General features: G+C 32.6%; 13 protein-coding genes and 1 long non-coding RNA gene across 27 annotated transcripts; 5 read left to right on the plus strand and 9 right to left on the minus strand.

The window, feature by feature from the left end:
* Nucleotides 1-8148: 8148 nt before the first annotated feature.
* Nucleotides 8149-9800, minus strand: LOC112422002 (uncharacterized). Its single transcript, XM_024784697.1, has 2 exons — nucleotides 9204-9800; nucleotides 8149-8799 (listed from the first exon to the last, which is right to left on the minus strand). The coding sequence occupies exons 1-2, from the start codon at nucleotides 9798-9800 to the stop codon at nucleotides 8149-8151; spliced, it is 1248 nt and encodes a 415-aa protein (XP_024640465.1).
* Nucleotides 9801-18294: 8494 nt separating this feature from the next.
* Nucleotides 18295-21743, plus strand: LOC11414355 (cytochrome P450 84A1). Its single transcript, XM_003612062.3, has 2 exons — nucleotides 18295-19389; nucleotides 20875-21743. Exons 1-2 carry the CDS (start codon nucleotides 18454-18456, stop codon nucleotides 21496-21498), a joined length of 1560 nt encoding a protein of 519 aa, XP_003612110.1. The 5' UTR covers nucleotides 18295-18453; the 3' UTR covers nucleotides 21499-21743.
* Nucleotides 21744-27195: 5452 nt separating this feature from the next.
* On the minus strand, nucleotides 27196-31659 carry LOC11407545 (protein FMP32, mitochondrial). Its single transcript, XM_003612063.4, has 8 exons — nucleotides 31478-31659; nucleotides 31106-31395; nucleotides 30459-30590; nucleotides 30224-30283; nucleotides 28073-28149; nucleotides 27915-27971; nucleotides 27740-27806; nucleotides 27196-27647 (listed from the first exon to the last, which is right to left on the minus strand). Exons 2-8 carry the CDS (start codon nucleotides 31292-31294, stop codon nucleotides 27528-27530), a joined length of 702 nt encoding a protein of 233 aa, XP_003612111.1. The 5' UTR covers nucleotides 31295-31395; nucleotides 31478-31659; the 3' UTR covers nucleotides 27196-27527.
* Nucleotides 31660-34071: 2412 nt separating this feature from the next.
* Nucleotides 34072-41909, minus strand: LOC11414356 (transmembrane and coiled-coil domain-containing protein 4). 2 transcript variants are annotated; one of them, XM_003612064.4, is made up of 15 exons: nucleotides 41567-41908; nucleotides 41363-41444; nucleotides 39891-40394; nucleotides 39398-39563; nucleotides 39147-39299; nucleotides 38356-38453; nucleotides 38083-38174; nucleotides 36777-36847; nucleotides 36553-36688; nucleotides 35852-35911; nucleotides 35685-35767; nucleotides 35391-35467; nucleotides 35212-35282; nucleotides 34723-34780; nucleotides 34072-34539 (listed from the first exon to the last, which is right to left on the minus strand). In XM_003612064.4, exons 1-15 carry the CDS (start codon nucleotides 41809-41811, stop codon nucleotides 34417-34419), a joined length of 2019 nt encoding a protein of 672 aa, XP_003612112.2. In that variant the 5' UTR covers nucleotides 41812-41908; the 3' UTR covers nucleotides 34072-34416. The 2 variants fall into 2 exon arrangements, 1 of the variants encoding a protein (XP_003612112.2); XR_003012561.2 differs by lacking the exons at nucleotides 34072-34539; nucleotides 34723-34780 and having other exon boundaries at nucleotides 35217-35282; nucleotides 35685-35750; nucleotides 41567-41909.
* Nucleotides 41910-49103: 7194 nt separating this feature from the next.
* LOC11412174 (zinc finger CCCH domain-containing protein 44) lies at nucleotides 49104-53401 on the minus strand. The gene is made up of 6 exons (XM_003612067.4): nucleotides 52971-53401; nucleotides 52772-52851; nucleotides 51452-51636; nucleotides 49729-51264; nucleotides 49523-49580; nucleotides 49104-49388 (listed from the first exon to the last, which is right to left on the minus strand). Exons 1-6 carry the CDS (start codon nucleotides 53228-53230, stop codon nucleotides 49384-49386), a joined length of 2124 nt encoding a protein of 707 aa, XP_003612115.1. The 5' UTR covers nucleotides 53231-53401; the 3' UTR covers nucleotides 49104-49383.
* A 10124-nt stretch (nucleotides 53402-63525) lies between these two features.
* LOC25494556 (zinc finger CCCH domain-containing protein 44) lies at nucleotides 63526-70365 on the minus strand. 2 transcript variants are annotated; one of them, XM_024784543.2, is made up of 10 exons: nucleotides 69664-70365; nucleotides 69380-69459; nucleotides 68262-68449; nucleotides 67236-68106; nucleotides 67014-67162; nucleotides 66845-66904; nucleotides 66714-66764; nucleotides 66324-66394; nucleotides 65658-65812; nucleotides 63526-65559 (listed from the first exon to the last, which is right to left on the minus strand). In XM_024784543.2, the coding sequence occupies exons 1-10, from the start codon at nucleotides 70005-70007 to the stop codon at nucleotides 63710-63712; spliced, it is 3819 nt and encodes a 1272-aa protein (XP_024640311.1). In that variant the 5' UTR covers nucleotides 70008-70365; the 3' UTR covers nucleotides 63526-63709. The 2 variants fall into 2 exon arrangements, with proteins under 2 accessions (XP_024640311.1, XP_003612119.2); XM_003612071.4 differs by having other exon boundaries at nucleotides 67014-67141; nucleotides 69664-70364.
* A 12900-nt stretch (nucleotides 70366-83265) lies between these two features.
* On the plus strand, nucleotides 83266-88844 carry LOC11426472 (UPF0183 protein At3g51130). Of its 2 annotated transcripts, none has more exons than XM_003612073.4 (15): nucleotides 83266-83568; nucleotides 83988-84070; nucleotides 84464-84538; nucleotides 85507-85574; nucleotides 85908-86013; nucleotides 86101-86161; nucleotides 86239-86405; nucleotides 86555-86617; nucleotides 86762-86809; nucleotides 87304-87417; nucleotides 87505-87604; nucleotides 87712-87791; nucleotides 88000-88104; nucleotides 88202-88257; nucleotides 88541-88844. In XM_003612073.4, exons 1-14 carry the CDS (start codon nucleotides 83472-83474, stop codon nucleotides 88250-88252), a joined length of 1218 nt encoding a protein of 405 aa, XP_003612121.2. In that variant the 5' UTR covers nucleotides 83266-83471; the 3' UTR covers nucleotides 88253-88257; nucleotides 88541-88844. The 2 variants fall into 2 exon arrangements, with proteins under 2 accessions (XP_003612121.2, XP_003612120.1); XM_003612072.4 differs by having other exon boundaries at nucleotides 83267-83568; nucleotides 88205-88257.
* An 853-nt stretch (nucleotides 88845-89697) lies between these two features.
* Nucleotides 89698-94221, minus strand: LOC11426473 (probable serine protease EDA2). Its single transcript, XM_003612074.4, has 12 exons — nucleotides 93972-94221; nucleotides 93347-93472; nucleotides 92987-93142; nucleotides 92394-92576; nucleotides 92159-92275; nucleotides 91979-92032; nucleotides 91814-91885; nucleotides 91397-91602; nucleotides 91150-91244; nucleotides 90671-90745; nucleotides 90472-90555; nucleotides 89698-90029 (listed from the first exon to the last, which is right to left on the minus strand). The coding sequence occupies exons 1-12, from the start codon at nucleotides 94122-94124 to the stop codon at nucleotides 89914-89916; spliced, it is 1437 nt and encodes a 478-aa protein (XP_003612122.1). The 5' UTR covers nucleotides 94125-94221; the 3' UTR covers nucleotides 89698-89913.
* Nucleotides 94222-98174: 3953 nt separating this feature from the next.
* On the plus strand, nucleotides 98175-100430 carry LOC11430266 (F-box/LRR-repeat protein At1g06630). Its single transcript, XM_003612076.4, has 2 exons — nucleotides 98175-98662; nucleotides 99965-100430. Exons 1-2 carry the CDS (start codon nucleotides 98175-98177, stop codon nucleotides 100428-100430), a joined length of 954 nt encoding a protein of 317 aa, XP_003612124.4.
* Nucleotides 100431-100588: 158 nt separating this feature from the next.
* LOC112421716 (uncharacterized) lies at nucleotides 100589-102247 on the plus strand. The gene is made up of 3 exons (XR_005646497.1): nucleotides 100589-100737; nucleotides 100889-101177; nucleotides 101993-102247. It is a non-coding gene; the product is annotated as an uncharacterized lncRNA (long non-coding RNA).
* Nucleotides 102248-103916: 1669 nt separating this feature from the next.
* On the plus strand, nucleotides 103917-108732 carry LOC11424812 (uncharacterized). Of its 10 annotated transcripts, none has more exons than XM_024783728.2 (9): nucleotides 103917-104271; nucleotides 104385-104454; nucleotides 104806-104934; nucleotides 105165-105255; nucleotides 106669-106827; nucleotides 107716-107855; nucleotides 107980-108049; nucleotides 108176-108258; nucleotides 108378-108732. In XM_024783728.2, the coding sequence occupies exons 5-9, from the start codon at nucleotides 106696-106698 to the stop codon at nucleotides 108412-108414; spliced, it is 462 nt and encodes a 153-aa protein (XP_024639496.1). In that variant the 5' UTR covers nucleotides 103917-104271; nucleotides 104385-104454; nucleotides 104806-104934; nucleotides 105165-105255; nucleotides 106669-106695; the 3' UTR covers nucleotides 108415-108732. The 10 variants fall into 10 exon arrangements, with proteins under 10 accessions (XP_024639496.1, XP_024639492.1, XP_024639490.1 ...); XM_024783724.2 differs by having other exon boundaries at nucleotides 105165-105220; XM_024783722.2 differs by having other exon boundaries at nucleotides 105170-105322.
* Nucleotides 108733-111497: 2765 nt separating this feature from the next.
* On the minus strand, nucleotides 111498-114456 carry LOC11420536 (B-box zinc finger protein 18). 2 transcript variants are annotated; one of them, XM_003612080.4, is made up of 6 exons: nucleotides 114251-114454; nucleotides 113991-114107; nucleotides 113413-113509; nucleotides 113208-113323; nucleotides 112609-112854; nucleotides 111498-111816 (listed from the first exon to the last, which is right to left on the minus strand). In XM_003612080.4, the coding sequence occupies exons 2-6, from the start codon at nucleotides 114081-114083 to the stop codon at nucleotides 111811-111813; spliced, it is 558 nt and encodes a 185-aa protein (XP_003612128.1). In that variant the 5' UTR covers nucleotides 114084-114107; nucleotides 114251-114454; the 3' UTR covers nucleotides 111498-111810. The 2 variants fall into 2 exon arrangements, with proteins under 2 accessions (XP_003612128.1, XP_013453547.1); XM_013598093.3 differs by lacking the exon at nucleotides 111498-111816 and having other exon boundaries at nucleotides 111823-112854; nucleotides 114251-114456.
* A 5881-nt stretch (nucleotides 114457-120337) lies between these two features.
* Nucleotides 120338-131892, minus strand: LOC112422003 (histone-lysine N-methyltransferase EZA1). Its single transcript, XM_024784699.2, has 10 exons — nucleotides 131854-131892; nucleotides 131215-131355; nucleotides 131051-131101; nucleotides 130780-130961; nucleotides 130563-130674; nucleotides 129813-129953; nucleotides 129380-129561; nucleotides 129163-129274; nucleotides 120521-120628; nucleotides 120338-120424 (listed from the first exon to the last, which is right to left on the minus strand). The coding sequence occupies exons 1-10, from the start codon at nucleotides 131890-131892 to the stop codon at nucleotides 120338-120340; spliced, it is 1155 nt and encodes a 384-aa protein (XP_024640467.2).
* A 3925-nt stretch (nucleotides 131893-135817) lies between these two features.
* Nucleotides 135818-137435, minus strand: LOC11423798 (metallothiol transferase FosB). The gene is made up of 3 exons (XM_003612083.4): nucleotides 137120-137435; nucleotides 136903-137020; nucleotides 135818-136354 (listed from the first exon to the last, which is right to left on the minus strand). Exons 1-3 carry the CDS (start codon nucleotides 137320-137322, stop codon nucleotides 136052-136054), a joined length of 624 nt encoding a protein of 207 aa, XP_003612131.2. The 5' UTR covers nucleotides 137323-137435; the 3' UTR covers nucleotides 135818-136051.
* Nucleotides 137436-143257: the final 5822 nt, after the last annotated feature.

Genomic DNA, 143257 nt, shown 5'->3' on the forward strand with positions numbered 1-143257 from the left:
CCAGTGGTGCAAGCTGATGAAGAGCAAAGCATGATGGGAGGGAGAAGGAGAAAAAGATGGTGGTGGTCCGGGGGGGGGGGGGGGGGGGGGGGTGGGGGGGAGGGGTAAGGGACCTTGCACCCAAAGTAGCCTTTTTTATGAAATGCCAGCGATGGAAACACATTATTGTAGAAGAAAGAGTAGGAGGGAGTGTGAGATAAGATCATGGTGTGAGAAATGGTGAAGGTTTGAAGGATATTTATAGGTGAAATTTGTGAGAATTGTGCTGCATAGAGTGTAACGACTCTTATCCCCATGAGCTTAGCTCAGTTGGTAGGGATATTGCATATTATATGCAAGGGTCGGGGTTCGAACCCCGGACACCCCACTTCTCCACATTTAAAATGTGTGAGCTCTAACCACTAGGCTACCAGACCCAAAAAAAAAAAAGAGGTGTAACGACTCTTAATTAAGGGTCAAAAGACGTGTTCAAAGGATTTTACGAGCCATTAAAGCTGGTTAAAGCCTTTAAAAACGTGTTTCATGAGTTACTCTTGGCGTTTAAAACTCTGACTTGTTTCGTATTATATAATACGAACATTATCAAAGATTATCGGATTATGGAAACTAAAATGCTTCAATAATGGGTGAAAATGAGTCAAACTTCATACTATGTAGGGTAAAGGATATTTCATATTATACAATCCAAAAATATTATGTACATAATTCTTCTGTGTGGTCCAAATTGCACCGATAGTTTCAGTGGTCCACAACGCCCAGAATCCTCTATAAATAAGTGTGCTTGTTTTGATTAGCAGTAAACCAAAAAAAAAACATGTAAATTTGTGTCGTTGATCCGAACACCAAGTTAGCTGCATTTTACTACAACAGGGAAAAACCACCCCACATGTTTAGGATTCACACTGATGTCACCCTCTACAGGTTGAAGGATCATCTGGATCAAATCAACCGTCAACTCAATCACAGAGACACGAGGATGGTGGATGGTGTTGGGTATCGACGTCCATCGATCAACCCAGCTGGGAGTGTGCAGTTCAGCCGGATGAAGATCATGAGCGACGACGACGTGAGAACCATGTTCTCGATCTTTGGTCACTACGGCACTAAAGGACGGTCGAGTTGGAAAGTTCGTAGGTATGATCTGTTGAACAAATTCAGAAAAGTTTGATATGGCCCAGGAACTACGAAGAGATTAAGGCTCTGCTAGACGCACCAGACCAATACTTTAGTTTAGCTGATATGTGATATGTTATGTTTTATTTTGTTACATATTTTATGTTGTTGAATTATGTTGTTTTATTTCGTTTTTTTTCTCTTCTTCGCACAAATTTCTTTTTGTCTACACCGAAGGAACACATTGAAGAAATACAAAGAGAAAAGTTTTCTAAAGATCTTCATCATGTTGTCAAATATCTCTCTGTTGAACTTTACGCCAAAGATGTTCATTTAAAATAGACAAATATATAGAAAATATAGATATTCATCATGCTATCAAATATCTCTCTGTTGAACTTTACGCTAAAGATGTTCATTTAAACACACAAATATATAGAAAATAGAGATCCGTATCATGCTATCAAATATACTAAGATATATAGGGTGCAAGTCAGGTTTGGACTATACAATCCGAACCAGTTCAAGACATACTTTTTTTGTGGTCCACATCATATAGATAGTTTCTGTGGTCCACAACGCACAAAAAATTCTATAAATAAACGTGCTTGGTTCATTTGCTATAAAACACAAGAAAAACCCTTCCAAAAGATATGAACACGAAGAAGTTGCTATGAGCTAGATCCTGTTGCCTTGGCATTATACCTATGTCAGTTGGCAATGCAGCAATATCTAACTCAAAACAATCCTCTTGAAACACCTTGCTTTTCATCATTATGTTGCAGATCCGATTCCGAAGAGGTCCGTATGAACTGGATCCGGTTGACCTGCTGGTCGAAATATGTCAGTTGGTAGGCCATAATTTTTTTTTTCCTTTGAGTGTTGTTTTTGTCTAGAGACTGGTTTAAGGCTATAAATAGGCATGCTTCAACTTTTTCATTCATTCTTCAATTCCCATATTTTCTTCCTTTTCGTAAACATTTTTTAGTTTTTTTGGAGTGTTTATGACCATTCATAGAATCCCTAAAATTGCTTTGTAGTTTATGCGGGGATTCTACGACGGTCAGCAGAGACCTTTCACATCAAATAGAACACATAATATGGCGGTTCATTTAATTTTAGATTTTGGAATCTGAAAATACCTAACTATCTTGTTCGGATTTTGTAATCCGAACATATGATATTTTCGAAACTTTTATAGGGCGCGCGAGAATGGTATAGAGTGGAAAAAATATATCCCATATTTCATAATTTGTACTTTCATATGATCTGCTATGTTTTCTGGCTTGGGCCAACTATGGTATCAACCCGTTTGTGTTTGTTTTAGTTGGGCTTTACTCATTTTACATATCACTCGACAAAAAAAAAAAAAAAACAATTCTACTCGATACTCCTCACCTAGTCCTTATACCCACATATTTAAATTTCACTTTTTTTTGTTTGGATTAAACTTAAATTTCACTTTCAAACCTTACATTTTTCATAATAAATATCCAGGGCAATTTTTTTTTTAAAATTATAAAATATCTAGAATTATGGATTTAAAAAAAAAATTAAAAATCCAATATTCACATTAAAAAAAGGACAAGATATTAAAAATATGGATTGGATACACTTTGATCCCTCTATTTTTCCATAAACGAATCCTCCGTTTTAATAAAAGAATGATCCCTCCATTTTTATTTTTTTGGGGGTGAAAGTTATGAAAATAAAGAGTAGCGTCAACCAAAATGAGTGTAACACCCTAATATTATAAATCTTAATTGTAAATAATTTGTAATATAACAATGTTAACCGAACAATATAACAAAGATGGTCTTTGTAACTCTATTGGTTAAAGCCACCTCAAAGTAATAGAAAAGAAAATACATTGATGGAGTTACATGCATTCAATCTCATGTTAAATTCAAAATACAACATAAAATTCGTCATCCTATAATGCTCGACAGTCACTCCTAGACACTACACTTGCATGTTCCTTTCTTGTAAAAATTAGAAACAACGGGGATGATAATTTACATCTTATTGAGTCTCGGTAAAGGATAATTCTAACTTGATTTACCTTTGATTCTAAATTTCTAATTGAAAAGTGTCTACTTATACTTCTAATAATTTATCTAAGCATCAAAGTTTCTGAATATGAGATTTTTTTTTTTTTATTATGAAATTTCCACCAAATGAATGTGAGAAAAATTGAAGATCTGAACTAAATGACAAGTGAAAACTTAAAGGGTCGAGACATTGTATATATTTGCCACCTTGACAAGTCAGTTAACTTCATTCTGTTTACAAGGACATAGAGAAGAAGAGCTTTCAATTAACCAAATCAATAAATACTAAATAAATACATCTAATCTAATTCATATGATTTCAACAATTCACACTATAAATATATAATCTCACAACATCAACACATAAAATCCATAAAAGAGTATAATCAATTCAAGTTTGGCTAACAGTTCTGGTAACTAAACCATTAAATTATTGATAACTAAACTGATCGTATTTGATCAGAAGGTGACTGTCGGTGCTTTGAATGCGGTGATTTTAGTGGTGGTGAAATGCGCCAAAATGCTTCTTGGAGCGGATGGGGGATGTGTACCTGCAGGCACTCCGACACTCAAGTAAGTATAGATCAGAGAGAGTGAGGGTTTTGAGGAAGAGATAGATTCTACCTTGAGGACTGATGTGAGTCCCTTATTTATAGAGGTGGAGGGCTGCAGAGTCGTGTGATGGCACATCATTACATGGCTCTGGCGGTTACGAAATCGTGGAAAGTGTAATCGCTAGAGAGTTTATTGGGGGAACGTGCAAAGAGACGTTGTGGTTCGTTTGAACCAGTCTCTTTCGCTCCGTGCACCCCCTTGCGTGGAAGGGGTGTGTTGCAAGTAACTCAGCCAAATGCGGTGTTTAGACTTTGGATTGTATTAAGCCTAAGTAAATGGGCTAAAATTCCTTTTGGCCGGTCCAGAACATAAACCATTCTAAACTAAAGAATAACTTGAGTTTGGTTGTCTATTTATTACAATTTATTGAACTAAATCATTATCATTATAAAGTAAATAAATAAGTTTTTCTTTTATTTCAATTACACGATTACAATTTATTTAGTTTAATTATCTATTTAAAAAACTTCAAATAATATAACTTCCAATTGTTTTAGTTCATTAAAAAACAGTTTTTTTTCAACATTTTCAACTCAACCACATAACGGTTGGTCAACAGAACATCCCGGCCCCATTCTTTGAAAAATGTATAGACGTACAACACCGTAATCCACAATTGAAAAATCAATGGTATTGGGACATTTTAACCACATGCATCAATGTTTTGAATAATTCTTGCTCTTTCTTCACAAATCAAGAGAGAAGTCTCTAATTTCTTTTCTCTCAAAATAATGTTAGAGCTTGGATTTGATAATATTCACATTGGACGGCAGTTCCGACAATATCAGCGAGAGAAAGGACAATGAATTGTGAAACTATTTTTTTTTTAATAAGGTAGTATGACGGATTTATTTGGTTCAACGGTAACGGTGGGGACGAGAGATTTTAATGGACGAACGAGGAAGGGAAATTAAATATATATTCGTTCAAAAAATTACGGGGATGGAAGGGAAATTTTTTTTATATAAAAAAATATGTTTGGTTCAAATGCGAGGGAGAAGATTATGATGGATTTTTCTCAATCCCCTTTAAAATACCTCATCTCCCCTCCAAAAACCCTGAACTCTTAATCATCTTTTCTAGGCATTCAATAGTTCAATAAGGTAATAAAAATTTACTCTTAATTATCTGATAAAAAATTACTCCTTATATTTTTGGTATACTCTCTCGCTTCTCCTCTTTAAACCTAGTCGGAGGAGTGTTTTAGCGTCAACTTTGACTCAAAATCACCTCTTCAATTTTTTTTTCCTCCTTTAGCTAAATAAATTATTGCCTTATATTTCCAATCTTCTTGATTCCATTGTCTTATCACAACGTTGTTTGTTTTGATTCAAATTAAAAGTTTAGCGACTTTGATTTTGTATGACGTATCGATGTACAATTAATCATAGTTCAGAATGGACTAACATCTTTTTTTGAGGCATTCAACACGGACCACCTGCATTAAAAAAAAAACACAGACCACCTATCATTTTTTTTGTAAGCTAGCATGAATTAGTTCCTTTGAAATCCTAGAGCGTATTAAATGTGGACGGTCTTATACTGCATGAAGTTATAGAAGCTACGTAACTAATAGAGTGAAGAAGACCCTTATCGTTTTTAAAATTGAGAAACTTTTTTATATTTACGTATCATTTTAAAATTGATTATTATTTTATTAATAATATCCTTTAAGTTGCTTTGCAGCAAAAATACTGAAATGATGGGTGATCGGTCACATAAATTAAGAAATTTGGTAATAATATTAAATTTATTATTAATTTTCTATCCTCAAATATATCCTTTAAGAAAAATAATTATTTCATTTATTATATCAAAATATGTAAATTGATATATGAAGTGTGGGTATTTAAAAGTTCTAAATTGAATGAAAGAGTATATATTAAATATCATATATAAGTGAAAAAACTCGGCCATACATACCTAATGTCTAAATATTTTGAATGAAGATGTAGATTAAAAAGTGAAAACTCACTTTTTATGTGTGGTCACTCTATCCTGTGTGAGATCCATCCCAATAGTTTAAGCTACCCAAAAGTTTCAATGATTTATTACTTACATACAAAGAGGTAAAACAATAATAATTTAATAAAAATAATAATTGAAGAAGTTAAACATTTGAAGAGGATAACATATATAAGAACAATTTTTGTTAAAATTACTATATATTGCTACATAGAATAAAAATCATCTAGATCAGTCACTCAGATCTTCCTATAGATGTTTAGTAATAAGTGTGTAAACATAATCATATTGGATGAGAGATGACATGAACATATGTTTACAAGCTTATTTGTAAGATTGAGTTATTAGACTAACCCGAATTCTAAGATAATATCTCAATCTATCCATGATTCGTTGTACCCTATTAGGTTTTGGATATGCTATTGGACCACACGGGTCACACTTAAGATGTCCACTCAGGAGTGTAAGCGAAAATGTGCGTTAATCAGGAGTCTCTCATATTAGATGTGATATGACCTTGCAATTTTTTTATGGGTCTTGTTAACGAGTGCCCCCGTGACACTCTTTAAGGATTCCAAAAGAAGAAATAATTTTATAAAAAAGTCAAATATTTCGATTTCCGATGCATTGATTATACAACTTTTCATGATAAGTTACCATTTAAAGACCTTAACTAGTACCCGGGGGCACTGGTTAACATTTTCCTTTTTTTATAAGCGATATAATTCTCACCTTAATTACAAACTGGTTTTGTAAAGCTGAATTAAACTCAACCACAAATTTTAAGAAATACAAGTAACAATTTGATGGTAAGATTACATAGTTGCGAATTTTAGATTTACATAACCTTTATATGCTTGATCATTTATATATCACGATGACAATGATAAAACGGACAATATATATTGATAATTTATTCTAAAGTAAAGTCTAAACATTTTTGTACATGCGACCAGATGGATATATAGATAGAGTATATATATTGAAAGTTGAAACCCATCATTTTTAGGTAAAATCAATTCAGCTATCATTCAGTCGTTTTCGTTAATTATGATTGTTTCTAACTCAAAACATGTACTATAAGGATTGGAAGATTAATTAAATGTTAAGAATAAATAAATAGTAATTAATAAAAATCAAGAGAGACGACGCATAAGTTCACGCAAGATTTGGGTGTAATAATAAAGGTTCTAAATCAGATTGGCTCCATGCTTCGTTGAGAATAATAATAATCATGGATGCAAGCTTCTCATCTACTAATTTTGTCATAATCCTTGAGCTCTAACAGTTAATTAATAAATGACACCTAGAATGAATTACTATTAAATACGACAATTCAGCTGGGAGTTGATGAAGACTTACCAAATCATTAGCTTTGAAAAATTCCTATTAAAACTCTTGAAATACAAAGAGAGTTGTTTCTTAAGTAAGCAAAGAAAGCTGGTAAAACGACATCACATCTTTTCTATAAGCAGATGATTAATAGAGTGAACACCCATTTTGATCCCCGAAGAAAGGAAAAAAAAGATGCAATACACTTATCCTAGTTCCCGAAAAAAAGTAAAGGCACCATTTAGCTTATTAAAAAAAAAATCTTAGCGGGAAAACTTAGTTCTTAATTATTGTAAACTTTAAAAGGAACGACATATGTCACCGTTTAGTCTGTGAAAAAAAATAGTAAATTGGGAAAACTTAACCCGTAAGTGTTGTAGAATGTGAAGAAAAAAAAAAGTCATGTGTATTCTTGAAACTGAAGCATGGTAATATCTAAACAATCATATTTGGAGTCATCAGCATGTTTTTTTTAAAGAGACTAAAATAAAATATATTATCAACATAAAATGTCCTTCCTAGCATAAGGTGTGTCAAGGAAAAACAAAAGAATTTGTACAATATTTACAAAGTGGGAAAAGAAAAAACAGCAACAGGAAAAAACAAAAGAAATAACACTATCTGTAGCCCAACATTGCGAGGGGACTAAGCCACCAACCATGGTAATTGAGAGAGATCTGAAATTTCTCCTTCAACCACGAATAAGAAAGTGACTTTATTTTGTCCACAATCCGCCGCATAATCGAGCTTTCTTTATCATTGAAAATTTTGTTATTTCTTTCTTTTCAGATTCCCACACAGTAGCAAACCAAATGACGTTTAAAATTGTGTGTTGCACCTGAGATCCGCCACCACCAAAACATAACTGAGTAAAATGATCCGATACATTTAGCCGAACGGCGGTGGAAAGACCAATCCAACAGAGAATACAGTTCCAAATCGTCCCAAACAAAGAACAATGAAGAAATAAATGGTTAACAGTTTCCATAGAATCACAACCAGTAATACATTGACAAGAATACGTATGGAGAATACCACGCCGCAACAAGTTGTCTTTGGTTGGCAATCTATTTCAGAGCAGACGCCAAGCAAAAACCACTACCTTCAGAGGAACAGTCTTTTTCCATAGCAATTTCAGCTCCACTGGATTGACAACAGAAAGCTGAGCAGACTGACAGGTGTAAGCACTACGAACAGTGTAAGCATTAAACTTCTCCAATTTCCATATCCAATTGTCCTCTTTGTCAACCTGCAAAATCACATTTTGAAGCAATAAACATTTTTCCCCCAACTGCTCCTCTTCCCATGCAAACAACCTCCGCCTCCACTTCCACGCTTCTCCATTCTCACCCCACCCTAAATGAAACAAGTCAAACACCGACACCCATTTATCCACCGACAACTCAAACAGTCTACTAAATCTTTCCTTAAAGGATACCCCACCCACCCACACATCCGACCAAAAATAAATGTTTTCCCCATTCCCCACTGATCTTTTTACATTAGTACCAAACCACGCCTCACTATGCAAAGTAGCTATGGCACGCCACCAGGCCGAGGCTGTCCTCCCACCGTCTAACAACCTTCCTCCCTCCTCACCGTACCTCGCCACCAACACTCTATACCACAAACTCTCCTTCTCAACTAACACCATCCAAGACCACTTTCCTAGTAAAGCACTATTAAACTCCCTAATTCTCCTTACCCCCAAACCACCAACCTCCTTACTCAAACACACATAATTCCAATCAACCCAAGTTATTTTTTTATGGTCGTCGTTCCCTCCCAAAAAAAAAATTATTTAAAATAGATTCAATAGAGGAGATGATACCTGAGGGAGCCTTGACGAAGGAAAGAGCGTAAACAGGCATAGATGACAGGACATACTTCGACAGAATCAAACGAATACCAAAACATAAATGTTTAGATTTCCAGCCTGACGTTCTAGATTTAAGTCGAGTGATCAGTGGATCCAAAAAAAGACAACCGACGTGCATCACCACCTATAGGCAGCCCCAAATACACAAAAAAGAGATTTCCAACCTTACACTTCAGAACTAACGGCGACTCATTCAACCAAGACGATTGGACATTTACAGCAAACAATTGACTCTTTGTGAAATTTACCTTCAAACCAGATATCTCTTCAAACAACATAAGGACCGCACGCATCGCCCGAACATTGGCCCAAGATTTTTCAGCTATTATTAAAGTATCATCCGCAAATTGTAAGTGTGAGACAACCGTAGTAGCATCGGAACCCACCTTGTACCCATGGAAGAACTGATTAGCCGACATTGACTTCATCAAAATATTGAAACCTTCGGCAGCCAAGAGAAAGAGGAAAGGGGAAAGCGGGTCTCCTTGCCTCAAACCCCTCTTCAAAGGGAACTCGTCTGTTGGGGACCCATTGACCAAAACCGATGCTGTTGTCGTGCCTATACATTCTTTTATCCATTTCCGCCATAAAACTGAGAACCCCATCTTTTGCATTACCTCATCTAAGTAAGTCCAGTCTATGAAATCATAAGCTTTTTCGAAATCCACTTTGAAAAGAAGAAGTTCCCTTTTACATTTCCTGGCATCATCCACAACCTCATTTGCCACCAGAATACCATCTAAAATTTGACGACCCTTGACAAATGCAGACTGATTAACAGAGATAACCGACTCAATAGCAGAACGCATACGATTGGAAAGGACCTTCGCAAGAATTTTGTACATACTACCCACCAAAGATATCGGGCGAAATTCATTCAGACGTTGCGGGCTCTCGACCTTATGAATAAGAGCAATGAAAGTACTATTTATTCATTTGGTAAGCCTCCCATTCCTATGAAACTCCACCAAAAACCGCATCACATCGTCCTAAAGAATGTCCCAAAATTCCTTAATGAAACCAAACGTAATACCATCAGGGCCGGGGCATTTAAAATTATCACAGTCCCACACCGCTACCTTGACCTCCTCCACAGAAAATGGTTTAACCAAGCTCGCACCCTGTCTATGGGACAATGATGGGGATTGAAGGGCTGCCATACTTGGACGCTCAGCAGTACACGCTTGAAAATGAATAAAAAAATGTTTAAAAACCGCCATTCTGACATTAGCAACCCCCTCTGTCAAAACACCGTCAACAAGAAAACAAGTCACTGCATTACCCCGTCGTCTGCTTGACATGATGCCATGAAAAAATTTAGAGTTAGCATCCCCCTCCCGTAACCAAAGAGCCCGAGATTGTTGCCAACATATACTAGCATGGGACCGAGACAAGGAGAACAATTCTTCAGATAAACCGTGGTACTCCTCTAACCCACTCTCCAAAAGGTCTTCCGTCTCACCCTTCAAATCAAAAGATGAAATTTTATCATTCAACGACAAAATTTTTGCAGGTAAATTTCGAGAGTGTCTAAGATGCCAATCTTTCAAAGCTAGGTTAATCAACATGAATTTTTCTTTCAAGACATATCCGCCCCATCCCTCCACCTGAAAGGAATGCCACTGATCTCGAACAAAGTTTTTATAACCAGGAAAATTTTCCCAGCATTTCAACAATCGTAACGGTCTAGGCCCCCAATTTTCCTCATCAACAGACAATATTAACGGGCAATGATCCGGCAACCCTCGTGACGAGGCCAGCTGAAAACAATTAGGCCAAGTCGAGCACCACTTTTCAGATAATAAGAACCGATCGATACGACTCATAGATCTTCCGTCACCTTTATACCACGTAAAACTACGACCTTGAAGAGGTAAATCAATCAGCAAATTACGATCAATAAAATGATTGAGACCTACCAACCCTGTCTGACGCTGGTTTTCTCCCACACTGCGCCTTTCAGACACATTGCGAACCGCATTGAAATCACCACATACACAAACATTCTGATCAGTATAAGTAACCAACTTGTTAGTAATATTGTCCCACAGAGATCGCTGGTGAGAATCTTCACACGATGCATAAATATTGAAAACAACAAACTGCTCATTAGACTTGTAAAAACGACCTGCTATCACCAACACATGCTCAAAAGAAGTAGTGGACCACACTTCCACCTCTGAATTGTCCCAAAGAGTAACCAAACCACCGGAGGCACCCAACGACGTCTGAAAAGAATAACCAACATTTGCATCGCCCCAGATAGAATTACACATTATATCATAAAAAATACCACACTTTGTTTCCTTAATACAAAGAATAAGCGGACACTTCTCCCTCACCAACTGTCTCACCTCCCTCCTCTTCTCATGTCCCCCCAAACCCCGTACATTCCAAGAAATGAGCTTCATTTTACCCACCAACACCCACAAAGACCACCACCCCGACCTCCCTCCACGCCCTCACTTCCTCAACTCACTTCCCTTGCCCATCACCTTATTTATTTTTTCTTCTCACACTAGACAACACATCAAACATATTATTTTTATCCCCTGCAAATTTTATCCCAATCTCCTTCCCTATCCCCCGAACGTCCTCTGTTGTTACACAATCAGTACCATGAAGCACCAACCAGTTCTGCCACTCATTATTAACTGACGACTGAGAAGCACTACGGTCTTTAGCCGGAAGTCTTGCAATATGCCTCATACTTTGTGCCGTATGACGCAGATAACCAACTCCCTTTTGTTTGTTAACATGAGGTCCACTTGTAGATGTAGAATTAAAAGTGACATTTTTATTTGATGTTAAATCACCTCCCTCTCCGACAAGCTTTTGGCTTTTTAAAAAATCCAAACTCCAAGGACCCGAATTTGCTGAACGACCCCTTCCCGAAGGACAAGATGTTGTGCGTTGTATAATTCTCGGACCTCGCAATAACCGATCTCGCCTACTGCCCCCTCCAACAGAAACACTTGCGTCACCATGATTTTCACCTGAAACATTAATAATGGCCAATTTTCCACTATCAACCGATGCACCAGCAACATGAACAGGTTGTTCCCCTTCATTATTGTGTATCGAAGATTTACTTGGTAAGGAAGTGCCCACATTAATTAAAGGAATGGCTGAAACTTCAAATAAATGATTTGGTTCCTTCTCAAAATTAGCGCTAGAACCATTGCCTACATTTTTTTTGTTAGCGCTAGAACCATTGCCTTGAGAAACATTTCTTTTATCAAATGAGTTAGACACACCACCTACATGCCCCTCTTCGTGATAATCCTCTGAAATATGTCTCAAAAATTCATCAACCTCTCGTCGACCATCAAAAGCCTCATGTGATTCAACCATATCAGAATGTGCGTCCTCGCCTAAAGTGAATCCCCATTCCTCAATAATTTTGAAATAAAGAAGCACCCCGTCCACCACAACCTTAGCATAGACATTAATCACGTCCAACGACGACGTTGCAACCAAAACACGTGCATAATCCAACCTGTCCTTATCCAGAGTAAAATTGTCGACTCACATCAAACGACCACAATCAGTTACACAAAGTTTGAAAAATTAAAGTTCCATGCATGAAGTGGCACACCATAAATTCGGACCCACGCTCCTCTTTCACGAACCACTACTTCTCTATTCCACCTTAAAATACTACTAACCTCCCTATTGTCTGAGGAACGCAGCAAAACCTTGTCAGCACCCATCAGAATAATATCAAGTGAATCAAATCCAGCATAAAAAATACAGCGTTGTAAAACCGGTATCGTCTATCCAATCAACACTGTCACCACTAAACCCTTAGAATCCCATAACACATCATCAATTTCAGACCGATACTTTGGAACATACAACTGTTTTGAGTTAACTGCGACATGATCATCCTTCTTTAACACATTGTCTATAATCTCTTCCTCTCTCCCCGCTGCACCTACTACCTTTACCTCCGTTGCTGCCATATTGTTAGTAGCCCCATCATGCTTACTTTTATCACCCTCATGAATTTTACTCCCACATCTTGCACCTTCCCAAATCTATAAAAACTCGCAACTTTGGCTACCACCTTCCAATCTCCAAACCAAACATTGTTAATAGCTCTCAACAACTTCTCTACATCCTTCACCTTCCTATATCTCACAAAACCAAACACACCGCCATTAACATTTCGTTTCCTAGCTAAATACACATCCTCCATAATACCACATACCTCAAAACCTTGACGTAACGAAATATAGGAAATATCGTGTGGCACATTCGTAAAGTAGAAGGAAACAGAATCAGTATGCACATTACCATCGTGAAGATGTTGGTCCTGTGCACGTTGTTGTGAGATAGCCCTATGCTTCCTCCCTAATTGCACGTTTTCAGTCCTTGGAACCTTGGCTAGTCGCGACTGCTCCTTCTGTTCTTGGCTAAAAAGCGTGTGTCCTTCATTCCAGCACTGTCGAACGCCGTCACACATTAACATTGTATCACGTGAGCGACCTGCTCTTGCATATGGGTAATCAGAAAAATTGTCTTGGTCATAAAAATTGTGGAGTGGGTGGGGGTACCTGATAGCTAGCACTACGACGCTCAATTTAGTATGAGATCGAGGAGTGAGAGGTAAAAAGGAATATATCATGTGTGTCTTGAGTTGTGATTCAATGACGTTTATATACATTGAGGGAAAGAGCCGTTGGACTAGTCGTTAAGATACGTTACGATCGGTAGACATCATGTTGAAACTATTGATCTTAATGCGAGTTTATGGTCAGAGGTGTTACAGTTTCATAAGAACCCTAAGCTTCTGACCGTTCTGGGTGTTTGGTCGATGGCTCATAACATCTGATGTGTTTGGTCTTCTCTATAATTGTTTGGTCTGTCCATTATGTTCAGACCAAAGAGCTTTGGACTCTATATAGAGAGGATTTATGATATTTTGACCGGTCGAGAACAACATAAAAAAAAGACATAATATGTACTCAAATACAAAATGATAATTGCTCTTCTCCCATATGTTTTTACTCGTTTCCGTAAAAAAGCCGAACGTAAATTAACTCACGCATGTGCATTTTCAGTGTGAGTTAACTCACATATATGCATTTTTCAGCGTGAGTTAACTCACGTTGAACGAAATAGAGCAAAAACATATGAGAGAAGAGCAATTCTCATATAAAATATCCAAATAAAAAAAAATCCATCATTTTATCAACCGATGAATGTATCATCAATCACCACAACAACAAAATTCAAAAAAGTCCATCAATGCATGAATACAAAAGGGTTTACAAAAATAATAGAGGACAATGCAATTGAAATAGCATAATAATTTGTTTGAATGGAGGAATACTTTAAGGTAATGTAATGTTTTGAGGGAATTCAAATATTTTAGGTGAATTTCATTGTTTGGATAATAATTTAGAGAATTTCAAAAGACACCTAAAAGTTAAGAATTTCAAATTTCTTCTTATAATTTTTCAAATTGACCCCAATAAATTTCCAAAAAATTGCTATAATTGACCCCTAAACTTTTCAAAAATTACAAATTTACTCCTCAAAATTTCCAAAATTATAATTTAACCCCTAAAAATTTCCAGATTTTGCAAATTGACCCTTAATTTTAATTTTCAAATTTGCCGCAAAAAAAATAAAATTGATAAAAGTTGCTAAAAAATGATGACAATGAAATTTTGTATTACTCCATCCAAACAAGAATATTTAGAAATGATAACAATTGAATCATTTAAATTGCCTAAAATTATAAATTCTTCAAAATTTCTCAATTATCTCATCCAAACATACTCTACGAGTTTGAAGAATTGAGGACTTCTAATTGCAAAATGCTTTGCGAGAATCAGAGAGGAGACATAATGGTTTTTTTACGACTAGAGGACAAGATTATTTTTTTACGACTGGATGTAGCAAAAAAAATTCAGTTATTTACTTTTTGTTTGAAGAATTTTTTTTTTGCTACATCCAGTTGTAAAAAAAAAAAAATCTTCAAATAAAAAGTAAATAAATCTGCTGCCACCTAAGCAATAAATCAGCACTACGTATTCATTGTATAACAGGAAAAATAGATAGGCTTATTTTTCTATGACAAAAATATTTTTTGACATTTCTCAAAGACGAAATTTCATCTGACTTTTTAGTTTCGGGACGAAAATTATTCTTTACTCTAACTAATATTCTTAACTCTAATTAATATTGAAAGACAAATGATTACTTGTTCATCTTAATTTTGAGTATAAACATGCAGGTATGAGGTAATTTACCAAACACGACAACGACATCTTTCAGATAGATTAATAATAATTTTTTTTTTTTTGAAGGAAGATAGATTAATAGTATATGACTCCTTTTTCTTCCCTATTCTAATTAGAATTTGATTATTTGTCTGTGCATTGACAAACAAATAGTAATGTAAGTCTATGGTTTTATTTCCGCCCACAAATTTACGTAAGCGAACGACTTATAACGTATGGTACTCAAAACTCAAAAGAAAGACCAAAATTAAGATGTCATCAAAGACAATTAGTGACATAGAAATTAAAGGATTGTTGACAGTTTATATTTTTTTATCAATATTTAATTTTCATGCAAGAATGAATGATGTCTTGATAAGTAAAAGTTAGTTCACTCATGACGGTGAACGATTATTCGTCGCTTTCTATCCCAAGTTATCGCTTGCATGGTGGATCCACTTTTTATGTTTTCATGTTGGTTTCATTTTGTTGCTTTCAATTTTGAATAGATATTTTCACGGGCACGTTATGAGTTATGTGTAGTGATAGAATATAGAAATGGATGATAATAATTTTGGTTTTTGAATGTTTAATGAATTGAATACAATATTATCTTAATGTATTGAAATTTTAAATACTACTATTTGATTATACATTTTATTAGTTCAATACTAACATTAACTCTTATATATGGATTGATACGACAATATGCAAGTACTTGTAAAGAATGATATGTATATTGATGAATTGAAAACGTTAGAAAATATGACACCTAATTTGAGACGAAGAAAGTATCTAAATGTTTTGGTATCAAGATGAAACCTTTGAAATGTTGAAAAACTTGGCTTAAAATTGTGTGATTCGAATCATAATTGAATATGAATGGAATCACTGGTTTAGGAAAGCTGTAGTGTGTGAATCAAATCACATATATGAGGGAATCAATTCCCATAGGCCATATTGAGTTTCCAGAGCTTAACGCTGTCCAATTTCCACTGTTTTGATTTTAAAAGTGTTTTGATGATCAACCAAGATGTCAATGGTCCTAGATCACTTCTAATTCAAAGCAACAAATTTATTAATGATAGTTGTTTATAGGAATTTGTATGTAATTATAATTTTAATGATATTAATTTGTTATTCAAATATTAGTTAAAGGAAAATGCTAACTAATGCCCCGGGGTCCTGAGCAGTTACCCATCTCGCCCACCCTCGGGGGCTGCCATTGGTGGCTAATAATGACAGTTCTCATGCTTTGGCTAGGACATCAATATCTTATGCATCTCGCTGTATTTTTAATTTGAATTTGAATAATACTTCCTCTTGTTATTTACCTGTTGCCTTTATAGAAAAAATTAGTTTCTGATCACTAGTCATTGTCAAAATTTAATACACCAATAAAGCCCTTCGATCTATGTTTCTAGATCGGTTCTTTTGGTTTGGTTTTTTTTTACAGGTTCGTGTAAATATGGTCAGTTTTTAAGATATGGGCAAGAAAACAGACAAAGCAACCTAGAAATCCCTTAAACACAAAAATCCATCTAAACCCAAAAATCAATTTGAACATAGAAGTCACTTAAAGCTAGATCTGATGATTTAAACACAGATAACCCATATCTAAATGATCTTATCACAAAAAAAAAAAAAAACAGAAATCTATTTGAGGAAAATGAAAGAAGACATTTTGAAGAAGAAATAGAAGGAGTATAAATTAACCGTGGTTTTTGACCGAAATAAAATAAAATAAATTTACGTGGTTTGATGAAAATCAAAAAGTCCAAATATCTTATTTGAACTTGTATTAATACTTGCATGACTCATAAGGAGAAAATTATGTTAATCATATTATTAAAATATAATGATAATATCTTTCTCCCCTCTAAATGACCTCTTGAATCTCATTTGGATGGACGCGGCTGAGTTTTTTTTTTCCTAGAGAATAGTCTTTTTTATTTGCTTTATTATGCTTTTCTTTTTGCTCTTTTTTCTTCCCTTTTGCATTGTAACCAAAAAATATTAAAATATAATGATAAAAGAGTTATTATGTTCATATGTTTTGAAACAAAAAGAAAATCTAAATTAATTTATATGAATTAAAAGGAAGTATAAACAACTTGTCAAAAAAACTTGCTACTAATTATACATGTCTATCTATCTTATATCATCATCATCATCATCATTCAAGCTGTATACAAAAGGTTCATTTGATTTTTGTCTCAACTTCTATTGAAATACACGACTCCACGAGAAAGGATACACATTCCTTTTATGGACGGTATACCTCCTACCCATAACATGTGAACAATGTGAGATTTCTCTTTGTAGTAAACAAATATAAGGGTGTCTATAATATGCAGCTCTCAATAATAAATAGATGGATCTTTACTATTTTTAATAACAGAGTCTATCTTTACATTGAATCAATATTAAACGGTATCATATACGGTAAATTCTATGGTACACCCACTATATTTGAGTGTACCGGTACACGCACTCTTTAAATTCATAGTTAAATGAGTTATTTTTTGAAAAAAAAATATACTTTTTTTTATCATTTATAATTATAATAACTAAATCTTATTCATCAAAAGTGTCAACGAAATAATTTTTTATTTTTTAAAATTTTTATCACTCATAATTGAGAACATTCATTATTTTTTAGGATAATATGTAAAAAAGTTACTATGATTCTTATAAACAATTAAATGATGTTTTTTGTTATGAAATGTTGTTCTATAAAATATAAATATTGACAAATAGCTATTTACTACATAAATAATGATCGTTCATTTATAAAATTAAGAAGCAGAAGTACCCGATACACATCATTTTATAATTTTTATAATTGTACATTAGAAGTTCCCATCATATACTACTGTCTAAAGAAATGCATTAAGTTTTGTCCTATTTATTTGATTTTTTTCCTTTCTTTCAATTTCAACTGTTATTTTGATTTTTTGTAACCGGAACGAGTTCATGACATACTGTTACTTATCTCTTCACTTTTATGGTTTTTACATTTTTTTTTTTTTTTTTTTTTTTTTCGGCAATGATTTTCACTTTTATAGATATATAATTAGAAACCTCTACTCCTATTTTTATCTCCCTATCAATGATGATAGCAAAATTGTATATATAAAGGCTCCAATACACTTCGCTCAACTCAGCAACACTCAAATATAGTTGCAAGCAATATCTTGAAACCCAAAAAACTAACGCACATCCACAATCATATAGCTGCATAAATTAACACAAAACCATATATATGGATTCGCTTCTAAAATCTCCAATCATGGAGAACTTGAAGGAAGAACCATTTCTTATGGCAATCATGTTCATCGTACCACTAATACTCTTGTTGGGTTTAGTGTCACGAATCCTCAAAAGACCAAGATATCCACCAGGACCAATAGGGTTACCTATTATAGGTAACATGTTAATGATGGACCAATTAACCCACCGTGGTCTAGCCAACTTAGCCAAAAAATATGGTGGCATCTTTCACCTACGCATGGGATTCCTCCACATGGTAGCTATTTCCGACGCGGATGCCGCACGACAAGTTCTGCAAGTTCAAGACAACATCTTTTCCAACCGGCCAGCAACTGTAGCCATTAAATACCTAACTTACGACCGTGCTGACATGGCGTTTGCTCACTATGGTCCCTTTTGGCGCCAGATGCGAAAACTCTGCGTGATGAAGCTTTTCAGCCGTAAACACGCCGAGTCTTGGCAATCTGTTAGAGACGAGGTTGACTATGCTGTCCGAACTGTTTCAGACAACATAGGCAACCCTGTGAACATTGGAGAACTAGTATTCAACTTAACCAAAAACATTATATATCGAGCGGCTTTCGGGTCGAGCTCGAGAGAAGGACAAGATGAGTTTATTGGAATATTGCAAGAGTTTTCCAAATTGTTTGGAGCTTTTAATATTTCTGATTTTGTACCTTGCTTTGGAGCTATTGATCCTCAAGGGCTTAATGCTAGGCTTGTGAAGGCTCGTAAAGAATTGGATAGTTTCATAGACAAAATCATAGATGAACATGTGCAGAAGAAGAAGAGTGTTGTTGATGAAGAAACGGATATGGTGGATGAGTTGCTTGCTTTCTATAGCGAGGAAGCTAAATTGAATAATGAATCAGATGATTTGAATAATTCTATCAAACTTACCAAGGATAATATCAAAGCCATCATCATGGTATGCGTTCATTTTCAATAATTAGATTAGATATAATCTCATTTTCTTGAAGTTAATACATAACAAGTTTTCTTCTTCTTTTTAGTTCAAAAAAATTAATTGATAACAAGTTTTGGGTATTTGGCCACGGGTAATTTAGGCAATGTGTCTGTGGGTCTCACTAGTCACAACCAAATAAAATCTTCATCTTTTTTGTGCAAAATATGGGCACAAATACATCTGGCCGGCCCCTCCCATTTCCAATAATAATGACTTGGAAAAAGGTATCTATTTTGGGATCCATTTTTTTTTTTTTTATATATAATCATTTTGGGTTCCAAATTGATTTATTTTGGGACTGGATTCTATTAAAAGTGATTCTGTTAAATGCACTAATGTTAAATATTTTGTGAGATTTAATATTACAATCCTATTTAACTTCTTTTTTTACCAAACAATTCTATTTAACTTATAAGTTAGTCCATACAGTTGTATGCAAGAGATATTCATTTCACATAGAAAAAACGTGATTTAAAGTGAGATAGTAATTTTTCACTATTAAAACTCATCACATCTAAGAAAAATTATGCATTTTTATTTTGTTTTGGATGATGAATGATCACATTTTATTCTATGATGTGCAAATTAGACACGAGATGGTTCATTCTCATTTTTTCCGTCACATCAATATTTGTTTCTTTGTTATGATTTTCTTAATTTATAATAGATTCAGCACATTTTTTTTAATGTGTATCTATTATATTTTGCTATTATGTCATCTTATTTTATTAATTTTTAAAATATCTTTATTTTTTTATGGAAAATATATTATAGATAGAAAAAGAAAGTTATAAGTACTGAAAGTACTCTTTGGTAAAAAAAAAAAAAGTACTGAAAGTACTCAACAAGATCAAAAATTAAATCTGACAATAACTAGAACCAGATACTATCGTACAATATCCTAATAATTATCAATGTGGTGAAATGTGACTAAAAGTTATGTAAAAACTTTTTACTTGTCTCACAATTTACTTAGGATCTCACAATTTACTTAGGACATGGAAATATATTTTAATTTAAATCTTTCTTCGCATAATTTTGATATGTCAAAAGCTATTTTAGATGTCTAGTTCTTGAATTTATTTTACGATTTTCTGTAATTATATAATCATAGAAAATACAATGCTATGGATTTCTATATAAGTATAGAGTTTAATGATGTGAATGGTATATATCGAAGCCAAAAAAAACATCTTTTTCAGTAAAACATGTGATTGTTTTTTGGACCGGGTTTGGAATCAAAAACCACCAACCATACAATGACATGGCGATTGTATTTCCTGTGGTTTGAGTTGGTAAATGGTGTCGTTTCTCAATCCATGTCCACATTTTCTTATTTTACACTCAATATTAAATTTCTAGTCGAAAACTTAACACTAGATTTTATTTTGTTGAAACTTGAAGATGGTAATAAATAAACTAAATAAATTGTCATTTTCATAACAGGACGTGATGTTTGGAGGAACGGAAACGGTAGCATCAGCAATTGAATGGGCCATGGCAGAGTTAATGAAAAGCCCAGAAGACCTAAAGAAAGTCCAACAAGAGCTAGCAGAAGTTGTGGGCCTGAGCCGACAGGTCGAAGAGTCCGATTTTGAGAAACTAACTTATCTGAAATGCGCTCTTAAGGAAACCCTACGTCTTCACCCACCAATTCCATTGCTTCTTCACGAAACTGCGGAAGAAGCAACAGTTAATGGTTATTTCATTCCAAAGCAAGCGCGTGTGATGATAAACGCATGGGCTATTGGAAGAGATGCAAATTGTTGGGAGGAACCTCAGAGTTTTAAGCCGTCACGGTTTTTGAAACCAGGTGTGCCCGATTTCAAAGGAAGTAATTTTGAGTTTATTCCATTTGGGTCAGGACGTAGATCCTGTCCCGGTATGCAGTTGGGTTTGTACGCGCTTGATTTGGCGGTAGCTCATTTACTTCATTGCTTCACTTGGGAGTTGCCAGATGGAATGAAGCCAAGTGAGATGGATATGAGTGATGTATTTGGACTCACTGCTCCAAGAGCGAGTCGACTCGTTGCTATCCCTACTAAGCGTGTCTTGTGTCCTCTGGATTAGAAAGAAAAAGATCAAGAAAAAAAAATGGAATTGAGTTTTCTATTTTGGGTTTTCTTCTTTTATTATTATTCTATTAGACAATAAGCATAAGTGTTTTGTGATGATAAAATAAGACACGTAACAAGCACGTGAGTGTGTAAAAGAATTGGAATTTTCTTCACTTTTCTTGATGTAAGCTTCTATTTTCAAATATTATAATGTATTATACTATCCTATAAGAAACAATTCATTGTATATTTCGTTCTTGACTTATGATGATCAATTACTTACTCTGTCTCACCGGACTATTTGCACTTTTTAGTTTCTAGGTGAGGCCTATTCTATCTTTGAAAAATTATCGATAATTCACTCAACAACAAATAAAAATTACATATGTAAATTTGCAAGTCGCACCTAAAAACCAATTTTTACTCTTCATTTGTAAATTTATCTAAGTGGCTAACTTTCATTGTTTGTTGAGCAAAATACTAATTTTTTTATCTTATTGATCTATACTTTTCACATTATTTGCTTATATTTTTTTTAACATGAAAAAACCCAAATATCTTTTAATGACTTAGATTCTCTCATGAAAATGAATTATTTCAATTGACACCGATACAATAATGAAATTTAGAATTTTACAAAGAGCAATGTTATATATCCTGAGAAAACCACTCGGGAAATTTCACAAAGAGTACGTGTCGATATTTAGAGTCATGTGTAGTGTAGCATACATGCGGTTGTTTTAAGTAGGAATTGGACGGAAAACATAGACAGATGGCCAATGTGAATGATTTCAGGCTAATTTCGCTAAAAAGAATTCGCTGAAATTAGCATTATTGTTTTACAAAATAGTAAAATCTAGAACATGTGGATTTTAATGCGAAAAGTGGAAGGAAAAAAGTTAAGGATGACATTTAAAATACATGAAAAAATACGAAAGAAAAAAAAAAAAAAAAAAAAAGAAAGAGAGAATCCAATCCTTTGCGTACTTCCCTAGTCAACATAAAAAATGAGAGTGGATAAGGGAGAAATGAGAAGGTGATTAGAAGAGGTAGAGAAATGATAAATTGAAAAGTGTTTTGTTAAGATGAGTTTGTATGAGTCAATCCAACCCAAAATTCATTCTTGTCCAATCTTATTTAACCAATAAAACATCGTGTTTTTTTTTTTTTTTTTGAGTAATAATAAAACATCGTGTTTGTTTGGGTTTAGAAACAAACATTTAGGTCTAAAGAATTGGTCGATCAAATATTAGGGCTGAATTATGGTTAATATATTTAACCAAGTTATATGTCTCTATAACTTGTATATTCAACTATAAAACATATTATATTGGTTAATATATTACATGCATTGACCAAATATGTTATAGTTTGAGTTGTAAAACAACATGTTATGGTTTGAAGACATTTTAGTTGACCTATAAGCGATCCTTTTAACAAATTTATATTTAAATAATAAACCTGACTTGACTTAAATCCGTATAAGCAACGAAAATTCAAGAAAAGAGAATTGGGTCTTTGTTAATAATATGATGAACAAATGCATAAAACAACCAAATCATACAACATTAATTAGCCCGACTAATAAAAGTCATCTAAAAAAACGGCAAGCCTATTTTATTTTTTCCTTCATTTCTAGGTTGCGTTGCGTCTCCATTATAAATTGGATGTGTTCAAGATGATTGACTTTAGGGTGAAACATACATCACAAACATAAAGTCCCAATATTAAATGCCACTAATATGACTAGATCATGCAACAGAATTGGCAATGGTTCATTGGCAAATTACCATTTTCTGGAAACTCAATGGTGCTGTTCTCAAACCAAACAAAACTCTGAATCAAACCAAAAATGGATATTACAATTTTATTTTATTTTTAATATTATTTCATTTAATTTAATCTCTTAAAATGAAAAGGATAGGCTAATGAATGATTAGACAGATGAAAAATGGCTAATTCGCTTAAAGGTCCAGTATCATATCGTTAAGCCATGAATTCAACATTAAATAATAAAAAGAGTAAAAAAATTATTGAAGAAAAACTAAACTTTGTAAAGTTTAGTTTAGGTCGTTGAATGACTTAAGAGGTTTTTTAAATGATTTGTGGCCTAACTTTTAAACTAAATAACATTCTAAAATAGACTAGGTCTTCTCTATTTAAGAAAAAAGTTTAGTCTAATCTGTCGTAGGTTAGGTCTTTGTTGACCCATATAGGCCGGTCTGACTTATTCTCATCCTAATTGTGATGTTCTTTTGAATAGTTTTGTTTTCAAGGACAAACAACGTTAGAGTGTCTTTGGATGAGGAATGTTCTAGGGGAATGTAATGTTTTCTATTGTTTAGATAATAATTTGAAGAATTTCCAAAATGATGGAAATTTATGAAGTATTTTATTCAAGTTAAATTTAGAGAATTTTAAATGACACCTAAAAGTTAAGAATTTCAAAATTCTTCATTGTTATAGTTTTCCAAATTTTGCATTTTGGTCCTAAAATTTTCCACAAATTTAAATTTGACCCCAATAAATTTCCAAAAATTGTAAATTGACCCCTCAAATATTTTAAAAATTTGACCCTAAAAAATTAAAATTTATAAAAGTTGGCCAAAAATGATGATAACAATTTTTTTTATTACTCCATCCAAACAAAAGTATTGAAAAATGAGAGTAATTTAATTGAATCATTTAAATTGCTTAGAATATAAAATTCTTTAAAAAAATTCAATTAGCTCATCCAAACACACTCTTCAAGACTAATCGTTTGCTACTCAACTCGATTTTACTTGGCACACATGAGGCATGCCCCCTATGCTAGTAGGAAACAAGAATGATGTGGACCGACCAAGTGTTTCTTTGCAAATCATATTGAAATTTTTATAAACTTACAAAGTGAGCATGGTCCAATATTGTGCAACCCTAGTATCTACCCCCAACTATATCATTTACAAGCTGTTTGAATTTGCCTCAATACAATTTGACAAATCATCCTTGTTGTTGTTACTTGTCTTCTTCATGTGGATCTCACACCATCCGTGTTACGACTTTTTACACACTTATTAATGTATTTTTTGTATGTTTTCTCATTCTCCTCAAACATTATATTTCCTTGTTTTCAGTCCATTGAAAAGGATCGTTATCAAGGAATATAAAATTCCACATTTTCTCTTTAATTAAATCTAGAAAGTTCATATATTTTTGTTGTTTCTTTCATTCAAACACAAAGTATATTCCACGTGTATTATATATTTATTAAACACAAATGTATGTAACTAAATTGGTGTGGTCCGGATAGTGAGCAAATTTGGCTCTTTGAACATGAGGTATAAATTTGATCTCTAACTCATGTATATAAAAAAAAAATCATAATTTACAAGACCTAAGAAAACGATACTTCCTCTAAAAATATCATCATAAACGTTAGGACATTGTATTTCCCTCTAACAACCGTTTACTTAATTATGAAAAATTACAGAATAGATCTAATTGGTAAAATCCACACACACATATTTCAAATTTATAAAAACTTAGCAAATTTAGTAATTTTTGTTTTTGGACCTACCAACAACTACCAAATATAGCAGTAAGCTAATATTTTCAACATGTCTTTTTAAAACAATTAAATGCATTGATGGTGACAAAGAGTCGATGGACCCATTTTACCACCCTTAGATGGCTTGCTCTTGCAGACACTGCTAATTGGCACTGTCAAACAAATGCGGCGGCAACGTTCCACACCTACATAAATGCTCATCCACGTTTCAAATTGTGAATTGTTTTGATAATTTCACACAAATTCATTAAAATGGTTAATTTTGTATAGTAAAAAAAGAAATTACGAGTGATTTTAAAAAATTATCTTTCATTAATGATATTGAAAAGAGAAATTAAAAGAATTGAAAGAAGAGTGTCATGGAAAAAGATGTCGGTTCGTAAAAATCATGGTGGTATGAGCTTTAAAGATCCTACTATTTTCAATGTGGCAATGCTTGGTAAACAGCGTTGGAAGTTTCAAACAGATCATACTAGCCTTGTAGCTCGGTTGTTTAAGGCACATTATTTTCCTAATACCGATTTTATAGGGTCAAGGCTTGGGCACAATCCGAGCTATGTGCGGAGAAGCATATTTAGCGTGAAGATGGTTGTGAAAAAAGGGACGAGATGGCAAATAGGAACAAGTGTGAATAACCATGGTTAAAAGACAAATTGTTTTTTAAAAACTGATAGCCCTATTTACGCATCTTTCGCTCATGTGAAGGTGAAAGATGATATCCTTAAACAATCCTCCAGGGTATGGAATGCTCATTTAATTTACAATCTTTTTTTATCAAAATACTTCCCAACTGATTTTGAATACACATTTACAATCTCTGGTTAATGAAGATAAGTTGATTTGGAAGGCTGAAAAGAATGGTAACTATTCGGTGTGTAGTGCCTATAGAATATGTGTAAGTGAAATTGCTAATAATTCTCATTTGCATATACCATGTCGTTGAAATTTAGTTTGGAAACTCAAAGTCCTACCTAAGATAAAAAAAAAAAAAAAATCTTATTTGGCGTGTGTGCAGTGGTAGTTTCCCAACACGAGCATGCCTAAGCATTAGAGGGATGCATTGTCCAACATATTGTGTTGTATGTGGAAGTAACTATTAGATAACATTCATGTTCTCTTGGAATTGATAGAGTTCTTCGCCAAAATTATAATATAGAAGCAGTGATCTTTACCCTTATGCACCAGCTCAATCTGAGCTAAAGTGATGGGAAAAGCCAGCAACCGACCGTTACAAATGCAATATTGATGCTTCGTTTTCTTCATCCCCGAACATAGTAGGAATTGGGATGTGTATTCGTGATGATGCAGAAGACTTTGTTCTTGCAAAAACTGCTTGATTTTCTCCTCTATGTGATGTTGACATATGGAAAATTGTTGGTTTTCATACGGCTCGGGAGTAGACATCAAACCTTCAACTTGATAATATGGATTTTGTTTTAGACTCTAAGAAGGTTGTGGATGCTTTTAGAAAAGGTGTTTCAAAATAGTTTTTAAAACTCTCATGTCGAGTTTAATAGAAGACAGATTAATGAGATTGCTCACAAGTTGGAACAGATAGCCCCATCTAATATTAGGTCCCACACTTAGGATTATGTACTTTTATGTGTTTGAGTTGCTTCCTTAATGAGATGCATTGAATTGCTTCCTTAAAAAAATAAGAATTGAAAGAAGATCATAAAAAATATTATCAGTATTGTAGATTGACTTACAATATGACTTTTTTTTGCGCAAATTGACTTTTTTTTTTTAAGAATTTTGCAAATCGACTTATAATTTGGAATTGAGGAAGTACTCTCGCTAGCTGCATTATGCTCAAGTACAACATTTATTTAAGTGTCCTTTAAAAAAAAATCTTTTAAGTGGTTGCGCAAATAGTACAAAGAAGATACGAACATCACTAATAATATAGATGAGTGTTATTTGAACAACCAATTTGGTGACAACTTATTTGACAATCATGCTTTACAAAGAAAAAAGTGGTATTGACACGGAAACCATAACAATGGAGAGATAAAGTAAAAAATAATGTGAGTATGAGAGAGAAAGTTGTTGCAAAAATTGTCACTAAATGGATGTTCAAATATCATTTCTCTAATAGATAAGCGTACTTGTAAGCTTTTCTCAGAAAACCACATCAACCGGTGGAGTAAAAAAACAACAAGCACAGACAAATCCAATGTGTATAATTATAGTTATAATTATAATCGTTACATAGTTACATACAAATTGTGCAAGTAATCACAAGCAACAGCAAGGCAAGTAAATGAGTTGGCTTTGTGTGTAATAAAAAAAAAAAAAAAATTAAGAAAAATAATATGTAAAGAATATGGGCTTGAAAAAAAAAAGGCCCATTTGAAGTCTAATGGGAAACCACTTCAGCTCCAGCACTTCCATGCAATTGTTTCTCTTACAGAACATACAACATCTTCCAAACAGCTTCTCTAGTTTCCTTAACTTCAATTTTGTCAGTGTTAATCTGAATACATTGTGTTTTACATCAAGATACGAAGAACGGCGAGGCCAACAGCAGATATTGAAACAAGTGTTCCTATGCAGTACTTTATCACATCATATTTGGCTGCTTCCAGCTGAGCCCTTAAAGCATGGATTTCCTGAACATTGTATTAATATAAAAGAAAATCAAAATGACAAGGAATACTAATTACTAGGAAACTATAACTGTACACTACACTAATTTGCTTACTCTATCAAGTTTGTTAGTCAGGTTGTTAGTTTCAGCATTCTGATTCGTTAGCTCTTCCCTTATCCTCCTGCACTTATGGTCTAACATTAATAATCATTGTGGAAAATATGATACTGCAATTGAAACATCAAGTTCTGTAATGCTTGACACTTGGTTTTTCAGTCGTAATTCTTACCCCCTTTCAAGGTTCAAATCCAACCGCTGTCCAGCCGTGACTTTATCTATCTCATACCTACACCACAACCCAGAACAAGGCACCATAAAGATTATTACCTGAAAAATGAAACTGGTAGTTGATAAAGGAAAGTCAATGAAATCAAGGTAAACCAAGACCTCAATTCACTACGCATCTTCTCTATATCATTTTTAAGCTTCTCAGTCTCGTGCTGGAGCAGAGAAAAGTGGTGTCCCTGCATTATAATATTTTCATTATATGACCGCATCAGGCAAACAAAAGTCAAACTCAATTCAATAATGCACCGAGGAAAAATTATAAGGACAACAAAGGAAAACAAGGAATGACGAAAAAATAGAAAAAAGAAACAAAGTAACTCCAGCAAAAAGATGGATCCCTGCGTAATGTCCTAAATCTTGCAACCAATACCAACCAAACTTATTTACGAGAATATATACATATTTTCCATCACATGATTGCATCAGCAACCCAGGCGGATAATTTCAAGAACAAATACACCTTAGTTTGAAGATCACAAGTCATCTATTAGCATACGAAATTCTAAAGACCAGAGAGAACCATTCCAATAAAGGACAAATATTAACACACACATTTAAATATCATCTCCTTTTTCCATTTCTTTTCATACAATCTGGTTTTACAAATATCAGATATTAGCATACTTTCCTCCAGAATTAATATCACTCTTTGCGCCAGCCTTATGCATAAGTAACACCAATATCAAAAGGCATCAACCGAGGAAAAACTATGCATGCCAGTGACAACATCATGACAAACAATACAAGAGCAGCCGTACAATAAAAGAAAGGGAAGGAAAGAAAGAAAAATGGAAAAGTGTCAAAATATTAAAAGTGGGGAAAAGGTGAAGATAACTAAGTGCTCCGCTCAAACATTTTGACTTTGTTGAATGAGTTAATTACTTTAGAGAACTTGTCCAAACAACAGAATTAGAATGTTTTATTGCAGTACAAAACAGTGACAAAGAATGTCTACTTGGCATTTACCTAGTAAAAACATGAGAAGCATGATGCACTTAATTCCTAATGTGTAGCATACCAACAAGTAGATGTAATGAAGCCTCAAGTTGGTAGAAAGATCTAGTTCAAATTGATTTTATTTTGTGTCCCCTTTCTTAGGTTTTCCTCAGCTGTAACAGAAATTTAGAAGTGGGAATAGCATTGAACTATGGTTGGATACTTGGCTTGGTACATGTAACTTCCAATCTTTGTTTCCAAGGTTGTTCCAACTATCTGAAAATAAGGAGGCCTTAATTATTGACATGGGAGAGTGGAAGGATGATGTATTGTGTCGGTTTTGGAGATGGAGAATATCCACTCTAGCATGGGAAGAAGACTTGGTCAGTGAACTAGGCACCCTGGTTGCTGTCATTTATTCCTCTGAAGGTGAAAAGGACTATTGGATTTGGAAGGAGGATAGTTTACAAAATATTTTGTTCGTTCCGCTTATGTGTTTCTGAAAATCATTGCACTCTGCCCTCTTTGATTTCTGCTGATACAATTTTTAAAAACTGAAAATTTTTGACTTCTTTGAAAGTCTTGATGTTTGATTTTAGGCAGGTTGCCCACAAGGGCCGCTCTCTCTAAGAGAGGTGTAGTTAATTCTGCAGGGGCTTCTAGCGTATTCTGTAATTCTAGCGAAGTGAATATTAATCAGTTATTTATTTCTTGTTCCGGATCTCACCATATTTGGATAAATATATGCCTAGCTTTTTTCATTCTATATGCCTTCCTCTGATTTGGAATTGTACCCAGGCAGCTAATTGCAGGAAAAAAAAAATCAAGGAGATCTTTTAACTAATTAACTGCATTTGGCACGCTGCAGTATTGTCTCTATTTGGTTGCTGAGGAAAAATATTGTCTTCAACGATGGTAGGTTTGACATTTTTGCCATTTTGGACTTGATCAAAGTCGGGATGTGGTTTTAGTTATATTTTTCTGATTGGTGTATAAATCCAATCTCTTCTATTTCCTTGTGTTCTTAGGTGCTGGACTTGTGTTGTAAAAGGTTGGATTACCATTACTCCTTGCACTCACATTTTTCATTCGCATTCTTTGCTAATAAAAAACAAGTAGATATAAGAACGTTTATTTGTTATATTCGTGTGCCTATGTCTACAACGCTAGTAAAGCAAAATTTGTAGTAGTTGCAGTTCATATATATGCACAAGTTCTTTTCATTCAACCTATAAAATTTCATTACCATATCATCCACATGCACGTAAGTCATCAAAGTCCACATATAACACTACTTTTGCAATTAATGAATACCTGGGAGCTCTGCACTTCTGTTTTGAATTTGGACAGGTTGGCTTCTTGTTGCATCTCAGTCTTAAGACAAAAGCAAGAACCAAAAGAGCTAACATTAGTACGTAACTTCCTTCAAAAAAACATTAGTACATAACTTTTTGCATCACGGTTGCAAAAGCAATAAAACTTGAAATAGAGCAGCACAATGAAAATCCCACATTCCTGGAATTGTAAATAAGTTTCAAAAGGGCATTACCCTCTGCATTTCTTCTTTTGATACCAATGACCGAGATACATTCTCCAAGCTATCATTCAACACCTCAGTTATAGCACCAGTTATTGCCTCAGCTTGCTTTAAAGGCACTCCTTGTCCCTCAAGCCTCTTAACCTACACAACAACAAAGGGTGCAAAAATTAAGCCTTTCTTCATAACTATTCCAAGGGAATAAAGAATTTGGATTCCTTGCAGTCAGAAGATCCCACATCCATGCAGCCGAGACATTAGTGGCCTTTTGGTCAAAGATAGGATGATCCAAAAAAATGCAGATTTTAATTTATAATTCAAAATGCCGAGTTTGAATATGGATCATCTAATCTTAATCAAACAGCCACGTATGTCCTGACAGCGTGGATGCAGGGGAGCCCGGGTCCACAAATGAAATGGCAGTGTTTTAAAAATTAAAACCAAACCGGAGAGTTCAACCGGTTAAACCTTGAGCATGTCTTTACCACAGTTCATTTACTTTAGCAGTTTGACTGCGGTTTAAGGCGGTTGAAATTGAATATGACCCAGAGGTTTCGCTGGTTCGTTGTTCGGTTCAATTGTTAAAACATTGGATTAAGAAACATGAAAAGTAAACAAAAAAATAATTAAAAATAGTATAAAAGAGGAATGTGAATTACAAGGGCTAATGTATCAACAAGAAACAACCGTTGTCCATTTGATTTACCAAAGCCAGAAAAATACATAGAACCCAAAATTGAAGGCGTAAATTTGGAAGCTCCGATTCCATAGCCAGCAAATCCAGTTAAACCAACCCCGGAATTAGTCCTCAATCTCCCCAACCGCCGGCAAGCCGCCACGGCGGCCATTTGATTCCAAAAAACCAAACTTTATTGCAACCCAAAAATTCCTCCAACAATTTGAAATCAATGATCACAGAAATTTTATAGCTGCAGTAGCAGCAACAATTCTAGCAAAGAACAACATAATCATTAACAAGAAAATTAATGAATTAAAATATCTATATTGATAGGAAAATCAAAGAAGATTACCTGAATGGGAGGAGGATTAAGGAGGAGAGATTATTTGTGAAGCATGAAATTGGGATTAGGGAAGTAATTGGTGGGAATTAGGAAAGGGATTACGCGGTTTATTGGTTGATTCTTAGTTCATTCTATTTTTTGAATAAAAAAAAAAAAAAAAAAATGAGATAGAAAGATTATAGATAGATAGATAGATACCATTACGATTACGACACGCTTTTGTTTTGTTGGTCCCAAACATAGAGCCAATGGCCATGTGGGAATTCTTTTATTCATGTTTTTTTATTCCAAGGATATGTTTGGTTTTGTTTTTTAACTTAAAAATAAGCTTCATTCAACCTCTAAAATAAAGATAGTCCAAGCAAATTAAGTAATTAACCATGAGTTGGAAAATGCCACATCCCCATTTTGAGATCATTTGTGATTGAGAAAGATAAAATCATGTTAATCATACACATAAACATTTCACAAACGGATGGAAAGTTTATGAACAAAAAATCAAACTAATTTCTTTCACGTGGACAATGGTAAAGGAAAATGTGAAATTCAGTTTTTAATCTGATTCATTGAAAAATACAAAAGTCGGTCATTAATCTCATTGATTTATTAAAAAAAAAAATGTTGGTATTTGCTTATATGGACTAGATGTGATTTTGGACGTGATTAATTCACCCACATGTGATGAGTTATTTGTAAGATCGAGAAAATGTTAAATTTGGTCAGAGCTTTCATGAATCTTTTACTTGAAATATGGCACCGACAAAGAGTCTTTCTCAGATATTTCTGCAAGCATATAGAGCATCAACTTCAAACAAACTAAAAGTAACAAGGGCGAAAAAAGATACAAAACAAGAGAAGTATAAAAGCGTATGCATAAACAATTTGAAAGAAGAAGAAAAAAAACAACAGTGATGGAGTGTCCAAGACAAAGTTCCATGGTGGCTTTCTAGAGGGCGGTTGGAGATCTTTTTTTGTAATTGATGTCACAACCAAATAGAGCAGGTTTAGAGGCCGAATATGAGGTGGAAGACAATCAACCAGACAAGGTTGTATAATAATACAACAAACAATTCTAACTAGAGTGTGATGCTCAATGTCATCATTGTCAACAATTTTAGCAAGCAATGATAAGATCTTGGGCATATCGACAACATGGATGAGAGACGTCAAAAAATACAATTTAAATCACCAAAATCCAATAAGTCGGGATTGGAACAAATGAGTTGGAATGAGACGCAGACAACACGATGAAGGCAAGTGAGAATCACAAGTGTGTGTGAGAGAGAGAGAATCATAAGTATTGGTAATTGATTGTTAGATTAATATTTAGTCTGGGGTGTCCGGGGTTCGAATCCCGGCCCCTGAATAACAAATATTGGTAATTGATTGTTAGATTAATATTTAGTCCATATTGTCATTCTTAAAGTTCTATTTAACTAACTAAGATTATATTCTTGTAAAAAGAGTTTTTTCGAGGGACAATTTAGATTAATGAAATTGTTTTTTATTAATTTAAAAAAAGAATGAGACTGGCTTAGAGGGTGCTTTCCTACCCGTGTTCGTCTACAGGATAAAGGAGTTCAATGTCCCCTGAGTTGTGTTGTTTGCGATGGACCTTCCAAAGATGTGCATCATGTTTTCTTTGACTGTCCCTTTGCGGTGCAAGTATGGCTTAGAGCTGGGCTGTGGGAGAAAGTACAACATGCCTGTGCTAATTCTAATTGTGCAGCAGATGTGATTTTCCTTTTGGTACAGGACCTTTCACGCGACGCGAGCCAACGTTTTGCTGCCCTTTTGTGGAGCATGTGGAAACATAGGAATTTGAAGCTTTGGCAAGGAGTGTCGGAAACAGTGGCGCAGGTCGTGGACAGGGCTGTTCACCTTGTAGAGGACTGGCGCATGGCTAATCTGCCTGCTGCAGCAGCGCATAGCAGCAACAGCATTTCTGCAATTGCAATCAGCAGCAGCGGTATGTCAGCAGCAGCTGATGGCAGCAGTCCTTCACGTGCGGCAGCGAATAACAACAACACCAACTGTGATATGAACAGACGTAGTGTGCAGCCAAGTGCAGCAGCTGTGCGTGCTGTTTCTGGTTCGTCCTTCTTGACATGGCAGAGGCCTAACCAAGGTAGATTCAAGTGTAACATCGATGCCGCATTTTCTAATGAGCTGAACATCACAGGTTTGGGCATGTGCATCCACGATGAAGGGGGTGTTTTCGTGCTTGCAAAGGCTATTCCTTTACAGGTTATGCATTCTGTTCATGTAGAGGAAGCTTTAGGCCTGTATTATGCTTTGGAGTGGTTAAGTGATATGAGATTTGATAATGTTGATTTTGCCTTGGACTCTAAAACTACAGTGGATGCTTTTAACAAGACTCGCCCGGATGTTTCCGAATTTGGGTTCATTATCTCCGCTTGTAGGAGTCTATTCAACTTGCATTTCACCAACTCTAAGGTAGAGTTTAACCGGAGACAAGCGAATGAGGTAGCTCACACGTTAGCGGGGGTTGCCACATTATTAGCTAGTTCCACTACTTATTCTTATGTACCTCGTTGTATCGAACATCTGATTCTTAAAAAAAAAAGAATGAGACTGGCTAGTTTTTTTCATGTGTATACTTTATACAGATTGAACCCGTCAAATAATATATGTTAGAACAAACTTAATGAACTATCTTAAGCTCGCTCATTCATACACACTCATTATTAGATATAAAATCTATGATTACAATTTACATGTTTGAGAGAGACTCAGTTATATGACAACGATACACGCCTCATGCATGGGAATCCTGATCCTCTTGACAGTGATGCTATGAATTTATCTTCCTTATATTCAATCAAGAAAGTTGGATTCATGCATGGGAATCCAGATCCTCTTGACAGTGACACTAGGAATTTATCTTCCTTATATTCAAACAAGAAGAAAGTGGGACTGGAACTGGTTTACTCTTTAGGAAGAATGCTGTTATAAACGGGATAATACGTTTCCAGTTCAAGTTCATCCAAGATCTGTTGTGTAGCCCACAAATATGAAGAGTGCCCCTCAATGCGATCTGTCACGTCAACCTGAAAATCCAGTGCGTTTTAGCAAAATGTCCATATCCATTAAATTATAAATTCCAATTTCCAGCAGACTATCACTATTCATAGAAATCAAAATAGCAACTTGCTAATTGCAGCTGTGCCCGAATATATTTTAAAAATATCCAAAAAAAACAATTGTGTGGTGAAGAGGATGGAAAAATTTACATTTTGGATTCCAGGAATATCGATTGGCTGGATTCCAGCTAAACCTTGAGAAAGTAAGCTGCACAAAATTAGTATATTAGTTTCTATTTACTAAAAGTGTTCAACCTATCTCTCTATGGATTAGATGAGACAGTGCCTCACGGTCATACACAAAAAAGGTATGATGCAAAAATTGCTCATAAATCCAAAATCATGACAAGGTTATGGATCCAGATCAACATATGGAATTCATTAAACAAAATCAATGCACATATGAAATACTGGTCACTGTTGTAGCATCAGAATGCCCCTTAACTTACAACTTAATGCTTATAACTGCATAAAAAAATTATCTATAGATGTAGTTAGAACCACAAATACAACTTCAATTCAAGCCATTCCATTTTTTTATTTTGGACTGAATTCTTGCAAGAATTATCCCTATGTACTGTGGGTAAACTGAAAGAATCGATGGTACTGCATAAAATCTACCGCTACATTTTCATGTACCTGGCACGGAAAGCAACTCCAAGCATCCAGTCGGTCCTTGAATAAGCATTTATAAATCTTCCAGCTACCATCTACAGAATACCAGGATATCATTGAAACTAATAAAAACTTTATTTTCATCACACCTGTTAGAATGAGAATGTACTAACTATGAAGAGAAAAATCGAACTCATTTCTACCTTTCTAGCAGCTTCCCAATTCACATCCTTGATTGCAATGGGTGCTCCAAGAAGGACAACTCTTTCTACAAGTTCAGCTGCCAATAAACAGAAGGAGCATTTTTCATTTAATCACAGCTGCCAAAAAACAGAAGAACCGCCTCACATAGACATGAACTGTTATGTAATGTACCCATCACCAGAGTCGAAAAGTTTTAAGGGGGAAAAGCTTATCCTTTGACCAGTAAAGAAAGGAAAACAATCTATCATATCGAAGACCAAAAATATTAAAAGAAACAAAGTAGGAACACCTACCATGGTTTTCCGTTTCAGCCAAACACTCTAGACACTTGAAAATAACTCTTGCTCCAAGTGAGTAACCTATAAGTGTCACAGGCCTGAAACTCAGATTAAAAATATTGCATATTCCATCGTTTTAAGGAGCAGAACTTTTTAAAGAAACTTCTAAACAAGATAAATACCTATTTCCCTGCAATCCTCCCAATAACACTTCAGCAAGCAGCTTCCCTGCCTTGTCTGATCTGAAAAGTAAAGTAAACTTAGATAGGCAAAATAAATAAGAAACTACGAATGGAATCGAGACAGTGAAACATCCTTTTTTTACCATGTCGTTTGTCTAAAAAAGGGATAAACATGAACAGATATATCCTAGCCACCCCAAAACACATTGATTTTTCATAGTTCATATACTTTACGGGGTTCCTTTTTTTGGTTGCCCAAGGTATCCCAGCCGGAAGCCAGAGACTAATCCTTCGAGGTACAGGTTCCACTTAAAGGGTTGACCTCTCACAACAAGTGCTCATCCATATGTACCACCAAGCAGGGATCAAACCCATGCTCACATGCTTAAGGGACCCCATTATCTGCCAACTGTGCCACGCTATGTAGTATGTAGGTCATATACTATAAGGCTTTGGCTAGATATATTGCATACGTGTTTTCTTCGGTTTTGTTTAGCCGGTTTGGACATGTGATTCTTGTGTTCGACTTTTTCTTTGCCACTCCATGCACATCTTGTGCTGGAATGGCAGGTGTTCGGTTTAATTCCAATTTGGCTTCTTCAAAGAAACTATAGTCACAGTATACTGTCCAGCAAAAACGATAGAAACTCCATGCTTCGCAAAAATTCTATTCCACTTAAAACCAAAAGATAAAATTAAACCTGTCAATAGCAATTGACCACGTGCTGTCTATGAAATCAGTAGCGGCAAGCAATGCAGCTGGCCAAGCCAATGCAGTTAAAAGTGCACTCAAGACAGTCATCATTGCCCCTTGCTTCATCAGCTCCATCGCAATTCCTAATGCATCATAGAAATATTCACATCATACGCAATTCTACTTTATAATATTAAAAAATATTGTAAGTCTGAAACTCAAATCAATTACTTGAAGTAAGCCAGTCCTGAATTGCAGTGCTAACGGCAATTAGATTCTTGGACTCCCACTGCAGTGCATACCTAACTTTTGGCAAGGCCGTATGAAAAGTTATTTGTTTTGCTAGGACCATGAATCATTAGGGTATTAAGTATTAACATTGCAATTTTACAAATGTAAAGAAACTGTGGGAAAATACGCGATTACAGTATAATAAGATAATTACGCATCAGCATGTTGTATTCACATGCACTTCGCTAATAGAAACTGTATTGAGCAATAAAATTCACAAGCAAACCCAGTATAATTGTTATCTACAAAAGATTGTAGAAAATGGCGGGAAGCAAAAAATATGCTATAAAAAATGGTTGATAGCAGTGCAGCCAAATAGCATAAGTCACATAGGAATTGAAATAAATCAGGCTACATACAAAAAAAAAAGTATACTATAATGTACAAGAATTGTTCAAAAATCAAAACCTGCACAAAAATAAGTTGTATAAAAAGGTGACATACATTAACTCAAAGTTGAATTATTCAAAACAAAATACTGAAAATATTTTAAAAACTTTAAATAGAAGACAAATTCCTTTCACTGTGCATCCTTTGAAATAGTTCACAGACCAGGGAAAATGGTGAAAAAATACTAACTCAAAAGTTGAAATGTTCAAAACAAAGTAATAAAAAAATTTTTTTTTTTTTTTTGAAGAAGCTAAATTAGCCCACCTAAATCGGCACCGGAGATAATCAAACTTGAGATCTCGAGGAGGAGCACACTCCCAAGTCCCAAGCCAATACCATCAGACCAACCCAAGTGGGTTAAAGTAATAAAAATATTAAAAGACTCCAAATAAAAGACAGGAAAGAAATCTACTTACAACGAATCCTTTTAAATATTTCCCAGACCAGACCAAACTAATTGAATTGTTAAGAAAAAATGAAAATACTAATTTTTTTTAAATAAAAGACAAAATATATTCACTCACCACTCATGGACCAAGAATCACCTTATTTAAAAAAACTAAAACCGCCTTGTACTCCACTATAGGCAAGACATCTTTCATACTCTAAAGCATTTGCGACCACTTTAGCCCCTTTTGCCAGTTTTGCGGAAACCACAACATAATGCAATACTGAGAATAGACTAGGCCAACACAATATCAAAAACTAAAGAGGGAAGGATTATCAAAGTCAATTGAAGGAGTACTTTTGCATTATACCTAGCTGATGTGGGAGCTTAACAATATCAACTACATTTTCCTAAATAATGATTATTGAAATGACATTTATTGGAGATGGAAAGTGGCAAAATTTCTACCTCTCCAAATTGTCATTCTGTCCTTCCCATGGCCTTACAAAATCATCTTCCTCAAAGACAAATCCGGAAACCAATATCTCAACCGCCAATCTCTGCAAGCAGAAGTTGAATAAGAGTCTGATATGGAACAATGAACTTAGTGCAAAAGTATTGTTATACAATACAAGGTTAAAAAAGTTCATGCATGCATGTCCTTGCATGCACATGGATCATAACTCAATCAAGCAAGAAATGTCACCAAAAAGTAAGAATATAAAATCAATAAATGCTTACGCCTTGGTTATGGTTGTCACCTATAGCTCTGAATTCAAATTCGTCAACACTCCCAACTCTTCTAGCCATTTTGGTTCCAGTAAGCCCTGCTCCAGCAGCTGGTTGAACAAAGAGACACACAAATTACTTTTATTATCTAGAAAAGGAACATTATTAGCAGTAAAAAAAGGGTAATGAGAATTGTCCTACAGATCATAAATATGTCCTAAAAACAGATTAAAATAGCATGTACTGGTACTACAAAGAAATATTGTAAATAAGAAGTGTCCCGTGCTCCTGATAATAAAATATATTGTTAATGAGCTATAAAACAAAAAGAGTTTAATTTTATATACACTGTCAATGTACAAATTTTTTACACATGCACCCATTGATGTGTGTGCCACATCAATTAATGAGGTATGACAAGTCATGTGTTTTTAACTCATTAAATGATGTGTCAATACACCATTGGATGCATGTGTAAAACTTTTTTACACCAACAGTGTATATGAATTAAACTCAAACAAAAATCTCATACAACCCATCTAACGCGCCTTGTGAAAAGGCAACAAAATTGCAGCAACAAAATGTATAAATTGACCAGTAATGTAGCACAAAAAACCATCACATTGAGGATCAACCCAAAACCCCAGATTGAAAATAGTGCTGGCCTAAATCTCTAAGAAATATAAGCATATGAATAATGATTTGGTGGTCCTGATAATATCATTAAACAACACAGAAATCACAGAGAGCTACTTGGCATGAGAAGATTCTAAAAATCCAATCAAACATGGACATATATATACCTCCAAATGAGGCAGCAACAGCAACAGAACCAGCAACAGTTCCTGCTGCACTAGCAGCTGCTGCAAATCCACCTGCTCCGATAACAGGGATCAAAGTACCTAAAGTTGGAGCCAAAGCACCAAGTCCTGCAGCAATTGCTGGGGCAGCTAATCCTGTTTTGTGCTTAAAAGTGAAAACAGTCAAATCCACAAAGAAACTTGTTCAATACAAATCAAAACACAAAATATGTTATGGAATTATTCATTTATACCACCAGTAATAGCCATCAAAGCTCCCCCAGTTAACGCTGCAGCACCAATAATACCACCCCGCTTCCATTTAGCCCAGCCGCTTTCATTTGATTGAGCTTCTTTATTTGATTCTTGCTCTTTAACGATCGCCATTGCAGAACTAGAAACTATCATCTCAACAGCCTCCTGCAAAGTGAAATTTAATTATCATCATTAGAAGTAGAAGATATGGGGGCTATGGGGTCTGTTAATCTGAGATTTAATAAAAGAATAGTTTAAACCAAATCTTATGACATATAATCATGTAGAATCAGGCTCAACATGTAGCTTTAAAAATTAAGATGAATTTATAAGCTGTATTCACCAGAGTGAGGATGATTCTTTACATATCTTTTTAATACATCATAAACCGTAAAAGCAACTCTTACAGTCATATCTCGTGATAACCTCAACATATAAAAAATTGGTTCCCAATCACATAAAAATAATAATCAAAAGATTTATTTGACAAACCATTTTTGTCCACTTGATATCGAGCCAAGTTGCAAGCAGCCGTAGTGCCACGCGATGTCGAGCATCATATCCCTTTCTTCTCCGAGTATATTTTGTGTTTTTTTCACCAATATCCGACAAACAAGCAGCGAGAAGTTGGTAGAGAACTGTCACTTTCCTCTGATAGCTGAGCATCATTAACTCTTCAACTGGACCTTCATCAGTCTTACTGTTAGAAGATCCCTCATGTGGGTCTTCTTCACATTCAAAGAAAAGAGTATCTTCCTCTTGCTGAGTTTCCAAATGCATGTCTACCTTCTCAGAATTTGGTTGAACATCGGCAGTTGAAAACTTCTCACGACATTCATGCTCATATTCACGCAACTTCTTTCGTTTTGACCTCGAAGACTCTGAATTTTTTTCTAAGCTGAGAACCAAAGCATCAACTGCTTCCGACAAAGCAAGCTCTTGATCTAACCTTTTAGCATTATCATCATCATATTCTTCTGACAATAGTCTCAAGAACTACAGCATTGACATGCATTATCTTTAAGCGATTTATCAATAAAAAAATTAAACATATGAACACAAAACAACTAAAAACAAAAAGTTATGCCACACAGCACCAAACTTTATACACAAAAATACACCAACACCAATGCAATAGTAAGTAAAGAAGACGGAAAAAAAATAAGAACAGTGGAACAGTTAACATGAGTAACAGTAATAAACATAGCTTGGTGGTTGAGCAGTTAAGCTCCTCACAAACAAATTGAAAACTAATAATTTTAGTATTTTTTGGCAATTCTTTCTATCGACACATCGCAGCTGGGTTTAAAAACACGATTCAAATATGCATGAGATATCATTTGACACCACCATCTTGCTCAGAAAAAGAGTTCAAAGGTCCTAATACGTGCTAAGAGGCAAATAAATTACACGTATACATAGAAGAACAAGAATAAAGAAGGTATGATGCTATGAAGCAACAAAACTAACACTTCGACATGGATTTTAATTTTGAAAAATGAATTAATTGAATGTAATTACATGTGTAGGTATCGTGTTGGTGTTGTGTTGTAGGTATCGTGTTGGTGTTGTGTTGGTGTCAGATACTAACATGTGTCAGACATTGGACACACCTTCAATCAAAAGTGTTACATAGGTATGATATTTTAATCCCCTCACTATATGAACAAAGGATGAATGCCATAAATGAAATGTCAACACATTTACCATGATTTAAAAAGCATACTTAAAGCAACAAAACATAAGAAGCCATAGCCGAGTAAATTATTTAATTCATATACATCATCAGTATAAAGATTTTTTACACTGCCTATCAATCATCCTTGTCAGATCATTAAAAGCATTTGATTTTAATCATAACTACTTATAAAGCTACATATATGTCCGAGTGTGATTTCCTAACTGTTTAAAACTTTTTACACTTACAATGTATCAAAATCCACATGACAGGTAGAATGACATACCGGTCCCACATGACGCGTAGCCACAGAAGAGCCAGAAGTTTCCTCAAGTCCAGACCATGCTGCAGAATCAATATCAAGAAATCTGCACAGAAAGTAAACCGAACAAAACTTTGATTAACTTCAAAGCATTAATCACGAAAATTGAATTACGTCACTAAAATCGCAATGAATTGAATGAGACAAAGATGATTGATAGAAACGTACATAAAAACGGGGCGAAGCAAACCGGAGGTGTGGTGAACCCAAAGGTCAGGATCTTCGAAAACCGCGCCGGTGGAGGTGGAACTGCTCGGAGAAGGAAAATCGTCGGTTGAAAGGCCGAGTGGGTGGGTTTGATGAAGTTGTGCTTGGTGTAGAGCAAGGCCGAATAAGGCTCCGGCGGCGTATCTTTGCGTCGGCGTCAGATACGACGGCGATGGCGATGGCGATGGCGACGGAGTTGATGACATCAGCACTTTACGCGTTCAGAGTGATCGGAGTAACTCTTTCTGACATCAAAGTTTGTTTGTTTAAAAGCAGTAGCTTAAGCAAGCGGTTTTGTTTTTCCTATAACGGATTTTTATACATTTCTACTATTTTTTGTACCTTTTCATCTTCAAATTTTAATGAAACAATAAAAAATACTCTTGCCAGATATTGAGATATTGCATATTATATGTAGGGATCAGGATCGGGGTTCGAATCCATATTCATTTTTCGATAATTAAATTGTGTGAGCTCTAACCACTAAGCTATTAGATAAAAATAAAAAATAGTGTCCCATTTATGTTTTTTTCTAAATTTTTCTTTATCTCAAAATAATTATCACTTTATAGTATTAATGTAACATTTATTATTATTTTTTCACAAATAATAACATTTAATATTGCCTAAGTTATTAAACCTCATCAGTTCATTTAACTTAATTACAATTATCCATAAAAAAAGAACTTAATTCCGATTTAAAAAGATATTTTAGTAAAGGGTGTTGCTAACCGATGCCCCCAGGACACTGGTTAAGGAACAATAATATTTATGTGTCTCATTTAATTTCATTCAATTAAAGTCAAAAGTTTATCAACTTAATTAAAATAGAAAAACGCTGCATTTAATACTCTTTAGAAAGATACGCTTCCTTTCATTTTTTTTTTCTTGTGAACTTTTTAGAATCCTTTTTTTTTAGTCCCCTTGCTTCCTTTCATATCTTAACAATTTTTTCTTTTTTTGTGAATTTTACTCCAACCGAGTTTTTTTTTTAATCATTTTTTTCTTGCAAGCTAATTCACTGAAAATTCTATACTCAAACCAATTTTTTTCCATGACTTTTTTTCGCTGAAAAAAACTACTGTTTTTTTTTTAATTAAAAGCTGTAGAAATAATTAAAATAAGACAAACATTATATAGTCCAAAATAAATTTGCAATTACAAAGATAAAACATATCCAATTAAAGTATGAAATACAAAATCATATTGGAGTTTAATGAGTATTGAATACAACCATTCCTATTTTAATTAGGTTGATCAACTTTTCACTTTAATTAAAGTAAATTAAGTGGAATCAATTAATTTTATTGTTCCTTAACCAGCGGGGCACTGGATAGCATTGCCCTTTAGTAAATAATAATATTAATTTTACAATTAAAGTTCATTTAATTAATTATTTTTTTTAAAAAGTCACGCTTCTTTTCTAGAAAAAAAAACGTGCACCACTCTAATATGACGTTAATTTTAAAACGGATGGAGTACTACCTCCGTCCCTAATTATAAGGCCCTTTTGAAAAAATAACGGGAAGATAATGGATATTTGTATTAAATATGTTTGTAATTACTATTGTTTTTACAATTTTATCCTTTAAGAAAGAGGGTTAGCTTATGTTTTCAACATTCTATTTATTGCTGATTGAAAAAAAAGATGTATAATAAATAGGGGTATGTATGTAAAGAAATAATTAATGTAGTTGGAAATAGAAAAGGGGTCTTATAAAAAGGGACAAAAAAAATCTCAAAAGGGTTTTATAATTAGGGACGGAGGTGGTATTAATTTTTAGATTTAATAGCAATTTTAACCCCATAACTTTTCCAAAGTTGCGATTTTGGCCTCCTAAAAAAAAACTACAATACCACCTCCTAAGTTTTGCATCTGTGGCAGTTTTGCCCCCTAAAAAAACAAAGATAAGGACCAAATTAAAACATTTAATAGTTAAGAGACTAAACTGAGAAATTAAAATAAGTTAAGGGACAAGCATACATGACCCAATAAAAAAAAAAAAATTAAATTGAAAAAGGACACAACTTTAAGCTACCCAATTAGAAATTATAGAAAGGGAAAATTAATGGGGTGTTAATTTTGATGGAAAAATATAAATGGGTTATGGTGGATTTGCCAGCACCAAGATAACCAATGATGAGAGTGACACCAACGGAAGATTGTTGAGAAATGGATTCATCGTTGTTATGTTGTTGAATCTCAACAGCAAGAGGTGGTTCTTCTTCATCGTGTTCCATTTTGGAGTTGTTGTCTTGTTGATGTGTTTGTTCTTGTGGCAGAAAGGGTTTCGAAATTAGAAGTGGAACAGGAAAAGCTTTAATTCATTGATGTTGTTGGAAGCTTGGTAAATGAGTTCAATTTATTATGTGGTGTTTGAATTTATGATGGTTTAAATTTTGTAAATTTTAGATTTTTTTTTTTATTTTTTATGATGAAGGTGATGAATGTTGCTGCATTTATTGATGAAGATGACGAACATTGTTGGGTTTGATGATGAACATGATGAAGGTTAATGTTTTTTCCACAAGATTTGACAGAATGGATTTAATTGATGGACGGAGATAATTTAAAGGATCAAATTGGGGCGAAAATTAATAAGGGGACCAAATTAAAATTTCATAATTATTTAAGGGACTATCAATTTGGTCGTTTTCTTTGTAAGTGATTTTTAATTTAGTCTATGACTCTATTAATATTTTAAAATAAGTTCTGTCTTTGTCAAAAGTTTCTCAATTAAGTCCATGTGTCTATGTTTTAGTCACATGATCAAACAGTTAATTGAGAAACTTTTGACAATGACAAAGACTATTTTATAATATTGTCAAAAAAAAAAAAATCCCGCATGACGAGTGACTTAATTGAGAAACTTTTGACAAAGATATAGACTATTTTAAAATATTAATATAGTCAGGGACTAATTTGAGAATCACAAAGACATGAACTAATTTGATGGTTTACACATTAAATTTATCTTTTGTTTTACTTTTGAATGATATGAAATTGATTTGAAATGTGTTGAATCGATTTAATATATTTTAAAACATTAATTTATAGTAGTATAAATTTTATATGAATTAATAATGTCCATTTATGTAATTTTGCATTTATCAGCTAGTTCAATCGCTATTTTTATCAAACACTTTAATTAACTTATAAGTTATCATCTATCAGCTATAAACTATCAGTCTTCACTTATAAGCTATAAGCTAGCTTATCAGCTATCCGCTATTTTTACCAAACAGAGCCTTAGTAATGTCTCCACTCGATATCGAGCTATATATCAAAGAATTGAATCGGCCTATTAATTGATGTTGATAGTGATGGTTGTTGTTAAGTGTAACGCCCGTTTGGAATTATTTAATTATCTAATTGAGTCTATAAATTATTTAGATGAGTTTATATTATATTTATATAATATATATGTGATTTATATGATTGAGGTGGTTTTATATGATTTTATGAGGAGTTGTGACTTATTTTATTGTTTAATAAAATAAGATTTGAAAATAAAATAAATATTGAGTTTAGGGACTGTTTTGAGATTTTAGTGAGTTTTGGGGGAGAAAGAGAAATAAGATAAGATAATTGGAGGAGATATAAATAGGAAACCTAGTTTAGAAAAACATTGTATGTACGATCAATTTTGGAGAAAAAGCCAAGAGAATGGAGAAGACCTAGGAAAGCTGCGATTTTCATATTCTAAGGTAAGGGTGAGACTAACTTAGCAATTCTATTAAGTATGTGAATCAACGGTTACATTTAACATGAATTAGGATGAGTTTAAGAGGAATCGGAAATTAGGTCAAATTGATAGAATTGATGATTAAACGGTGAAAAGTTGTTAGATTGAGGTAGAAATTGTTCTTAGACCTTAGATAATGATTAAGATGAATTCTGGAATCGAGATTAGACTTAAAACCATGAGAGTTGATGATTTTTAGGTGAAACAGCACTTCTGCCCGTAGCGACATTCATCGCTCGCCTCCCGAGCTATGATCCTCACCACGGCGAGGGATGAACTTCATCGCTCGCCACGCGAGTAATTTTTCCCCGCCTCGCGAGTTGCACGTCGCAGCTCGCCTAGCGAGCTTGACCAGAGAGCATGCAAGATTTCGTGTTTTTGACTTTTGAGTTGAACCTTAGATGCATTTGAGTGCCGGAACATGTCTAATAATGATTAAGAAAGAATGTAGGATGAGATTGAACCTGGAATGAAACTTGTGGGATTCTGACCTAAACTAGCCATGGCGAGCAGAGGCTCTCGCCTCGCGAGTGACCCAGAAACAGAGTGACTTGTTAGATTTTGCGACCTTTGTTGCTTGAGTTGTTGAGAGTTGAACCTTTGGGTAGTATTAAGACTTAATGAAGATGTTAATTATATTATGTGAAGCTGTTTAAGATGTGTTGATGTTGATTATGATGTGATATAATGTTATGTGCATTACTTGAAGAATGTTTGATTATTTAAGATGTTGATGAATTGCAATTGATATTATTATGTCATGCTGTTTTTTGTATACTGCCTATGTTGCTGTTGTTATTTAACTAAGCTGCATGAGTCGGTCTAAGTTGATGAAGATGATGATGTTCCAAATTACTGGACTAATATAAGTGGTTGTCGAATTATGATGTTTAAGAGGTCGAGTCCATGCATTAGCATTTCATTGTTGGGGGCTTGATGCCCTGGAGCTTTGTACCCACCACGTTGGAGCTTTAGCTCAAATTAGCGATGGAGGCTTGATGCCCTGGAAGTATATTAATACTCAAATAGCGATGGGGGCTTGATGCCCTGTATTGGTACCACATGCATATAAGAGGTCTAAGTTGTATAGTTGCATTTGTTGAGTCGAAAATGATAAGTTGCGATTATTATGAGCGAAGAGATTTATGATATAATATTATCAATGTTGAATAATAAGATGTTTTATGTTGTTAAATATAATTGTTGAATTATATGCTTAATATTATTGTTTTGTGAAATCTCACCCCTTCTGCTTGGAAATGTTGCTCTTCGTATGAGTAACTTGCAGGTGATCCAGAGTAGGTTGTTGTTTGCGCTGTCATGAGTGGCCTTTCCTCACTGAGTCTTAGGTTGCTCTGATACGTAACGGGATGGAGTCTTTGATTGCATGCTTCTATTCCTTTACGTATTGACCTTTTGAATTATGATTAAGTTATTGAACTGAATTTATGATGTGTTTTGATGAGGCCTGCGTGCCAAGACTTTATTTAATGATGATGAACTTATCCGCTGCGAGTTTTGATATAACTATGTTGAAAGATAATTTGTTAATTATCTCATATATGATTTTAAGAAGTGTGATATCCTGTTTCATGATATTTTACTCTGATATTTGAAATGAAATTTTTATGTTGGAAAAACGGGGTGTTACATTAAGAGTCACACATCGGCTAGGAGTTGGTCTGGCAATTTGTTTATAAGTGGGGCAATCCCCACCTCACAAGCCGGTTTTGTGGGGTTGTGTTAGGCCCAACCACAATTTCTAATAGTTGTCATCACAAGGTTTTTCATGAGCTATTGGAGACGAGATTTTGACATTAAAATTCCACTTCTTAAGGAAGGTGAGTGCAATTTCATCCCTCTCCCTCTCCCTAAGCTTGAAACTTGTCCTAAAATGCGAAGAATGAAGCTTTAAATAGAGTTATGAACCAGGCAAAATTCGATCACGATTTGCTTGAACCGTGTCTCGATTCGAGCTCGTACACAGTAATGTACCAGTCATTACCCTCAAAATTGTGTCACGATTTTCTCCATTCGTGCCACGAAAAATACCAACCAAACCTAAAAAAAAAATTGAACCAAAATCACGCTGTGATTTCTCCAAATCGTGCCACGATTTTTGACGAACTTCAACATCAATTTTAAACCAATATGAACAATAATTTTTTTATTAAAAATAAAGAAATTAATAAACTATAACATCTTCATCCTCCTATTATTCATAGTCATCTTCTTCCTTAAATCAAACCAATATCCTTCCAAATTCACTTTAAATTAGCTTAAGTATCTTTACTTCCATCTTCTAAACTCATAATTCTAAATCCCCATATATCAAAAAACCTAAAATTTTCCAAACCAAAAAAAAATCTCCAAATTCAATTGAAAGAAAGAAGGATTAACTTGTGCACATTTTGATAGATAAAAGACTTAAATAGTATAAAAAAAGATAATTGACGAATGTGTTACAATTAAATAAAATATCTCAAGTGTAATTTTGCTAAATACATTTATGTAAAAGTCATCTGAACAACAAATTTAAATGTTTCCATTTGTCAATTTTTAGTTTCCTGTAATCAATTTTAAAAGGAAAACTAATTTTACTCAAGAGCAATCAAATGTGTAAGAATTAACTCTTCACTTTTAAAACCAATTTGTCCTCTAAAATTGAAACCAAAATACACTTACTCTCGAGCAAATACTAACCCCTACGGCTACGTCTTCATAAGATGCATTAGAAATATCCACCAAAAATCCAGGTTCCCTTGTTTCTTGTTTTTATTTCCACTTCATGTAATGTAATAAATATAATAACAAAATACTTTTATCACCATCCTTTTTTTTTGTTTTGCATTCTGAAAACAGATTTACGTTTTTCAATTGTCAAAACATTATTTTCATTATTTTTTTTAAATACATTTTTTTCTAATTTGTTTTCCACCTTCTCTATCAAATATATTCACCACATAAATCTTTAATCTCATTGTTATCAATTCAAAATGAATACAAGTTTACCAAATAAAAAATAAAAAATAAAAATATCTTTAATCTCATTGAACCACATCATGCAAACTCCTTCGTTCCCACTTTACACTTACATTTTGTCTACAAATTCTATCTTCTCAATACTTCTATATAGCAAAATACCTAAAAGAGCTAGATAGCCAATCATGGTTTGCATCTATTTTGCCAGCTTATACAAGATATCATTTACTTACATGCCATACAAAATGTGATCTGGTTTCCTGCTGTGAAAACACTACCCACATACTTGATGCGATAACACAATCTTAATGAAACTTGAGTTCCAAATACAACATTAAAATGAAATCACCAATCTGGGTGAAAATCCCTCTAAATTCATATTATAAAAAGTCTATTTTTCATAAGCTATCTTAGAGAAGTTTATGAAAATAAGCTGGAAAAATAAAATAAGAAAAACATCATAAGTTGTTTCTCAAAGTTCCTCTCAAACAATCCCACAAAACTCACGTTAATGGATAAGTTCAAATAAGTCAATCCGAAAAGGTCCAAAGTCTTCAAATTTATGGCCTTGAATTTATTTATTCTTGCCCAAATAGTCTTCTAAAATTCCCATCCAACACCCCCTTTGAGGGATGAAAATCCCAGATTCTAAATTTTCTTCTCCCAACTCGCATGAGAGCATATTTTGGCACATTCAAATGCACAACTTGGGTTTAATAACATAGTAAGTTGTTCATAATAACGGCAGGCTGAATAATATATTCAATATATATAGCAAAGAAGGAAATATATACCGCTGATTATAAATTTGTGCAAAAAAAAAGTAATGAGAATCCGTCTCTCATTTAAATAAAATTATATAGCAAAATAGAGTAGGCTACGAAGAACGACGCTCTTCCATTACTTCCTCAACAATGAAGGAAGGTGAGAGGTCACTGTTTGCAAAAGAATGTTGTTATAAACAGGATATTAAGTATCCGATTCAGGTTGGTCTAAAATCTGTTTAGCCTAAAGACTAAAGATAAATAGCTTCCAATGTAATCTGCCAAGTCAACCTGAAAACAAAAAACTTATTAGCAAAATATCCAAATTCAATGAACTGTAAATTGAAGAAGCCTAGCAACAATTATACAAGATATGATAGCAACTTGCAAAAATAGTCATTAGTGAAGGTAGGGAAACAACTTACGAGTTGGACCCCATGGAAATTGATGAGTTTGGTTCCAGCAAATACCTGGGAAAGGAGCCTGCACATAATTGATAGATTAGTTTCTACTTTAAGCCTAGCAAATCTAAATTTAAACTAAAATTTTAAGATATATTTTACGCGTGCCAACAGGTGGGATGGTTTTCAGACCCCCATTGATTACATACAATTATATTCATTTTACGCACCTCAACTTCAGCAGTTTTTGAAGATTGTTCCCCAGATATAGTTTGCTGATTATGCACATCTGCTTGCTGAAAAGGCTGCCCATTTGCTACAGTGGATTGGGAGGGTAAATGTAAATCACCTGAGGAGCTCAGAGCATCACCTTTACCTGCATCAAAATCTGGTAGTATTATACCTTGTAAACAATCAGTTATAGCACCGTCAGTGAACACATCAATATCCCACTCTTCGGCGGAAGGTTCCGTGACACTGTGTTTCTCCTCCGCCGCTACTGCATCCAACAGATTTGAAACTGAATCATCAACTAGGAAATCATCGCCAAAGAGTGCTGCCATCATCCAGTTCTGACCAGAAGATTGCCCTGGATTCTCTTCATTGTCAGATTGTTTCTGATCACTTTGCCCACTATTACTCGGACCCTCAGAAGACCCATTGGAACCCAAATTTCCATTCACTTCCAATTTTTTATCATTCCCTAGACCTTCCACCACTTCATCAGAAGGTTTGTCATTCAAATTCTCATCAAAGGCAGTTGAAGGTAGTGCAAGGTGTACGTCGGGACCACCATGACAAGAAATTTCACATTTCGGTGACTCTTCCCTTCGTTCAAAATAACCACTTTGCCCATCACTGATATTCCCATCTGCTTGTGTAGTCACACCAGGAGACGGAGTGTACCCTCCGTTGCTCTTAACAGATTCATCTGTACCATTAGGTGGGGTACAAGTATCACCCACCTTTTCTTCATCGCTCTGCTTGAAAATTTGGTTGTTAGCACAAATTTCACTCCTTGTTGCATTGCCAAGACCATCCTGACTATTTTCTTTATTTTCCAATGTAACACTGGCTCCCAAAGACTGCTGTTCACAGTTGAGTGGCAATGATACATTTTGGGAACACTTCCAACTCAGTGCATCGGATAACAATATAGAGTTCTCTTGTTTCTCATCTACCCTCCATACTCTGAGATCTGGAGAGAAATATTCAGTTCCTTTCAACTTGCACAGCAACGACATACTAAAAGGACCGTGAACCTTCCCAGTTGGATCCTGATAATGCCAGACTGGCTGTTCCATCCCTGTAGAGTGAAGTAACGATGAAATGTCTTCTGCAACCCCAGAATCTCCTAGTCTTGAAACCCCTGCATCAGTGCCATCATTGATTGCTGATTCATTAGTATTCATTTCATTCTTTATTGTACATGTATTCACATTTAGCTCACAGGTAGTGGAAAGTTCTTGTGCACTGCGTCCAACAACGTCCACGACACTGTCCCAAACATTTCCCTTAGCCTTCTTGTTTATTGGACTATTTGAATCTACTATACATGAATTCTCAGAACCACAACCATTGTCAACTTTAAGATGATGACGCTTCCGGGGAGTTTGAACCTTGCAACTCACACGAACAGCACCTTTCCAAGGATTTTTAGCTCGAAGGATCTCATCAAAATTTAGAGATAGTTTTCCTTTCAAGTACAGCCAGTACACCTTGAAAAGATATTCCCAGCTGCTTCTATCATCAAAATCCACTTCGCACTAAAAAAATAGCACAAGGAAATAAAACAATAAAAATTAGACCATTAAGCTTTTCATGTATCATTAACTCAACACCTAATGGCAAACTATCCCACACCTCCCCTCCCCTATTTCCTTACATTCAGAATAAAGGAAGGGAGAGGAAAATACAAATGTGCACTCATAAGAAAGTTCAGCAAACCATTACCTCAATTCCTTGGGCACTGTTCTCGATCAGCATTATAGTCCTCAAGCATGCTCCGCACAAACCTTTGTTTCCTCTGACACTAACAAAATCAGACTCTTGTTTTGTACATCCCTTGCACAAGGAATATGGACAGGTATAGCACATGTAGTGGCATGATTTGCCACAATCGCTACATAGATGCCAACCTAGGCAATGCAAAATAAAAACTTAGTTATGCCATTAGACACTCAAATAAAAATCTACAACAAAAAGAAGTGATCAGCTTGTTAAAAATAGGGAAGGTGCATTAATTAGAAAATGTAATAACTGCGATAGTCTACGACAAGAGATAATAAATGAATAGCATTGATAAATATTGGATTGATTCTGCATAATCCAAGACATTTGTTATCCACGTGTTTCAAGCAAAAACACGGATCTATGCAAGGGATCTAATGTCACTTTCACATTCATCTTTTTCCTTCCAAATTAGTACATCTTTGACACAATCGTATAATCAATTCATCAACCCTAAATTTTCATTCACGTTTTAGTGATTCTGGACATGTAATGAACCCTACATTTTCATTCCTGTTTTTGTACCCCCAAGGATCCCAATACTTGGCCGTACACTCACCAAACATGAAGTAACAGACCAAAAAATCTATAACTGATAGATCAATATCATTTAGATCAAGGAAAGAGAGAGAATTAGGACTACAGCCCCCACTCGCCCAGTTACAAGCGCCACTCCTTGATCTTCAATAATTTCCATAAACAAAGACACAAAATTCATGCCTAATGAAGGGAAACCAAGCTCCCCAGACATCAAATACACAAGCAAAATGATGAAAATGACAGAGATGACCATCTTCTCAACCAGCAACAATTTCACCGGTTCAGTTCAGCCCCCAGAACAAAGACACAAACCATTTTACTTTCAAATATAGAGAATTCAAACTCATTTATAAGTAATCAGATTTTTCAAACTGTTACAAAAATGATCAGATTTCATACCCATAAAAGAAAAACAATCACATTTCATACTCTTAAAAAAAAAAAGGTCACATTTCATACAAAAAAAATGATCAAATTTCATTCAAATGATAAAACATATCTCATCCACTTTGTACACAATAAAACTTATTTTTAACGCCGTTTCAAAAAACCCGAATCCTAATCATGAGCGAACAATTCTTTGTGAGAGTTTAGGCAAACAAACATGATAACACTATCCAACTCATAATTAAAGTTCAATTAAAACATCTTAATAACTGCATTAAACAACAATTTAATCTCTGCATGTCAACAATTACCACAATAAACACAAAAATAACATACCACATTTCCATTTCTCAGCTAAACGGAAAAACTCTTCATCTCGTTTAACACACGCCGGATGATACGCCTTAGGACAACCCCTAAAATAGAAAGATTCACATAAATAATTAAATAAGCGATTTTATCGACGTACAAAAAAAATCAATTACAGTTTAATTTACATAAAAAAAAAAACTAGATATTTTTTTTTGGAACTAACCGATGATCACAAAGAACAAGTGAACCACCATCAAAGCAAATGAAGCATACATCTTCTTCATCCTTCGGCTTCTTCACAACCGGAGCATGAACAGTACCTTTCGGCGGACGACCACGTTTCTTATTCACCGCCACGTCAGCGTCGGTGGCGTTGACTCCGATCATCTGAGTCTGTTCAGAAACCGTAATTTCACCTCCGGTGACCGGAATTGGAGGTGGAATTACCGGTTGCTGAATCGGTTGGTGGTGATTTTGTTCCATGAAAGGTGAATTTGAAGAATTAAGGATTGAAGAAAATGAGTTGAATTTAGAGAGAGAGAGAGAGAGAAACCCTAGAAATTGGGGACGCGGTGGGTTTGATCTGAGTGGACACGGAAACGAAATGAAGTTGAAAAATGAGAATGGACTGAGTGCAGATGATGTAACAACACCTTCTTCTTTTATTTTTGTTTCTTTCCTTTTATTCAACACTCTTTCTTTTATTTTTTTATATATATATTTTTGGTCAAGTTTTTTTATTATTATTATTTTATGCTTTTTACTTTTTTACCTTTTTTAATTTAACGAATGTGTAAGACCAAAAAAAAAAATTAACGAATGTGTTTTTTTAATTTATTTAATCACTTTTTTATTTTTTAGTATTTATTAGTCAAAAAGAAAGTTTGGAAAATCTCAAAATTAGTTTTTCATTTTAAGTTTTATCTATAATTGTAAAAAAAAAGAGAGAATCTTGATAAAAAAAAATAATGTCTAAGTACATTGTTTGAAAATTACAAATAAAGAAATTGGTTACTGAAGAAAAAGGTAAGTATTTTAATTTTTCAATTTACTACAAAGTTATTAAAAAATTAAATTGGAGAAGAAAACTTTTTTATTAATAACAATGATATTATAGATTGAATTTGAATTATGTCTCTTAAGGTTATTAATTCAAGCTATAACGTCGGAGCAAACAAACTTATAATGTTTTACAAATAAGTGATTTGACTCAAATGGATGTGTTTCATCAAAAGATCAATGTTTCAAAAAATTTAATTTGGATTATATAGATGAAACAATTTTTTATCTGATTATTCTTACATCACAGTTGAACTCTAGATTAACATAGTTCATCCCTCTAATAATCGAAGGTTAACCCTAAAAAAATTAATATACATGATTGAAAATAATAATTACCTTTTTTAGGTAATAATAATCAGTTATATCTTGAAAAGTTAAAAAAAAAATACTGCATATGTGTTTGGTTTAGCATTTTGATGTTGTTGTCTCACGTTTAGATGTCTTGTTTACATGATTTAGTGTGTATTTGGGATGGCGTTGGCTTTTTAAAAATCCCGTTAATGTAGAAGCTTGGTTTTCCACGACAGAATTGATTAAAAAAACGCATGCTTCAAAGTCTTACCGCTGAACTAAACCGCTTCTTAGAGAAGCTATTATATGTAACTTCACTAAAAACGTGAATCTGCGTCATGATTTTGGTCAGATATGAAAAAGGTGTTACTGAGCTAAACACAAGCTTTATATGTTCCTTATTATATGAATCTTTAACAAAAATCATCAATATTATAAAATAAAAAAATAGTTAGAGTGGTAAATTTGTTTGGAATGTGTGATTATTACTAAATTACTTATTTAAAAATAATACATTCAATGTTAATTTTTTATATTTTAAAACAAATTACTAGTAGTTTTATATTTGGAATAAAAGTAAAAATTGTTAAAAAAAGAAGCTTTTAATTAAGAACGAATAATTGCTTTAAAGAGTTTATTGATTACTGATGGAGGGAGTACTCATTTTCAAATAAATTTCCTTAATTACTGTGAAATGGAGAGTGTAATAATGTTATTATTAATTGATATTTATTGGTATTTGGTTTTATGAGTGTTGATACAAGTAAGGTCCTCATGATGGTTAGTTATAAATAAACAAAGAAAACTGTTGAATGAGTGGACAAAAGCGAGGATTGAGCGTGTCCGAATCTGCTTCTCTTGAAATGCACGTGGTCAGTTGTCATCTGAGGAAAGATCACACCCCTCAATGTATGTGGGACCCACTTTACTATTTTGATCCACGACATAAACATGATCCAAATCACCCCCTTGCTTTCTTAATTCTAACTTTTTTTTGGTCTTTCTATTCTCACTTCACTTAGTACTATAATTTAAATTGTTTTCATTTTTTGGTCAAGATCAAGTTTTTTAATTTAATACTAAGAGTGGTAGTTAGGTTTGTACAAAAAATAAAAAAAGGGTTATACTACTAAGTTAGATATCTTTTAAAATTTCTAAACTTTTATATCATGATTGAAGGGATATTAAAATTTACTTGGCTGCTTTACCGACCATTGATGTGTTAAGATTGACCATTTAAAATGCATTTCCATCACTTATAAAAAAATAAATTACCGACCCATTTTGTTTGCTCCATGAGTTACCCAACGTAAATTAATCAGTTTTAAACGATGATGATGAAACTTGGTATGGTAATCCATAAAAATAAATTATTTATCCCCATTTTAATGTTTTTTTTTATATATTTAAGAAAGTGGAAAGCTGGGGGTTGGATTTATTCCAATATCGTAAAGAGAATGTAGGGTGGAAAAGGGTAATTCTTCTCTTGATAAACTTTATCCTTTACTTAATTATTTAATTTTACAACTTTCCTAAAACAGACAGGGCTATTGTTTGACAATAATGACGTAAAGCATATTAAAAAAAATGCCCTTGGAATAAACTTTGTTAATGTGATTGATTTTTATTTTTTTTTTAAAATGAATATCACCATAACAAATATTTGTATAAAAAGTTCATTATTTAATTTAAAACTTTAGTATTAAGTATATATATAATTATAATGATAATACTCATTCACGTGGTGGTGGTGTTGAGTGGTGCAGATTTGTGTGGTCTGTTTCCGGCGGCTAAAGGTGTGTTGGTTGTTGGTGGGTGGTTAGGTTGGAGTGTATGTGGTGACAGAGTGGTCGATGGTGGTGACAGATGTATGGCGTGGCGGGGGTGTTGTGTGGTGTCGATATGTGTGATTTGTTTCCAGCGGTTGTAGGTGTGGCAGCAACTCTTTCATTTATGATTAATCATCTTTCAACGAACTCCCGGACCGTGGTTGTTGAGGTTGTTCGCACATGTGGTCCTGGTGCTTCGGATTTTGCTTGTTTGGTGGCAACCCCCCCCCCCCCCCCCCCCCGAGGTCACTGTGTGTTCGTGTGTTCGTTGATGTATCATCTTTGTATTGTGGTGGTGGTGGTGGTGATTGTTTTGCGTGGAGGATCATGTGACTGTCATGGTGAGGTTTGAACGGACCGTCGTGGTTTTTATGGAGTTGGTGTCAGAATGGTTTGCGAAAGGGAGCTATATAAGGGGGTGGCTAGTGTTGTTTAGGTGAAGAGGTGAATGTTTGTTGGGAGTAATTTATTTTGGAGGTTGCCTCTGTTACTCGAGTCCTTGTTCGTCATCACTAGCACTTGTTTGCATTTTTTTGGGGTTGTTAAGGTGTTTAGAGGAATCGGGTCCCGTTTAGCTGAGCATTTTTCTTTTGATTTGTTTGTTGTTTGCACCATCGCGCATCTTCTCATTTGTCATACTTTTTCTGCGCTGGTTTTCAGTGGGCCGATTACTTTTGCTTCGAGATCGAGAGTTGGTGTCTAGCTGCAATTTTGTTTTGCTTGATTTGGTGTTTCTCTAGTGTACCGAGGGTGAGGGGTGCCCTTCTGATTTGGTTCTAAAGCATGGTGGGCTAATAATTTTTGATTCGAGATCGGGAGTCAGTTCTTTGGCTCAAGTTTGGTTTTGGACTTTTTATGGTTTCTTTCGGTGAATCGGAGGTCGTGAGGTGGTGGAAGTTGAATGGTCTTTCGGATAGGAGCTTTTCGGATGTGGCTCGGTTTTGGTGTTCATGATGGGGAGTTTAATTTTGAGGGGTGTTTTTCTTTGGGGGTGAGTGAGTAGTGACGATAGGTGGTTGGAAATCGTTTTTACATTGGTCTTTTTCTTGAAGGAGTGTGTTTTAGGTGGTGATGTGTATTTTGGTGGATGTTATCCTCAGGGGTGTTTTTAGGGTGTGTATTTTCAGGTGTTCCGCCTATGTACAACGCCTTTTTTTGTATTCTCAGTTTCACCGGTCTCTGTTCGTCTTGAGTAGAGATCTGATTGTTCAATAAAATTTGCTGTTAAAAAAATTATTATTAAACTTAAATTTAGTTTTGGTCCCTTATTTATATCTTTTACGAAATTGATCCTCATATTTCAAAATTATTCATTTTTGGTCACTCCATAAGATATTTACACTTAAAAATAATGATTTGACGTAAATGACATGGCAAATGTGAAACGATCAATATTCATGAATTATATATTTGAATCCATACCAACAGCCCTCTCTGATCATGACCGTTCAACTCGTACATAAAGTGCAATTTTGTTATCATATTCGGCTTAGATTAAAAACAATCTTTTATTTCCATAGTAATTTAGATTTGTCTTGATTTGCAGTGGTTACAGTGAAAAAGAAATAAAACTATTTCCCCCCATTTCAAGCATTAATGATGTTTCATCATGAAGAAGAAAAAAAATTAACTTATCTAGAGCTTTGATAGATTATGAATGAAAATTTTTGGGTTGTGGTTAAGAAGCCACACAAACACAAAACATTTCTCTAGTTTAGTTTTAGACTATTTACTTTTCCCACCCTATGTCTTTCCTCGTGCGCCCTATTTTTTTTTCTTTCCAATTTTACCCATGGTATGGATTTTTATTAATATATGAACAATACGTTACAATAATTTTCAAGCTTTTTAAGCTTATTACATAAGATCCTAAATCTATTTCTAATCTTCTATGAGCCTAATTCTAATCTCCTAAGAGCCTAACCACTGGTATGTGATGGGACATACAAGTAGTTTGCCTATTGGAGGAAAACCGGAGGAGGACGGAAGAGGAGGGCGGGAAGAAGAGAACAATGCCCCTGACGGAGGTGGGGGGTGCTCAAACTTACGTCCAGGCAGGCCAAGCTAAGAACCACACTGACCCACATGACCCTCAGATGAACCGCGCTTCGTTGCAGCGCGGTTCCATCCTCATTGACCGTTCATACAAACCCTGAAAGTTTTCAACGAGACCCTTATCTATGAAGGAAGAAGAGGAGGAAAGGGTGGGAGCGGATGGTGTGAGAAATGGTGGGGTTTGGAAGGCTATTTATAGGGAGGGGTGGGTCAAAAACGGTTGGGAGGCCATAAATGCAGTCAAAATACGCGTTTTACCACTTTTTTTTACTTGACCACTGACAAAAACGCGTGGTGCAGATCACCGGCCATGACTGATGCATTTCTGAATATATAATCCAGAAAGCACATCTGTTTTCCGGAATATATTTTCCGGATAAATGCGATAATGGTGGTGAACGAGGGAAAAGTTGGCACTTCCTATAGGGCTAAGGACATTCCGGAATGTAAAATCCGGAAAGATTCAGAGTCATTAATTTGGGTTTGAACGGTTACAACAACCACCAACACGTTTTTATTGACTGTATTAATGACCTAAGAATTGTTTTAGGCTATAAATAGACTTCACTTGGGCCTCCCGATTGGAGGTAATCCGAGCCGGTTATTATTTTGGAAGCCTATTGTTAAACGTATAAAGTCTAGATTGTCTGGTTGGCATAGTAGGTACCTTTCCTTTGGTGGTCGCTTGATCTGCTCAAATTTGTCTTAACTGCGATTCCTGTCTATGCACTTTCCTTTTTCAAAGCTCCGTCAGGTATAATCTCTTCTATTGAATCTTTGTTTAATAAATTTTTTTGGGGGGGATGTGAGGATAAAAGAAAGATTTCGTGGGTTGGTTGGAGTTCTGTGTGCTTGAGGAGGGAGTATGGAGGGTTGGGTGTTAGGAGGTTGCGAGAGTTTAACATTGCTTTGTTGGGGAAATGGTGTTGGAGGCTGTTAGTTGATAGGGGAGGTTTGTGGAGTAGGGTGTTGTTGGCTAGGTATGGCGTGGAGGATGGTGGTTTGGAGGATGGGGGCCGGAGTTGTTCTTTGTGGTGGAGGGAGATTGTGAGGATTAAAGATGGGATAGGTGAGGGTGGGGAGGGATGGTTTTCAGGTTGTGTTAGGAGGAGGGTGGGGGATGGAGCTGATACCGATTTTTGGCGCGATTGTTGGTGTGGCAGTGTTCCATTGTGTGTGCGTTTTAGGCGGCTTTATGATTTAGCTGTCAATAATGTTATTACAGTGCGGAACATGTTTTTGTTGGGGGTGGAGGGAGATGGGGGGGCGTGGCAGTGGCGTCGTCGTTTATGGGTATGGGAGGAGGAATTGTTAGTAGAGTGTAGGGATTTATTACTGACAGTCACTTTGCAGGAATCAGAAACTGACAGGTGGATGTGGTTGCCGGATCAGATTTCTGGTTATACTGTTCGTGGTGCATATGACCTGTTGACATCACAGGAACAACCTCATGTTCATCAAAATATGGAGTTAATTTGGCATAAACAGGTTCCTTTAAAAGTTTCTATCCTTGTTTGGCGACTGTTGAGGGATCGCTTACCTACTAAATCTAATTTGGTGGCACGAGGGATTATAGCTGTGGAAAACCGGTTTTGTGTAACGGGATGTGGGCAGGTTGAAGATGTGAATCATTTATTTTTGTCTTGTCCGACTTTTGGTGCCTTGTGGCCTCTGATGCGGGCTTGGCTTGGTGTCGAAGGGGTCGATTCTCATACTATCTCAGATCACTTTGTGCAATTTATTGAATATGCAGGTGGCTTGAAATCACGTCGATCATTATTTCATTTGATTTGGTTTCAATGTGTCTCGATTTTATGGAAAGAACGGAATGATAGGTTATTTCATAATCGTCACAGTTCTATACCACTATTGCTAGATAAAGTAAAATCAAATACCTTGTGGTGGTTGAAAGCTAGTAACATAGTCTTTATTTTTGGTACACATAGTTGGTGGTCGAGCCCGCTTCTATGTTTGGGCATTGACTATCCTTGATGTAATTTTGACTGTGTTGTAATCTTTTTGTGATTGTTTTGGCACGTCTTGTGCTTCAACAATTACAGTGTTTTTAGTAATATATTCCATTTTTGTTTGTTCAAAAAAAAAAAATAGACTTCCATCTTCAACAAATACCTACATTCTTCACTTCACATCTTTTCTTACATTTTCTTCAAATGTCTTTTAGGGGTGTCGATGGTGTCATGGTCATTGTTGACCGTTCATAGGAACCCTGCAATTGCAATGCATTGCAGCTTGTGTGGGGTTTATATAACAGTCAACAAAGACCCTTGACATCAAAGAAAGACACAGAAAATTACATAACATCTGGTTCGGATTTCTGTTTTCGGAAATCACTAACAATCTGATCCGGATTATATAATCCGGACAAAGGGTATTTTGGTCAAAATCACAGGGCGTGCAAGAAGGCTGTAGGGTGGGAAAAGTAATAGTCTTAGTTTTATATCATATCGCTTTTGAGTACATCACTTGTCTACCGCGCTATGCCCAAAGGGTTGACAGATGATAAATAATATTTGTATTGCAGTCATAAGACATAAGACAGAGTTCATATCAATTAAATTATTCAAACAGCAATTAGCAACGCAGTTATTTCCCAGCTATTGTTTCAATCTGAAAATTGTAAACTCCCATAATGGTGGTGAAAGAAATTAAAGATATTGGGGTACACCGAAATTGGAAGTTTGCGGGGTTTCGAAGCTCTTAACATATGGAAACAAACAAGTAATAATTTAATAGCAACTATTGACATTGACCGTAGAAAAAACGATTTAAACACTCCAGTCCCGACTTGAAAAGGTAATCTGATCTCTTTTCCCCTCACCATCCAGAAGTTCTATTTAACATTGAGATAGAAGTGAGCACATAGATAGCAATTACATTGGTGCATTCTATGAAATCAGTTGTTGTCGGAAGTGAAGTGGCAGGCCAAGCCAACATGGTTAAAAAAAAGCACTTGTGACAGACATTGCCGCCTGCCCCTTTCTTCATCAGCTAAATGACAATTCAGAATGGAAAACAAAGCAATGTTGATATAATACATAAACACTACTTAAATATACTACAAAATTGTACCATCAGCCAGAAACCAAAACCAACTATTGCAAACTTATTATTCTTCAAGTGCATATGAAATGTTCATTAGTTTTACTCGGATCATCGATTATTAGAATATTAACTTTGGAGTTTCTAAAATCAAGTAAAACTGAAGGAAAATACAAGGTGAATACAAATATAACACACACATCAATCATATTTAGTGCTGCTAATGATACCTTTGTTGGGCAAGGAGAATTAATTGTATTCAAGGAAAAAGTACACAATTACACCAACTCGTAATACCCAAATAATGATTAACCAAACATGTGCACTGTCTTCCATACTAGGAGATGGAAAATGGCAAGGATGCGTACCTATCATTCTGTCCTTTACAATGTTCTTAAAAAGTCCTTCACATTGATGAATCCAGAGACCAAGATATTATCAACCTGCAGCCTCTGCAAGCAGAAGTTCAAAACAAATCTAATTTGAAACAATAAACTAAGGACAAAAGTAATGTTCAATAAAATGAGAAAGTTTAGACAATGTTCAGGAAAGAGTTTGCTCGAGCACATAGATCATAACTTAAGTAAGATGGTAGCATTGTGAAAATTGAAATGAATAAACTTATGCCATGGTTATGGTTTTTTCTAATGGCTTTGACTTCACTCCCAACTCTCCAAGGTCTTAAAGCCATTTTGCTTCTACCAAGTCCAGATCCAGTTGTTGGAAAGAAGATTATACAAAAAAAAATGAACATCACTAGGTCACTGACTGTACCATCTCCAGGATAACAGGAAATAAGTATTGATGGGAAGGAATCACCCATCCATGCTTTTCTTAGATTGAAGACAGATTCCTCCTAGAACCATTTTAAAACTGTTATGAAAAGGAAAATTAGAAAGTTATCTAACTTATTCAAGAAACTGCTGTAAGCATGCAAATCAATGAAACTGCAGCAACAAAGCTGAACAAGTACCCAGTAATGTAGCACAAAAACTATCATACTGAGTACCAATCCAAAACCTCAAATTGAATACAAAACTCTCAAACGCATATAATATGAATAACAACTTGGTAGTTCTGACAAAATCCTTAAACAACACAGAAAAACCATATTTAATTGCCATGTAGGGTGAAGATCTAATTTTAGGGTGAGAATATGATAAAAAAATCCAATCACTAGCTGAACTAGCAATAGTTCCAGCAGCACTTGCAACTGCATATACACTTGCTCCAATAAAAGGATCAGAGTGTCCAAAATTGGAGGCAAAGCACCACACCCTACATCAATTGCTAGGTAAGCTACTACTATTAAAGCTTAAAATCAAAAGCATCAAATACATGACAAAATTGACTCAGTTTGAATTATGCATTCCTAAACACACTTACGGCGCTTGTTAAGGTGTTCATACCACCAGTCACAGCCATCAAGGTTCACACACCTAATAAGGTGGCCTTAATAACAACATAAACACCTCACTTAGACTTGGCCTACTTGCTTATCTTGATTGAGTTCCTTCTTAATTTGATTATTTATTTTTAATGAAAACCATTGCAGAATTAGCAATTATGGTCTAATTGCCTCCTAAAAGAGTACTTTCATCTTCATAACTACAAATGTAAATGCAACAAATGTGATATTTGAATTTTTTTATCAATTACACTTCAAAGAAGATAAAAACTTGGTGCAGATGTAGACTTCGGCTAAACACGCTGCAACCAATGTTCAGCAAACCAAATACTATGCATATTGGGAAAAATCAAATCATAAAAAATAAAATAAAATATATATGAAACAAAACAAAAAATAAAAGTCTTTTCTTAATCATGTCTAATGACATCATTTATATCTAAATCCTTAATGACTTGACATGATTTTTTCTACTCTCCTCTATTACGTAACTACTCACCATCTAGTCTACTCTCCTTACAAGAGCTTTTATGGGTATTTTTAACACAAGCCCAAACCATATAATGCGGGACTCCTCTACATCTTTTTCACAGTAAGTGCTACTCCAAGTTTCACTCTAATACAGTCATTTCTAATCCTGTCTTGTAATCTACCCACTTTTCCATCATAACAATCTCATCACTATAACAAAAGAGATGTGCAATATATCATCAAAATTTAGATACAAAAAAAAAAACGCTGAATCCAATGTGGCAGTTACAATAAATGGGGAAAAGAAGCAAGAACAGTAAAGCAATTCATGTCATCTCAAATATAGCAAGAACAATTTCCTTATCACTTTTTTGCTGTTTCCTATTGTCACCAACTCACCTGACTCCTGCAGAGGCCGTCATGGAAATCCACTACATTTCAGAACTGTGTATTAGTGCTATTGATATTTGACAACTCGAACTATTTGTTGAGGAAATTTTTGACAGCTGAAATCCAAGAACATACCAGTACTAATTGGTAACACAAGAATAAAATGAAAATTTGGGGTCAGAAAGGAAGAAAAAGAATGAACAGAAACAGAATGAGCAAACAAATTGATAATGAGCAATCACATAAAACAGGTAAACTATGCTAGAGTAGTTCATATAAAAAAATTGACACTTGACTAGTACTGCCAGGTTAAATTACAATAATTGGAAAGAGCCAACTACAGATATGTTGCGGATTACAAAAATCAAATGCAACCAATGCTAATGGGATCCAAAATCATGGGTGGAAGTATTCACAGGATGCCCCTTTCCTACAGTACCCACTTTCATAAAATTTACAAACTCGCTGCCCTTTGGGCAGAGGTCTATACGAGATTCCATTACCAACACCAAATAGTGGTTGCCTGTTCCACGCAGCTCTGCCTCTAACTAAACCTGGTTCCCTACCATGACCAGGAAAACCCCGATCTCTGGGCACAGAAAATCGATCACTTCCGTATCTTGTTTGGCTATCCCCAAAGCTTGGAGTTACTACAGAAGTGCATGAATTTGAGCTTCTGTTCTCATTCACTGCCGTATTTCCTACTCCCCAACTCGTGTTTGCATTTCGTTGATCCATTCCTCCCCATTCCAGGTGTGTACTTTCCAATCCAAGTCTCCAAGTGGTGTCTACAGTCATGCCCAATGTTGCAGTGGCTGGAAAAATAGAAGAATTTTCGGAGCCTGACTCCCACTGGTTAGTTGAAACACATATGTTCTTTGAACCCACGTCAACTTTAGAATTTCTCGAGGAAAGCTCCTCTGATATTCTTTGATGATGATGATTGACATCTGCTTGTTGTAACGGTTCCTCTGCTGCTGTAGATTGAGATAGTAACTGTAAATCACATGTCGAGCTCAATGCATCGCTTTTACCTGCATCAAGCATTGGACTAAGCTCTGCAAAACTGAGACAAAGATTTTTAGAACCATCAGTCAATTCCTCACTACGTTTCATGATTGAAGTGGGAGATTCCAAGCCACCAAGCGATTCCATTGCCTCCACTTCTGCCAAAAGATCTGAAACTGATTCATCAAAATCATCTGGTTCACCTATAATAGCCTGCCATGTAGTTGCATTGCATGCTGGATGGGAAGGGGGTTGGTGCAAATCAAATCCCAGCTTAAGTGGTGATGTTCTTGTCTCAGAAACATGAGCCGATGTGGTATCCAAGCAATTGGAAGAAGTATTTACATTATGGTTTCTCCAGCTTTGTGCCGAAGATTGCCCTGAGTTGTCTTCACTATCTGATTGCTTCTGATGATTCTGACCACTATTACTCTGACCACCAGAAGTCCTGTTTGAGTCATGATTTCCATTATCTTCAGAGTTTTTTTCAATCCCATGATCCTCCCTTAATTTGTTGGTGTGATTCTCATTCAAATTCTCAGAAAAGGCAGTTGGTTGTATAGAAGGGTGTACATGTGACTGGTCATGCCATCCATTGCTCCTAACGGATTCATCTTTACCATTAGACTGGGTCGAAATATCATCCACTTTTTGTTCTCTGATCTGTTCTATGATTCGGCTATCTGCAGAAATTTCATTCGTTGTTGAATTCCTCCCACCATCCTGACTGCTTTCTTTGTCATCCAATGCAACATTGGCTCCTAAAGAGAGCAATAGGCTGTTGTTCCGCAATGGCACATTTTTGGAGCACTTCCCATTAAGTGCATCAGTTAACAATATAGAGTTTGCTTGTTTCTCATCTACCCTCCATACTTTGAGATCTGGAGGGAAATGTCCACTTGCATTCCACTTATACAGCTGCAACATAGAAAAAGGTCCTTGAACCTTCCCAGATGGATCCTGATAATGCCATGATCTATCATTCATAAAATCATCAAATGGCTGCGCACTCCCTGTAGAGATAAGTGGAGAAGAAATGTCCACTGCAACACTAGACACTTCTGATTTCGTAACAACATCAGCACTATCATCAATAGGAGTTTCGTTTGGGTTGATATGCTTCTTTAGTAAGCATGTATTCTCAATTGGGTCACTGGCAGTGGTCAAGTCCCGTGTTCTTCCCCCAATACCATTCAAGACACCATCCCAAATTCTGGAGAAAATAGGTATATTGCCATCTGCAGATACATAATCATAGTTACGGTGATATAAGCACAGTCAGGATAACTGCTAAAAGAAACTTGAAAACAAACTCAGTGGAGGAAATGAATTCTACCTTGTTGATTGCCATCTGACTCTCCAGCATCTTCATCAGACTCATACAATGAATCCAAATTGGGGTCAGAGTGTACATCTGGAACTTCATGCAGTCTGCGCTGACGTTCCACTGGGGAATTTAGTAGCTGCAACTTCTCCACGCATTCTTTAAGCGTGCAATTTGGTCAAGGAATGAATGAATAAGCAGAAAAGGCAATCACTAAGAAACCAACTAACATGCACATATCCATGTTAAAATTTATTTCTTGCATGAGCACCTAATTCTTTGTTAAAAAATTGTGAAACATATCACATTATTGCAAATTCAGTTAAAGTATTAAGCAGAAATAAATTAGAGGACAGCACGGTAAATAAAAATGTAGCTAGTTACAGCATGAATTTATAGATATACTAGAAGAAATAAGAAAGAATAACCAACTAAAGGGGGGGGATACAGTAATTTTAACATATTGCTGTATATGCCTACACAGTTTTCCTATGATAGTAACACCCACGCATCTAGGCACCGCTAATGGTTTAATTTGTATAAACTTCATGTTTCATTGATTGGCAAACATTTCACAAATAAATTATCACTAGTTGTAGAATTGAAGTATCCAATATGCATTATTCAGTACCCACAGTTTACCATATTTAGGAAAGAAGTAAATGGTAAAAAGGATATTCTTTTCTGTGTCCCTTCTCGCTTGCTCTATCCCGAAGATTATTAAGCCGCAATTTCTCAGCTTCCAATAACTACATCAATAAAAGAGGCATTCATGATTTCCACCAAAAAAAAGAGGCATTCATGATGATAAAGAAGAGTAAAAATGTTGTGCTTTCTAAATTCAAGAGCTGCTATTTTAACTAAAGCATCTCACAAATTCAATTCAGATGGCATTTGGCAATAGTTAAGTAACATTTAAAAAGCATGGCATTAAATTATTTAGGCATGGTACTTTATTAAATTTCAGTATGAAATTTCTACACATTGATGATTTCTTACAATTAAATGAGCATTAATCTGAACCATAAATCAGATTACTAAACCAGATAAAAAAGAAAATTTACTTACATCATTGACTCTAATTTCTTGAAATGTCAGCGCTTTGTTCAGAATCTCTCCCTACAAACAAAGACAGCCATTATAAACCTCATACAAAATATAGCATACTTCATGGAAGCTGACATAATATACACACTAACCACAGTCAATCTCTTTGAAAGCCCATACTTTATACTCTGACGCAATCGCTTGCATTCATCCTGGACATAGGATAAATATATTAATCATCTGCAAACTTCCATGGAAGACACTTGACTCCTCTACAAAATATGAAGACTTGTAAGATGCTTAAAGTAATTTCCTATTTACCTCGGAGAACTCCTGATTCGAAATCTCGTCTATCGATATGACCTCCTTCCGGTTTAAATTTAAAATTTCAAGCTTAATGTCAGTCGTTCTTGTGCCAATTTTGTAAGGTTCAGCAACCTTGCTTGTACCTGCACAATTAGTTACCAAAACTAATTTCAAGACGTGAGATTTACAATGTGTAAAAATTCACTGAGGTATTACATGTGGTAAAAGTTTACATACCTACAACTTGGACAAGTCTATACATATCTTGTTTCTGATCACCACTAGAGATTCTTATCCGCACAAAAGAACCAACAACCTTCTCGTGAATACTTTCACTATCATCAGTCAGACTCTCCATCAGACTTCGCCGCAAGTAGATCAAGTTAATGTTGTGAGCATTTATTGATGCGTATGCATCTTGATTATTTTGTGGCACAGGCATGTCAGCCTTTTTACTTGTGCATCTCTTATCATTGACTAATACTGACTGTCTATTGTTACTGTCAATGGCCTCCTTTCCATTTGCAACAGCATCACTAATTCCTGCGCCAAAATTATTTTCTGCAGGGGTATTTTCTTTTATAAGAAAGTGGGGTTCAAGGAGCATTAGCATTTCAATGTAACCAAGACGAGCTTTTCCAAACAAATTTACTAGTCTAGAGTCGCAAACAATTAGAGATTTCTGTTGAGGGTCACGCAGATTGTTTTTCTTTACATACTCCAGCAAGAGATTCTGGACATCAAATTGAGAAAGTATAGACGTATCACCATTTTTCATATGTGAGACAAACTCTAGAAGCTCCTTTGATGCCCATCTCTTGCACTCAGGCAAAGACATACCCGTGTCACCGCCTGAAGGTCCCTTAGGCTTCTTGTTTTTCAAATTATTTGATTCTATATCTACACAGGAGTTCTCAAAACCAGAACCTTTTTCATTTTTAAGATGGTAAAGTTTGTGGGAAGTTTGAACCATAGGAGCAGCAGCGCTCAATGGGTTTTTAGCTTGAAGGAGCTCATCAAACGTTAAAGATAGATTCTCTTTCAATAATGTCCAATACACCTTGAAAAGATACTCCCAGCTGCTCTTGTCATCGAAATCCACTTCACACTGTAAAAGTAGCATAAGTCAAAACAATTAGACCATCATGCAATCATGTATCATTTCATTTGCTCAACATCAAGTTCCCCTTCTGTCTTGGTACACATGAGAGAGAGAGAGGAACACTAATAGATTAACAGTGTAGATAAGAAAGATAAGCATACCATTTCCTTATTTCCATGGGCACTATTCTCAATCAGCATTATAGTTTTCTTGCAAATTCCACACAAACCTTTATTTCCTCTAACAGAAACAAAATCCGCATTTTTTATACACCCCTTGCACAAAGAATACGTACATGTATAGCACATATAATGGGATGCTTTCTGACAAGAGCTACATATATGCCAACCTGAGCAGCGCAAAAAAGAAAGTCTATTAAAGGAAAGCTGCACAATTTGGTTAATCCAAAATAAACTATTAAAATTTAAAACAAATATAGGTGATAGATTTCTCAAAATAAGGAATGAGTGGGTGCTAATCGGCAAATTAACAAATGGAAACTCTATTAAACATGATAATAGATTCATAATAACATACAATTGTGTTATTTTGACACAAATTTGACATCAAATTTCAACAGCAAAATAGATGGTTAACAAAATTCAATTATGTGGTTAATTATGTCCAATAGATGATTAATGAATAACAAGATATCGCAACTCACTAACCATTCACCGAGCACAATTAACCGCAACTTTAAACATCATTAGCCACAATTTTGTCAAAAATAGACATATATGTCATCCTAATTATGTTTGAATATACATGATTTTTATATATGATATTCATTAACTACGATTTGTATTCAAACATACACTTGAAAATCATGGTCAATGGGGTTCAAAATCGTTGTTATTTGTGTTCGGTGGATGATTAATGAGTTGCCGCACCTTTTTAGATTTAGTGACCATCCACCGAGCTAATTTAACCATATACTCTCTCCGGTCATTATTATACACAAAATTTCATTTTTTAGATTCATTAGTTATTATAGACCAGGTACATTAGTTATTCAATGAATCTGAAAATTTAATTTTTGCTTGTAATAGTGACAGGAGAGAGTATTTTGTCGTGGGATTTGAAATCAAATTGTTGTGTCGAAATATCATTTATGAATAGCATAATAGAGAATATTTAGTAGATTCTATATAACAATCTACAATATTTGTGCAAATGTTCCAAGCAATATCACAAATAAAATCCAATTGCATGTAAATAACTACTTGAAACTAATAATTAAACGTAAAGAACAAAACGGTTTAAAAAGTAAATAAAATACCGCAATTCCATTTGGCTTTTGAACGGAAGAACGCTTCATCTCGCTTAACACATGCCGGATGATACGCTTTAGGACAACCCCTAGAAATGAAAAGAGAGAGAAAGATTTAATAAATTACTACAAAACATTGATGATAATGATTGAAATTGAATAACGCATTTTCGACCTTATTGCAATCTAAAAGCCAATCTAAGATAAAATCTATAAAACACAAAATCAATAATTAAGCAGTTAAAGTTCCAATTCAAAATTATTCCATTCTTAATCGCTAAACCCTCACTCACCGGCGATCGCAGAGAACGAGACTTCCACCGTCGAAGCAAATGAAGCAAACATCTTCATCTTCCTTCTTGATCTGCTTCGGCGGAGGAGCTACTTTCGGAGTTCCTTTCGCCGGACGACCACGCTTCTTCTTCATAACTTCACTGTTCTCGGCGATGACAGCGAGAACTACTTTCGGCGCAGTACAACAACCGCCGTCTCTCTCCGTCATGTTCACATCGGAAACTGCCTTCGTCGGAACTTCAACTTGATTCGTCTCCGCCGCAGTCACCGTAACGGTCGCCGGAACTGTCGCCGGAACTGTCTCTGTTGTAGTTGCCGGTGTTTCCGGCTTCGATTGTTCCATAAATAAAAACAAATAAAAAAATCGAATCGAATAGAAGAGAGAGAATCAATCAATAATAGTCAATAATCATGAATAATTAGGTAACATGAGTTGAATTTGAATTGAGTTGAGTTTGCGTGAGGGAAACTGAAAAGTGAAAACCCTAGCACATGGAAATGGAAATGGACTGGGTTCAGAGTAAGAAGGAACTGTTTGTGATAATTTTGGTAATTTTGTGGGAAAAAGTGAAGAGATCCCTATCAAGCTAGAGAGAGGAAGTAGAGAGAGAATATGTGGAACTCTGACTATCACTCAGAAGAAGAGAGAAGAAAGAAAGAAAGTAGACAACATGCCTACTATTGCTCACTCACGATTGGTTCAATGTGGCACCTCCCTCTAATTACTCCTTTTTTTCTTTTGTTTTTTCCGATTACTTCTAGTAGAATTACCTTTAATTACTTCTAATATCACCTTTATAAGTAGTAGATTAATTAATTGATAAAGGTTTTTCTTATATAAATAAAATAAAAAGGCTTTCTTTTGAATAGTTCAATTATTAAAGACATTTCAGTAATATGTAATGATCGAAGTTTAAATTTGAGATTCACTTTATTTTTTTTAATGATTGACCACTTATATCATTGTGTCATACTCATTTCAATTTCGTACTAGCAAAAAATTATTCACTTCATCTTAAAATAAGTGATTTAGGTTGATCATGTGCAATATTCATGTGATATGTTTTGACTATTTTTTTTAATATTATACACAAATAATAACTTATAAGATTTTGTTGGATTTGTTTCGATAAATATTTTTAAAATGTCAAAATTTTATTAAAAATATTAAAGTTCGAAGATGTACATTAATATCTGTACAATAGTCAAAACATTTAAAAAAAATAGGTAATTTCATTTAATATTCTTGAAGTAATAAAATGAAATGTAGTTGCATTACTTAAATTCCTTCAAAACAAATTATGAAAATTTGGTTCTATGATTATATAATGATTTGTTGATAGACAACCTTCTTCAAAAAAAAATGTTTTATCGAAAGAAAAAAATTATATTATTTAATTTAGATATACTAGTATACTAGTTAAAATTCTACTGCTTATACTTGAAGAATGTGTGAGTCACTCACTCTTGGCCTATTAATTAAACGGCTTAGATTGTCAAAGTAATGTCCTCAATTCGATCTTATATGATTATGAGACTTTTCAAAAAAAAATCAAATGAAAGTATGAATAATCTTCAAACCCTTTTCAAAAAAATTCGATCAATGTTTCTTGAGCAGCACCACGTGGTTAGTGGGTACGAAGGAAAGGCCAGCCAATGTGGGAGCCACATGCTATTTTGTTCAACGCCGAAAACACAAGTTTTTTTTTAAAACGGAAAAGTTGGGTTTGGGGTGATTCATGTGACACAAAAGGGGTATCTTATTCCTCCTTTGCTACAGTACAAACTTTCCTATCTATCTTACGTTCCTTTTAATTCAAAATAAAAAATAAAAAATAAAAAAAAATCTAAGTTCCTTTTAGTATTTTATTCTTTTTTGGATGAGTAATATTCTAAAGAGGGTGAAGCATAATGTTTAAGACATTTGACCTAAAATATATTTTTATGGAAAGAAGATTAAATTCCGTGACAGCTAGAAGAAGTAGGCAATTGACGTTGCTGCTGAGTACGAACGAATGCTACTTGTCGTAATTTATTAATGTGATTTATTATTAATAATGATTAAGGTTTTTTACTCGTACAAGTTAATTAGGATTGGTACGTAACTAGTAATAGTTCTTGCATTATTTATGCAATGACGGTGTCCAATTAAATGCTTGGTTTGACTCATGGATTGCGTTACTTTGAGTTAAGGGGATTACTTGAAATTGATTTTGATTTGAAATTGTGGCTTGGCTAAACTGTAATGTATGCTTCGTTTGGACGTGGTGAAAAGACATGGAGTACATGTATGTATATATCCATATCAAGTGAGATCGATATTCATTTCATTATCTGATTTTGGTAAACTTATCTGGAACGCAAGTTGAGGGTGAGTTCCTTTGATCATTGGAGTTGCACAAACAATCTTACCGTGTAATTACATGTGATTTCTCGTGATATTAGAATTGTTTTGCAATGCTAGCCAAAGAGATGTCATATGTCCTAACAATTCATGGTACTCTCATTAAATATATGGACCCCTGAAAGTGCATCATCATTCTCCTCTAGTTAGGGGTGATAAAGAAAAAGAAGGGCTCCTCTCAAAAAAATAAATAACAAGGGCTTAATATAATAAGGGTCTTGTTTAGGGCACTTGTTAAGGATTCAAAAAAGGAAGGGTTAAATATGTTTTTGATCCCTATAAAATAGAGGTCTTTCAAGTTTAGTCCTTACTTAATTTTAATGGTTCTTTTAGTCCCTAAAAAAAAATCTGCATTCAGTATTAGTCCCTTCTCAATTCAAATTTGTTTAATTTATGTTTAAACTCTTGAGTTTTTGAACAATTTTTTACATACGTGTTAAGAACATTATTAAAAGTTCTTATGCAAAAAATTGTCGCAAAATTTGATTTCTACGTCCATATTTTGTTAATTTTATTTTTAACTTTTGTCGTTTTAAAAAATTCATATTTAATTCGTTTCATGTTAAAAATTCTGAATTTTAGTAAATGAACCTTTCATAGTGTTCTAAACTTGCCTCAAAAAAATCGTTCAAAAATTTAAGAGTTTAAGGATAATTAAACAAACTTTCTTATAATAGGGACTAAAATTAGAAGTAATTCTTATTTGTAGGGATTAAAAAATCAATTAAAATTAAGTAAGGATTAAACTTGAAAGGTCCCTATTTTATAGGGACCAAAAACATATTTAACCCAAAAAGGAAATAATTGATAAATTTTATGTTAAAAAAATTACTTTTTAATGTTTCAATGTGTGTTTGTAAAAATAAAAAAAAAAAAAGGTTTCAATGTGTTGAATACACAACTTTCAATATAAACCTTCTATATTAAATTTCTTAGGGTACTTGTTAACTTGTTAACATTTTCCTGTATAATAAATAGGACAATAATCATTTCTGGTGAGATTTTTGCTAGAGAGAGATCGGTGTGCATATCTCCACTTTTGAATATTTGTTAATCAACCTCTATTAAGTTTGAGTATTCTTATTTACCGTTTGCTTCGATTTTTTTTTTCAGTTTTTCTACATTTTTAAGGAGAAGTTAGGTCAAACACAATATTCATAAAATATCTTAAAAAAAAAAGTACTTCAAAAAGTTGTTGAATGGAATGAGCTTTAACCAAAAGTTGTTGAATGCTACTTCAAAAAACTACTTCTCTGTAATTTATTTCACAAACACTTCTCTTCAACTCACGCAGGCAACCTTATCTTTTATTTTTTAATATTATATTTCAATTTGTTTTTTTCTTCCATTTTTTTTTAACCGGTCCATATTTTTTTTTAAAGGAGAACTAATTTAATTTTATTATCTTTTTATCACTTATATATTTAATTTTAACATCGTTTAATTATCACAACCTCACAAATATTTTTATTCATGCTGTCATTGAATGACACCAAATATTTTTATTCCCTTTCTTCAACCTCACAAATATACACACACATTAGCATTTAGAGTAATATTTTATGTCTGTATGACTGTTTTTTTGTTACGCTAATGCATTTAATTTTTTCAGTGTTGCGCAATGCGTACGATTATTATTTTTATAAAATTTTAATTTTAATTAAAAGTACTAGTATAGATGCCTAAAAGAATTATACTTATATATATTTTACACATTTATATTGTAACAAACTATGCATATCTTTTTCTTATTAAAAAAACTAAACATGTCTTTTTCAATGACACCAACAATGTAATAAATATAAATATCATATAATCTAAATTTTTATCTTTTTAAATGACACAAAAAATATGATATTCTTATAACAAAATTTGTTATACAGTATAATTGAAAAAGAAAAAATAAATTATTCTCTAGCTTAGCTCAGTTGATATAAACAATGTATAAATATATGCAAGGTCGTAGGTTCGAACCCCGGACACCACGAAAAAAAATAATAAATTCAAAGTTTTGTATAATATTTTGCAAAACAACTTTTAACTTAAAAATAATTTTAGAACTAAAAAAAAATTAAAAAAACCAAACAACTTTAGTTTTTTCCTTAAAGAGCTTTATTTTAACTTTGTTTTAAAGTAGCTTTTAGACCGAAAAAAAGTTTTGCCAAACGCTACCTAGGGTTAATTAAGTTTTTGGTCTCTATAAATATCTGCAGTTTTGTTTTTAGTCTCTGTAAAAATAAATCACACTTTTTAGTCCGTACAAAATTTTCTGTTTGTGTTTTTAGTCCCTGTTAAATTAAAATTTGTTTAATTATGCTTAAACTTCTAAATTTTTGAAAGATTTTTTACATACATGTTCATAACATCGTAAGACACTCTTTTATAATTTTTTTTTTTAGTTTTTTAACATGTAATGAATTAAATATGAATTTTTCTAAAAGCCAAATTTTCAAGTTTATATTAATAAAAATTTGGACTAAATAATAAAATTTTAAGTTACTTTTTTTGCGGAGGAACTTTGTTTAATATTCTAAGTAAGTATGTGAAAAATATGTTACAAAATTAAAAGTTTAAGCACAATTAAGCAAATTTTAATTTTACAAGAACTAAAAGTATGTTTTGGTCCCTGTTAAATTGAAATTTGTTTAATTATACTTAAACTTTTATATTTTTAAATGATTTTTAGCAGACATGTTAAGAACATTATAATAATATCTTTTATAAAAAATTAGAATTTTTTAACATGTAATGAATTAAATATAATTTTTTAAAAACGCCAAAAATTCAAGATAAAACTAACGAAAATTTGGACCTAAAAATAAAATTTTGAGCTAATTTATTGGAGCGGAACCTTTTATAATGTTTTAAACAAGTATGTAAATAATCATTAAAAAATTTAAAATTTTAAGCATAATTAAACAAATTTAAATTTAATAGGGACTGAAAACATTAACGGAAAATTTTGTAGGGACTAAAAACACTAACGGAAAATTTTGTAAGGACTAAAAAGTGTGATTTAATTATGGATAATGTTATCCAGTGCCCCTGGGGCACTGGTTAAGAAGCAATAAATTAATAGATTACACTTATTTACCTTAATTAAAGTGAGAAATAATAAATTAATTAATTAAAATTAATAAAAGCTTGTTTTGAAGAGGATCTAATTACACATTTAATGATTTAGTATTTGATATTTTATTTGGATATATTTTATCTTTGAAATTGCTAATTTATTTTGGACTTTAAATATCTTGTCTTTGTAATTATTTCTGCAACTTTTAATTAAAAAAATGAAAGAAAACAATATGCTTTGAGGAAAATTCACAAGATGAAAAAAAAAATGGTACAAAAAAAATCACGGGAAAAGAAATACTCTTGTAAGGAAAATTCACAAAAAGAAATCACGGTTTAATTCACGTGGATGTAAATTGATCAACTCTCAAAATTATATAATAATTGTGCTTTTATGAGAGTATTGAATAGAACTTATGTTAATTTTAATTAGTTGGTTTATTATTTCTCATATTAATTAAGATAAAATAAATGAAACTTATCAATTTATTGCTCCTTAACCAGTGCTCCGGGGCATCGGTTAGCAGCACCCTTTAATTTTATAGGGACTAAATACAAAACTGCAGATATTTTTAAGGATCAAAAGTTAATTAACCCTAATAAATATTACAGTTAATTAATATTGATTCAAGCGTTTAAAGATAACTTTATTGATTTACATCAGTATGTAATGACACTCTCGAGTGGATCTATATAATGATGTTCTAGATCTTAAGTTCATGGATTTTTCTAAAAATGATGATGGTTCAATGAACTTGCATTTTTCTTTTCTTAGCGCTTATTCATAGACTTTCTGCAAAATCATCTCATGTTACCATATTCCATATGATAGTTGATTTTGGCCTTTGATTTCTTTTCTGGCACATATAGGACATTCAACCATTTATGTTCAGCCCAATACCATGATTATACTTATAGGTCATCAGCTCTCAACTCTAAATCATTTTTTCTTAATCGACCTATTCACACACGATTGGTCACTCAGACCTTTAGCGATGATGCTTCTTCACGTCGATGGTAATTCTTTTTGGTCGTTTGACAACTTTTTCAACTTGAATATTTTTAGTTTTATACTCATGAAGAAGCTGTTTGTTGCAAAAAGACCTTGGGGTTTTAAGATGAGACAAGAGTTCGTATAAAGAATTATTGTGCACTTGTACAGTTTCGAGGTGATAACATGCCTCAAAGCATGTCTTCAAATAATATTTTTCTTGAAATCTTCAATCAAGATTATGCTCCTTGCCGATAAGCTTGGTCTAGGGAATTTAACGTTTAATAACTGGGTGATTCATGTTGAGTTCATTTTGCCAAATGATTTAGTATTGGACTTGACTTCATACTTGGTTTGTTGACCAGATGTAGATGATGTTAGTCTTCAAATATATGATGAGTTAGGGGGGATGGTTGTGTGTGTTGTGTTATTTGTACAACCAAAATTATAAAACTTATGCAACAATCTTTGACAATGTGAGGAGCACGCAAATCAAAATCAGTAAAAATATATTAAAAAATAGCAAAAAAGTTGTTGGTTGTACAAAAATGATGTTCAAATATCATTCCTCTGGTTGTGTTGACGGATCATTTGAGCTTGATAAAGACAAAACGTCATAAATTGTGTTCCATATGGTTTTCCTGAGTGCTGATTCTGACAGGTTGATCTTCAGCTTATTCCAAACGATATTCTTAAACCTTAACGCAAACTGACTATTTGGTTGTTGACCCAAACATACTATCTGACCGTTGATTCAGCCAATATGATTTGCTTTCAGAAAATGAGTTTGGCTCTTATTGTATTTGCATCAGGAAGGCTTACTAATTTGGTGTAGTCAAAATGATGGAATCTTGACTTAATTGGACTTTGACCAGAACATGCATGGCAATGTCTTCTTCATTCTAAAGCTTCTTTACCGTCTACCGGATCTAAGTGGGCATATGAATATCATCAAGCTTATTTGTTCACGTTTCATAAGTGCTTTGTCTGATTTTCGGACTTTTCTACACTTAACCGTGTTCTTAGGAACTTGATCAATTAATTAATATTTCAATATGTATATGAAATTTGCTATAGTTTTTACGAAGACGTGTTTTAGCAGCATACATCTTAAAGTGTATTTAAACATTATTTAGTTATCTAGCAAAGGTTTGCGGTAGTTGTTAAATTACACCCACTTATTTTTTAGAATGAGTGTTTCAACAACATGCACCTAAAATATATTTAACCACTTTTTAGTTATATCTTTGCTAAAATACTTCTTATAAAAACCAAGCGGGTGTATCATAGCAAATCCATATATATTAAGACTTGCTCTATTTGTAGATTCAATGTAATTGTTCATTAGTTCATATCCATCTTGTGTGGTTATTCAATCGAATAATAATTAAACTATCATTTCTGACTTATTTAGTTCAATCTACTTAGACATAGACAATTTTTAACATATTTATAGTTTCTACTTGAATCGTATGCACACTTGAACGCACAGTTAGTAGACAATTATTCCTTTGCTTTGTTATCATTGAAATATCAATGAATAAGACATTGTATTTGAACCAATTAGATTCTAACAAAGTCTAAAGTAGAGTTTTTTTAGCTACTAACCTAATAAAAAATAAAGGTAAATATACATAACAAAAAATAAAGATAAACTGTGAGAAGAAAAATAGTGAAATGTGAAATGTGTCATAAGTGAAATGTGCAATAGGTATATAGGCAAAGCTAATACTGCTAGGCAAAATATCATGGCCTACAAAATTTAACTGTAACTTGCCTTAATCGGCTACACTCGCGGGTAATGCGTAAATTTACTCGTCGATGAATCTGATCGGTGCTCCATGTTGGACTTGATTATCTCATATATTGCGACATTTATGTTTCCCTTATCTATGTGCGCATTGTCGTTCCATCTCGTGCTTTCATAAATTAGTCATTTTAGTTTGTGAAGTGAAGCTATAAACATGGATCACATTTTTTTTTAGGGGAAAACATGGATCACATGTATATTGCTAAATTGTCAAGTTCCACATGCCTTTAACTCATTTGACAGTCTCACAACCTTCGCGAACTTTAGTGAACTTGAGAAAGATTCTTCTATCTCATAGCTGTGTGATTTTAGTTCAATTGACATTCATTTGACTTCTTGAGAATTGACTAAATATAATTCAATTGCTTGCCGATTTTAACTAACAACTTACATTAATTTTAGGTGTAAACAAATGTCCATTTGTGTTGCATTATTTGTAAAATTAAGTTGAGAGGTGATGCAATGCAAATAGAAATTACTGCATGAACAAATGATATCTCTATAAATAAGATAGAGATTATATTCATTGTGAAATCTTTTTTGACTTGTGAATGAGCAAAAAATCATTAAACCTTGTGACGATTCCTCGTCGTATAATGTATTTATGTGCGTTTTATCAAGTCTTTTTGGTAATTTATTTGAAATTTTTAGAGGACTTTTGAATGAGCTACTCATGGTTTTTGGGAAAAGTCGATCTTATATCGAAAAGATTTTTTGTAAGTCATTTTCTTCCCTAGCAAGACAACTCTATATGTGTCGAGGTCTTTTTGGTAATTTTTGACAGGTTGATCCAATTAGATGATGCTTGGTAGAAGCTACAAAGATATTTAAACTTGCTATAATGAAGAATTGAAAACCCGATTATGTTCGGGAAAATTCTATCCCAAATCCCAAGACATGTCAAAGGTTGAGATAATTTTGAAAATGAAGAATTGAAAGCCAAAAAAGGAACTAGATTACGCCTGATGCATGAGGCATTTGGCATATGCAATTTACCTCGAACTAACGTCCTCGTGTCGTTCTTGTGGCAGACAACATCTTGCACGAAGTGCATACGATGCCAATCACAGGTTGACAACACATTGATGAATATGATGTGTGAGCTGCATGTACGACCTAGAAATTTAATATAGAGCCCTATTTTCAGCCAAAAATGAGGTATATGAATTTTGGTGGCTATGAGGCCTAACGTGGGATCAAGCATCCCTAAGGTTGTGTTTTTGAAGGCTAAGAAACAGGTTGGAAGATCGATAGTTCGATACCATTGTTCATGTATCTTTCTCTTACCTTTTGAACTTTGTTGTTTATTACTAGTATCACGTGTAACTAAACTCTCATAAATTATGATTGAATGATGAAACTTTAGCATGGGGTTAATTACATTTTTTTTATATAAAAAAGTACTAAAAAAATACTCCTATAGATTTTTTATAAATAAATTTTTAATATGTTTAAATAATGTCTAGTACAAAAATAAATTGCAAACATTTTCGTACACTAGTCGTAAACTAAAACGGCGAGGATAATAATTTTAAATAAATTAGATACGTTATGGTTATATATATTTACTTCCCTTAAAAAAGTTATAGATATTTATATATTTGATCTTTAAAATTATAAATAACTAAACGAGTAAATATAATTTTATATTACATTCATATGTGTTAATTCATTGAATTTTCACTTTTATTTTTTAGTTTGATAATCAACTAAGTAAAGAATTATTTGAAAAATATATATAATTTATAGGATTTTTTTGTTATGCGGGCTACCCGCGGCCCGTTCGGGCTAGCCCTAACGAGTACCGAGCTTTTTAGGGCCGGGCTAAAAAGCCCTATTAAAATTCGGGCTCAATATTTAAGGCCTAAGCCCTATAATTAATCGGGCTAAACGGGCCGGCCTGTAAGACCCGGCCCGTTTTGACAGCTCTATATGTTGATATTTATTAGTATAATATATATGCTATTTGGTTTAGAAATATATATGTTATAGAAATATATTTGTTATGGAGATATATTTGTTATAGAAATATTTTATATTATATATATATATATATATATATATATATATATATTATAATAGAATATTGAGTTTAGGGGTTGTTATGGGATTTTAGAAGAACTCATAGATCACATGTTTTCAACCATGGTATAAAGTTGGTGAAGTTTAGCATGGGAAAGGCTAATTTTTCCCACCATGGGAAAGTTAGTTTTTAACCATTAGATTAAACCAATAACACATCCTTACCATACTCCCTCATCACTAGATTTTGTAATTTTATTGTTTTAAAACCATTTTTTAAAAACAAAAAATATATTTCGAAATTAAAATAAATATTTAAAAATAAAAAATAAACTTAATTTTGGAAATTAATTTTCCAATTTTTTTTTTTTGAGCAAGTTTTTTTCAAAAAACTTAATTAAATATTCGAAAATCATATTTAAATTTTTTGAAAACAAGTTTATTTCAAAAAGTTTATTTATATTTTTTAAAATTTTGGAAAATTAATTTCCATATTTTTAAATTTATTTTTTATTTATATGTTTATTTTAATTTCGAAATATATTTTTTATTTTAAAAAAATGGTTTTAAAATAATAAAATTACAAAATCTAGTGATGAGGGAGTATGGTAAGGATGTGTTCTTGGTTTGATCTAATGGTTAAAAACTAACTTTCCCATGGTGGGAAAAATTAGCCTTTCCCATGCTAAACTTCACCAACTTTATACCATGGTTGAAAACATGTGATCTATGAGTTCTTCTAAAATCTCATAACAACCCCTAAACTCAATATTCTATTCTAATATATATATATATATATATATATATATATATATGTATATAATATAAAATATTTCTATAACAAATATATATCCATAACAAATATATTTCTATAACATATATATTTCTAAACCAAATAGCATATATATTATACTAATAAATACCAACATATAGAGCTGTCAAAACGGGCGGGCCTTATAGGTCGGCCCGTTTAGCCCGATTAATTATAGGGCTTGGGCCTTAAATATTGAGTCCGGCCCTAAAAAGCCCGATACCCGTTAGGGCTAGCCCGAACGGGCCGCGGGTAGCCCGTTAGCCCACATAACAAAAAAATCCTATAAATTATATATATTTTTTAAATAATTCTTTACTTAGTTGATTATCAAACTAAAAAATAAAAGTGAAAATTCAATGAATTAACACATATGAATGTAATATAAAATTATATTTACTCGTTTAGTTATTTATAATTTTAAAGATCAAATATATAAATATCTATAACTTTTTTAAGGGAAGTAAATATCTATAACCATAATGTATCTAATTTATTTAAAATTGTTATCCTCGCCGTTTTAGTTTACGACTAGTGTACGAAAATGTTTGCAATTTATTTTTGTGCTAGACATTATTTAAATATATTAAATATTTATTTATAAAAAATCTATAGGAGTATTTTTTAGTACTTTTTTATATAAAAAAAATGTAATTTTTAATAAGGGCCGGCCCATGTAGGGCCGGGCTCGGGTAGTATATTTCAAGCCCGTTTTTTCAACCGGGCTTTTTGGCCCGGCCCGAAGCCCGTTAGGGCCGGCCTGTTTAGGGCCGGGCCACCCGTTTAGACAGCTCTACCAACATATAACATAACAAAATATCACTCATCAAAATAAATCATATAAATCACACAAATCATATAAGTATATTCTAAACTCATTAAAATAATCAAATAATTAAAGAGGGCGTTACACTAATCTTGGCAATTTATCCTTGCATTGTTTAATCATTTAAAATTTCGTCCCTCTCCCCACTTAATCACTGTCATTTCACTAATTTGATGACGTTGCAATCACTGCCATACATAAAATTCCAATTTTACCCCTGGGTTTCCAATTCTTTCTTCAATATTTTGTCCTCTTCTTAAGGGCAAAATTGAATTTTCATGTGTGGTGGTGATTGCCACGTCATCGAATTAGTGACGCGGCAGTGATTAAGTTGGTCAAAGGACGAAATTTTAAATGATTAATGATTGCAAGGCTAGTTTGCAAGGATTAACGAATACGGGGACCAATTTTTAAACGACCCCTAATTGCAAGGATGAAATACATATTTTAGTTTTCTCTTAATGAACCTAAGTCCTAACAATTGATCCTCCGTTGAGATTTGGATCATGAAAATTGCTATCTATATGATGAAAGTTCCTCCACCAAATGTTGATAGGTGGGTGAAACAGCTAAAGTAAAAGAACTACCATCTAGTAGATAAAGTAAAAGTTGTTCTAGACGTTAACTCCTAAAAGAGGTGAAATGCAAGAAGTCTGACATTAAATAGATAAAAGTTGGTTTAAATAGGTCTTTCATCCCTATAAATATAGGTCATTTGAATTTTCGTCCATGAAGTTACTAATCCTTCCATTTTGCCATTGAAGATATTAATCATTTGAAAAATGATCATAATTACATCTGATTAGTAACTTCAGGGACAAAAATTCAAATGGCCTATATTTGCTGGGACGAAAGACCTATTTAAGTCAACCACCTCGCCCAATCATCACTTGCCACATAAGCACCACGTCGTTAATGATAGCCCACCTCAGCAAAAAAACCTAATTAGGACCAAAAGTCAAATGATTAATATTTGCAATGGCAAAATGAAAGAATTAGTAACTTCAAGGACGAAAATTCAAATAGCATATATTTGCAGGGGCGAAAGACCTATTTAAGCCATAAAAGTTTAACATGACATGTTAAAACTCTGACGAATTAGTTTCACATGACATGATCAAATGCAATCCTAAATCAATATTTTTTTCCTTGTCATGTTATTGAGTGTACTAATGACATTAGTTAAGAAAAAAAAAGAAGTTTTAAATTGCAAATAACATCTTTTAAACTTTTAAAAATTACAGAACTTTCAATACAAACAATAGTTTATTTGTTTTTTAACCAATAGTCCGAAGCACCGGTTAACATATATATATATATATTTTTTGAGAAATTCTTGTGTAGGAACGAACCTAACCTATCATCTTTACAAACAATAAATTAAAACATGACACGTCGTTGTTTTTCCACCATGAATGGTGTTGGTGGTGAATGGTGATGGAAGATCACGAGTTAGTGGTGGTGGAGAGAGAGAAAGGACTAGTTGATTTATTTTTTTTATAATTATTTTAAAAGAAAACAACGACGTGTCATGTTTTAATTTGTTGTTTGTAAGGATGATATGTTAGGTTCGTTCCTACACAAGAATTTCACTATTTTTTTTTTTGTCGACCAAATAAATAACGCTAATGTGGGTTTGGGTGGCGTGCAAGAGGGGGCAACTTTTGCGTTATTGGATGTCCAAAAAGAAAAAGTTGTTAGTTAGTTTTTTAATTTCATCCAAACCAAAATATCATTTCCAATCTAAACCAATAAAACCAACCAACCCAAGCATTCAATTCAACACATCATCATCTTGAAGTACTTTCATCTCCGATAGTAACGGAATTCCAACCCAGAAATCTCTAAAATACCCTCCAACTTCCCCGACTATGTTGCAGAGACCCAGACGCCGTTGCGAAGGCACAGCCATGGGCGCTATCGTTCTTGATCTTCGTCCCGGTCTCGGAATCGGTCCTTTCTCCCTCGGTAATTTTCTCTTCATTTCACCAATTCGATTATTATATTCATCGCTCTTAATTCCCAATCGGATAATTTTCCGATCCATTTCCGAATTCCGCTTCATTTCCATTCCATTTTCATTTCTTCAAAATCCGATTAATTCGACTTCATTTTTTTTTTTAATTTATATATTATAGTAATCTTTCTTCGTTATCTTGTCTGTAAATTTAGGTCAAACAGATTTCGATTTTTGTTTTTTGTTTTTGATTGATTAGATTATCAGTTATTAATATTTATGTAATGTTGTTGTTAAGTATTGTAGAGTTTTTGTTCAGGTTATTTGATAATTTTTCCGGACGAAATGAAGTTTGTGTTATTTGGAATCTTGTTGGAGTTTGAGAATTGGTACTGTGTTTAAGAGTTATTGTTTTCTTTGTGATGTTTAGGGATGCCTATATGTGAAGCATTTGCTCAGATTGAACAGCAACCTAATTTGTATGATGTGGTGCACGTCAAGTATTTTGACGAGGTTTGTGACATAATTTCTTGTCGTTTGTGTTGTTGTTGTATGTGAATTTGCATAAATAATGTTAGAAACTAGAGGTGATATATTTGTGAAATACTGAAATTCACTGCATTGAAGCACAAAAAGTCAAAAAGTATTGCACCACACTGTAGTTTTTTCAATTCTGTGGAAACTGACTTATTGATGGTTTTGCGTATGGAGCTCTGTAGCACCGACATGACACCGACACATGTGTTTACACAGAATTATATCATTTTCTCAAATTATGACCGGTGTCGACGTGTCAGTGCCGTGTCCGTGTTTCATAGCTCTGGAGGCCTCTGCTGCTCTATATTTTTACTTTGTGAGAGGTTTATTTATGTTTACAATGGTTTTTTATGCTTTGTGCATTTGCAGGAACCCCTGAAGTTGGACATTGTTATTAGCTTTCCTGATCATGGTTTTCATCTTCGTTTTGATCCGTGGTCTCAGGTTTTTCTTTTTTCCCTCTTTATGAAACCAACAATTGATTTTTACTTGCTTAAATGCCTATTCAGGTGTGCACGCGCGTGTGGGGGTGGGTATGGTTTGAAACGTCTAAGTGAATTATTTTATTATTGCATCTTTAATAGGAAGCATGACTGTTTCAATGGCCATTATCAGAATGCCACAATTTATTTATGGGATCTATAATTGGCGCTTTAGTTTAGTGTTGGGGTTGCACGAATTATTATCAATACAGGATTTTCATAAGAAAAACTATGTATGTAGAACTATTGGGAAAAGTCCAACTCCCACATTGGTTAGATATATGATATGGCCTAAATAGAGCTGACAAAGCTTTGGTAATTATCACCTTACAAGTCAATTTTGTGGGCTGTTAAGCCCTAAACTTAAGATGGCATCAAAGTCTATCTTAAACCAGTTATTGGGCTTCCCACGTTATCCGTGCAGCTGACCCAATAGCCTTGGACGTGACACGGTGTATTGGGAAAAACTTGATGCGGAACCTGGTAAGAGAACAATAAGGAAAACTGTGTAAGGATCTTGTGTTCCTATCCCCGTGCAAATGTAAACTGTGGGAGTATGTAATTATAGTTTAGAATTTTGCAATACTTTATTCCTCCAATTTCATTGGAGGTGGATTAGTTTAAAGTGAGGGGTTTTTTGACACTAGGTCTGTTTCTTTTCTTACATTTGTGTTCCTTCCTGTGAAAAGATGATATCATGCTAGAGAACTTGTATTTTTTAAGCTGATATTGCTTAGCCAAAAAATTCTGCAACACTTCCAATCTTCTCTCTCTTCTTCTTATAGATTTAAAGCTCCAACCTCAGCTGTATGTGGCAGTTCTTATGCTTTCATTCATTTTATGCTGTCGCAGATAGCTTGTTTTTTTTTATTGGTTTCTATACTTAACAAGATGACTTTATCATGACAACACTTTCCAATACTATTTTAGAGACTGCGCCTTATTGAAATATTTGATGTAAAGCGGCTTCAAATGCGCTATTCTACTTCTTTGATCGGGTGAGTTTCTGGATCTACAATTTTGCTACAGTCTAACTTGCACACAGTTGGATTTGCTTCTAACTTATGCGCTTCCTAGTTAATATTTTGGTAATTCACTTCCAAAAAGTCATTGTAAGTAGGCATCTGTGGAGAAGTTAAACAATGGTTTTTTTGAATAAAATAAAATGTAGCAGTTTATTTCAACTTTTATGAAAGGCTATTGTTTTTAAAGACTCATAGGTACTATAATATTCTGTTGGTATTTCTTTCTCTACAAATGATTATTTGATAAGTTTATCGAAACTAACTCTTACTATGAAACCCCTAATTGATATTCTTTTCAACTTCTAGGGGACCAACAACACTAGCTACTTTTGTTGCCGTTTATGCACTGTTTGGCCCCACATACCCAGGGATTTTTGATAAGGATAGAGGCATTTACACGCTGTTTTACCCGGTAATGCATCAGTATTGGTCTTTATTTTGGTTTTACTATTCCACATTAAAATATTCTGGTTTATATTTTTCTTGGTTTGGTCTTTAGGGGCTTTCCTTTGCATTTCCTATTCCGGGTCAGTTTACAGACTGCTGTCATGATGGGGGAGGTATATCATAATTAATTTGAAAAGTTTTAAGTTTTCTAGTTTTCATATGTTAACTTTGTGTCTTTTCATTATGAAAGTGGAATTGCCGTTGGAGTTTCCTGATGGGACAACACCAGTTACATGCCGCGTTTCTATATATGATAGTTCCTCTGGTAAGAAGGTCGGCGTGGGGTCTTTAATGGATAAGGCTTCTGCTCCTCCATTACCTACTGGCAGCATTTACATGGAAGAGGTCCACGTTAAGGTTTGGTTTCGTTAATCTCTAAAATCTAAGTTTGTTTGTGTTTTTGCTTATTTAGTATGTCACCTTTAGTTGGCTGCATAAGCTTTCTGCTTGTCTTGGCAAGGTAGCTATTATTTATTGTCTAATTCAATTCTTTCTCTGTTATATAGCTGGGGGAAGAATTGTACTTCACTGTTGGCTCCCAACACATTCCTTTTGGTGCATCCCCACAGGTGAGCTTAACATTCAATCAAAATTGTTAGTTATACTTTTATGGATTATTTTCCTATGCTTTCACTTCTTCTCTTGTCACCTTCCACTTTATTTTTATTCTTTATCTGAAACGAGGTGTTTACCATGCTTCCTGTTTTATGCAGGATGTGTGGACTGAGCTAGGACGTCCCTGCGGTATTCATCAAAAGCAGGTACCATAAATTACTAGTTCTTAAAAATGGAATATGGGATATTTTGTAGGATTCTTGTGGACTTCAACTGATGCACTACAGAATCAAAATGAATTCTTTATGCATCTTTACTGTTGATGTACCACGGAAAATTGATTTTTTGATGATTTATACAGTTCCACTATTGAGATTTTGGTGCAACATTTTTGAGTTTGCCAGTAAATATAAATTCAATTTCAACATACCGACAAATGCCTTCCACCTTATAATTTAATGGATCATACGAGGACCTATCCAACTGACTGCTGTGTTTTAGCCTACTGACAAGTTCTTCTTGCATAAAGCTCTAAACACTGGGAGTTGGGATGGATCCAAACAAAAATTATCAATTTAAAGATTTATCTAAAGAAAATCTGAAGCTTTTTTATTTTTTTAACAAGCAAGAAAATATGAAGCTAATTATTGCTGCTCGAATGTATTTCCTTTGTGTGGATTCTGACGTTATTGCTTTGCAGGTAGATCAAATGGTTATACATTCTGCCTCTGATCTTCGGCCACGGACAACTATCTGTGGAGATTACTTTTATAATTATTTTACTCGTGGTCTGGACATCTTATTTGATGGGCAGGTTTGCACCTTACCACATTTTTCTGTATCTACGCACAAGCATACAATTGACAATCAATAATCCCTCTAATATGTTTTGTATTTTCAGACTCACAAGATTAAGAAGTTTGTGTTACATACTAACTACCCCGGTCATGCTGATTTTAATTCTTACATGAAATGCAACTTTGTCATCTATTGCTCAGATGGTGAGCAATCTTTTATTTGCATTGCTGTATTTAGATTGGTCTCAATGTAATAGTTATATAATTTTTTTGCTGTGAAAGAAGTGGTAATATCTTTTCCCCCTTTCCAGCTGTCGGAGGATCTTTTCAGGATGTAAATAACAGCAAACAGAGGGTTATTACACCTAGCACAAAGTGGGAACAAGTGAAGGTATTTACCCCTTCCAAATTGTATGCTTGCCTTATAATGATGTTTCATCTTGGAAGATACTGAGTTATAGAAAATCTGTATGTACTTATTTAAAATGCATGAAGTAATTTTGGGAAGAAGGTTGTGAGTAGCTTTGATGTAGGTTTCTTATAATAAAAAATACAATTTTTTATTATATAATAATATAGCATGTAATGGATTCTTGTAGGATATACTTGGGGATTGTGGGCGAGCTGCAATTCAGACACAAGGTTCTGCCAGTAACCCATTTGGTTCTACTCTTGTATATGGATATCAAAATATTGCTTTTGAGGTAACTCATTCTTTGTGCTTGTGGTGCTCTGCTTATTTAATAGTCCAGTCTATTATGGTGCCTTTGAGTGAACGCTAAGCTATACTTGTGATTTTAGCAGGTGATGAAGAATGGTTATATTGCAACAATAACTCTCTTCCAGTCATGATGATGGTATATTTTTCTTATATTGTGCGTTGTAATGTAAAATTTCAGCTTTATTCAAATTAAATAGCAAGTGATAACCTTAATTTTCTTTTCTTAAATCTTAGTTATTGGTTCAATCATAGAAATCCAAGTTTATTTCTTACTAACCACACAGTATTGGACCATTATTGTCCTAATATTTCCAGCTTCTGTAATGCTAGACTTTGATTATACATCAGCTTCTGTCATGCTAGACTTTGATTATACATCAGCTTCTGTCTATTGAATTATATGTCTTGTCTTGATTCAGGGGCTTTTGGAGTTTGGTTACACTTAGTCTTTCTGCCTATCATTCCAAAGGTTTGCGAAGCGTGGTTGCGGAACTTCACAAGGAGTAGCAGGCTTTGTACGTTCACTGTGTAAAAAATCTGAATAGTTCAATCGGCACCATCGTTATCGTGTCAATGGGCTATGGTAAATTTGTACAGCTGTGTAAAAAATTGTACATATAAATCATGTAATTAACTGATATTGTCTTTGCACAAAGCAAATACAATAAATTCCTAATGCTTAACTTCCAGATGGTTTCACTTTGTAAGATTCTCTTTTACTTTCCTTTGTCTTGGTTAACATGATGTCCGACTAATCCAAGTGGTACCCGATTAAAAGTAATGGGTTGGTATTATTGTGTTGATTCAGATCTCATTTCAGTTCAATTACTGGGTCAAGAAGAATGGAGTCCAATGAATATGAACTGAACTTGAAGCTTTTTGTGCAATCACACAGAGGATATCTCGCCTGTTTTGTTAAATTTTCTTGTACTCATTTTCACGCTGGAATGGTTTGAGCTTCTTCCATTTCTTACCACAATGCTTTTGCTTGTCAAATCCCACCGCATTCATCATTTTCACATCTTTCTTTCGCTACAAGCTAATTAAATGCAGTGAATGGACACCTTAAGGGTTAGTGCTACTAAAATGGAAAACCCGTGAATGTTGGGGACATATTTAAGTTTATGTTTTTCCCCCTCAATTTATTAAAATTGTGATTTTTTATTCAACCTGGCCACTCGACCAGTCAAGAATTAAAAAAAAAACATAACAATTGTTTTTATCGTTTGAATACAACCTATGGGTTTATCAATTTTAGTCATTAACTCTTCTTCAATTTCATCTCTTTGAGCTCTCTTGATCAAGCTTTGCATGCCTTCAATTTTTTTTATTCTGATAAACCAAGGTATCCATGTCTCGAGGTAATTGAGATTCATTAAGTGGCAGACCTCTCCGAATACTTTTTTTTTATATAGAACGTTCACTTTGGCTGGATTACATGGTTCATGCATTCAAACAAAATCTCAATCTAAGCAAGACTGAAGAAACAGAGACAGGGACTAATGATTCTATGCATCAGTGACCAATGAAAAATGACCAAAGTCACTACTAAGTAGACATCCATTTTCTTTGTAGATTTTCACTATAGGCCAATGACACCCAAATGTTATAAATATATAACTGGTACACTATTATCTTGAGATTGAACGATATAAAATAACTTTGTACAAATATGTTTTGCCTTGCATTTGATCAACTTACACAAGATTATTCAAAGCACAACATATAATTAAGTATTAATACTAGAAACCAGAGTAACTTCTAGTTGTACATCATGCAACTCATACAAATCTTATATACAAGTCCTGCCCGTGTCCTGACACTGAGACAACCATAAATCCATATGCTCTATGATCTTTTGTCTAACTTTGTGAACAGCATCAGGGGATGTGCAGTTCTTCTCATTGCCTAAAAAGAGATTTCACAATTAGAATGCTCGTTGATATAGCAAAATAACGCATACATTGTTTGTCACTTTCTTCCTTAATGTTTTTTGCCTTAACTCTTTGATTCTCAGGGAAAAGAGCTCTATAATCCCAGGTAAGTAAAGACTGGCGAATGATTGTTACAGACAAAGTTTGAACTTGGATACTCCTGATCGATTCAATCTTTGCCAAAAGTCATTAACCTCTTGATCCTACACCTACCCGCTTGATTACTTTCCCTCTAATGTTTTCATCATCATCATTATTATCATTAAAAATGTTTTTCTTCTTTTTGATAAGCATGAGATTTATTTTTTGATGCCTTGGAGAAGAAATCTAGGTAATAAGTTAAACCCAATAAATTGCAGGTTGAAGGTTGGTGGCCTAAAAAGTACCGCAATGACAATAATGATAATTAGACATACCTTCAATGTTAAAGGGACTTTGAGGGCATCCTCGCATGTCAGTTCCATGGCCACAATTATGACAAGTGATAGTGTAGGAAGGCACTGAAAGTATAATAGTGATAAAACATTATTCAGCAAATCTTATGAGAACGTCATAAATTATTACACGAATAAAGAATGCTACGGTCTAACTTGATTAAAGTAAATTCCAACTCACTATTAGGTGATGAAATTTGTTTTGATGCACGACGCCAAGGATCCTGTGAGCCATTTGTGAATACTATTTTGGAACCTGTCCATACACAATTCATAATAAAATCATAGAAGAATGTAAAATATGTAGTGTCCAACCAAATATGCCTACTGCGAAAAAACCCAAGTTACACAGGTTAGACATATGACCTTAAAAAAAGCTTATAAAGCTTAGGCAATCCTCACCTAACAAAAAGGATGATTTAGGCCCGAAGTCCCAATTCTAAGATGGTACAAGAGTTTATCATAGGTTCGGTGACAGAGTTCTACAAAGTTTATACAATTCTAAACCTTATATGTTTTATTTTGTGGGTTTTGTAATGTAAGAACTATTCAAGCCTTATAACTTATAAGCACTACTTAGGTCATATCTCTAGTTGATGCGAGACTCGATACAATAAAAAAGAAAACAAAAAGAAACAACAATTTTTGCAAGTTTCTAACCAGCAATTTTTGTGCCTCCATAATATATATTAGTTGCATCAACATCAGGAAATATGCCCTCTCCAAAGACATTTTTGCAAAGGTCCAAATGGTATCTGCAATTTATGAGCACCACTCCGTAAATATTTACAGGATCATGAAAACTAGAAATATTAAAATATAGTTTTTTTATGCTATGTATACAAAAGAGGACGAAAGGAATATTGTCAAGAGAGAAGTATATTAACAATGGAAATAAGGATATTGCCTTGTGTCGACTTTTGAGGAGCGTATACTGTCATTTGAGGGAGCCACCTGAAAGTATGCAACCTCAGTACAAACTTGAAACCACCACAGTCTACCAGAACTGTTTTCAGTGATAGCGGCGTTCTTCAAGTTGTTTTGGTTATAATCTTGTGTACTTTCACCTTCAGTTCCAAGGTAAAACTCTTTGATAAATTTGGCATAAGCATCCTGCATAGTGAATTATATATGTGCCAACTTAGAACTATACAATAAGATAAAAAAAATTACATGACTGTACTGTATGACAAAGGAAAAATATTACTAAGCAAGGAAAAATAAAAATGAAAGGTGAATTTAATTTGAACATCCAAAACAAGTTCATTCAGGATTGAGCCGTTTCGAAATGTTTTGGCAGAAGTAGCTAAACTGAAAAACATACCACCAAATCCTCGCCGTCCTTCTTCGCTTTAACAAGAGGCTTGCATAATATATCAGGATTCCCGTATTGAAACTAAAACATTCACAAAGAAGACATGGTAAAGTTTAAATACAAGATATTGTAAGAAAGAATTAATAAAAAAGCAGCATGAGTCAAATGAATTACCGCTGTAACAGCAGCATCAGCCAAGAAATACAAGAAGTCACCATCAATTTCAAGCTGCAAAACAAGAAGTTCCCAACATGAGAATCGTAGAAGAAAATCTAGTGGAGACTCTGGAGCGTGAAATTGTATATGGCTAAAGTATAATATGCTTTAGAAGGTGTAAGAAAGAAACAAGCATACATCAGCTGCATTAAAAGAAGCCTTCAATGCCTTTCCATTAGTTACAAGTTTTCGTTCGATAAGTCGAGTGGTTTCTTGTAATGCTGCCTTACATTCAACACCTGCTGACTCACCAATCTGCATGTTAAAGACAGAAATCTAAATTTTGACACTAGAAAATAGTGAATTTTGTAAAATATACACCATCTTGACACACAAAAATGTCTGACCAAGAAGGAGAAATCACTATCTTCACCTGCTGATCAAATTCTGTGAAGTTGTAAACAGCAAGAACAACTGCAGAACTTGCAAGACTTCCACATGTTAAATGCGGAAACTTAAGACGGAACCATGCACTGAGAGCTCCAGGATATGAAACACCAAATACGAACCAGGGATTGTCGGCATTTGTTCTATTAAGCTTTGCATTTAAAGAGTCCTACAAGAATATAATGCCAGCTTTGGATCCACCGAGATATTTTCATTTAGTACATGCAATGCAGTGCAACTAGTACTAAGTATTAGAAATTTATTAAATTGGGAAACCAAATTTTTTTATGACATGTAAACAGAAATCATGTAAATCTAATTTCATTTGAATTGACATAAACATTGTTCTTTTCTGGACGTGTAATTGACAATTAGTTCCTGATTTCAATCTATATCTCAAACCCGACTCAAGGTCAACGAAATCCTGAAATCTTTTTCAGAAAGCTTTTATCATAAGTTTATGGATTCTATAATTTGATTTTAAATAACTTATGCATGAACAAGATATCTCATTTTCCAATATTACTATTCATTGCATTTATTGATGCCAAGCAGTCATAAAACAGAAAGGTAATTTGCCTGGTAATTCTGGCGAAAAACAGCCAAATCAAAGAGCGCCTGCTTAGATGAAAGATATCTCAAATTTTTTGTCGCCAGAGATTTAAATGGCGAACTCTTCCCATAATAGCGATGCTCAAGAGAAACCACAGCTGCTCCAAACTTCTTTGCCAGAACCTATAGATGTTTAAAGCAAATGGACATATATTAGCTTAATAAAAGCCACAATATATGTAAAAGAAAGATTGTCAATCTTATTGGTCACTATAATCTATAGGATTCAATCGAGACATATTAGAACAACAAATATACATTGCGCAAAAAAAGCATACAGGCTATATCATATGATAATACAAAACTGAACCAATAATAGCAACTTACACCAATATAGTCATTTCTTATCCCATCGCATGAATATTCACCACAGATCACCAAAAACACCGGTCCATCTGGAATCCGAAAATGGTCAAGGAACTCATAGTAACGCTGTTGGAATTTGCGGTGATCCTGCAGTGAATTTATAAAGCATACAAATAAGAAGAATAGACCAAATTAAAATGTGTTACGTAAAGTGGATAAACAGATTCTACACTCGTGAAAAACTTAACAGAATATTTTAAAAACAAGACTCCTATCAAAATATCCTCCTTTCTCAAATCATTGCATAATGTCATACTTTTTGAACAGTTTCATTTACAACCAGCATGTATGCTTTAGTTGATAAACAACTTAATTTGCAGCTTATGTCATTAGCTCTTATCATGATACGCGCTTATCTATAAACTATTTCAATAAAAAATGATAAAATAAATTTAAATTATTTTCGTATAAGATGTTTTGATAAGTAATCTTGAAAAACTTATGAAAATAAGCTGAAAACAATTTATGAAATATGTCATAAGCTATTTTCATAAGTTCTGTCTCAAAAGAGTTTGTATCAGTAGATAAACTCAAATTGGAGAATTGCATTTGATTTTATTGAGAAGAGAAAAGAAACAAGTAGTACATAGGGAGAGTAGTGATCGAGGGTTTGGGGGAACCACAATTCTTCCTTAGTCAGATATCTTGCAGATTCAGACAAACGACGTCGAAGCAAATGAGGTGTTGCCGACACTGTAGAGATGAAGAACAGAAACACCAACAAACACGGCGACATCATCAATGTCCAACAGTTCAACCTTGAAAATTAAATTAATGGGGTTCTGTCTCTCGTCCTTGTTTGTTTTTCTTTTGTTAAATTGATTTTTCAATTTTTATTTATTTTGAGGTTGATTTTCTAATTCTTTTGATCCTTTTAAAATCGAAACTAAATTATCCTTTCAAAATTGAGAATGCGGGGCATTAGTTAAAGTCATAAAATAAGTAAGCTTCCTTAAAAAAAAAAAAAAGTAAGTTTGTATTAAAAAATTGTGTAATTATTATTAAGAAAAAAATAAAGATTGTTTTTACACACAATTTTTTTATTAATAGAATTATTAACCAAATGCTCTTAGAGCATTATTAGTAGTTAGCAACACACATTAACAAAAATTGATAATATAGTTAGACTGGTGCTAGTCACACACAAAAAAAAAAAGTTACACTTAAATTTATTTAAAATTTTACAATAATATCAAAATTGCTCTCTTCATGTAAATTTTTAAAAACCCATCTTTTATGATCATTCTGAACCCTTTCCCTCTTTCATCCACAAATCACCATAGATGTGCAACCAATATCTGAATCAACATCTATGTTATTGATCTGTAATATATTCATAAAAGTTAGTGAATTTCATGAATTTCATTTTCGATGAGTTTCTATTTGTTTATTGTTTGTTTTGGTATGAGATATGCCTGTCAGTCAATTTGATTTTAAGTAAGAGGTTAGTGTAAATTAAGTTTACGTGTATGTATATAAAAGGGGTTAGTGAGTTTACGTATATAGGTTAATGTAAATTCAAGTTTACGTATGTTCAATTTAGGTTAATGTAAATTCAGTTTACTTACATTCAATTTAGGTTAATGTAAATTAAGTTTACTTATGTTCAATTTAGGTTAATGTAAATTTAGTTTACGTATGTATATAAGAGGTTAGTGTAAATTCAGTTTACTTACGTTCAATCTAGCTTAATGTAAATTAAGTTTACTTACGTTCAATCTAGGTTAATGTAAATTAAGTTTACGTATGTATATAAGAGGTTAGTGTAAATTCAGTTTACTTACGTTCAATCTAGCTTAATGTAAATTAAGTTTACTTACGTTCAATCTAGGTTAATGTAAATTAAGTTTGTAAATTCAGCTACTTACGTTCAATCTAGGTTAATGTAAATTAAGTTTACTTATGTTCAATTTAGGTTAATGTAAATTAAGTTTACTTATGTTCAATTTACGTTAATGTAAATTTAGTTAATTTAAAATTTTTATTTTAGTTAAAGGGTATATTAGTCATTATGGGATGTAATTTGTTTTTTTTGGGGTGTGACTAGCACCAATCATATAGTTAATGTATCTAATTTTTGTATTTTACTAATTAAATTGTCTTTTTTTTTTTTGAAAGAAAGAAAGAACTAAATTGTGAATTTTACTAAATTGTACTCCCTCCATTTTAAAATGAGTGTCGTTTTAGCCAATTACACAAATATTAAGGAATGGAATAAAGTAGTCAAATGTCATAACAATTTTACCAAATTATCCTAATCAACTATTGGTTTGTTTTTTATTAAAGAAAAAAAATAATATTTTGGAAGTAGTGTAACATAGTATTAATTGAAGAGTACAATTGAAAAAAAGAAGTTATTATTGCATTGAAAAATGGAAGTGACATTCATTTTGAAATATTTTATTTTAGCTAAAACGACACTCATTTTAAAATTAAAGGGATATTTTGTTGAGAACATATCATACGATAATGACATTTCTATATAAAAATGATGAGAATGAATTTAAACCATCATATCTAAATAGATGGTTCAAATTAAAAACTCTAATTTAATTTAAGGGTTAAATATGTTTTTGGTCCTTATAAAATAGGGGCCTTTTAAGTTTAGTCCTTATTTAATTTTAATGATTCTTTTAGTCTATAAAAAAAAAATTCTGCACTCAGTATTAGTCCCTCCTCAATTCAAATTTGTTTAATTTATGTTTAAACTCTTGAGTTTTTGAACAATTTTTTACTGACGTGTTAAGAACATTACTAAAAGTTCCTATGCAAAAAATTGTCGCAAAATTTGATTTCTACGTCTAGATTTTGTTAATTTTATCTTTAACTTTTGCAGTTTTAAAAAATTCATATTTAATTCGTTTCATGTTAAAAAATTCTAAATTTTAGTAAATGAACCTTTCATAGTGTTCTAAACTTGTCTCAAAAAATCATTCAAAAATTTAAGAGTTTAAGGATAATTAAACAAACTTTGTTGTAATAGGGACTAAAATTAAAAGTAATTCTTTTTTGTAAGGACTAAACAATTTATTAAAATTAAATAAAGATTAAACTTAAAAAGTCCCTATCTTATAGGGACTAAAAACCTATTTAATCCTTAATTTAATTAACACATGTGTCTTTTTACACTCAATCATTTTGTGAATCTTTCATCTTCCATCATGCCATTCTCTTTCTGTCAAGGAAGTTCCAAGTAATTGATCTACCATAACATATTATTAATAAGCATGTCATAATCTTCTTGGAATGGGATTCAAGCATTCTGTGAAAGTTTTAATTTTTAATTAAATTTGTCATCAAGCAATTTCAAGGGTGAAACGTTGTAGGAATTCAAGCAATTTCAAGCATGTCATAATTATTGATTAATAGCTTGTTGTAGGAAAAGAATTTCCTCTCACAATCCTCATATGAAACTCTTTCAAGTAATAAATAATACAAGAAATTTCACAGAATTAATCAAATTGAAATTGAAACAAAATTCAACACAATCCCTAAATCCCAAAAAAAGAGTCAAGGGTGAACAAAATGCAGAATTGAAAACGAAGAAGAGGAAGTCAAGGGCGAGAGAGTTGTGGTGGGCAAAAGAAGAAATGGAGGAGAACACAGATCTGGAAAAGGCAAACGCAGGAAGAAGAAAGGTCACGTAGGTTTGGGTTTTTTTTTGGCACATGATGATTGAGTGTAGAAAGACATATGCGTTAATTAAATTAAAGCTTTTAATCCGAACCTTCTATTTAGATCTGATGGTTTAAATTCATTCTCATCATTCTCATATTACATGTTCTCGTATTTTGTTTATATTTAATTTGACATTTTATATTTCAATGCAAATTAATAATAGTATTTATTAAAGATATGTTAAAAAAATAAATAATAAATGCATCTAATAATTTATATAGAGTCTATATTTAAAGACTTGATTTTTTTTTCTTCTAATGGGGACTTATTATTATGGATAAAGAGAGTATAGTTGAATGGACATTGGTTAAATAAATAAATAAACATAGAAATATTGTTGCAAATGGTGAATTTAACCTTTTAGAAGGTTAAAAATGATTGTTTTTAATACATTTTTTTTCTTACTTTTTTAACCGATGTCTCCGTGACTTAGTTTTGGGATGTCAATTGAACTGATTTCGAATGGGTATGTGCAAAAAATATCCATGTCGGATAGAGTAAAAATCACATTATTTTACATAATGTGAACCCTCCTAAGGATAATATACATAAGGTTAAAGAGAGAACTTTGACTCTCTCTTTAACTTTATGTCTATTATTAAGAGAGTAAAAACCAAATTTTGAGTAAATTTTTTGCGCATGAACTTTTTATAATGTTTTAAACAAGTCTTTAAAAAATCATTCAAAATTCTTAAAATTTAAACATAATTAAACAAATTTTAATTTAACCGGAACTAAAACTAGGCGATAAACTTTTTTATATTGACTATATTTACCTAGACCAAAGATTTATTCAACCAAAAAGTAATGTAATAAATATGATAAATTAGTTTGCTAAAAAAATGATAAATTATTGATGTAATAGAAGATTATTTAAAAAAAAAAAAAGGGCACGAAAAACTAGTAAGAAATGGAAAAAAGAAGGTATAGACATAGAAAGGTAAGGGCTACTCACTCTGCTCTTGAAGAAGCTTCTTGAAGAAGCTTAGTAGCTTGTTTTCCCTCTTTCTCTTGTTAAGGGAGATACCGTCTGTGAGAGAAACTTAACTCACTAGCTTGCCTGAAAACCGGCAACGACCAAAACAGATCCAAAACTAAGCAAGCAGAAACAATGGTGGTATCATCCAAACGAAGAAAACTGGTAACGGGTGAAGAAGAAAACGAAGACAGAATCAGCTACTTACCCGACGGTGTTTTGAACCATATCCTTTCATTCCTCCCTACAAAAACCTCAGTTTCCACCGCTCGACTTTCTAGCCGGTGGCGCCACCTCTGGCAGCATCTCTCCGTTCTTCACTTCTCCGATGACTCCCATGAGTATGTCGACCAACCAGCGGAGCGTTTCAAGAGTTTCGCTCTTCTAGTTAACGGTGTCCTGGCTCTCCTACGTAATCCCCGTGCCATTCAGAAGATGAGTCTCAGCTGTGTTCATTCCTTCACGGACGATAAGTTTCGTGAATATTCCGTAGAGACTTGGGTTCGTGCTGCCATTGGACCCCACCTTCATGAACTCGAGCTTACTCTCTTTTGCGACGAAGATGCTCCCGACTTCAAGCTACCGCAAGCCCTCTTCTCATGCCCTAATCTAGTTTCACTCAGGCATGCATGCACTCACGCACTTTCATTTTTATACACTACATTTTGGTTTTAAAACATTTTTCTTTGCTTTTTGTAGTTGTAATGTTGTGTCCTTCAATATTTGTTTGGAATGAAGAACCAGACACAAATACGACATCTACACCAATGATAATTTGAGGAAACAAATTAATTAAATGTGATATGTGTGAGTGTTGTGTATTGGACTTCAGACACACCTTTAATCAGAGGTATAGGTGTTACGGTGGTAGTAAAAAAAATCTAGATTTGAATTGTTAAATCTTACGATTTTGCGCTTATACTTTCCCTCAACAATTATGAGCATAAGCAAAATCTTATTTTGGTGGACACTTATATAATCTATGGATCTTCGAAACGAACGATTTTACGATCTTGGTCGTGGTGGTGGAACTAGAGAAAACAATTTTGGTTTTGGTTTTATTAAGACTTATGAGTTTGAATTGCATTAGTGTTATGCAACTATGTTGTAATGTGAGCTATGCTTATGATTTTAAATTGGCTTAATTGCACTTTTGGACCCCTATCTTTTCAAAAGTTGCGGTTATGGACCCCTAACTAATTTAAATACAAAACAGCCCCCTATGTTTTGATTCTTTGGCAGTTTTGGACCCCCAAGGCAAAATAAAAATAAAAAATTTGACACGTGGCACCTCACTTAGGGTGCCACGTCAGCGTTGACCGAGTCAACATTGGACTGGGGGTTCAAAACTGCCAAAGAATCAAAACATAGGGGGTTGTTTTGTATTTAAATTAGTTTGGGGTCCATAAGCGCAACTTTTGAAAAGATAGGGGTCCAAAAGTGGAATTAAGCCTTTTAAATTTACACAAGTATTTCAAGTGTGATTTAAGATGTTTTTGTCTTACTTATGCTATTTTACATGCATACATATGATTTTTTTTTTTTTTGAAGAAGCATAGATATGAACTTATATGCACATATATAATATATTTGACATTTATGAGTTTTGTATAATCGTACATTTACGATTTTACTTCCCCCTACTGATCTTGCATAAAATCTAGACCTTGACTACCTTGGTTACGGCGGTTGGAATTTGTCATTTTAATAGCTAGAACATTTGATTTTATATTAGACCATTTCAATATGGCTACATAAGGATAAGGATTGAAATGAATACTCCACACACATTATAGACCGTTTTAAACATGAACAAATTTTAGGAGACTAAAACAAAACAAGAAAGTCCAAAAGTAAAAACTAGTATATTTGATTTGTTTGGTTTCTGAATTGTGATATATAACATTTTCTTGTTTGTTCGTCAGTCTCTCTGGTGCAGTTCATGTAAGCATCCAACACTCCACGGCTGTTAGTTTGCCATCACTAAAGATGTTGATGATCGACATTGGTTATGTTGAAGTATCTTCTGTGAATGCACTTCTTGATGGCTGCTCAAGTATAGAAATTCTGGATCTTGGCTTTTCAGCCCAAAGCTTGGATAAAGTTTGTGTCCCGCCTTCCTTGAAAAGGTTGAAAATCACCATTGAGAATGATGTTGGAGCTTACTTGGAAGTAAATGCGCCGGATCTTCAATACCTTAACATTACCCAAATCACATTCGGCGAAGGTTTCAGCTTGTACAGCTTGCCCAACGTGGTGGAAGCGTATCTTGATGTCTTTCCCACGTCGCTTGGTTCCATCGTACCTTTGCACAACCTCTTTGGCGCTCTCTCTGGGGCAAAACATCTCATGTTGAGTCGTTCAACAACCAAGGTTAAGGTTTTTCTTTAGTCATTTTACGTTTACCTCTTCATTTATAGAGTTAGTACCTAACCAATAATAAATCATTAAGTAACTATATTTCTTATAATCGTGATATATTTATATTTGTAGATAGATAGATATAGTTTTGTACTAATTACTACTTGATATCGTGTACAAACAGTGGCTGCTAGGTGAACCCCATGAGATGCTTTTTCAAGAATTTCAATATTTGATTCGCCTTGAGCTCGTTCTTTCCTGGTTTAACTCAAATTCTCTTCTCCACTTGATTCAGAAATGTCCCTTGCTCCAACCTCTCATAATTCAGAATGACAAGGTTTCATTTAATCCAAGCTTAATTTGGTCTATTAAACTTTGTTGCTAAATCAGAAGTTGCATCTTATTGAACACTACGCTACTGAATATACGACATGATTAATTCATTATTAAGAATATTGCATCTTATTCATGCCCTTTGTTGCTTACAGGAACGGTCGCCAATTTTAGCATGGTCTCCACAGCCAAGTATTCCTAATTGTCTTGTATCCCACCTGAGCTTTATTGAATTTAAAGGATTTCGAGGATTTCCAGATGAGGTTTCATTTGTTGAGTATGTTTTGCAAAATGGACATGTTTTAAAGACGTTGATTATTGCTGATATTTCCTTGGACCTAAAAAAGAAGTATCTCATTCTCAAGTTAGTATCTGATGTGCCAAGGGCCTCTGCAATGTGCCAACTGAAATTTGATTGAACTGTATCTCCTTACTATATATAAGGTTTGAACTCTCTCCCTCAATCCATTCTCTCTGTCTTACTACTTCATCAAATTCAAGATGGCTAACATTGGGTTTAATCTGTAGTAATTAGGGACTGAACTGAATCTTGTTTTTAGCTGCATGCCACCACATTTCAATTATATTGTAGTGGAATTACATAATATATACCATGCCCTCAAAGTTTCTAAATTTTCTTTGATGTAGTTATTTTCATGCTTACCAAGAGGTGTTAATCGATGAGAAATCTCAATCACAAGAGCAGAGAAGCAAAAAAACATAACTGAAATTCCTCTTGATTATTATTGAAATATAAGTAGCAATCTGCTAGTTACATTTGAGAACCTCTTCGATTTATAGAGAGTGAATTGGTGAGGTATCAATTCTATCGAAAAGTGAGGCCGGAAGACAGAGGGTGTGTCTGATATGATTGGCCTCGGAGTGGCATGCCTCCAAAACGACAGGAGACGGCACATCCACCACCATTGGAGGTGGAGGCAACAACAGTATCCACTGCGTTTCTATTAAAAAGACAACATGGTTAAGCTAGGCCATTTGGAAACGTTCCATTTATGAGTCGTTCGTGAGATTTGTATGACACCTATGTCGTGCACATTAGCATTTCTCTGTTGCAAATTAACTTGGAGATTTTCTATTGTGTGATATTATTGTTATTGCAACTAAAGCTTTGTTTATTTGGGACATCAGTGTTCACTTTTATGGATCATCATCACCTAAACTGATTTGTCCATGAAGCATCTGTCTTTCTATTATAAACTGATTTGTATTAATGTAAGTTACATCTGTTCGAGTTTCAGAGAAAACTTTCCCTCTTGAAGTACTCAGATCAAGTTTTCTCTGATGATTTGGCTTTACTACAAAGAGGATATGGGAGCAAAACGTATAATATGTATTTTGCATTTCATCAGGTTCAAAACTCTCTTGTATTTTGACAACTACTATTTATTTCCATATTTTTGTATATTAATATCAGGACATGGTAAACAAGGAAAAGTTCTTGAAATTGTGTCTTGTTCTTTTGTGTAGAACAAGAAAAGTCATCTAAGTATTTGTCTAATTTTCACCAGTTTAAATATGTCTTTAGTCCTTGCACTTTCATCAGATTTTGGCATTGGTCCCTACATTTTTTTTTTTGGAATTGGTCCCTGCACTTTGTAAAAATATTGGTATTGGTCCCTCTGTTAACTTTCTGTTAAAAAAAAACACAACTATTGGTATTGGTCCTGCACTTTGTAAAAATATTGGAATTGGTCCTTGCACTTTGTAAAAATATTGATATTGGTGTCACGTGGCGTGAAATGATTGGGCCACGTGGCACTCCGTTGGTTTTGTGTTTTTTTTTTTTTAACAGAGGGACCAATACCAATATTTTTACAAAGTGCAGGGACCAATGCCAAACAAAAAAAAGTGCAGGAACCAATGCCAAAATCTGATGAAAGTGCAGGGACCAATGACACATTTAAACCATTTTCACCTTAAAATATAGATTTTTCAATCACTTGCTTATAGTGCCAAAATCTCAGTATATGTAGCCAAGCTAAGCAATTTCAACTTTGTTTAGATAACTTAGGTATGTGGTGTAGCAAATATTCAGATATCCATATGGATAGGAATATGATAAAGCTTACTCAGATATATGTATATTGTACAATATGACCATTTCTAAGATCTAAAACCTGTATGCATAATATGTCGAAATTTGGCTTCACATGTGCTTAATATTCAACTATTGACTTCAAATTTTAGACAGGTTTTGGTTGTACATTTCATATCATCTTATGCACAAATACAATCTCTCTTTCTATGACAAACAAATGTTGGTTGGTATAGCTATATGCTTAGAACTTTGCATTCCTTGGAAGGTCACTGTTTAGGAGGCAAATGTTTATCAAGGATTTCAACTAAGACCAAAGTTATCAAAATTTGTAATTTTATAAACTTCATTAGTTCAAAGCTATATAAGGTTGATGCAAACCAATGATTCCTTGGTCACATATAGATTCAACTATTGAGTAATTCTTCCTTGGTCACATACAAATAAAAAATATTTGGGCAACACACATAGATTAGAAAAAGTAAAAGATAAAATGAAAAAAATAATAAAAAATGATGCGACTTATTTATTTATTTTTTATTTTATTTTTTTCCATTTATGAATGCTTGCCTAAATATTTTTGATATGTGTTTGTGACCAAAAATGACTTGCTCTCAATTGTTTATAGAATCTAGCTTACATTCTCAAATTTGTACCTTTGAACTCACATAACCTCCATCCTAATGTAAACAGATGTAGTTCAATAAATTTTTCATGTGCAAACAGTTTATTCCTAATAGGAATTTTCTTTTTACCAATGTAATTTTTTTATACGGTTTTATTATTTAGGTGTATATGTCTCTGAGGATATTTTTATCTTTCATGCCTCTCGCCATTATTCTTATCTCAAATGAGGTTTGATAGTATTGTTCCTTTATTTGGTAATCAGTGATATTTCTATGCAATAATTTTTATTTTCAGGAAAAAAAATTCTTTTGTTGATGGAGTTTTAATATTGAAAAATTAACAAACAATTTTTAGGTTAAAAGTGACTTCTACTTTACTATATAGGACAATCTTTGTCCCTTTTATTGACCATTTTACCCTTATTAGGGGTATTTCAGTAAATTGGTAATTGGAGAATGTTATATTATATATACAGAAATTTTTCCCCTTCTCTCTCTAAACCTCATAATTTTTTTCCCTTCTCTTTCTAAAAACCCATCGTCCCCCCCCCCCTCTCACTATTCACCATCTTCTCCAAATGTTTCTCCCTTTTCACTCAAAATTACCAACATGCAAGGCTACAGTCATGACTTAATTGTTATCTCATACTTCCAGCAAGCTCCATTTTCCTCATTTGTTCCCTCTAGGGCGCAGCTTTTCTCTATTCTGCTCTTGGGGTTTATTTCAGAAATTGGATCTAGAATCTCATGCATGTGGTTTCTGGTGTTGATTTTGGAACTGTTTGTGTGTTGTGTTGGTGACCAGAACCAATTAATTGGAGGATGGTACAAAGTAGAGGTTTGACTGTTAAGGGAGGTAAGGGATTAGGAAAGGTACTTGCTTATTCATTTTCTTCTTCCATTTTCTTGATTATCAATGGTGACTTTTTTACTTTTTTTGGATTTGGGTTGTTGTTTGGTTTTGTCCAGGAAAATTGATGTAGGGATTTCGTCCAATTCAACTTCTGATGAATTGATTGGTGAAAATATAGAATGTCAGGTATGTGGCCTTTTTAATTAATTTTTCTGAAGTTTAAATTTTATATCTGGTTTGGAATTATTTATTGAATTTGATGATGAGTTTCCTCTATTTTGGTGATTGATGAATTTTTATTTTTCTGTGAAAAAAAAATGATTTTGAAGTGTCTGTTTGATTATTTGTGGAAATTTTTTTATGCGGGTCAGAATTATTTGTTGAATTGAATAATGGGTTTCTTCTGTTTTAGTGATTGGTGATTTTTTTTTGTTATGAAAAATTCAGTTGTTTTGATGATTTTGGTGTTTTTATGAAAATTTTAGTTGATTGATGATTTTGATTTTTGATTTTTGATTTTTTTGTTGAAAACTTCAGTTGATTGACCCTGCTGATAGGACAGTAGATAGAGACTTATCACTCATTCAAGAATTGGGTTTGAAGTTTGTGTATGCTATAAATACACATGTACATGCTGATCATGTTACTGGAACTGGCCTCATCAAGGTATTAGTATGCACCTGATGGTAAATTGTGAAATGAAGTTGTCGTGATAGGTGCTTTTGTATATACAAAAACAGCTTCACAGAAATTGCGAAAAATCTTAATTTTATCAAAATACATACCTTGATGATTACATTGGTCGTTAAGTTGTCATAATAGGTGTTAAAAATAGCTTATATTGTGAAAAAACTTAAATTGTGTATGCTATAAGCTATTTTGATGACATTGGCTAGGATAGGTCCTTCAATTTCTACAGAAGAATGTTGATGAAGCTTTGGGTATGTATGAGGTACTAATCAATGAAGATTCAACATTGAAGATGATGTATGTATGAATAAGGATGAAAATTTCTGGAAAATGGCTTTTGAATTAGATGGAAAATGGCATCTCTGTATGTATTTTTGCTTATAACTGAGTTTAGAGGGAGTAGTTAGGAAATAATATGCATGATCGTATGATGTGTGATATAAGGTGTGGATACATATTGGCTGTTCATGAAGAGTTTAGAATGAGAATTTTAAGTCTTTTTTATACGCAACATGCCTAAAAAGTTCATCAAATTAGTATGCCAAATTAGTGTTTTATTTTATATACCATGCAAAATATATTATATAAGTTTTATTCATGGCCCCCCATTTCTGCCGCCATTGCACACACATATTTATCGGGAACATATGCATAGGCACTATCATTGGATAAGCATGAAAGTGTGGAGAAGTATATGATTCCATTCCATTGTTGAGTTCAAAAGTAGATGTATAATTGTATTCCCATATGTGCAAAGAGTGCATGTACTTGAACGTGACACTCTTTGCTTATCTTGGTTACAACTATTTTATGAGTTATTGGGGAGATTTATCTGCATGTTGTATTCAATTTGAGAAAGATTTAAAGCATTAGGCTCTTTGATCCAATCCAATTATGTGGTCACAATAATAACATGAAGGTCTCTATCAAAATACGTATTTATGCCGGTTAATTTGCCATCTTATGGTTATAGTTGGAATCTCAATCTGAACCTTTACCATCAGATTAATTGGTGTCCTTATATATCAAGTCATTCATGATCTTACTTTGGTTAAGAGTTCCTAAACGTTTGGGAAATACACTAAAGAGCATTTGGTTCTTTTCTCTATATAGTCATAGTCACAGTGACTCATTGAGAACAAAACAGTACTCTCCTTTAACTTTCAAAATATGCTGCGCTTTGAAGCTTTTTGCTAAAAATGGAACATTCTTTGTATAGAACCAATTGTTGATATAATCATGTTCAGTTTCTGTCATTATTGAGTGAAATTTTCGATTTTGGCAGAAATGAAAGTCAGTTTTGAATTACCTTTGATTATCAGAGGTGGTTCTTGCAGTGTAAGCACTAACTCTTCGTACGGCAATCACAAATAGTTTATTTTCTTTGAATAAATTTTTCAGTATGTCACTGCACCATATGGTAATGTTTTATTTGTCTATAATTGATTGATGTTTGAAGCATACACTTCAATCCAACTTTTAAACCTTTACCTACTGATGAAAACTAAACGTAGAACACACATTATAATGAAAGTGGTTTGGTTTTCTATGTGGAACTAGAAATGTAAAGTTTTATTAATGGAAAGACTAAGGTGGTATTTTGTTTTCATTATGACATTATAATATAACATACAAATCTTGGGTACTTGGTGCATAGATACACCAACCATTAAGTTGGCAATGTTCTCCAACTCTCTTCCACAACTGCAGGTCTCTGTAGAATATGGGTTATATGAAATGATGAGCTGGAGGGCAATTAGGCTTGAGGTGGCTCCTAAAAATGAAAATTGGGGTTTCAATATATCAGAGCGTGAGGCCATGCTTTCTGCAGGGACAGTGGATAAAAATGTAGAAAGGGTCTATAAAGAGGTATAATGGATTCTTTTTCATTTTCAATTGCAAAATATTTTTGGCACTTGACAATTATATAATATGATCATTACTTTTTGTGTTTGTGGTTCTGTTTTTTATTTGAGACCCATTTTAACTGATGTGAAAAAAAAATTGTCAGGAATTTATTTGAGACACAATAAGAATGTTCAAATAAGATGAGGATGTTACTTTCTGACAGTATTGTATGAGCCCAAACTCTAGAAAAGGATAGGTCAAATAAGATGAGGAGTTACTTTCACAATCCTTAAGATTCATAATATTCTCTATGTTTTAGCTTCAATTTTTTTCTATTTCATTTATTTATAATATGGCTTCTTCCAAGAAATCTGAATTGGAGCTCTTTCAATCTAGCTATGAACCTATTGTTTCCGTTATTGAGACCACCAGAATGATCACATTAAGGATTTCAGAAAAGGTGATTATATCATGCTTGCAAAAATAGGATATTAATTTAAATCATGCACACTTTAACTTTCCGTGAAAGAAAAGATAATCAAGCTTGATTCCTTAAATTATAAATACTCTTGGAGGAAATTCCAGTGCAAATAGCAGAGAATCATGTGCTTAAATTTTTACATGGAAACTCATACATGAATGCATATAAAATTTGTAGTCAAACAAACTGTTATATGAACAGGTTAATTGGTTTTCTTTTTGTTTTTTTATTTTTATTTCATTAAGTTATCAATCTGCCATCACAATGATTGTGCTATCTATTTTGAATACAGCTATGTTTCACAAAATTGTTTGCTTCTTGTCTGTTTTTCATATCCATTTGTTAAGTATGCAGTGGATTAGCAAGTGTTAAACATAAACCGGCACTAAGCACTGAAACTAACATGTGATATGACTCACTGTCATTAGGAAAAGAAAAGGATGGATGTCAACTGCTTGCAGAATCACTCGATACAGAGTGCTTATCATGTTGCACAAAGGTTTTTATGCCTGAAATATTCCAATCAAGTCGGGAATACGATTCGGCCAGCTTTGATGAATCTTAAGGAGTACTGCATCAAGCAAAAGCTTTAAAAATGGCCTAAAGGACAATCTTTTCTTTGGGCTGATTCTTTTCAGCATATGCAACTGTCATTACTCATCAAATTGTTTAATTTTGTGAACAAATTGCAGGTGTTGCTGTTTGAAATTTATAAGCCTGAAATTTATTGTGGTGGTCTTTGAGAGGACAGATACAAAAGATGTAAGCCTGATTTTTGTTTAGTTAGTTTGAAATCAAAATCTGTGTCTTAGTATTGAGTTCGATTCTTAATGATAAAAAAAAAGTCAATTTTAGTCCTCTGAATTGATCATAAAACATGTTTTGCAGGAAAGTATGTACCAGAGCTTGCTGAACTTATCATTGATAGAAACAATAACCCTTCCCTTCATATTGATCTCAAGGGCATTTTGGTATGTTCCTACATGATTTAAAATCTAGCTTTAAGTTCTAGATAAATATCAAAGTATAAAGAATCTTAATTTAAAATAAATATGAAAGAGAAAAAATAATGCTTTTATTTTTTGGGCAGCTGGGAAACCCTGAAACTTATGCTGAAGATTAGTTAGGAATGGTTGATTATGCTTGGAGTCATGCAGTGATATATGATGAAACCTATAAAACAATCCGAAGAAGCTGTGACTTTAACAGTAGTGATTCATGGAAAAATGAAGAATGTACTAACGGTGTGGATGAAGTGCTCAAACAGTACAATGAAATTGATATCTACAGCCTGTATACCTCTGTCTGCTTTGCTACCTTCATTTTCAAACTAATGTTTGTACCACTTTTAATTGTACAAAAGGTAGAAAAAAAAGGTCAAGAAAACAAAAGAGCTATCATTTTACTACATAGAACTGACACTTATTAGTTGTTGATTTTTGCAGCTTTATTCCTGATTAATTTTTTAGGAATTTTATTGTTTTACTATATTGAAAAATTAATCATGAAGACTTTTTTAAGAGTTATATTATATTAATTTCTTCAAAAAAAAAAAAGGGTTATATTTTATTAGTGTGAATTATGTTTGGTATGCTGTTGTAAGAATTAGAACTATAAAGATATGGTGATCAAAATAAGACATGCTCTTTTTGTACAACAAAGTTTTATAATGCTTTGTCAAATCTTTTAGTCCCTACAAAATAAAATCATATTTTTTAGTTCCTGTGATATTTTCCTTAAGCATTTTAGGGATCAAAATTGTTGATGGAAATTTTTGACAATGACTAAAAGTGCTCATGGAAAATTTTTTAGGACTAAAAATGCTGATAAAATTTTCTAATATATAGATAGGAATTGTGCAGTTTGCTTGCTTTTCTCATTTATGAAGTTTGCATTTTCCGTAAACTTGATCATCCGTATGCAATATAGTAACATGAAAGAGACTTCTTTTACAAATAGCATAGATGGGAAGAGATCAAATGCAGCCATATATGTGTGTTCCATATCTCATACTTGATAATCGTGTACAGTTATGCAAGTTAAATTTTAATATCAGAATGAAACAAAATTGTATACCGCATCTTCAAATACTATTTAAAAGGAAAGAAGTCTTTGTAGCAATATTTTATAAGCGGTGGCTGATTTTGCTTATTTTTCCTTTGGAACAATTTTTTTTACAAGATACGTTATTCAACCCGTACGAAGCACGGGTTTATAACTAGTTATTATACAAAAATGGTGTAAACTCGGTAGTAAAAGCTTGACTTAGTAACGTTGAGGGATGGTTCAAATCACATCTAGAACATTTGTAAAATAGATATTATTGCCACCTTTTTTTTCGAACAAGGATATTATTGCCACCTTTACTATTAAATGGTTTCCCTTTTCCCATTTTCTTCTTCTAAGAAACATAGAAAAATACAAATTATCAAGCAACTTTAACTTTGTATATTACTAAAGCTCTTTTCATTTTTATTTTGGTATGTATAGGAAGTAGCAAGCATAAATTTAATTAAATAAAAATAATGAAATCATTCTTGTAATTTTTTTTTTTAAATAAAGAAATCATGGTGTAAAGTGATAGATATAATGGCAGTCCTCGTGAGTTTAACTCAGTTGGCATGGACAATGCATAATATATGCAAAGTCTAGGGTTCGAATCTCGGCCACCACAAAAAAAAATATAGATATAGTATCAAATTAGTTTATGTTTATCCAAAAGAACTTGCATTGTATGAGATGACACTGACTCTCTTTCAGTTTTATCAGAGGGTCCTGTGTTCGAATGTCTTGCAAATGCATCAATATTAAGGTTTATCACGAAATAATAATATAAAAAAGAGATTTAATATTGATGCATTTGATCTTCCTCAAGAGTAAGTGATAAATAAACCAAATTAAAGGTTTTTCACGAAATAATAATATATAAAAGATGTTTAAATTTAAAATAGTTGGATTTCAAGGGAAGAAAATCTATGGAAAAGAAAAAGTTGATTAATGTAATCCGCAACCTCAATTGCAACAAGAAAGCCAGTTGGAGTCTTGAGAAAGTAATTCCTGGAGGGAGACCACGCAAACGTCAATTATACCACAGAGAAACATGCATTGAATTTACACAACAAATGAAGCCTAATATCATTATCAATCTTAATCGGTGTATATAATAATTTGACAGTTTCTTCTTCCAACAGCAAAAATGCATGTCGGCTGTTTTTTTGTTTCCTTCCAACTCTAGCAGCTTACATTTTATTTGAATTAATTTAATTATACGCGATTCGTGATAATTTTAAGATTTCCTCTTACAATACTTTTGAAATTTATACTTTGAAATTTTTCAGTAATTTTAAAATATCCAAGCATAAGGTGTTGAAAAGTGAAAGAAATGCTGATAGTCGATGAATTGGCTCCTTATACAGTACCTAAAGACTTTGATGAAGGAATATATCAAAGCATTAGAAAGGTACTTCTTTCCGTCATAAATTCTTGTTGCAGTTTGATGATATGTACTATTCACATAAATCACATAACTTTGATTTGTATCAAAGATGTTTAATTTATTTTAATGAATATTTTCAAACATATAAACTTTTTATAATTTTTTATTGTATTAGAAAATAATAATCGTTAAAGTTGTACATTGACGGCGTGTGTGAACTGATCAAGTGTGACATTTTTTGAAATAGGAGTAAATGATTATCAAAATTTGACTTTATTTTTTACCAATGGTTAACTTTTAGAAATCATTTGAGAATCAATATAAACCATGTACTAAATTCATATATAGTGATCATATATTACTTCAATCATAATTACTTTTAAATTCCTGCATATAAATTGTTGGTGATGTAATTTTTTTACACTGGCAGGATATGAAAATTAAACTCAAACTATTATAACTAAATATGTCTATAAAACATATTATAGCCATGAACCAACCGGGGTTAAGTCTAACATAAAGAGGAGCACTCTCACAACCTAGCAACCATGTTCATGTTCCGGAAAAGTATTCACATTTAGTGTATGACCCATCATCTCAAATAAGATGATCTACGTAAAACACTGAAGAAAGAAACATATTATAGCCGTGCAAGTCTTCATCATGGTTGTTAAATCATGCATGGTGTCTTTTAGAAATTGATATTAGATGCTCAATAATTCACAAACAACGACAAAAACAAGGCAGCAGTCCTTTGATTTCTGCCATCAATTGTGGTTTGGCTAAACACATTTTCTATTTTTATTTTTTGAAAAAGAAGTATTATCCTCTATGTCATGGGGGGGGAGCACAAATGTCACATACAAAACTGAAACCAAAAACAAATTTCAACACACTATTCATTGAAAAGGGGGTCAGAGGTGTATAATAAACAATGCTTTGCAGTACAGATTCTATGTGTTGAACTAAAAAACTAAATTCCTACATGAGAGAACAAATTCTTTAGACTCGCATTGCTTTGTAGCATGATCTATGGTAGATTTCTGATGTAAGATCCTGTTGGAATCGGACTGCCTTGTAGCACGATCTATGGCTGCCAAGATAAACAAAAAACATTCATGAGATGCATATGCATGTCAATCAGACATGCTTTGGAACGTGTAACGGTAAATCAAACATACGCTTAAAAGCTTCTACTTAATCCTGTCATTGGATGATTGCATTGAAGACAGAAAGATGAATGGTTTGTGGTTCGGAAAAATAACAAAATAATAAGGAACCAATCTGCAAAAGTTCAAGATATATTTTACATAGAAACTTTTTAAGGTAATATTTCAAACCACAATCATAAACACATGGATATTGGCCTTGCAATGTTAATTTCTGTAGAATGCATCAGTAGAGAGGATTCATCTCAATTATTGTTGATGTCCCTTTAAGTAAAGCTGGTCATTTGATTTCACAAGATGAGATGAAATAGTGGAACTGAATCCCTCAAGGTGGATGATTGCTCATTCATTGGACTAGCTCAAATTTTGAAAGATCGAATTCAAGTTCAAACGCGACAAGTTTTATTTGTAGATAATCATAATTTCAACAATCACATCACTTTGCAATATCAGTCCTATATCCCAATCATAACTACATTAGCTATACATACAAGTTCATTATATTTAATGCATTAGAGATGAATCTAGCACCACTAACTAGAAATTATTCATATTTAGCGTGATTACTTTGTACCAGTAGCAACAGCCAATAGCCAATATGTTTATCAATTTCACTCTAAGTATATTTTGCGGTATCTAATTTATGTTAAACACGCATTTATCACAGCAGAAATTTATAACCAGCAGAACAAAGTTTACTTCCCATGAACTCTAACCTGATTATTTGATGCATGTTCATGTATTCTGTTGTTAGGCTTCATGTTCAAATCAATCAATTTATTTTCCATCTTAGAATTCCCATCAGCATTAGGTTCTGAAGTTGGAACCGGAGGCATCCTATGATTTTGTTGCTTCTCTCCCATTTTTTGTTTAGGAAGTGGACTTTGTCCTCTTTTAATATCACCTGGATCTAGAGGTTGTGAAGCCGGGTTGTCTGCATTACTAGGTTTATCACCTGGAAACTATGAAACAAAGAGGTATTATACATAAATTTGAAGGCATGAAGAAGAAAATTTCAAGAGAGTAAACAATCATTTTAGTCCCTAAATGTGTGAAACGATGTCACTATAATCCCTGAACGTATCAAATTTCAAAAACAACCCCGAGAATGACTAACAAAAGATACATTTGAGGACCAAACTAACTAATAAAAGAAGCATACACGGACCGAACTGACTAATAAAAGACACATTCAGGTATACTTTTATAGTAATTTTGATACATCGAGGGACTGTAGTGACTGCCTCACACATTCAAGGATTAAAATTACTATAATCAATTCAAGACTAATTCATTTTATAAAGGATAGACACACCTCAACTCTTTGCCTAAAGAGAAGATATCTTCCATGCGTTCTTTTGCCACCAACATGAACTATCATATCACATTGCAAACAAAGGGAACTTCCATCTGTTTCGCAATAGAAGAAAGCTGCAACAAGATTGAGAAAAACAAATTCATAAGCAACGAAAAACATCAGAAGAACAACACTACAAGGATCAAAAGAAGAAAGTTCTTACCAGGTGCATTCTCACATATGTCGCACCGCGGCACGTCGCTCGGACTTGCAAGACCAACCCTAACATGTCTACTAGCTAACTTATTGCACATATGAACCTGCAATTTCCAAAAGTTACAAACTTTGAACCATCAGTTGAAAGACATTGACCAGGAAAATCACTCAAATTAAAATACCAGATTTAAACATAAAACTAACTTAGATTTTTTTAAACAAAATCGAGAAGGAGAAATTATTTAGTAACGACGATTTTAGCTTATAAGGTCAAACTCTTACGGCTGAGCGTACACCTTAGATTTCGAATTTACACAAGTCCACAAAAAATATCAAATCAAATCGAATTATATTTATGAATTATGAAACTAAATTGCAAGTGGTCCAATCCAATCTTTAACCAAATCCAACATAAATGGACTTATTTAAATTAAGCAAGATTCTAAATTTCAATATTGCTACATTAATAATGAAACATTACACTTACAAAAAAATATCCAATTATACAAAAATTCATGGTCAATGATTAACATGAAATTGAATAGTAAATATAAGAAATCAAATCAGAGATTGATGATAAGCTACCTTCTCATCACAAGCACGACAAAGTGCAGCCTCATCAGCAGCACAGAAAACTATAGCGGCAGCACTCTCACAAGCATCACAAAGCGTTCGCATAATTGAACTCTCTAACTTTCATTGCTTCATTTTCAATCAAAAAAATAGAAACATAGTTGAAAAGTCATATACAGAACAAGAAAAAAGAAAAAAAACACCTGAATTATCTACTATAAAATAATAATAAAAAATAGATAAGAAACAAAAAAAAAAAGACAGATATTCACCAAATCCATGTGGGTTTGTTTTTTTATCAAAAAATGATGTTGGGTTGTGAAGAAGTTTGATGAAGATGGAGGTTGTTGATGATGGAAAGTTATAGGATTTTGAAGGAGTTTGGGGGACCTTTTGGTTTGGGTTGAAGGGTTTTTTTCTTCTGATTGTTGAGAAGTGAGAAATCTTAAAGAGAGACACAAACACAAATAATAATAATAAATGAATATGAGAGAGGAGAGAGAGTATTAGTATTGTTTGTTGAATGTTGTGTTGTGTTGTCAACTATGATGTTACTTGGTGGCCACAAGTTCAAAGCCAATGTGGGGTTGACACTAACTCTTCATTCATTCTCACCCACTACTTCACTTATCTCACATGGGACCCATTTTCATATATTTTTGTTTGTTTACTTATTTGCCTTTTAGTGCATGCCCCTCCCCCTCTCTCTAACCACTCAAATAAATATGAGATCTTTTCACCAAATTTTACTAATTTGGGGATTGGATTTAGATCCTTTCTTTTTACTCAATTCGATCACATTTATAAGTAAAAATTGATATTTTAAATATATTAAATAATTAATGTATCCGATCACATTTATATGTTGGATACATTAATTATTCATTGTATTTAAAAAGTTGTTTTTTCTTATAAATATAATCGGAGAGAATATATTTCTCTTTATCTTTTTTAACTCTCTTAATCTTAATCTTAATGTCTCTCCTCATTGTAATTTTGTTTTTAAGGAAAAGTAAGATCAAGAGATAAATAGTTACGAAAGATGTAGAGAATAATGTGAGAGAAAATTTAAATCTACCACCTTTACCTCTCTTCTTAAATGTAAATTTTTTTTCTTTCAAAAATTAATTCTCACATACACACACACACACACACATATATATATATATATATATATATATATATATATATATATATATATATATTGGTTCTTATAGTTTCTATTGTCGTTTAATGGTGACTAATCTTTGAGGGAGTTTGTGGGATATACAAAGGTGAGTTATCTTATCCCAATCAGATTTTTCATGCATTAGAATCAATGATAAAACCGGCCTTAACCATCTACTTAAAGAGCTCAAATTTCTTACCCCAAGGACCAATTTATTGTTGATATCAAAAATATATCTTAAGTTGTCAATTAACTGTAATAATCAAAATCATAAAAAATATTTAACTTTCCCCTCAAAAAACATGATTAGTTTTAATTTGTTGACAATATAATTTTTTTACATTACAATGTCCTACCTCCGTCCCTAAATATAGGAGCATTTTATCAAAATTACTGGAATTAAGAAAGTTGATAGTAATATTAAATTTATATATAATTACTGTTGTTTTTACAATTTTATACTTAAAAGATAGAGTTAATTTATGTTTTCAACATAATATTTATTGTTGATTGAAAAAAAAAAAGATGCAAAATAAATAAGGGTATGTTGGTAAAAAAAATAATTAATGTACTTGAAAATGTCAAAGGTGTTTTTATAATAAGGGACAAAAAAATTTCTCAAAAAGGTCTTGTAATTAGGGACGGGGTAATATTAATTAAACTTTTTTTGTTCATAATAGCTAATTAGCTAAAAACATTTTTATAAAAAATAAAAAAATTATTAGTATATTAAGTGGTTTAGAAGTGGCTACTTTTTTCTCCACGAGTTCTATATTTTGTTACGAAAACAGTAGTTGGTAATTCAACTTGTCTTTTCTCACCAACTAATTATAATTCTTCTAAATCAACTTTAAAATTATATTTGAATAAAGATTGGATGATTAATATTCTCCACTTTATTCATATAAAAAAAAGGAAGAATACTTTTTTGGGTTGTAAATAAAGTGACTAAAATTTACAATTTTGTGTTTAAGATTAATGTATCCAACTTAACAATATTGATATTGTTGGTTGAATTAACATTTAGAGATAAAGACTAATTCTTTTTGATAAGAAGTATATTAGTTAGAAATCCATCTTTTAAAGATAAATAAGTAGATGTCTGAAGTTCGTATCCCAATCCATGTATATAATATAGACAAAATTATATTTTTAGTCCCTTAACTTAATTTCAGGTAATAGTTTGGTTCTTTATTTTTTTTCATTTCAATTGGGTCCTTTTTGTCCATTTTCATATACATTTTCAAACTTCAAATTAAATATTCTTATGCAAACATAGACAAGGATCATAGATTTGAAGACTGAAAGACAATAAGAAAATAAAATCATGAATTTTAAGCTTAAAAATTCATATGTAAATGGATCAAAATGACAAAATTGAAATGAAAAAAAAGATAAAGGACTAAACTCTTATCTAAAATAAAATTAAAGGACTAAAAATATAATTTTACCTATAATATATTATATCCCTACCAATTGGACTAATTTTATATCGCTCACACTCGATCAACTTTAAAATTTATTTCAAAATAAGTGTTGTCTATTCTTTATCTAACAATGTAGATCTATAAATACAGAATATATGGATGATGACAAAAATCCAAATGTGACTAACTCTATTGAAAATCCTAAAAATTCTATGACACCATTGACACGTGTCCTTTATGATTATTATTTAATTATTTTATGAGAAAGATGATTAATGATTCAACTTGCTTATCTCCCAACTTCCCTTTTGGGATTTTGTCAAAAATAATTTCCCTTTTTAGCGAAACAAAATATTGCAAATATTTTCTCGTGCAATAAATTATATGCAGTTTAGAGGGCTTGGTGGATTTAGATTGATATCTACGGTAGTGAAGGGTGACGTGTGAAAGACTCAACATATTTAATTAACTTTCCATAGTTGAGCTAAAAAACAAATTAAATACAGTCTAGATTGCTGTTCACGGGTCCATAAATAGGAGGACATTAATAATAAATCCACAATTATTGTGGCTCCTAGAAAGAACTATGTTCAGTTTGTCTTCAAAACCTCTAAAGTAGTTTCTTCTCAATCATTTTATGTTTAGAGAAGGCTCACACATTTTGAAAGCTAACAGTTTTAACAAGAGATTTGGATTATGATTTTTCAAGAGAACACGTGGTTAGGCTTAGGCAGTCAGTTAAATTTTCTGTCTTATTTTCTTTTACTCTCTAATTAATAGTATATGTAAACTTGTAAAAAAAAAAAAGGTTTAATTGATCATTTGATCCCTTAACTTAATTCTTTATTTTGAATTGATCCCCTAATTATTAAACGTTTTAAAATGGTCTTTTATCTTTGTTTTAGTCATCATTTTGGTCATATTTTATTAATTTTAAATTCCTTAAAAAGAAGACCGTTCGTTAAAGGAGGTCCATCAAATCTAACGGTGTATCACCAACACATAATTTATATTGCTTTCTTCCTCTCCTTCTTCCCATTCATCTTCTTCATATAACTATCATCAATATTCATGAACTAAACCCAGAAAAATCATGAATATTATAATTTTGTTTCGACCAAATGAATGAATGAAAGGAGAAAAGGAACGGTGAACTTCACTACTGGGGTAGAACAAACTAAAAAACACAAAATGAAAGTGACGTTGTTGAACAACCTTAAACGACATTTCTGTTCCAACATCATCACAACAACAACAACCTTAAATTCCTCAAAAAAGAAAATCCCTTGTCGCTAAAAGAACCTTGCCGTCACAAGCTCAACAAGCACTCAGTGAACATCTTCGTTCCACAAGATCCAACCCTTATGCTTTTGCATATCAGATTTCCAAAAACTCATTTCATTCTCTCTCTAATATCATTTCAAAGTTGGGTTCCATTTCACCAAAAAAAAGTTGGATTCATTCACCAAAAAAGTTGAAAAGTTCCAAAGGAGGAGGTCGGTGAGACTGAGGAGCGTATTTCTTCAATCTCTCATAACTGTTTTCCGTCATTTCCATGGTCATCACGGATGACGACACAAAACTAACAAAATAAGACTCATGAATTTTCCAACTTAGAAATCGTACCCTTATTTTCTAAAAATCCAACGATTGTTACATGCCATGTATGTATTCTCCAACAATTTGAAGGTACTTCTTGAATTGATATTGATTTCACTTGTGAATCATTGTTTCTTCTCCAATTCAATGTTTGTGGGTTCCCCCGTCTTCTCTCTTCTCTGGCGTTGATGAAAGAGGGGTAAAAAGGCTTATTGTTGATTTTTTTGGCATCTGAAAGAGGGGGAAACAATTGGGTTTAATTTTTTGTATTTGTGAGTTGGTAGGTTTGATTCATGATTTTTTTGGGTTTAGTTCATGAATGTTGATGATGGTTTTATGAAGAAGATGAAGATGAAGAAGAAGAGGAAGAAAGCAATATAAATTATGTGTTGGTGATACACCGTTAAATCCGACGGACCTCCTTTATCCAACGATCTTCTTTTTAAGGGATTTAAAATTTATAAAATAGGACCAAAATGATGACTAAAACAAAGATAAAAGACCATTTTAAAACTTTTAATAGTTAGGGGACCGATTCGAAATAAATAATTAAGTTAAGGGACCAAATGATTAATTAAGCCAAAAAAAATATATATACCACAACACTTATAAGGTATTATTTTCTATTTAATATTTATGACAATAAAAATTAATCAACAGTTATTAAGATTAATTTAGTAGCTTGGCCTGTCCTTCCTGTGTCATTCTCTTATATTTATTTATAATTTCTTAGTTTATGTGAAATAATCTAATACGACAATGGACGAGAGAGTAATGAATTCACTAACCACTTGATCACATATTTGCTTTACCACAATAAGCACTTATAGTTTACTATGCAATTATGAGAACATATTTTTGGTCTTTAACGTTATGGTTTTAAGGGAAAGAGTCATGATAATCCAGTGTTCAGCCAAGAGACAAGTAAAATATGATTGATGATTATCCTAGCTTAAATTTGACCTTGCGCTTGTTGACGTTGGCCTTGCGTTTGTTGCACCATCACCCACCGTCATCGCAACATTTGCATCATTTGGTGTTGTTACAACAACATTTGAGTCCACTTATCTTCATCAGTGTTTGCACTCTAGTTCCCTGGAGGTCGATCATGTCTCATTTGTTCAGCCATATCGTTCATATAATTTTATAGTGCAATTGTCAAAACTAAGGAAACTAATACATCTTGTATTATAGAGTAGTCCATAATACAAAGCATTATATAGTGATATACAATTGCAAAAGTTACCTAATTATACATTACAAACCCAAAAACTTGTTTTAAAAATATATTTTTTTCAAGTTGTATTATATAAGGGAAGTTCCTCGTTTTACATATAACTCAAAATAAAATGAAAGTTTAATGTTGCGTTTAGTTTACTAAAAAGTAAACACGGAACAATACAACACAAGATAGAGCAACAAATACAAATTATTATATTATTGAATAATTTTTTATAGTATACATTTTTGATAGATAAAAGATTATTTTAGTATTTTAGACAACTTGTATTTGAGACAAAAAAAACTGTATTTTAGTTCAGTGAAATACAATAATTTAAGTTTTTGTTATGCCGCTTACCTCTATTTTGTTTTGTTCCTTAAAACAATTTTACAATCAAACATTGTAAAACTTGTCATATCCTATTATTCATTTTTTTAATAGATAAATGCACCTTAAATATAAATTAAAGTATATTAATTAGCATCATATACACAATCAATACACCTTCACATAGCTTTATCCTTATCCTTATTAACGTGCTTAGAAACAAAACTAAAAACTATAAGATAAGATAACATCTTGACGAGTTCTTTAAGTACAACCCTAATATATTCGGAATAATGTTTCACAATTGGTAAAAAAAAAAAAGACAATTTTGTAGAAGCAACAAAAAAAGTACATAGCAAAATTTTGGACCATTGTGGGTGACACGTCAGCGAAGATTAAGTCAAAAGTGGTCTTGGGGGGCCAAAATTGCCAAAGATCCAATACATATGAGACTGTTTTGGATTTTAATTAGTTAGGGGGCCAAAATCACAACTTTTAAAAAGATAGGGACCAAAAGTACAATTAAACTTATATATTACTAATGAGGTATTGTCAGAATATTGAAACCGCGTGTGAGATGAGAGGAGGGTGGAAAAAATAACAGCCTTATCTTTGCCTACAGCTCTTCAATCCAAGCCATATGGACGACACTTTCAAATCCACACAAACAATCATATTTTACACACCATGATAATGTTGCAATCTATTCAAAATAAAAGGCAATAAAGCAAGCCACAAAATCCCAAATATTATTGGACTAAAATAGAAAATATTGAAAGCTAAAAGAGTAGATGTTCACCTGAAAACTAATAACATTAAATAAAGGATAAAACAAAGAATCAACGACATCTTTAGGGCCATAAGTTATTTGTAATTCACGGAGATAATGCCATCTTTCTTCAACTTCCTAAAATGTACATTTAATCAAAGATAATTAGAATGGTTATTATTTAAATATAGTAAAGGTAATATAAATAAACATTTCTATATACCTGAGCTCAATTTGCATGTTGTCATTCTTCTCTCTTTTTCTTTGAATTTCGTTCTGTGAGGTCAACCTAAAATGCCAAAAAAGGAAATAAAAAAAAATGAGGCAAAAAATGAACATTTGGGTGTAGAATCATGACACTTATATATTCTCACATCTTTGTTATCTATATTTCCAAGAAACTTAAATGATTCAGCTTTTGAAATCTTAGCAAAAAAAATGAAGCAATTGAATAATGTGTTACCTCCAAATCTATTCATATAGAAATATATATATTAACTCTTTTTTGTTGCTTCTTCCATTATAAGTGGTTCACTTTCTTGCTTTTTGGATACTGTTGTACAACACCACAGAACCAAGTTACTTGCAGTTAGGAAAGAAAAGGATTTTTTTTTTTTGAAGGAAGGAAAGAAAAGGATTGAAGACATTGTTATCTTGTCATGATTAATGGTAATATATGACACTAAAACACTAACTATTACATGAATCCCAATCTTTTCAACTACATTTTTCTATTCCTTACTCGCCCATTAACTTCCTTCAATTTCAAACTTTCTATTAACATGACGGGTGAAAATGTACTTGCAAATAAATATATAAAACCAAATATATTTTGTAGATAAGAAAATATAGTATATGGATAATTTATATAATGTCTTAATAATGTCACTAGACTCATAATAATATCTTACGTTTTCATTTTGGTTTGTTCAAAAAAAATAAAAAAATATCTTACGTTTTCATTTTCGTTTATGGATCCATGTGACATTGGAATTTCAACATACATGTAGCTAGCAACTTCCTTGCAAATCATGAACTTCAAAACTAAGTTCCTGTATATAAGGAAACTACAAAGCATGAATTGCATATAACAATACATATAATATAGTTTTAAAGTGTAAGGTGAAAAATAGAAAAAAAGGTAACAATGATCACCACGTTGTTCTCTGTCACCTTCTGGCTCTGACCAAATTGGTTGCTTTACTTTCTCAAAAGTAAACCATTAAATTAGTTAATTAACAAAAACATGTGTTAAGAAATGAATGTAGAACATTGTTGCTTACTAGATATATAATTTGTTGATCAGGGTATTTGTGCAAAGTACGACAAAAGAGCTATAAAGAAATTACAAAAATAAAGACACAAGATATTCATTATCACGTTAGACAACATGGGCAATGAAAAAAATGCAAAAATTATGCTGGTAGTTTTGAAGTATTTACTAAACACTTAGGACATAAAAGGTGGTCAAATTTTTTAAATTGGCACTCAAACTTCTGTTCAAATATATCTCAGTGTGAGATTCATTTTCTCTATTATCTTCAGAATGTTGTCCATTTTCCTTGATGTTTTTGCACCGCTCCTATATATTTTGATTCATAGAATTTGTTCAGATGATAAAACATTGCTTGAACATATAAGCTTGGTTAGGGTTTAAATCCACACCTATTTCTGTATTTTGGAAAAAATCATTCATTTGCTCTTTGATAACTTCTTCTTCATAATGTTTATCAAAAATACCATCCTCCATAGCTAATTATGAAACATCACTCTTCTCTCAATTGATGTTAATTATGGAAAATAATTAAATAATATTGACCACAACATGGTAAGATTGAAGGAAGACATAATAACGAAGGAAATGGTAAGATTGAAGGAAGCACACAAATGGTGAGAATTTATAAACATAAACACAACGCAACTAATAATCACATAAGAGTCGGTGATTAAATCAATTGGTTAAAAAGAGAAACCCTAAAATTAGTCACGAAAATATAAGGTATAATCGAACCACATTTTCTCCTTCAATTTATAGTGGAAAATAAAAGGTATAATCCTCTAGCAAAAATAATTACACATAACAATCTATGTACTATTTCAAAGAATCGACCATCCTACTGAACTCACTTTGATTTATTCAAGTCGTTTCTCTTGGATTTGTTTTTTCAATAGATTTATCTCTTTGTCCAAATTTTGACTAATGTTTGTTGCTCCCCCTCCATGTTTTTCCTATCCAAATATACAATAAAAAAATTGTTAACATATCCTAAAAAATTGGAAACAATAAAACACATAAATCGTGTTTTGTTGACAATTATATTCACAATTCTAAAAAAAATGTTAAAATTATTGATGAAACAACCTACAAAAAATAAATTGAACAAAGATGAGAGTTGAAAGAGAAACAAACTTGAAGTTCAAAGGTAGAGTTTGTGGTATTGGTGAAACTATGAAAATAAAAACTAGCTTTGATAAAAATAAAAAAAGAGTAGATGAAACAAAAGAAGTTGTTTTGATTCCTTAAAAAAATGTTGTTTTGATAAAAAAAAAAAAAAAAAAAAAAAAAAAAAAAAGAGTAGATGAAACGAAAGAAGCTTTAACTCATTCATTTTAAATAAGAGTGTGGAAGAGAATTGTTCATTCTTTTATACATCTTTTTGGGGTGCCACCATCTTAAATGCAAATATATTTTTTCTTTAAAGGATATATTGACTAGTTAATAGAATTGTGAAAATTTAGAATATTTTCATTTTTAATAAAAAATATTAAATGAAAATAAATATATTTGATATAATAAAGTTTTGAATATTTTATCAATTCTGTTTTTTGTTTTTTTTACCAAATCAATTCTGCTTCTTAAATTATCTAAAAAAGTAATTTTAATATATTTTCTTGAAATTGAAAAATGATAAGAAGAAAGAAATTAAAAAGTTATTCTCTTTTTAAGACAATAATAATGTCTCGAATATGAATTCAACCACCTACCACCAAAAGATAAGAACAAAATTCAATACTCACATATCTTAATGTTATTTTAAAAAAAAATCAAGATATTTATTATTCTATTTCAACATTGTTACTAATTTACTATAAAAAAATTACCTAAATGACTTATTTTTAATCAATAATAATTGAATCCATTTTTAAAATGCTTTGGTACTAAATTTTCTCATTCAAATATTTAAAAAATTATGAATATACTATAACTTTGTTGACTAATTATTGATATTAACACAAGAAAATAATTCATGAGAATTTTGTTTTTTGACCAAACATGAGAATAGTTAACGACACTATGATGATATTATCATAATGAATTTTTTAGGGATTTTTTTTTTTGTTACAAATTTTAGGGGAAAATAATAGTAATAAAAAAAGGAAAAAACTTAGGTACAATGGTTCTTAACTAAATTCACCATGATTTTCTTAAATTTATAATTCTCTCAAAGTTTGTTATGTCTAAAAAAATTATATTTTTAGTTAAGAACCATACAAAAAGCACCTAAGGAATTGTACCTAAGTTTTGTCTATAAAAAAAATTCTATAAATAAAATATATTTACGATATTATAACATTCTTAGTATTTTACTATAATTTTTTTTACCTAAAAGGCTTATTTTAATCTAAAATAATTGAATCCATTTTTTAAAATGATTTGGTACTAAATTTTCTCATTCAAATACTTTTAAAATTTAAGAAAATACTAACTTCTCCATATAAAATTGTAATAAAATATGAAAATACTATGAATTCGTTGACTAATTATTAATACTAACATAATAAAATTGTAACAAAAAAAAAACATAATAAAATAATTCATGAGAATTTTGTTTTTTGACCACACATGAGAATATTTAATGACAATATAATTAATGGCATTGTCATAATATTTTCTTGGTTCGGTAGACGAGATAGGGCTACATGCATGTATGTAGAACTACTAAGGTAAGACAAAGTATGTGATGAACTTCTAAGATTCATAGATGAAGTTGGAGCCTTTAGATGACAATTTAAGAATCTCAATTCTTTTATGTTTCAATTACCTATAAGAGAGTAAGACCCCACTCTAACACTCCATACGTAGGCATATTGGATCATGTAGGATTGACAACCCTACACCCCTTAGAGCGTGTATAACCTTAGAGTGATTGGTAGGTGAAACTCAATGGATGGAGAGACGTAACAATCCTACGAAGTCATAACTTTAATAGAACCTTTGTCTCATAAATGTATGTTTACTTGTCTTTAATCCAATAAGGAATTAGAGGAGATTCGAAGAATCCTAACCGTCGCTAAAATTTTGCGATCAAACTAGGTTACTAAATCACTACTGCTTTGCACAATCAAATCAAACTTGCGAACTTCCCCCAATTTACTCTTTTAATTTATTTTATTGTTTTCATTTTCTATTTAATAAGTAACACTAATTGCCGAGTTGAAACCACAATCCATCTAGAGATATGTGAGTATCAAACGAAAAATTTACAGATGAATTCAATTATTATTGATTAAAAATAAGTAACGCTAAATGCTTGCTTGAATTATGGAACTGGGATTTTAAGAATGATTAAACTTTATTACTTTTATTACCGCGAGTTTTAAACCGCAAATCCCTGTTGTAATGATTGAACTGGGATTATTGTTTAAAAATAAAGTAACACTAAATACTTTTGTACTTTATTATTTGAAAATTGTTTGATGTATTTGACAAATTTAATCATCAAGTTTTTGACTCTGTCGTCGGAGATTGTTGATATTTTCTACAAAGAAATTCTCTTTACTTGTTTTTTAGGTTTCATTTTAATTTTTTTTATTTTTAAATTTTTAAATTTTATTTTTAGGATTCGATTCTATTTTTTGTTTTAGGGGTAATCTTATCTTTTTAGATTAGGTTAGTTAGTTGTTTTCCTTTTATTTAGGGTGGCTTTTTTAGAATAGATTTAGCTATATAGTTGTTTTTTCGTAGTTATTAAGAAAATAATTTTTTCGTACTTATTAAGAAAATAAAATAATAATAATAATAATTATAACAACTATTTTTTTTACTTAAAAAAAACAATTATTATTTTCAGTCACTTTTAGATAGTACAATGCTACTAGGGTATTTTTGTTTATGGTCATTTCAGGAAACAATTCATGGATCACTTTTCTACAAACAATTCAATCATTACTATGGGATGGCAACAACCTCTCCCAATTCAGTGAGATTATCAAGACGAACATCAGGATACAAGATATTGGAAGAATATGTTCGTAAGAATGATGCAAGCAACAAAAAGATGTTGGGAAGAGATTCACGAATATAGTTGGGAAGAGATTCATCATAAGAACTCTATAGTTAAGCGTGTTTGATTTGAAGTAGTATTTGGATGGGTGACCTACTGGGAAGTTTTCCAATAAGCGGTGAGTGACGACAAAACACGTTGAAAAGACTCGTGTTGGTTTGTAGGTCAGTCGATAATACTTCAAATCGTATGGGATTTTACATTGTTTCGCCCCGGGTGTGCAAATACAATACAATACAACTTTTCTTTGGACCACTATTCTCTCGCAATTAAACCAAGAATAACAATTTTACATTCTTAATTATCCTTCAAAATATCTTTTTTTTGCTCTATTTTAATTAACAAACTTTTCTTATCTTATATATAACAAAAAAATGGAAGTGAAATTAATGTTCTTTGAGTTTTGTCATTTTAAAAGGCAAAGTTCATCATGTCCATGCTGAAGCATTCTATCATGAAATTTGCTTTTTTGACATCCATTGTTTCCTAGAAACCCATAGAAATGACCAAAAACTCAGCGGTAGTTAACTACCACCGATTTTTTAGTTATCAACCAGTGGTAGTTAACTACCGCTTGAGTGTTTTTTTTTTTTTGTCATTTCCATGTGTTTTTAGGAAACAATGTATGTAAGAAAAGAAATTCTCTGCTATCATAACCTGGCTTGAAGCTTAACAGTGTAAGGTCCAACAAGATAAAGTCCAAGATAAGCAAGGCCAAACACGGTGGAGGAGCACGTGAAGCTCTGTGCGAATTACCTCATAGAAGCACGCCCTGACTCCATCTCCACCAATTACAGTGTCTCTAACGGCCTCCTAAGATGGCTCCGCATTTCATAGAAGTCGTTAACGTTCACCGCACCTATATAAAAGTGATTCAACATCACAATTCATTTTTATCATATTTTTGCATATAACCACTTCTCTCATATACTAACTTGAGTGTTGGTGGAGTGCTAACGTGCCTGCAAACACCTTTCTCCTACATTGTGAAGACTCAACCTCTATCGCATCGGAGCACCACGAACAACCATCCTTGATCACTGATCTTCACTGGACAGATCATAAGTAGATCTCTTAAGGCTATGGCCATTGAAAGAAGCAGGCATGAAGAAACATGTATGATTGAGATATTCTTAGAGGGTCATGGAAGAACACTTGATCTTCCTTAATTCTTACATCCTTTACCAAAGTTGTAACATACCTAATCCCCTTTTCTTCTAATCTCTTCATAACATGTTAAACATCCATACACTATACAAATTCATATTGCAAAAAATTATGACGTGTAAACTATTTTTTACGCGTGGTAAGCAAAAAAAATGAAAAAGAAAAAGAAAAAGCCATCTAGGTGCCACATCAAAGATTCTGCTGCGTCAATGAGCTTAGGGGGCAATCGTGAAGAATCTTCATTTTACAAGGACGGAATTTAAAAAAAAAAATTACAAGAAGCAAAACCAAAAGTGCTCTATACTACAGAGGGTAAAGACCTATTAACCCTTTATTATATTATGTTAGTAGAGAGAGTTTGAACTCTTGACCTCATTCTTAAATTATTTCGAACGTCTCATTTCAGTTGCTTGACCTATATTACAATAATCTCTTGTAAAAGTAAACATATCAGACTTTCAATAAAAATAAGCGGCTGTGAAATCTTGTAAAATCTAACGAACTAAATAAAGATTTAAATCTGTACTTAATCCCCCAAAACTTATATTTCTGTTTTATGTCTTATAAATTTATTTCTTTTATCGATAAATAACATTTTAAAATGAATCCTTTTACTCTCAATAGTAAATCTCTGTTTTAATATTTTTACCTAGAATTGGATATGGTTATCATTGGGATTAATTAAATAGGTCTTGATTCATTCGATATACATTTCATGTTGAAATTTTACATACTCGGAATTCATATAAGATGTTATTTTACTTTTATTTTTTAAGCACTACAACTCTTCAAACATGACCACACCTTCAAAACCAGACAAAAGAAATCATATTTCACACGCAATGATAATGTTGCAATTTATTAAAAAAAAAAAAAAACGGCAATAAGCATGCCACAAAATCCCAGATATTATTGGACCTAAAATAGAAAATATTGAAAACTAACAGAGTAATTGTTCATCTGAAAGACTTATAAAATGAAATAAGGGATAAAAACAAAGAATCAAGAGCATCCTTAGGGCCATAAGTTATTTGTAATCCAATGAGGTAATGTCATCTTCCTTCAAGTTCCTGCAATTTACATTTGATCAAAGATAGTTGGATTAGTTATTAGTTAAATATAGTTAGGGTAATATAAATAAATGTTTCTATATGCCTGAGCTCAATTTTCAGGTTGTCCTTTCTTATTATTTCAATTTCATTGTTGGGGTTCTATGAGTTCAACCTAAAATGGCCAAAAAGGGAAAAATAAATGAATGAGGGAAAAAATGAACATTTTGATGTAGAACATGACATTTATATATTGTCACATCTTTGTTATATCTATTTTCTACAAGCTTGAACGATTCAGCTTTTGCAATCTTAGCAAAGTTAATGAAGCAATTGAAAAATATTTTGCTTCCTTATAAAAATATATGATTTTTTTTTTTGTGTTATTCCTTTCTTTATAGTCATAAAGTTTTTGTTGAACAACACCATATAATCAAATCAAAGAAAGGCGGCCTTGATTAATGGTAATGTGGCACTAATACACTAATGGCATGTTTGGATAAAAAGTATATTTGCAGCTTATAGCACAGACGTTTATCATAGTACGTGCTTATGCATAAGCTTACATAAGTTTTTTTATTTTATAGAAAAATAAAAAATAAATTTAATTGCTTTTGTATGCTATAAACTATTTTTATAAGCTATACATTAGAGAACTTATTAAAATAAGCCGAAAAAAAGTATGTGTAAATTGTCATAAGTTGTCTTTATAAGTTCTTCTGAATAGTCTAACAAAACTCATGTTAATAGAAAATCTCAAATTAGCTAATCCAAACAAATCCTAACTATTCCATCAATGCCAAATTGATAACCAAATATATTTTAGTAGATAGCAAAATATAGTACTCCCTCCGTCCCGAATTAGCTGAACCATTTTTTCATTTCACATGTATTAAGACAAATGTATAAAGGAGAGAGAAAAATTGTTTTAAATGCTCTTGTTAAGTATTGGTGCATTCTCCACTATCATAAATGCAAAGTGGAATATATTGAATTGAAAGTTGTGAAAGTAGTATTAATTAGAGTTATAAAAGAAAAAAAAATAATTAATATTGTATTGAAAAATGAAATGGCTCAGTTATTTTGGGACACTTTTTATTTGCAAATGGCTCAGCTATTGTGGGACGGAGGGAGTATAAATCATTTATATAATGTCATAATAATATCTTACGTTTTCATTTTCGTCCATGGATCCATGTGACATTGGAACTTCATCATACATGTAGCTAGCAACTTCCTTGCAAGTCTTCATCATAAAAAGTAAGTTCTTCGATATAAGGCAACTGCATAGCATGGGTTACATATAAAAACAATTTTAGCTTATCTCATAACATAACAACTTATGCAATAGTTTTAGGTGAGATGTGAAAAATAAGAAAGATTCATACCTATTTCTCCCAAACATTTCTATTCCCTTCAGACATAAATCTTTCTCCAAAAGTTTCCAAGTTGAAACACAAGAGTTCCCCTCAACATGTCCTTCCATTGTGGCACCTTTATTATAAAGGTCACAATGAACACCACATGGTTCTTTGTCACCTTTCGGTGTCCAAATTGGTTGTTTTTCTTTCTGAAAATTAAATCATCCGTTTTTTTTTATTAATTAATCAATTAATGAAAATTTTTGTTAAGAAATGAATAAAGAACATTGTTGCTTACTGGATATATAATTTGTTGATCATAATAGTTGTGCAAAGTACAACAAAAGATCTACAAAGAAATTACAAAAATAAAGACATGATATTTATTAATTATCATGTTAAACAACATGGTGGTGACAAAAATGCAAAATATATATATTTATAGCTTAATAGTATTTACCAAACATTTGGAACAAAAAAGGCGGTCAAAAACTTCCAAACTGGCACTTAAGCTTTTGTTCAAATATATCTCAGTTTGAGGTCCATTTTCTCCAAAATCTTCAGAATGTTGGTCCTTTTCCTTGATATTTTGATAATGCTCCTGCATATTTTGATTGAAAATATTTGTTTAGATCATAAAATATTAACTGACATTATTAAGTGACATTATTTGATAATAGGCTCTATAGAAAATACTTCTTCCCTCCCATATTAAGTGACATTATTTGATAATGTTCACTATAAACATAATACACTTTTCACATAATGTTTTCCTATCATAGCACCAAAAAAAATGAAAAGAATAAATTACATACATCGTGTTTTGTTGACAATTTTATTCACAATTCTAAAAAACATATGTTGTATTCATGAAACAAAAAATTGTGTTTTGTTGACAATTATATTCTCAATTCTAAAAAACATATGTTGTATTCATGCAAAAAAAAAAATTGTGTTTTGAGAAAAAGAGTATTTTGCAGCTTATAGCACAAGCGCTTATCATGGTAAATAAGTCAAAAAAAAGCATGTGTAAATTGTCATAAGTTCTTCCAAACAGTTTATTAAAACTCATGTTAATAGAAAATCTCAAATTATCTAATCCAAAGAGACCCTAACAATTACATCAATGCCAAATTGATATCCAAATATATTTTAGTAGATAATAAAATATAGTATAAATCATTTATATAATGTCATAATAATATCTTACGTTTTCATTTTCGCTCATGGATCCATGTGGCATTGGAACTTCAGCATACATGTAGCTAGCAACTTCCTTGCAAGTCTTCATCATGAAAAGTAAGTTCTTCGATATAAGGCAACTGTAGAGCATGAGTTACATTAAAAAACAATATTAGCTTATCTCATAACTTAATCACTTATGCAATAGTTTTAGGTGTGATGTGAAAAATAAGAAAGATTCATACCTATTTCTCCCAAACATTTCTATTCCCTTCATACATAGTTCTTTCTCCAAAAGTTTCCAATTTGAAACACAAGAGTTCCCCTCAACATGTCCTTCTATTCTGGCATCTTTATTATAAAGGTCACAATGAACACCACATGGTCCTTTCTCACCTTCCGGTGACCAAATTGGTTGTTTTTCTTTCTGAAAAGCAAATCATCGATTTTTTCTTCTTAATTAATCAATTAATAGAAATTTGTGTTAAGAAATAAATAAAGAACATTGTTGCTTACTGGATATATAATCTGTTGATCAGAATAGTCGTGCAAAGTACAACAAAAGATCTACATAGAAATTACAAAAAGAAAGACACAAGATATTTATTAATTATCATGTTAAACAACATGGTGATGACAAAAATCCAAAATATATATATTGATAGTTTAATAGTATTTACCAAACATTTGGAACAAAAAAGGCGGTCAAAAACTTCCACATATTCACTCAAGCTTTTGTTCAAACATATCTCAGTTTGAGATCCATTTTCTCCAAAATCTTCAGAATGTTGATCTTTTTCCCTAATATTTCGATAACGCTCCTGCATATTTTGATTGAAAATATTTGTTCAGATGACAAAATATTAAGTGACATTATTTGATAATAGACTCTATAGATCCCTCTCATATTAAATGACATTATTTGATAATGTTCACTATAACATAATACACTTTTCCCATATTGTTTTCCTATCATAGCACCAAAAAATGAAAAGAATAAACTACATACAACATGTTTTGTTGACAATTATATTCACAATTCTAAAAAAACATATGATGTACTCATGCAAAATAAAAATTGTGTTTTGTTGACAATTATATTCACAATTCTAAAAAACATATGTTGTACTCATGCAAAAAAAAAATTGTGTTTTGTTGACAATTATATTCACAATTCTAAAAAACATATGTTGTATATTCATGCAAAAAAATTGTGTTTTATTGACAATTATATTCACAATTCTAAGAAAACATTCATATTCATGCAAAAAAAAATAAAAATGAATTGAACAAAAACGAGAGTGTAAACATAAACAAACTTGAAGTCCAAAGGTAGAGCTTGTGGCATTTGAGGCCATTGTTGAGTCCGTGAATACAACAAATAATTTTGATAAAAAGAAAGTAGTAGAAGAAGAAGAAGAAAAATAGATGAAATAAAAGAAACAATAGCTCGTTTTAAATAAGAGTGTCGAAGAGAATAGTTTTAAATGCAAATATTTTTTTCATTAATGTATAGTTTTAAATATGTTTTTTTTGTTTTTTTATTTTTATTTTTCTTTAAAGTATACATTAGTTAATACCAGTTGTGAAAATTTAAAATATTTTCATTTTTAATAATCAAATATTAAATGAAAATAGATATTTTTTTAAGGAAAAAGAAAATAAATATATTTGACTTTTTTCCTGACAAATAAATATAGTTGATATGATTTTTTTTTTAAAGGAAATATAGTTGATATGATAAAATTTTGAATATTTTATTGATTCTCTTTCTTAAATAATTTAAAAACTATTTGTAAAATATTTTCTTGAAATTGAAAAATTATAAAAAGAAAGAAAATAAAAATTTATTCTCTTTTCAAAACAATAATAATGTCTCAAATATAAATACGACGATGTAACACCAAAAGATAAGAACAAAATTTAATGCTCACATATCTAATGATATTTAAAAAAAAAAAATCAATGGTAAATTAATACATTTGTTATTGTATTATAATATTCTTAATAATTTACTATAAATAAAATTACCTTAAAGGCTTATATTCTTTATTTATACATTGACCGTGTATTTTTTTTTTAAAAGAATTGACCGTGTATTTTAAAATGCTTTGCTATTAACTATTCTCATGTCTGGTCTAAAAAAATCTTACGAATTATTTTCTTATGTTAATATTGATAATTAGTCAATAACTTTAAAGTATTTTCATATTTTATTATGACTATATGTGGAAAAGTTGGTATTTTCTTGATTTTAAAAATATTTGAATGAGAAAACTTAAGCCCCGTTTGGATAAACAACTTATATAGATGCTTATATCATTAGAGCTTATAACATTAGAGCTTACATCATAAGCTCTTATACTTTATAAGCTATTTATGTTTGGATATGTACACTAAAAAGTACTTACATAAATTGAAGTGTTTGGATTTGACATTACATAAGCAATTATTGAAATTTTAAATATTTTTAATTTAACAAAAAAATCAAATAATCGAACTACAATTATCAATATTTTTTTTATAAAATTAATCAATATTTAAAAAACAATATTATAATTTATTAATTATAATTATAATTATATATATAGTATAATCAATATTCATCCTTAAAAAAATATCAATATTTATATAAGACAAAATTAACATTACTTCATCAAAAAAGACAAATTAACATTAGACCTGTAAATAAACTTACCATATATATATAGAAAAGATAAAGTTAACATTAAAGGTGTAAATAAACTTACCATATATATAGATATTAATGTACAGTTTGTTACCAAAAAAAAGCAAGTTAAGTTTGTTTTTTTTATTCAGTTTCATTTTGTTACGTAACAAAAAAATAATAAAAATATTCCTTTAAAAAATTCTTAGTTATGTGTTAATTTAGTAAGATAAGTATATAACAATTTTGTTACTCATGCACCGCCAAAGATAACTAACATTATAATTAAAATATATGTTTGTTTCTAAAAACAAAAAATAAAAAATAAAATATATGTTTTGAAAAAGTGGATCCAGAGAGAATCGAAGGAGGTTACATAAATCATAAGCTCCTTGTTAAGCCGAAGGGTAAGCTGAAAATTTAGGCTTATTAAAATATGGCATAAGCAGCTTATGAAACTATGATAAACTATTTTTATTTATTTACCCAAACACCTTTAAAAAGGCTTATGGAAGTAGATAAGCCCACATAAGCTTAAAATAAGGCAATCCAAACGGGGCCTATACGGTATTGTAAAAAAAAATAAAAATTGATGGTTTAATTATTTTTCATTTTTTCTTCTTCTTTCTCATAGGTACGGCATAGCCCACTCTACCAACTCTTTGTATTTCTTTAGCTTTTATTGATAAATTTTTGAGGATGCTTATTAGGGATTTTTGGTTCTAAGGATGATAACCTAGTTGGGATCTATATTGTCACTTTGATGCAGGTCCATACTCTTGCTTTATCAACAAAAAAAAAAATGAAAGGGTTAAAACAAATTACATTATGAACAAATCATAAAAGACAAGTTAGTGGTTAGAACTTGACTTTGTAACCTAAAAAATTTGGGTTATATTGTAATTCATCATTAATGTCACTATTATATACAAAGTTGCCCCTCTTGGTGATGTCAAACTTTGACTTTCTCCTTTTTACTAAAAAGAAAACCCTCTCCTCCTCACCAAAGTCAGCAACCGTCATTTTTTTTATAAGCCGGGAGAAATGGCAGGCATCAAGAGGAAACAACATCTAGATGAACCTCAATTCTATGCCGCATAACTCATAAATTTTATTTAAAAAGGGGGTAAAAGTATATACGAGAAGGGGGGCGGGGGGGACAAACCAAAACCCTCATAACAAGAAAGAAAAAGAAAACATAAAATAAACACAACAGACTACGGGAATTTGTAAATCGGAAAACTGTACCCTATAACATTCCAAAAGAGGAGATTCAATAGGCAGATGGTGAGCTCACGCCCTTGGAATGGGTTCTATGCGGTGGCTTCCCAAGAATCTGTTGCAGTTTTAATTTCTGTTTCTTCTTCTTGAATAAGACGGGTGTGAAAGGAGCTTCAGCTAATTTCTTATCATACTCTTTGATTCATTGCCATAGGTCCATGTCTTGTTGAATTATTGGATTGTTGTGTTGTTCACAACTCTCTCCTTGTATGACAATGTTTCCATCAATAGGTGTCATATCAGAAGTTCGAATTAAAGCAATGTCTGTCGGAACAACATTCAGCTCCACCCCTTGCATGACAATGGTGTTATTCACGGGGGGAATATCACTTAGGGAACCAATTCCAACATAGGACTAGTCGACTAAGGGAGAGCCCCATGAGGAATTACATCAGACACATTTTGTAGGGCAAAACTAAAGGAATTCGAGAACCTTGCTGCAAAAGTACTTGCAACCGGTGTCTATATTGCTTGCAACTCGGGACTGTTTTGTGCGACCGTGACATTAGGGGTAGCAACAAGTGATTCAACAATATGCTCTTCTTTTGTTGCAGTTGCCGAATCAATAGCTTCAAATGCATTAGAAGAACCAACACCAAAAGAATTTTCTTTAATAGGCACCAAATCTAGCTTACTAGTTGGTATTTGCTTCTTGCCCTTTATAGCATTTTTCTTAGATACGGTTCTTTCTTTCTGAGGGTACAACTAATGGCAAACCGTAACATCATGACCGAGATTCTGACAATGGGAACAAAAGTCTGGAAGTCATTCGTAGGCCACCTCCACACAAAACGAAAAACACTACCACAATTTTGGATTTTAATAGCACAATTTTAATAGCGTTTTTGAATAAATGCTATTAAAAATGCAACTTATAGACCTGTTATAGCACTTTTCAGAAAGCGCTAAGAAAAACATGTTAAAAACTGGGTTAGACATGCTATCTAACCCTGGTTTTTCACTTGTTTTTCTTAGCGCTTTCTGAAAAGTGCTATAACAGGTCTATGGGTTGCATTTTCAATAGCATTTATCTAGAAGCGCTATTAAACTTGTGCTATTAAAAGCCAATATTGTGTCTTTTTTTCTTTTATATGTTTCTTCCCTAGTTGTGTTGCTCTTATATTTCTTGTTGAGTGATCTAGAGCTAGTGGGTTCATTTTGAGATTTTTGGACTCTGATTACAATGTTTAGTAGGGAAAAAATGGTAGCCTTTATTGTTTTTGTTTAGCTTCTTTACTTCTATTGGATTTTAGGTGTATGCATATTTTATTAAATTTTTTGAATATAGCATGTGGTTTTATTTTATTTATCAGTTATGTTGTGGAGATGTCAGCTGGTACCTCAACTTCTTATTATATTTTAAACACCATATGTTACAAATACAATACAACTTTTCCTTGGACCCACCACTCTTCTCTCGCAATTAAACCAAGACTAAACAATTCTACATTCCTAATATCCTCCAACATATCTTTTTTTTTTTGTTCTATTTTAATTAACATACTTTTCATATCTTATATTACAAAAAAAAGAAGAAGTGAAATTTAATGTTCTTCAATTTTGTCATTTTAAAACGCAAAGTTCATCATATCCATGCTCAAGCTTTGCATCATAACATTCTGCATGAATCCTCCACACTTGAAATTGGAAGTAGATCTCTTAAAGCTATGGCTTCTAGGCTTGAAAGAAGCAGTGCATGAAGAAATAGGAATGATTGGGATATTCTCACAGTTGCATAGCTCAATCATGTAGCCATCAGGGTCATGGAAGAACACTTGATCTACCTTAATTCCTTCATCCTCTACCAATGCTGTAACATATCTCATTCCCTTTTCTTCTAATCTCTTCTTAACAAGTTCAACGTCCGTACACTACAAAAAACCATATTGTATATAAATTTTTGGTAAAAAGCTACATGATTAACAGTAGCTAAATTTGTGGTCAATGTGGTTATTTAATCATGACAAATTCCATGCACATAATAACAATAGTAAATTATTAATAATGTATTTTTCCAAAATAATATAAAGTTTGACACGTATAATCTTAATCATACAACTTTTATCCGAACATAATATAAAGTTTGAAAATATTTAAAAATGTGCTTGAAAACTAAGTCATTCATAAAGAGACGATAAGATGAGCTTGATGCATAAATTCTAGGAATCCATTTTGTAGGTAAAAATAGAAATAACTAATCATTACTTCATAAAGCCCATAATATAAAAGTGGCTATAAAATCTTGCAATATATTAGATTAGATAAAAAAATGTTTTAAATATGTTTTAGCCCTACATATGCGTTTTATAAATAAAATAGAAATAACTAATCATTACTTCATAAAGCCCATAATATGTTTTAGCCCATAACATTTCAAAAAATGACTATTTTTAGCCACAAGGTAAATCTTTATTTTTACCTGGAATGAGATATGGTTATCCTTGGGATTAATAGGTCTTGATTCATTCATGTAAGTATCAAATTCATCAATGTCCGGATTCTGAATCAAATGTATTCCAATACCATAATTATAAAACCTACAAAAAAATAACGTTAAAAGCATGTAAGTACACTAATATTTTGTGTAGCAAGATAGTTGATATGAAAAAGAAATTAATTACTAAAAATAAGCTAACCATGCTCCAGTAAATTTGAAAGAAGATGGTCGTTTGATGGGAACAAAACCTAAAACATCCTCATAAAATTGCATAGACTCCAACACTGATCTACACAAGAGAGACACATGATTCAATGAGAGCAATGGAAGTGCTTGTGCTTCACAAACTTCTTCAATCTCCATTTTCAACTCTTGTTCTCTCAATGAATCGAGCAACTGCATTCAGCTTAATTAGCTTTTTACTTTGCAGTGAATTATACCATTAGCAAAGATGATTCTTATATAAATCATTAATTTGGTTACCATCTAGCCTCTAGGAACCTTCCTAGAAAATTCTTTAGATCAAAGAAAACACAATGAGATGGTGCACTATTGCCATGTTAACATACTACTCAATTTGTCCTACAAGCATTTTACGTATATTAAGAAAAGACAAAAAATGAAAGATGATTATACTAAAGAGTGGTGATACATAGACCACCTTAGATGACATGTACCATTTGTACATCCACACACAGTTGTTATCTTTGTTAATCATTGGTTTATTTTCATTATCTTAAATGCAAAATAAAAAAATAATAATTTAAGAATGTTTCACATAGTACATACAATGACATTACATACATAGATTCATTAATTTTAGGGTTAGTGCATATGAGTATGACTTTGCATTTTCGCAGATGTGGTAGGGGTAAACCAAATTTCGTCTACACAAGGTAAAATCCTATTAACCCGTAAATTTTTGTACAGTCATATGCACTGAGGGACCAAAACCAAATAAACTTTAAATTACAAGGGTGAATCTCAACAACAAAAAAAGTTACATGGTGGAAAACTAAAATCGCCTATATGACAGGGATGAAAGCCTATTAACCCGTAATTTTATACATTTGTTCAACACATTATTCTCTTATTATCTCTATTTATATCACATCACCAATTTATCCCATCTATCCTTTTCTCTTCGCCACATGGTGCATACAATGTCATAGTGTATAGAACCCGGGGGTGTAAGAAAAAACATTTTCCTTTCCAAAATGATGGTTCTATTGTATTAGTGAGGTTTCGGTCACTAACGAGGGGAGAACACAATACTGTACGGAAAGCAGAGGTAGATTATCAATCACGATATACTGAGAAATTTCTAAGATGCTTCCCACTCAAATTTGGCATTACTGTCTTTTGTGTTTTCCTATTTCCTAGAAGCTCACACTACTTTACCACTATGCAGTATGCACCATTTCTACTATTTTTTTCAACATACTTTTTCGTCAAATAATATCTTCAATATAATTTAAGATAATACCAACCAAGACCGTTCTTATGAAATAGGAGATTCGGCTCTCTTTTTAAAATAGGTCTAGTAAAATAAAAATGGATTTTTTTTTGTGTAGTTATGCTTCATTAAAAAATAAGTATCAGAAGATCTTCTAAACATGAAACGAAAAAAAAAATATTAAGTGAAAGAGAGGTGAAATTTACGCAACGGTGTCGTTTGGATTTGTCACTCATCCGTTGTGGGAAGGGGAAAACGAATGGATTATGCGAAAAAGAAATTATTGTTGTGATTTTTTTTTTAATGAAATATGGGTCTTAGGCATAATATGAGAAAAAGACCTCTTATATAATACGTCATAATTTTTTTAGCTCATTTAATGAAATAACTTTCGAAATTAATTGATTAAGTAATTATACAAATTAGGGGTGATTTGATAACATCATATTTATGTCCATAAATGAGAATGAGAGTCTAGAAAAAACTCAAATGTGTACCGAAGAAAGAAAAAGAAATAACATATTTTTTTTTTAAGAAATCAAAATGGGATATATTAACAAGGTAGTGTAACACTCGTAAGTACAAGGTGTACCAAAGGAGCCACCCCGGTAGCAAATAGTCATACAAAGAATTTACAAGAATCAGTCGATACCTAAACAATGTAAAGGGTCCGACCACAAATAACATATTTTTTATTTAAGTGGGGGGTGGATATTAAACTTTTTTTTAGGCCCATAACATTTGGAGGCTGGGCTTAGTTGAGCTGCTTGCGCACCCCCAAAGTCGGGCCTGATACTAACATTTCCTAAAAAAGAAAATATAATTTTTTTTTTAAAAGAGAAAATATAAAATTTATATACGCACTCATTGTAAATATTTTTATATTATCAATCAATCATAAGTATCATATATCATTACAAATGTTTGAGTTTAATCATCATTGTTTCTAAAGTAACGCGTATGAGTGGTTGTAATTTGTCAACAATGTAAAAAATTAATAATTCATCTCTCTTTTTGAATCGATTAACCAACACACTTGTTTTAGTTTATGATTTAAACAAGTCAAGTGTAATCAAATAGTTTGAATCTAGTGGTTAATGAAATTCAACTAATGACGATTTATTCGAAAAAAATTGAGTTGAATCTTGACTGAAATAAGCGATATCCATAACTTGGATTATCGATGCCTCTTTTCCTTAGGATCCATATGGTTTAGAAAAAAGTTAATTAAGTGTAATAATAATGTAAAGATTTTGATGTATAAATATTTAGTTTAAGAAGCTAAACAAATCCACTGAAATTGACACCAGAAAGAATCAAATATAAGACTTTGGAAGAAGCACATTTCAAGATTACAAGTCAACATCGTCAGACCAATCCAAGTGAAATTTTGATATATAAATAACATTTTTTAGAAATTAGTAAAATTGTCTAGGATTCAATTGTTCTTGTGTCTCTTAATTAATCTGATCTATAAACAGTTTTTTATACTAATAAATCAATCATGAAAGTATTTCAACGGAAAGGAAAGTTTGTTACGGTGTATCGATGATTGACTTGGACTAAATGCTTCTCATTGTGGGTGTTTCTTTTCCTACCTTCTACACTTGCTATGAATTATGAAATCCGAAAATTTGGAGCATGTTTTTAACATGATTTTAGACTTTTTAGATTATAAAATTTAAAATTTGACGATGCGTGTGAGAAAACAATAGGATGGAAAATGAAATCATTCCTTATTTTTTGGTAAAAAAACGAGTCATTGTTTTCTTTGTCAAATGGACTTGGGTACATGCAGAAGGAAAGAAGGGCTTTGTGAAATATAAGGCTAAATTTAGAATGATATTTTCTATATAGCACACCCATAACTAAGCCTCTCACCTCCAAATAATGGAGATTTATTTGGAGATAAATTCCCTTGAAAACTACAAGTTCCTTAAATTTAAATTTTGAGTTATATGTAATACTTTATTTTTTTTTTGTAAACAAGTATATTCTGTGTAATTCAAGTTTTACAAAATGTTAATTTTTGTCTCTCTCTACAGCAAAATGTTTAAAGCATTTCATTCATAATAATATATCAGGTAATAAGTCAAAATGAAAGGTATTTAAAAGTGAAAAATGCTACTATTTGAAATATTTTTTTTTAAAAAAAGTGGGAGGTAAAAAAATAAAAATAAAAAATTGCTCTTCTCATTTTTAGAATTGCACATTGTAATTTTCAAATGTGAATGAACAATTCTTAAAGTGAAAAGAACATTTTTTAAAAATTAATTGGATGAACTACTTGTGAGTCCAAGAAAAAAGTGGCAAACAGTATTGACCAAAAAGTAAACATGACACCCCATGTGTAGCAACTTGGATGTAACTCAAAGGTTGACGACAATTTTGTTTCTTAAAAATTTCAAAGCATTTCTCAAAGAATTTAGTGGGAATAATATCATCACATAACAGGTACTCTCACATGTTATTATTATAAGATAAAAACTACTTTAATTTTTTAAATTCATTGATTAAGTGATGTATGTGATCATTAATTTAGACCACATGCATTAATTATTCATTGAACATAAAAACGAGATTTTTATTTATAATAGTGACCAAATAGAATACTAATTAGTTGAATAACAATATTTCATCAACTCCTTAAAATTTTTAATACAATGCCATGAAAAATGAGTTTTAGGGTAGTTATTGACTTTTCCATTGGTTGAATTACAACTCATTTCAATTCGATATCTATCTAATTTCATTAAAAAAATTCAAGGCTTTTATGTTTTTTGGTACTTTTTTTTTTTTGAAAGAAAATGTTTTTTTGGTACTTTTAATTTCATTGAGATTGGATTTTAAGCCCTTTATTTTTTAATTCGAGATTTTAATTTTCATGTTTTACGAGTTTTAGATTTTTTTTCACGTGTGACTCTGCGACTTATTCTTTTATGACATGTCATATTTATTAATGATGAGAAGTTACATTTCTTTTACAAATAGAGAAGTTGCATTTTATAATGTGTCATTGTTGAGTTGAACCACAAAGGAGCGAATTTTAGAAGAATAAGCTTGCATATGACCAATGAAACTAAAAAAATGTTAATAGTAGAGTTTTTAGTCCATATTAACAATGTCACGTCATTAAATGTGATTCTACATCATTAATGAAAATCATGTCATGAAAAAACAAACATCAAAATGAGTTGTGGGTAAAACTCCTGAAACTTCTGAAATTGAGGACTAAAATCCCACAATAAGAATGCAAGCGGAGAAGCAGACTCCGAAAATTGAAAATTCGACCACAAATCACGTGTTTGAGGTGGCCAAAAACTCTCGCAAGTTTTATAACTGCTAAGGCCACCACAAATTTATGATGCTTTTATTGTCCGGCTAATGCTAAGAAAGACTAATATAATGCTCTTATTAAAAATAAGACGTGAGATTTAGTATCATGTCCGACCAATGTTAATGTCATTCGTAGTTTGTGGTTTTCAAGCATAAGAAAAACTGGTGTAGATTTTGGAGAAACTTTTAGTCTGAGGGTAAAACCAACAACTATACCAACAATCCTTAGTATTGCTATTTTAAAATCATGATGTCTACATCAATTGGATGTCAAGAATCCATTCTTATATGACAACATTAATGAAAAACTGTTTATATGCATCAACCTTTCAACTTTTGTGAATCTCAACATCCTGAATATGTGTGTCTAATAAAGAAGTCATTATATGTCCTTAAATAAGCCACTCATGCCTAATACCAATGCTTCACTGAATTTGTATCTACATTGGGCTTTTCACGCAGTGCATGTGATCATTCCTTGTTCATCTATCACAATGGTAATAACACGACATAAATTCTCTTATATGTTGATGACATTGTCCTTACTGCTTCATCTGATACTCTTTGTCAGAGGATCGTGTCTCAACTCAGTAGTGAATTTGCTATGAAAGATTTAGGCCATATCAGTTATTTTTTAGGTATCTTAGTTACTAGACATTTAGGTGGTATCTTTCTCTCTCAGCACAAATATGTCGAAGAGATTATTGAAAAAGTTGCAATGTCATCTTGTAAACCAGCCTCTACCTCTGTGGACACTAAAGCAAAACTTAGTGGCCCCTCAGGTAACTTGTATCATAATCCATCTGAATATCGAAGTCTTGCAGGTGCATTGCAATATTTAACTTTCATCTGACCTGATATTGCATTTGTCGTCCAACAATTGTGTTTGTTTATGCATGATCCCAGCACACAACATATTATTGCGTTGAAGCGAATTATTAGGTACATTAAGGATACCATTCACCATGGTTTGCATCTTTCTCCTTCCTTAGTTGATGCACTTACCACATATACAGATGTTGATCGGGGAGGGTGCCCATATACTAGAAGATCTACGTCCGGATATTGTGTCTACCATGGAAATAGTTTGATCTCTTGGCCTGCAAAATGGCAGTCAACTTTATCCCGCTCTAGTGCTGAAACAGAGTATCGTGGTGTTGTTGAATCTTGTTGGCTTCGAAACTTGTTGTTAGAACTCTAGTGTTAGATCATCAAAGTCACTCTTGTCTACTGTGACAATGTTAGGGTTATTTATTTTTCAGGTAATCCCATCCAACATCAACGCACAAAACACTTTAAAATAGATATCTATTTTGTGTGTGAAAAGGTTGCTAAAGGTTAAGTATGTGTTCTACATGTCCCATCTCGCTATCAAATAGCTGACATTTTCACCAAGAATCTTCCGCTGCAATTATTTGATGATTTCAAAGATAGTCTCAGTATTCGTCAACCTTCCATTTCGACTATGGAGACATATTAGAATATAAAATATTCATTGTATAAATTATTAATATATTGTATATTAGCTATAGATAATTGAGAGCT

The sequence above is a fragment of the Medicago truncatula genome, chromosome 5 (assembly GCF_003473485.1).
Source record: "Medicago truncatula cultivar Jemalong A17 chromosome 5, MtrunA17r5.0-ANR, whole genome shotgun sequence".
NCBI classification, from domain to species: Eukaryota; Viridiplantae; Streptophyta; class Magnoliopsida; order Fabales; family Fabaceae; genus Medicago; species Medicago truncatula.

Coding starts and splice junctions, on each gene's coding strand:
- LOC11430266 (XM_003612076.4), top strand. CDS start 98,175: ATGGTGGTATCATCCAAACGAAGAAAACTGGTAACGGGTGAAGAAGAA. Junction 98,663..99,964: donor CCTAATCTAGTTTCACTCAG/GCATGCATGCAC, acceptor TTTGTTCGTCAG/TCTCTCTGGTGCAGTTCATG.
- LOC25494556 (XM_024784543.2), bottom strand. CDS start 70,007: ATGGAACAATCGAAGCCGGAAACACCGGCAACTACAACAGAGACAGTT. Junction 69,460..69,663: donor CTCGTTCTCTGCGATCGCCG/GTGAGTGAGGGT, acceptor TTTCATTTCTAG/GGGTTGTCCTAAAGCGTATC. Junction 65,813..66,323: donor GAGAAGGGACACAGAAAAGA/ATATCCTTTTTA, acceptor ACCAAATTGCAC/GCTTAAAGAATGCGTGGAGA.
- LOC11426472 (XM_003612073.4), top strand. CDS start 83,472: ATGTTGCAGAGACCCAGACGCCGTTGCGAAGGCACAGCCATGGGCGCT. Junction 84,539..85,506: donor GTTTTGATCCGTGGTCTCAG/GTTTTTCTTTTT, acceptor ATACTATTTTAG/AGACTGCGCCTTATTGAAAT. Junction 87,792..87,999: donor CAAAGTGGGAACAAGTGAAG/GTATTTACCCCT, acceptor GGATTCTTGTAG/GATATACTTGGGGATTGTGG.
- LOC11407545 (XM_003612063.4), bottom strand. CDS start 31,294: ATGGCCGCCGTGGCGGCTTGCCGGCGGTTGGGGAGATTGAGGACTAAT. Junction 30,591..31,105: donor TTGTTGATACATTAGCCCTT/GTAATTCACATT, acceptor GTTGTTGTGTAG/GTTAAGAGGCTTGAGGGACA. Junction 27,972..28,072: donor AAGATGCGTAGTGAATTGAG/GTCTTGGTTTAC, acceptor GTTGTGGTGTAG/GTATGAGATAGATAAAGTCA.
- LOC11426473 (XM_003612074.4), bottom strand. CDS start 94,124: ATGATGTCGCCGTGTTTGTTGGTGTTTCTGTTCTTCATCTCTACAGTG. Junction 93,143..93,346: donor TAAGAAATGACTATATTGGT/GTAAGTTGCTAT, acceptor AAACATCTATAG/GTTCTGGCAAAGAAGTTTGG. Junction 90,556..90,670: donor ACAAATTTCATCACCTAATA/GTGAGTTGGAAT, acceptor TTATACTTTCAG/TGCCTTCCTACACTATCACT.
- LOC112422003 (XM_024784699.2), bottom strand. CDS start 131,892: ATGGCCTCAAATGCCACAAGCTCTACCTTTGGACTTCAA. Junction 130,675..130,779: donor GAAATGTTTGGGAGAAATAG/GTATGAATCTTT, acceptor CATGCTCTACAG/TTGCCTTATATCGAAGAACT. Junction 120,629..129,162: donor CCATGGACGAAAATGAAAAC/GTAAGATATTAT, acceptor TGTACATTTTAG/GAAGTTGAAGAAAGATGGCA.
- LOC11412174 (XM_003612067.4), bottom strand. CDS start 53,230: ATGGAACAAAATCACCACCAACCGATTCAGCAACCGGTAATTCCACCT. Junction 51,265..51,451: donor ACAGTGCCCAAGGAATTGAG/GTAATGGTTTGC, acceptor CTATTTTTTTAG/TGCGAAGTGGATTTTGATGA. Junction 49,581..49,728: donor CAAAAACTGCTGAAGTTGAG/GTGCGTAAAATG, acceptor AATTATGTGCAG/GCTCCTTTCCCAGGTATTTG.
- LOC112422002 (XM_024784697.1), bottom strand. CDS start 9,800: ATGTACAAAATTCTTGCGAAGGTCCTTTCCAATCGTATGCGTTCTGCT. Junction 8,800..9,203: donor AAGAGATATCTGGTTTGAAG/GTAAATTTCACA, acceptor TGTTTGAGTAAG/GAGGTTGGTGGTTTGGGGGT.
- LOC11424812 (XM_024783721.2), top strand. CDS start 106,639: ATGTTCTCCAACTCTCTTCCACAACTGCAGGTCTCTGTAGAATATGGG. Junction 106,828..107,715: donor TAGAAAGGGTCTATAAAGAG/GTATAATGGATT, acceptor CACTGTCATTAG/GAAAAGAAAAGGATGGATGT. Junction 108,050..108,175: donor AGAGGACAGATACAAAAGAT/GTAAGCCTGATT, acceptor CATGTTTTGCAG/GAAAGTATGTACCAGAGCTT.
- LOC11420536 (XM_013598093.3), bottom strand. CDS start 114,083: ATGCGAACGCTTTGTGATGCTTGTGAGAGTGCTGCCGCTATAGTTTTC. Junction 113,510..113,990: donor GTCGTGCTTGTGATGAGAAG/GTAGCTTATCAT, acceptor TGGAAATTGCAG/GTTCATATGTGCAATAAGTT. Junction 112,855..113,207: donor TCTTTAGGCAAAGAGTTGAG/GTGTGTCTATCC, acceptor TTTGTTTCATAG/TTTCCAGGTGATAAACCTAG.
- LOC11414356 (XM_003612064.4), bottom strand. CDS start 41,811: ATGTCATCAACTCCGTCGCCATCGCCATCGCCATCGCCGTCGTATCTG. Junction 40,395..41,362: donor CTACGCGTCATGTGGGACCG/GTATGTCATTCT, acceptor TCAATGCTGTAG/TTCTTGAGACTATTGTCAGA. Junction 35,912..36,552: donor TGGTCAATTGCTATTGACAG/GTTTAATTTTAT, acceptor TTTACTTTTCAG/ATCAGACAAGGCAGGGAAGC.
- LOC11423798 (XM_003612083.4), bottom strand. CDS start 137,322: ATGCAGTTGCTCGATTCATTGAGAGAACAAGAGTTGAAAATGGAGATT. Junction 137,021..137,119: donor TTCAAATTTACTGGAGCATG/GTTAGCTTATTT, acceptor ATTTTTTTGTAG/GTTTTATAATTATGGTATTG. Junction 136,355..136,902: donor ATAACCATATCTCATTCCAG/GTAAAAATAAAG, acceptor GGTTTTTTGTAG/TGTACGGACGTTGAACTTGT.
- LOC11414355 (XM_003612062.3), top strand. CDS start 18,454: ATGGATTCGCTTCTAAAATCTCCAATCATGGAGAACTTGAAGGAAGAA. Junction 19,390..20,874: donor ATATCAAAGCCATCATCATG/GTATGCGTTCAT, acceptor TTTTCATAACAG/GACGTGATGTTTGGAGGAAC.